Source organism: Harmonia axyridis, chromosome 3 (assembly GCF_914767665.1).
Source record: "Harmonia axyridis chromosome 3, icHarAxyr1.1, whole genome shotgun sequence".
NCBI lineage: Eukaryota > Metazoa > Arthropoda > Insecta > Coleoptera > Coccinellidae > Harmonia > Harmonia axyridis.
In genome coordinates, this window is record NC_059503.1 from 30,510,345 (window position 1) to 30,632,783 (window position 122,439).

Sequence of the window (122,439 nt, forward strand, 5' to 3'; positions counted from 1 at the left end):
CCGTAGGTATGTACATGGTGTCCCAAATTCCATGATGATTGAGAGCATATCGAGAACTATAAAACTTTGAATAAAAATTTTCAAGGAACCCCTATCTCTCTTTTAGAAATAATAAGATATCAGAAAGCAAAACAGACATCAAAAACTTGTAACGCAAAATAAGAACACTGACAAAAGCGCCATCCGAAGAGCAGCATTGTAAGGACAACAGTGCTGAGGAATGAAGGCGGCAGGGGTCTGATCGACATCAAGAAACTTGCCTAGGGGCAGATAGAAAGCTTATAGTCTACAGCAAGTACAGGATGTCCCAAATCTGATGCTCACTAAAACTAGACTTAGAGAAAAAATCTTGGAGGACCCTCGATCCCTTTTTTTGAAATAATAAGATATCAGAAAGCAGATCATAGATATCTCGATTCGTTCCCGAGTTACAGAGTGTTTCTGAAGAATAAATACAACGTTTTTTCATTAATTTTATGGTTTATATCACAGTATAGAAAATAGCTTCTTCAGAGGTTTACTATTTTAAAAAAACACACTTTATATTGATTAATGGAGTGTGTTTTGCAAAATAGCAAAAAGCTGAAGAAGCTGGTTTCTATACCGAATATAATCTTATTCAGAAATCAACTATATTACTTATTTTTAACACTACAGACCAAACATAGGTAAAACTGATGATTTCTTAATAAGATTATGTTCTTTTACAAATACCAAGCGAGTACATATGTTAATTTTGGCTAATGAAGTGTCTTTCAAAAAAAAGAAACCTCTGAAGAATCCCCAATATTGAACGAAACGTCAGTTTGAAAAAAATAAAAACAGCAAAGACTTCTACATTAGTCCTAGTTGGTACCCCCTACTACAATAATTATATTGTGAGAATATTCTTCAAAGGGCCAGGCACCTGAATGTATGAAAAATTGTGACCAGTCAATTTCAAATATTAGTATTGTTTTTTGTGAACCTTCATGCCCTTAATGAAAAAAGTTGATCAGAAGACTGGTCAGCGCTCGGGTCAGCGCTGGTTCCTAGCGGCGATGACGAGGTGTCATCTCATAGTGAGGCGAACAAGAAATCAAGGCGATAGTCGAGTTTGATTATTATAGAGGAGGTGCGTTTCCGAAAAAAGGATTTATACTGTTAGAAAATTCGCTATTGAAACGCTGGTATGTAATGAAAAATGATGAAAATAGAAGAACTTGTAGTGTTCACGAAATTAATACATCTAGGAAAGTACATGGTGAATTTCATCACTTGTATAAAGAATTAGGAGATCATCCAGAGAAATATCTTTCATATTTCCGTATGAATATTGCAACGAGTACATTCTGGAAAAAATTGAATCTAAATTAATGAAAAACTGGACTAATTTCATTCGCGACCCTATCACTCCCACGGATTAATTACTTGTTTGTTCAATTTCATCCGATACAGCATCCCATAAATTGTCCAAAATATATCAGATATGATGTTGAGCATCTCTCTGATTCCATAAATTACTTTTCACAAATATCGAACTTATGAATGCGTCAATATCCAATTTTATTTATTAATTGCCCAGCCGCGCGGCGATGAAAGAAAACAAACTTCCCCGATCTCGCCTCTATCCTCGCTTAACCGCCTCGCGCAACCGCATTCGGGATCGCTGCACTATGTACAACCCTATTAGAATATATTTGTTTGAATTCGCCTCTATCCAGTCTATCCTCTCTACTATCCTCTTCGCACCTCTTGGTCGCTTCACTATGTTCCTAGCCTAAGTTATGAGGTGTTCAAAGTAGATAGAGCTATAAATGCTATACATATGAAATAATATCATAACTTTTTAACTAGGAAACATAATTGAATAGCTTTTTCGCTACTTCGTAGCTAATAGGGTTATTCTTCATTGATCGCTACGGTGTTCGATTTTTTAGGGAAATTTATCGTCTTTACTTATGAGGTACATCACTAGGCGGAAAACTACTTAGCTGTTTCGCACTTAAAATGTTTTATTTTGATTAGCCGTTTATTATTTCGCTATTTGATTAGAATATTAAAGGCAAAAGAATATAATAACAGCATTCTTGAATGGCACACTATCGACCAAGACTCTCTGTTTTGAAGTAGGATTCAGCTTAGTATCGGTGAAAACAGATTTGATATGGGTAACTTTATTCTTTTTGATCATTGCACAGTGTGGCATCTTGAACAATTTCCACCAAAGCTGTGCATGTTCAGTTGATGTCGCGCGTATCACAGCAAACATAAAACTCTTGCGATATGAGCGCAGGTTTTCGACGTTCTAGCTTCTGTTTTACATGTGCAGTAAAAACCTTCAACAGGATCATTGATTTCGTTTCATCTCCATAGTTGATCGTTTGTTTGTCTTGTGAAGCGTGAATACGCTCGTATCCCCATCATTTGTTGAATGAACGTAGAAAAAATGTTGTATGCAAAACATTTTTTCTACGTTCATTCAAAAAGTAAAAAATGATTTATTGAGGTGCGGCACTAGGTGTAGGAAAATGAAAAGCGCAACTTGAATACTTTATTATTAATATCGATTTGCATTGAAACAGGAACTAATACGTAACGAACAATTTAACTCAAATTTTATTTTTACCCTCAATGTTGAAAGTGAATGAACAATTGGTGCAATTTTCAATATGAATATTTCGTAGTGAAGTTCTTTTTAAATCCACTTCTTGATTTGTTACTGCTGTAAACGTACTAGTACTTGGTAACTGTACATCGTTATTTCCTTCAGGCTGAAATATTTGTTTGTCATGATGACAGCACGTTGAAGTAGAATGACAGTTGAGTGCAATAAAAACTTTATTGCACTAGTGCAATAAAGAACTTCTTTTTCCACTAAATATAGTTCAATAAAGTTTTGCTTTTTGCATGAATGTAGAAAAATATCTATTACATGAAAAAACGATTTTTTTCTCCAAATTCAATTATTTACTCCTTGCTATACTATATAGATATGTTTTACCAATAAAAAGCTCCTTCTGGGTGTTGTAGATTGTCAGGTGGTATATAACTGAGCAAATTAAACGGAAACTGCTGAGTGTCTGTTATTTTCTTATTTTTTCAACTTCATTTTAGCTTTCGGTCATATTATCAAATGGAGCAAGTTGAATACTCTACAAAGTTTCAAATACTGTAATTCATCTTTCATTAAAATATCCATTTTTCAGGAAATAACTGGGGTAACTGTCTCAACGGCACTGGAGCTGTTGGATGTGGACCTCAAGAAGAATTCAGAGCATGTGCAGACTTAACCATCTCCGGCAAAGCCGAACCAATGGTTCCCGACCTTCCAACAACTACAGCATCCTCCAAACCAATCCCAACAACTCATTCCACCAACACAAGAAGAAACATACAGTCCTATTTCTGCTCTTATTGTCACTCTTGTTTCTTTTTTAATAGTCTGTTTGATATTTTTCCTACTCTACTTTCACTTTTACCAGGTTGGTAAACAGTTTAAAATTTGGCTGAAAGGAACTCCGAAAAAGGGAGAAAATGTTAGTCAGAATATGACGTTGCCACCTCTGCCACCTTTGGCTCCACCGAGAGTCAGAAGACCGAGCGAAAGAGGAGAAGAGAAAAGAGTTTGGCACGTGGAAAACGTATGATGTACCTGCGTATTTAGTGGTTCTATTTGAGACTGATGTTGGCTTCGGATTTCGGAAGTGATTTATCGATTCATTCGAGACTAAATGAATTATAGGTATTATATAAACACTGCCTCAAGAATTGGTGATGTAATTGTAATTAATAAAAATCCTATATTTATGAAATATTATGTCATGTTTACATTGTATTATATTCAAGATAATTTGAATAGGTAGTAAATTATTGAAATTGTCATCGTAGTTTTATTATATGTCACTGCATACTTTACGGAGAAGATTCAAATATATTAAATTACATATTAGAATTAGAAGAAATGTTTTTCTCAATTTGATGTTTCTCAAAGAAATCACTTCAATTGAAATATATCAATAAGAAAATGTAAACGATTCACTTTTGAAAAGTTTCTGCGAAGATGATATTAATAATTTTTCGCGAAGAAACTTGTTCATGAAATCTGATTAGTAAGGCCTATACATATACAGGGTTAGAACTATTTAGAGGGGCACAACACTACACTATCGAAAACCGTTAGAAATACAGGGTGGCTTAAATAACAAAAAAGTTGCGTTATTTAGGGATTAGTGTGTTGGTGGGAACAGATCCAAAATATCTCCGATGATTCCCGAGATATCTCGAAAAAACTAAAAATTGAGATTTTTTTTCTGTATAACTTATTGGTTTTTGGAGATAACTTCACGAAATTCGGTTTGCAGCCCTTATCTAATATAGAGATTCTAATGATGTCGTCAGATTTTTCTGTTTTTCATTGTTGCAAAGACGCGATAGTAAATTTGTTTTTCTTATGGACGCTATATTGGTTTTTCAATGTATCACACTCTACACAAAAATATCGAGTCTAGCTACGTACATTTGAACTTCCTTTTTATTTTTTTGTTCGAGTAGTACCTCTACTGGTGCCAGAATTGTCAAATAACTTGTTACTTTGTTCAGTTGTTATGTGAAATCATCACTCGAGTTGTGTTAAAACCTGAATCCTGTTTGATCAGTAACGTACTATTAATTACATAGGTAATCATGCTGATACCAACACTCCCCATAGCGTACAACTGGCAAGGAATGTGGAAATTGTTCTACATAATTTAATAAACTCAAGTGATGCTTTCACATAACAAATGTCAACAAAGTTTTTGACAATTCTGGCTCCAGTTCAAATATGCGTAGCTCGATATTTTTGTAGAATGTGATACATTGTTGAATTCGTTTTTTTTTATCACCCCATAAGGAGAACCAATAAGAAAAAAAAATTGACTATCGCGTCTCTGAAACAATGGAAACGAGAAAAAATCTGAAGACACCATTAGAATCTCTATATTGGATAATGGCTACAAACCGAAGTTATCTCCACTTATTCTCCAGAAACCAATGATTTATTCATAAAAAAAGAAATCTCAATTTTTAGTTTTTCGGGATATATTGGGAACAATTGGAGATATTTTGGATCTGTGATACACCAACTCACTCATCTCTAAATAACGCAACTATTTTGTAATTTGAGCCACCCTCAATTTCTAATGGTTTTCAATATCCCTGAAGTGTCCCTCTAAATAGTTCTAACCCTGTATACAGTGTGCGTCAAAATTATGGAACAAATTCATTTTCTCAGATGACAACAAAATCCTGAAATAGGTCAATTTCGTTTCACTTTTACCATATTTTTATGCATTTTTGAAGAATTTTGTTGCACCTTGTGCCATCCCCATCAACCCTCTAAATTTTTTGAATAGGGAAAGTGGGTCATGTGGTACTTTTTTGGCAAGGTCTTTGAATCTTTTTTACAGGCGTGCAGAAATTTTCAAGAAACATTTTTTTTTTTTTGTAGTATATAACTCGGAATCCAGTTGAGATAGGTACCTATAGGGACGTGAATAGAAAAATTGTAGAGTATGTTGTACTGATTCCAAAAATTGAAAAATATACTAGGTGTCTAATTTGAAAAAAAAGACTTTTTTACAATTTTGTAACTTGGCAAATGATGATTTTTTTTGGTTCGTCCTGTATTATTGACAACCATAATTCAAAAGCAGTGACACAGATCAGATCAATATCTAACGACTTGCAAAATTCCTGACTTAAATCTCAAATATTGAGCGAACTAGAGTCATTTTCGTAATACGCCAATTTGATCTAAAATTTCGAAAAATAATTAATAACTCAAAAACCGTTAAAGATAGGGATGGAAAAAATAGAGTGAATAGATTTAATATTTTATGGAGTATCATAAAAAAAATAGAAATACCGGATGTCCCATTTAAAATAACAAAGTTGTTGCCAAATTGTCGTATATCCGGCAACACTGGAAATGTAAAATTATTTTAGAAATGTACCTTACATGGCCAAATATCTATCCACAAAATTTGAAATCTTTACCATCTATAGTTTCCATAATAATCTAATAGGCCACTCACCTTGGGACACCCGATATATCAGTATGGGGAATGTAAGCTCTTGAATGAACGATCGATCATAAACTATAAGTGACTTTTAATGAGTTGAATTCTAAAATATGTAGAATAAAACTCTATCCCTTAATTTATTGGAAATTAAAACATTTGTTAAATAAATATTAGACCGCACAAATCTCAAATTATCTTTGGGAATTCAATCAGTGCTCAAAGGATAAAAATAAAGTAAAAATACATCTGATTACCTACAAATGGAATCTGTGAAGTAATCTCAACTCTTCTTCTCATATCAGAGCCATATTAGCGGATGATGAAAATAAAATATTCCACTTAGTGCAAAAGTATTATACGCCACTACTTTATCAATACCCGAAGGATTTCCCAAACACCCGGAATGATGAACCAACGATTCGTTTCAATAAAATAAAGCAAGCACAATTCACTCTTTACGTTTGTTTGATACGATACATAAATAGAAACAAACATTCGTACAAGACAATCAAATCAAAAAAAGTCAACACTCAGTCACAACAGAAGTAGGTAGACGACGGTTGAAGAAATTCGAGAAAATCCGGAAAAATCTGAAGTCGCGAAGTCAAGGTTCAAATAGACCAGAATGAACGTCATGTTTTTTTCGAGCTCTAAACTGCGTTCAAGATGAACCTGTAGAGAGTATTAGAGTGTCAACAGATTGTTAATTGACAATTCATTGCAACTATCGAGTGGTGTAAAGATAAATAATCTTGAGATGGTTACATTGTTTGGTGATTCATTTTAGTGCGGTTGGTTTAATTGTGTGAGAATATTGGAAATTGTGATTTCAAAAGAAGGAAACTTTTGCATCAATTAAAGAAAGCTAAGGTAAAGTATATATCAATTTTCTAGATAAATTTCTGGAACATTAGGTAACCTATTAGGAAACGTTCAGTTTATCAGCTCTGAAGCATTTCAAGCATTTTAGACAAATTTACAAGACGAATATTACAGAAAATTAAAATCTTATTCCCGCCTATCGCAGAATATCCTTTATTTCATTCTAAAAAAATATATTTTTTTTTTCTTGATTTCTGTATATTTTAAGAATATTAAAATTCTAAATTTTGCTGAAATCAATGGAGATTTTTGATTTTAGTAATTTTCCAGAATTTGTGAAAAAAGAATTCCAAAAAGTTTCATGCTAAAACTTCGATTTAAGAATTACCTAATTGCTATTCTATATGGAATTTGAAGATAAGGAAAGCATAAAAAATCAAAGATTAAATTTTTGTATATAAATTACTGATAAGAGTGTAATACAATATTCTAACTTTTTGGGGATTGAATTGATAATAACTACTCCAATAATAAATTAATTGTTAAAACAATAAAACATTTAAAATGTAAATGCTTGCTAGTTATGATTGCATCTTTTAAATATAATATCCTAATGCAATTTGATAGAAACATTTTTTTTTCAATATTGTATGCCATCATTAATTGAACCACCCAGAATCATTCGAAATGAATGAATTTAAGGATAACCATCCTCTGGAACGTCAAAAACCTCATTGAAAAAATCTATGCTTTCAATCCTTATACAGTTAAAATGTAATAAAATTGATAATAATTCAATTTTGCCACATATTTTATTGGATAAGTTGAAAATAAAATAATAAAATATTTAAAATATTTGAAATTTCAAAAAAAAAGTTGAACACGGTCCTTTCCGATTTTGAACATCGTTTGGTCGGCCTATACCTATGAATTTCCAGGTACTCGATTATGAAAAAGAAAATAAGATTCGAACAAAGCACCTCTAACAACCATTGTGGAAAATATTAATGGAATTTCTTTTAAACATCAATTGCTCTTTGTTTAGTTTTATTTATGTAAATTGAGGAAGGAGAATATATTTAACAATCGCTTTTTGTGCTTCTTAATCCCTTGAATTCTTATTAATAACATTCTTCAGTTTTTCAGAAGATTTTCGTAATTTTACTCTTCTTACAGGTTTTTGGAAGTTCTGGAGCATCTTCAGTTCATGTATTACGTTACATGATTTGCAAAATGTGCTTATGTGGAGTTCGAGAAAATTATATAATTTTCTGTACGTTTTTGTTTTCAACTCATTTACTGGACAGCGTCTGCAGTCTGAAATTGGGACAATTTGGTCATCGCCAATACTACAGACCTAGCTTCAATCCAGTGTTAAACTCCAACCAAAGCCCTTGTCCAAGTATTTTCGAATATAGAAACGATGAGAATGGTATATTATTTGGATTTTTGCAAATACCTATACCGGATGTTAACGTCTTGGAGCTTCAAGTGGCATTCGTAGTTGGAAACCGTATAGGCAAGGTAAATTTTAATAATCGAATTGAACATTAAGTAGGTACATTATTCTAAACGGGGTCAATCTTTCATAAATTCAACCAAAATTATATGGAGAACTATAGGTAGGTACATACCGACATAATTAGGGGAATAAAATTTCAACGAAGTTTGTAGTTCATTTTCTCTTGATCCCTCTGGCCGATTTTAGCAATTATTTTTTAATTATAGATTTAATCTTCGAGAATGCCGTTCAGTTCCTTTGTTTTTTGTTATACAGGGTTAGGATAAAGTGGGAACCAAGTAAATATGTTTTGAACGAAAAGAACAATATTTATAAAATTTTGCAGTTAAGTACAATGGCGCAAAATGCATCTGATGTACAATTTTTTTTTGGTAATATACTTCCGGTTGAACTGGAAATACCATCAACTTTTTTAATTCATATGGGACTTCCTGTATATATTTGCAGATGTAGAAAGAGCTTAGGATTTCGAATGCGCACATACTGGGTTAAGTGTAAAAAATCTAATAAAAACGAGGAATAACTTACTGTTGCTTCTGGAATAGCTGAGTTTATTTACTGCAGAGGAGTATGTACAAAATGCCCGCCATTCACCTCCTAATAATGTGCCTTCCTATTAATAAATTCTTGAGACTTTCCAATATAAATTGAAAAAGTTGAGGGTATTTTCGGTTCAACCGGAAGTATATTATCAACAAAAAATTTTACATTAGATGCATTTTGCGCCATTGCACTCACCTGCACAATTTCATAAATATTGTCATTTTCGTTCAAAAGATATTTACTTGGTTCCGTACTCTATCCCAACCCTGTATACAGTGTTCGTAAACCTACTTGTCGGTCAACAATCCACTCCACAGGGTGTTTTTAAAAAATCTTGCTTTTCATTATTTTGTTCACCCCTGTATATAACAAGAAAAAATGTAACTGAGGATGGTATTTGAACTGTTATGTTTCAGAAAAATCAAGCTACAATTCAAAAAAATAATTGTTTAAATCGGCCAAAGGGTTCAAGAGAAAATGAACTACAAACTTTGTTGAGATTTTGTACTTTTCCCTTATTGTGTCAGTGTATACAGGATGTACACTTTCAAAACGGCCTAACTTCAAGGGGAGATTATACAAGTGATTTGCAATAAAAAATGTCATATAACACATAGTCGAAATGTTGGTTGTTATTCTTTAATTTAATATTTTTTTATTTCACGGAATTTATCACTTTTTTTCATAAAACCAATTATATCTTATTCATTTCTGCGTTCTCATCGAATTTCATAATATATTCTGAAAGCGCATTAAATTTGCCTTGATATGAACAGTGCATCCCATTTTGGGTGAGACTGCCAGGTTTCTCGCTTGTTATTTAAGATAGAGCCTTGCGGTTTTCACGTTCCTGTCTACTTTTTCGTGAAACTCAAGTTGGTCTAATCAGATTTTGCATAACTGTTTCCGTTCAAGAGATACAGGGCGATTTTGGAAATTGATACTTTTCGGACCCCTCCTTTATCTCCGAAGTTATTAGAAATAATGCTGAGGTAAAAACTACGTCTGAATCAGAATTCTGCGTAGAATCCAGTGGCGTACTCAATTTTTTTTTTCGGGGTATGGTTTTGAAGATTCGACACAAACCTATATTTTTTTTAATGGAACACCCTATATATCATTACCTCGTTGAATTCGTTATTTTTTTCCCTTCAAAATGATGTATGATACTATATAGGTAGAATGGTCAGAAATGTTAAAAAAACACTAAAACATCAAATAATGATGATTTTTTGTTAAGGAGCAATGGATTTCCCATATAAAAATAAGGTTCAATTGGATAATTTTAATTTGTGATTTTTATAAATAGTAGAATATGCAAACAAAGATAATACACTCATCACTAACATGAAAAACAAAACGTAGGTAGGTACCTACCTAATAGCAACAAAAAAATAATACAAAAATTCATAAACATTGCATGATATCTTATAGCTTAAGCTGTTCAAATTACTGTCCATTTTCCTCTAATACATAATTGACAAAACTTTTCAATACGTCTGAGTGCATTTAATATTATAAAAGGGCGGTTTTGTAAATCCTGGAAAACTGCCTCTCTTGATGCACGAAGTTGTTCGAGACTGTTATGTCTTTTACTGTAGTAAATTATATGTATTACGGAAAATGGACAGCAATTTGAACAGTTTAATCTGTAAGATATTATGCTATGTTTATGAATTTTTTTATTATTCATTTGTTGCTATTAGGTAGGTACCTACGTTTTGTTTTTCATATTAGTGATGAGTGTATTATATTTGTTTACTTACTCTACTATAAATAAAAATCACAAATGAAAATTATCCAATTAATCCTTTTTATCATATGGAAAATCCATTGCTCATTAACAAAAAATCATCATTATTTGATGTTTTAGTGTTTTTTTAACATTTCTGACCATCCTACCTATATAGTATCTTATATCATTTTGAAGGGAAAAAAATAACGAATTCAACGAGGTTATGATATATAGGGTGTTCCATTGAAAAAAATTTAGGTTTGTGTTGAATCTTCAAAACCATACCCCGAAAAAAAAAATTGAGTAAGCCACTGGATTCTACACAAAATTCTGATTCAGACGTAGTTTTTACCTCAGCATTATTTCTAATAACTTCGGAGATAGAGGAGGGGTCCGAAAAGTATCAATTTCCAAAATCACCCTGTATCTCTTGAACGGAAACAGTTATGCAAAATCTGATTAGACCAACTTGAGTTTCACGAAAAAGTAGGACAGGAACGTGAAAACCGCAAGGCTCTATCTTAAATAACAAGCGAGAAACCTGGCAGTCTCACCCAAAATGGGATGCACTGAACAGTCATGAATGGCAAAATATTTTTACTGACGAGTATGGTGAAGTGGTGAATACAAATATTCTGAAGAGAGCGAAGTAAGTCGTATCTTTCCAATCGTTTTATGAATGAAAAACTATAGATGAGGAAATGTTTTCTTTGTAGTAAAAACTTCTCCATTTTGCAAGCTTTCGAATGACATATCAAGTTTTGTGCTAGCTACTTTCCTTTTGCTGTAATATCATGGCTAACGTGATGACAATGAAAAAGACGAAAAAAAGTTAAATTGAAGAATAAGAACCAATATTTCGACCATGTGTTATATGACATTTTTGTTGCAAATTACTTGTATAATCTCCCCTTGAAGTTAGGACGTTTTAAAAGTGTACATCCTGTATACTAAAGATATTTTAACGAAATTGGTTTTCGATTTGTTATCTGGGATGTAGAGAAAATGTAAAATATAGCTATCACACTTTTTCAAATGCCATGCATATACAATATTTGTTATCATTACCCAAGTAATTGGAGGGCATTAGATCGGGTGAACGATCAATATGGTATTTGCCATATTGAACATATAAACTGATTTATGTTTAGAAGCACCATCTTAACCATAAATTATCAACATTATTCTGCTTAATTCTTTATTCATAACTTTGAACATCTATATGATGGAAGTTTCATATTAGATAGCAATAAGTTAGGAATCATTGTAATGGAGATAGAGCCCCCCTGGAGATAAAAAAAACCCTCATATGTGGAAGGTATCCAATGGTAATTTGCTCGATCAAATCATTTCTGTATTCAACTTCAGTTCATTTTTGACATTACAATAGATATCGAACTACAATCAACAAGATCAATCAAAGATTTATGAAACCTGTCGTAAGATTACTAGATTCTGATTTAGGTACAGGGTGTTTTTCAAATTTGAGTTAAAATTGAATCCACTGTATCTCCTGAACGAAATCATCGATTTATCTCTAATTTGATTAATTTGAAATGGGGATAGCTACCATGAAGTCCAAGAAAACTGCAGTTGAATGTCATTCGAACTGCAGGACTATATCCGTTTGAACAGTTTCAAATTCGGGAAATCTCCCTGTGTAACGATTTTCACGATTCTCTTAATATCTGAGTGAACTGCAGGATTCATTTATTCAATAAGTCAAATATTGACGCATAGCATCTCAATTTTTTGAAGAGACATTCACGTTATAACCAAGAGAATTTTGAATCTTAATGAATTTCATCAATTGAATTACAATTTCATTTTTTATTTGATAGAATACATCAGCTTTCTGAGGAGTCAACCAAAGATAAGGTTTGATAATTAATTAATTTATGGGAATTTGAGGAGCAAGAATAAATATAAAGTGATGAATAAGAAATAGGTAGAATGAAATAAAACTCTTCCGTAACTCTAATTTAGGAACACCCAGTGGTAAGAACAATCGAATGGGTAATAAAAAATGATTTCGAGTAATTTGGTTCATACTTCGTTATCAAACTTCTTTTTCTCACATACAGTTAGGAGTAAAAGTTGTAATAAAAAATTGTTTTTTCGATTACCCCCCTAAGAAAAAGAAAGATCTACGCCGAATCTAGTTTTCTTTGGAAAAAGGCGGCGGCCAGGATCAGCTTTTTCTTTTTGTCATCAATTTACGTGTTCAACTAGCATAATATTCACTAATTTCTACCATAGATACATAAAAACCATCTCATTCGGTAGCTCATTAAAACATTCCAGAACATCTTTTGTAGTAAGAACTTTCGGACTTTTTTGGCTGATATCCTTCTCATCCTTGCTTCAAATATTGGACCAACTCATGGTCATTACCGTCATAAATATTCTTATTCAGAATCAGTCTTCTTTACCATTCAATATTTCAACCATGAAGAACTCAGAGAAACTATTTCTGAAGATCCGTATCCGAGCATCAAGCACAGTTTCATTTAATAGATTCCATATAAGGAAGATTTTCACAACAATAGCTATTTATCTCCACGGGTATTAGGAGATGTTGATACCCTCAGGCGATTTACAATACATGTCATCATCAAAAGACCCAGGAAATACAGAGTTGTATCAAGCCTATAATAGATATTTTCACAATTAATAAAAATTTAGTTATTCAAAATTAAAATTCTACTATGTGCAGGTTAAATATTGGTCATTCATCTATCAAAATTGCAAAGAAAGTCCATCTCTTTCAATTTACATAGTGAACTGTTTGGAGGAATGACACTTCAATAATATCTTCTAATGACATCTAAAAGCCATCTTAACCCATCTCAATAGCACGAAAGAGATAGCTTTCAATTATTATGGAAAGCGTGCTATTGATATGCTATTTCTGGGCATTTCAATAACAAGAAACTGAAGAAAATGAAAGGGAAAGGATAGTTGATGAATCTTTATATGAAATCTGTTATAATAGAATACTATGAAAATTTGGATTTTTGTTTTGTTTGTTTTGTTAAAAGTTGAATTATTAGACCTTTCAATGATGATCAATTAGATAGATAATATACCATGGTATATAATTTCCAGAACTGGCGACAAACAATTTTTTCTTATAGCTTTCAAAACGTCAATTCTGTGTTTCATTCCTTGAACTATTTCAAAGGTTTGATTGCAAATAATTAATCAATATTGATGGGTAAACATAAGTTCTAGAATTTTCTTGCAGGGAGAGGAAGGTTCTATAACACTCCCTTACCCCAAAGATCAAATATTAGAGCATGTCCAAAAGAAAATTCCCTTGAACTACAGGGTGAACTTCCCAGCGTGGCAGGGGATTCCTCCCAAGATCACCAAAATTGTATTCAACGGTGATATTATATGCTTTGGAGAACCATATTCACGTGAGTAAATGACTAGCTCCTTCTCTAGTTTGACTGAAACAATGATTCACTTCAGTAACTTAGTTACCTATATGTTCATTGAGGAAATTTATTTTCACCTATAATTCACCAAATGATACTGACAACTCGAAAATAGCTGCCAGTTATCCATCAGCGGGATCACCGTAGTATTTGACGTAAAATACAGCTGGCAGCTAAGCTCACATTCTCAATTGAATCTTAAAACCAGTAGTGAAAATAATGGACCTTAAAATACTATTATTTTTTCAGTAAGCACTGTACCAGTATTGACAACAATACATCTTCTGCACATGCTTAATATAAATGTGACACCTCTAGTCTCTAGTCCAGCATTCGATCAAGCCAATCCTTTCAACACCGACAGCTCCAGTAAAGGGTTGAACGAGAGGAATGAAATGGTTAAATTTAATATAAACACCGACAACTTTGACAACCCGAGATATTTCAAACCAAAAGATGTGAGGAAGGTTCCCAAGATTATTTATAAACCCCTTACCGATGAAAACCCTTACTCTGACAACCCTTTCTTGAAGAGACTTTCTTCGACCACAAGCAGACCTATTAAAGGTAAGAACGAACCAGAAGATTTCGATTTTCAGTAATAAACATTTGAAATTTTAAAGTCCTCCAAAACTTTCACAGTACATTTTGGAATGTTAATAATTCAAAACGCTTCAAATTTTATATTATGGTTCATTATTTCCACTCTACACGTGACGACCAAAAGAAATAAAATTATTATTGCGAAAATTTATGAATGTCTAGTGGCGGAAAATTTGAAATCGGTAGCTATACCGCATTGGTACTTCTGGTTGGGAAGCACGATCCATTTTGAAAGTAAAAAATCAAGGAAACAAAATTGAGAAGCTTTTCTCGGGAACTATTGGAATATGGCTCGAATAAAATCCACTATTTTTACATCAAACAATCAAGGATTCTAACTGAAATAATGAACTTGGCGATATATTATCAGGAACTTGAGAACATCATTTTTCAGATGTTTTTTGGGATACCATTATCAATTGTGATTGATGATGTTAACATCTAGATATATCAATGAGCAGGACAGGTGCAGTTTGATGAGAAATACATAAATAATAGATATTTCAGCTTAATTCAGAAGATGTTATCATCATCAAGCCATTGATATTGATATCCCACAAGATATCTGAAAATGAATGAATGAAATTCCACCGTTTTATTTTTTGGAAATCACCCAAGAACTTGATATCCTTGAACTCACCATGTATATCTTCTGTGCATGCAGCAATCATTTTTCTCTATAGTGGACTTCAATCAGCTGAACAAGCGATGCATACTCGATTTGGTTTATATTTCCCTTTGATTCAGCCTGTGGTCCTTTTTAATTTAATTATCAAATTTATGACATCATTGTGCCAAAACATTAATTATCTGATATATTATTTTGATATTTACATTTTTGTCTAAAAATATAATTCCAACTGACAAAATATTAAAACCAATGTGGGTTGTGGTCCTTATACTATGACTAAAGTAGTTCACGACCAAGGACAAATTAGGGAAATAAAAGAACGGGATAAAAAAACACTTATTCAATTTATTTCCAACCCACTAAAAATGTGTGAAGAAGATGATATTTAGATCTTATCGATTTCAAGGGTCGCTGACCACTTGGGTCGTTGCGGCTCGGTCGCAGGTACTTTTTCGCCAGTCTCGGGAACATATGTGAAAATCTTTACTCTTCTCGTTATCGGTGCAAGTGTTGCACATATGTTGTAGTTGTAGACTGGACTGAACTCAATTCTATTATTCACCCTGAAATGCCGAGTTTTATGGGCATTTAGGTCGTTTTCGTTCGAAATTTAACTCAACTCGAATATCTATCGATTCCCTACACCAATCAAAAAAAAAATAAATTATCCAAAACTGTACAAATTGAGTAAACGTTTGATAAATTGGTTAACTAAATTGATATGAAGACCAACGTAAGTTTCGGAATTTTCGTGTTTTTAATAAAAGTTTGTTTCAAAAACTCACCTTATTTACAGACATACAACAAGTATATACATTTCACTAACTTGCATTTGAGGATAACTGAAACAACCTGTTTCTCTGGTAATACAACCTGTTTCTCTTGATTTACAGATAGCAATCTCAACAAGTAGTCATAGATATTCTATCTTTTCCTCTTCTGTGGAATGGAGCCAAAGAAGGTGCGTGTTATCCTGAGATCACTGGTGTCATCTTCAGTTTGGCAACCCAGTGATCTCTAATTATTGTCTTGATATTGATGATGGACTATATGTTAGATAGTTATTTGGGCTGTTTCCATCATCTGTGCGGTTAGATGTTTCCGACGTTTCGGCAAGCATTCGCCTGCCGTCCTCAGGGTGGTGGTTCTGAGAAGGACCGATTGGGTGGTTCTGAGAAGAACCGTTTGCCAAACTTGGTCTGTCTGGACTTGTAGGCACTATACTTTTTTCGATTTTGTATGAGGGTATCGGGGTTTGAACCTTAGTCGTATCGGTTGCAATCCTTCAACTCTCACCACTAGTCTACAGAAGCAGGTAGTAATCTAAACGCATTAAGCTTAATATAAGTTACACCTGTATGCGCAGTTGGGATGCGCAGTAGTCGAATATTCGGGTTGCGCAGATCTCTGTCAAATATACTTTCCAGTTTCCACTTCATGGTGGAGGGGTGACTCCGCTGTAATTTGGCAGGCATATATAAACCCGTAGGGGCCGTTATAGAGTGTAGCGCAGAGCTATAACGCAACCTCTTGGACAGACGAAGTTGCTACAGAAATAAAAATTTCAGATAATTTAATTTTTATCTTTTGGATAATGCTGCTTGTAATAAATAAATGATTGCTTTAAATTAAAAAGGTAAATGAGTTTATTCGATTAAGGCAATGTAATATCAATTCTATTCTATCTATCTATTTATTAAATGTTTTGGCACAATGATGTCATAATTTCAATATATTAGATTTCTTTCACCAAGTAGACTCATTTGACCTCTATAACTTTACGACTCTATTACTTGATGACTATTCTACAGAAAATCCATTCTTCACCTTGGCTCCATCTACAGAACCAGTATTTGAGATAACTCCAAAAGCCATTAACACAGTGTCACCGAAAAGTCAGCCTGGCGCGGACCTGTCGAGTAGGGATAGTAGCTGGCAGCTAGTTTCCAAAGTATGTGGATTGCCTGTCATCATTAATTCATTGATACTTCACGGAAAGGCGGTTTCCAGAGGAGCATATCCTTGGCTTGTTGCAATATTCCATACATCCGATGTTGGTTTGTCTTACAAATGTACCGGTGTTTTGATATCCAAGAAGCATGTCGTGACAGGTGAGTTATATCTAGTTATTCGAGATGTTTTCAAATATTTAAAAGAGAAAATTTTCCATTCCATCAGAGTTAACTGAAGATCATCAGTTACTGAAGGGTTTTCTAATAGAAGGTTGCATTTTGATATTGAGAAAACGAGTATATTTGAAGAGAAATCAACGGATCCTTATTTATGGAATCTGTGCCATTGACGATGGAAAACAATATCAGCCAATTATACCTACCACGGCTACGGTTGCAGCACCATATCCTTTTCATGAAATTTTTTATGACCAATTCGAACATTTGCGGCAGTATGTTCTAGATAACTTCACGAATTCCACCTTTGAGATCTTAAATCGATTGTGGAGCATTGGCTTAGACGTAACCCCAATGAAAAAAGTCTGAAGGAGTTCAATAACAAGATCTCGTTGTCGTTGATCTCCTCTTCGATGAATAACACAGCCAGGAAACTATTCTTGCAAAATTGCGATTGTTTCGTTGCTTTTATGTTACGTAGTACCGTCTTATTGAGAATTATTAATCTTAGCCCAAATCCCAATTACAATTAAATTGTAAAGCGATCGTTGCGCATTTTGTCACGATTATAGCTAGTTTCTGTGGTGCTATCCGTCTGGCAGTTATAATAATAAATTTCGAACGAACCCGTCTGGAAATTTTCTGCATAACTTAACAACAATATACACAATAAAATCAAAATTAATAACATAACATAACATAACATAACACAACACAACACAATTCAACACAACATAACATAACACAACATAATATAATATAGCATAGCATAACATAAAATGCCCTTCTACGATAAGCCAGTGTTTACAATTTCTGAACTTTTCCTCTTCCTATCCAACAGATTGGAATATGATTAAGGCCATCAATGAATTTCACCCTTTTCCATTTCAAAGATTCATCATCATCATCATTCAGCCCTAAAACGTCCACTGCTGGACATAGGCCTCCCCAAGGCATTTCCATCTTTCTCTATTCTGTGCGGCTTCCATCCAGTTGGTGTGGATTCTTTTCAAGTCATCGGTCCATCTCGTTGGAGGTCGGCCTCGGCTTCGCTTGTCTGCTCTTGGTCGCCATTCCAGAATTTTCTTCGTCCATCTTCCGTCGTTAGATCTTGCAACATGTCCTGCCCACCTCCATTTAGCTCTCGTCACTCTCTCCAAAACATCATCCACACCCGTCCTTCTGCGAATCTCCTCGTTTCGAATTCTGTCTCTTAGACTTATTCCCAGCATCGAACGTTCCATCCTGCGCTGCGTTTTCTGCAGTTTTCTTGCCGATGCTTTGGTCAGGGTTAAGGTCTCTGCACCGTAGGTTAGAACGGGTAGAACACACATGTTGAAAGCCTCTCTCTTCAGCTTGGTTGGAATATCGCTCATGAAGACATCACGAAGTTTGCCATATGCTGCCCATCCTAAAGTTGTTCTTCTGAGCAGTTCTGCTGTTTGGTTGCCTCTATCAATCCTCACTTCATGACCCAGATATATGTAACTATGGACCATTTCTATCTGATTGTTGTCTACACTTAATAGCTTATTAGGGACTAGATTGGTCATCATCTTTGTTTTTTCGAGATTTATCCTCAGTCCGACCACCTGTATTGCGTTTTTTAGTTCTTGGATCATAATAGCGGCTTCTCCTAGATTGTCAGAGATGAGCACGATATCGTCGGCGAATCTAAGATGATTGAGTCTTTCCCCATCGATACTGATGCCCTTGTTTTCCCATTCCAACCTTTTGAGCGCATACTCTAGGACAGTGATGAATAGTTTAGGTGATAAAGTATCACCTTGTCTAACGCCTCTTCCTATTTTAATTTTCTTTGTCTGGGAGTGAAGGTTGATAGTTGTTGTGGCGTTGTTGTATATATTTTTGATGACATTTGTGTATCGATGGTCGATTCGGCATTCGTTTAATGCTTTTATAATGGCCGTTAATTCTTCTGTATCAAACGCTTTATGGAAATCAACAAATGTCAGGACTAAAGGTCTATTATATTCAATAGTTTTTTCTATCAAGGTTTTCAAGCACTGTAGGTGGTCGTTGGTGCCATAACGAGCTCGAAATCCAGCCTGCTCTCTTGGTTGGTAGAGCTCAAATTTCGATTCTAATCTATTTGTAAGAATTCTGGTGTACAACTTGTAGAGGTGATCAAGCAAGCTGATTGGCCTGTAGTTTTCTAGACTTGTTTTGTCTCCTTTTTTATAGAGCAATATCGTAAGAGAGGTGTTCCATGAGATTGGGATTTTCTGATTTTGTAGGCATAAATTGAAAAGTTCTAGGATCTTCTTTATCAAAATTGGTCCTCCCAGCCTAATAGCCTCCGTTTCCACCTCATCCTGTCCAGGAGCCCTGTTATTCTTCATTTTATGAAGTGCGTAGTAAAATTCATCACGGGATATTTCAAAGATTACATACAATTTTTCATTTCTTCAGCTGCCCATTGCGTGAGGAAAAATAATACTTCCGACAAGATTGTCATGGTTTTGGGTAGGACCAATCTCTGGGAGGTCTCTGACGGTGAAATGATCGCAGAAGCTGAATACGAACACGTTCATCCTAACTACAACTACAACTCAGCTGACTCAGACATCGCCGTTTTGGAACTTAGGAAGGACGTTGTGTTCTCTGTGATAATCCGTCCCATCTGCCTCTGGAACGGGGATAATGACTTGAACGAGGTAGTCGGGAAAACGGGTCTGGTGGTTGGATGGGGCAAAGATGAGACTGACCTTAAATTTTCTCCAGAACCGAAGCAGATAGAACTTCCAATCGTAAGTCAAGAACGGTGTCTCCGGTCTCATGATTCCTACATCCATATAACTTCGGAGAGAACCTTTTGTGCAGGTAAGACCAACTCATAAGTAATTGAAACATCTACTTCAATGCAAACATGTTTTTATTCAACTAAACGAGATAATGAGTCCATAGTTTATCCAAAAATTCCCTAAGCTCTTTCAGCTTGAGTTCGACGTCGATAAAAATTAAACTGGCTGATAAAAGAAGGTTAATACTCATATAAGCTTATCCAATTTCATTTAGTGAATGCATTTGAGCTGGTACAATGATGTATTAACAACCTACAATATTTTATGCTCTCATTGATATGTCTAGCATCATGGAGGTCTATTGCCAAATATACCTTCAAGAGGCGTGATATTAAGATTAAGAGATAATTAGAGAGGTTCCGTTTCACTGCGACCTAATGTTTTATTTTGCCCCCATCAGAGCTATTCTCGCCATAATGTGATCTACAGCCAAGGGCGGCCCTACTCTTAAGTTTTGGGGGGGAGAGTTTGCCGTTATGGGCTTCAAGTTTTTTGATGGGACCATTTCGTATCTTGTCTGCTTGAAACGCATATTAAGTGTTAGGTAGTTCCATATTGGGGAAGGGGTCATGACCCCCTTGAACCCCCCCCCCCCCCTGGGACTACGCTTGTCTACAGCTCGCCTTCCAGTTGCAGAGTTCTAATGAACTCCAGTATCTGGGATGACTTCTAGGAGGCTAATTCCTCACTTCTACAAGTTTCATGTCCAAAGCAGATTTTGCGTTGGCTAGTGATAGGTCACCAGGTGACCCCTTTGGATCAGTTGCGCCTCTTCGAGAGCTATCTTTCTAGCCGGCAGGTCACTTTTTCCCGTCAGTCTGTTTTCCGGCGACTTGCTTTATCCCGAGGCTGTCCCCAGGGTTCCATTCTTGACCTTTACTTTGGAATCTGGTTTTTAAAGAGCTTCTATTTCTCCTGGCGGGAGACTGTGGCCTTGTCATAGCGTATGCAGATGACCTAGCCCTGGTTGTCAGCGCTGACAGCCGGCGCTTGTTCGAAGTAGCCCATCAGCGCCTTATTGATTTGGTGGTTGAGTGACTTAGATTAACAGGCTTTCCATCTTCCAGGGCAAGTGTGGCAGTCATGTTCAGGAGCTCTCTCGACCGTAGACGCCCTCCAACAATACGATCCCCTATGGGCTCTTTTCACTGGTCATGGAAGTATAGATACCTTGGCGTGGGGCTTGACTCTGGCCTCAAGTGGTGGCTCACGGGCATTAGGAGGTAATCAGGTTCTGTCTTTGATCATCTTCTATAAAGGTATTTTTCTGCCGATAATTTCTTATTGCACCTCCGCATGGTATCACTGCCTGGGACATTCCCATGTCCGACGGGTCATTCTGTCGGCTAGCGGCATTTCCTCCTTCTTATTCCTCCCTAACTGCAGCCACATCTTCTCTTCAAGTTATGACTGGTAGTTTACCCGCACACTATTACGTCGTTCATCAGGCTGCAGCCTATTTTCTGAGGAGAGGATTTGAAATTCGTTTCGAAAAGCTCTATATTCCATCCGTGTCCTTGAACGACCCTGGTAGGGCGTCTGCCATCCGTTGGTCCATGGATGTTTCACTGCGCCATTTCTTTTCTTGTTGGCAGTGGGACTAAGAGACGTCTGACTCAGGTCGTTCTACCTTCGACTGGATCCGCTCTGTTCATTTATTCCCGTCAACCCTTGTTTTCGCCCAAGCTTCCCTCTGGAAGCTTGGGCTTCATTTCAGGTCATGGTCCTTTCAAAGGTTATCTGTTCAGGCTGAGTCTGGTCGAGGGGGAATACTGTCCATGTGGTCGCCCACAGTTCAGCGACCACATCCTTAGAAACTGTCCCTTGTTTAGTGACCTCAGGCTCATTTACGGTCTATCTATTCTTGAGTCTCCGGGTCTTAGATAAGCCGATTTTTGTTCATCTTGCAGTCATTTTGGCCCTTTATCTGCATTCGCGGCTGACGCTATATGTCGCCTCGACTCCTGGCATTCGGCCTAATCTGAGATTTTTCCCCGGGCAACAATGATGTGAATGTGCCTAAGCGCAGTGACGAGCACTGTTCATGAACTACTTTTTGCACTGCTGAGCTGAGTTACAGGATGCCCTTGTTCTCCTAACCACTCATCAGCCAAGGATCGAGTTGTCGCAAATCAGTCTCTAATGGTCATAAGTCTTAGACGTCGACCTTGAACTTCATTTGTGCCCCTTCGACGTCCGGTGCCTACTATTTTTCGATTTTGGGCATTATCAAACCACGCTTGACAACATCTCATAAGAGTAGTTGGATTTCTAGTCGTACGGTAGCAATTTCTCATAATGACAACCTCGCCTCCTGTAGACCAATAATTCGACCTCTTTCAAATTCACTTAGCTGGCAATAAATTCGGCGTACACGTGCTCTAGTCATTCTTACAACAACTAAACATCGATTTTGGATCTCCTCGAACAGCTGCTTTGTTGTAAAATTTGAAAAACTTACAATGAACGACTACAATATTTGAGTAAAAAAATTGTTTACATGAAAAAATCTTTATTTTTTCTCCAAGTTCAACCATTTACTCCTTGCTATACTATATTTGTCTTACAAAAAAAAAAAAAAAATTCAAACAACTCCTTCTGGGTGTTGAAGTTTCTTTGTCAGTTAGTATAATAATTTGTTAGGTTTTTTTGCATCTGAGTGTTGTTGGCTTTGTATTGTATACCCTATCCTTGATTCAAATTCTTCTTTAGGGAAACAGGATGGCAAAGGACCCTGCAATGGAGACAGTGGAGGAGGTTTCGTGATGAAGAAGAACGGTCGGTGGTTTCTCAGAGGTGTGGTTTCGATGTCACTGTCCAACGTCAATGGATCTTGTGACCTATGGAACTATGTCGTCTTCACTGATGCCAGTAAATACAAAGACTGGTTGCTCGGATTTGTTAGTTAATTTTAACATTATTTATAGTACTTATTTTGTAATAAATTATATAAATGAACGTGTTACATTTTCTTGTGAATCAGTCATTCATATCATTTTAATGGTTTTTCAATGATTACCTAGGAAACGGTTGCCATACGTCCCGGTACGCCGGGACATTTCCCGGTTTGGACCATTGAGTCCTCGTGTCCCGGTCAGTTATTAAATTGTCCCGGTCAATAATTTGACCGTTATGAAATTCAGATTTTCTTACATTGAGTAGGAGAGAATTTTTTTATGGAATCTGAACGGATTCCAGTATCATAAAGCAGAGAAGCTGTTACTGTTGCTCAAACATAATTTTTCAGAAACTGAAGGATTGAAAATAAAATGAGACACATAGCCAAATAAATTGTGTTATACAATCGCTTTATTTGTATTAAATCCTAAGAGGATCTTAATATTTCCATATAAAATATTTTCGCTGTCAGTGTGGATATCACAAATACCTACTTTGAAGTAATAAGGCGAGTTTTTTTGATTAAAAGGGATTTTGTCCAAAGAAATCGAACCTATTGGTTGTCCAGTGCACATACTTCGAAATACTGCTTCCACTTCCGCCGATATGGTGTCAATATCTGTGCAGTCTATTGGTCTCAAAATTTTCAAATATTTTTCGATATTTTCTGTAAGCGTCGAACGATGAAAAGTTTTCATGAGTATGCAGAAACAACTTACAATGCACTTTCTTTTTCTAGAATTAGTTGGCTTTCACTACTTCTATTGAACGCTTGCTGAAGCTATGGGTGCCATTGAAAAAAATTTCGTAGCTGAAAAAAGGGCCTCAAAAGCTATAACCGATTTTTTTATGACCCTTCAATAGAACTTTGTACTCTATTTCTACACAGTCAAGCATTTCTCATTGACAAACCATTTGAAGGGATTGAAAAATCATTAATTACTCAAACTAAAAATTAATTGCGAATATACTAAGAAAGAGTTGAATGGAAGATTACAAAATAAATATTTTGGGAACCAAACAAGTCAAGTATATAACAAACTAAAGAATGAGGGTACGATGAATACAATGCAATAAGTTAAATTTGACATTGAAGTCAGCGATTTTTCGCAATATCCGATATCTCGAATATAGTGGACAATAACAAAATTCGATATATTTTCATGAACGGTTTCGAATGATGTTCCTTAATGAAATGAAGTACAAGGAACTGTTGGATATTTGAATGAGAAATGTTTTATGCTTGAAGATTCCGTTTATGAAGAATTTATATACCTATTTCAATTCTTTTATTAACGCAGAAATGTCAGATGTGGGGCAAAATGTGCCAGTATATTTTCGCAATGATCATGTGGAACAGATCTTCCATTTTCTATAAGATATTAGGAGTGGTAAGAACGAAAAGCATCGAGTGCAGTAAGCACAGTGGAGAGTATATGTAAGACAAAAAATACTTGAAAAAGCCACAAGTCCTGAAACACTATAAATGACCAGAGAAAAATGGCACCGAGGGTCAAGCCTCAAAAAAAAAGGTTACCTATCTACTTGTTCATTGTTGCGACTTTATGTTGTTTTTATTGCTATTTGAAATTGTTTTTGTTCTTTATAAATTATTTCAGTGAATATGTCTGATTGGGGAATGTGTTATAATTCAACAACCAAGTGAAAAAAGTTAATATTCCTAGAAATCCAGGATTTTTATTAAATGAATACCTCTCAGATGCGGTTTGAATTTTTAAGTGGTATTTTCCCTATTTCTATGCCACTTGTGACTTGTCCCGGTCGATGTTCCAACATTTATGGCAGCCCTAGTCTAGCACCTTTTGATTTTCGAAAAAAAAAATCGATAATCCAAATGTGCTGGGTCAACTTTACTCACATCAAAAATTGTGCTACACCCATGTAAAGGTAGGTATTCCGTAGAAATTTCCACATAAAAATTAATCAAAAACAAAAAAATTAGAAAAAGTTGAACCAGTTTTGGTCTTTTTGACCGAGATTTGTTTTATACACTTTGATGTCATGGATTTGTACACATATTTCAATCGAAAATTCTTGACGTCAAAGGAAATACTTTTTTCCTTAACCATTTTTCCGAATCGGCTCGGTTGAAAAAATATGAGCTTTTGAAAATCCATAAAAAAAATGTTATTTTCAGTTATATCTCGAAAATGGAATGGAATTGGTGGAAATGAATATGGTTTTTTTCTGACATGATGAATCTTTTCCGAACATGAAATTCTATCAAAGGCCGGTATACCTACTAAGTGAGAAAAAAAAACGAATCGGAAGAAAAAGTAAAGAAAAAAAGTGTTTCTTTTGACCTCGGGAATCTTCGGTTCAAATATATGTACCAGCAAAGACTCACTCTGTATAGTTGGGCTACTATATACATATTTCTGCTGACTGATGTCTGTCAGATTTTCAAACAATTTACTGATAACTGATTTCCATCCTTTGAAGAAAAAGTAGAGTTATTTCTGAAAATCTGATCAGAACAAGAGAACTGCACAAATGTAGCAAAAGTATCTGAATCAATTTTCGCCGAAGAAAAACGAAAGTGCAGGACTGACTTTCTTCAATTTTTTTTTACGGAAATGTCAGGGGCACAACTTCCCATTAGTGCAGCACAATTTTTACACATATTTTCATAAGAAAAACCGAAATACAGATGTGCTGGGATGAGATTTTTCTAATTTTTGAGTGTTCCTGTGAAACCAAAAATTTTATGAAATGAGTGCTGGCCTAGCTTTTAATTGAATTTTGTAATATTCAGTACATGTAGTAAAATTTTATTTCATCCATTGAATCCCAATAACATGTTTTGGGAAATATTTTCAAAGTCGTATTTAACAAAAAAAAAAACAATTTAACAAAGTATCACAAACCTAGTACAGCTCAATTCATTACAAAAAAAAAATCGAAAATAACCCTTGTCTACTGTTTGATATCCCATTTTACGTTCGTGCCGGCTGCGAAACCGTCCGTTTTGAGAATAGTTTCACAACTCCTCCGCTGACACGAGTCGATCTCCACACATAACTAACCTCGCTTGTGCTTCACTACCCGTGTCAACTAGAATAAATCGTTCATTTCGTGAATATCTGCACGACTGTTCCGTTGACACGGGTCGTTTTCCATGTATTCTTGAACCACAGCTGTGATACACTACCCATGTCAACCTAGCTTAACTTCCAAGAATTAAATCGTATAAAGTGCAATACTTGTGTCAAAATTTCCAAGATTACCCTAGAAGTTTTACCTACCTTCAACAGTCATTTAGTTTATAGGTGTTTACTGCTGAAATAGACAGTAACCTAATATTGTGCAGACTGCAGAGAAGTATACTGTCAACAGTGCCAAGACAATCACAAATGACTGAAGTGTCCAGACAGTATTATTCCATGATTTTATATATGCGAATGCTACCGCAAAAATTTGTTCCAGGCAATGCAGATATTTCATTGATTTGATGATTTATTTCACATGATAATGAGTAGGTATAAACTAAAAGTTTCTGAATTGTTCCTTATTGTTTCATCATACTAGGGTTTGATCATGCTTTAATTTAATTCAGAAGTTGAACTTAAATGTGAATGGAAATCTTTAGTACTTTTTCAATTGGAGTTATTGATTATTCCGATATATATTTTTGATTGTTTCTGATATTGGAAAATTGCTGATTAACAATAAATCGAAGGCTCATTTGATTTTTTCACAATTGTGCTGTAATTAAAGTCTTTTATCACACCTTATTTTTGATAGCTATTCTATGTTCCCATAAAAACTGGACTTTTGAAGATAGCCACAGTCATTTGTTGAACCTTTAGTGAAATTACTTAACGTGTATAGTGTAATTTTCGAATTGACTTTTTTCCACATATACGTGGTGAGTTTTTGTGTATTCATTGAATGAATTGAATTAAACTACAATAAAAGGAAATAAAAAGGTCAAGGATTTATTGAAAATAGTAACTACTATAAATGATAGCTTATTTCTTCAATATTGACGAAGCGACAAAAATACATTCATCTCTATTTGAAAAAACTGTAAAATGTTATTATTGTTTATTTCATTCTGATAGTGTTCGTCTGAAAAATCATATAATAAATATCATTTCGTGAGGGATGAATGAAAAATTATCTAGAGTCTTTCCAGAATCTGAAAAAAAATTGTAGGTACCTATATGTATACTGTATAACTATATGGATGATATTTGCTAGGGCTTATAATGGTAAAACAATGTATTCAATCGTATGCACACATATTTTGAATTTATATAATTATATATATAATTGTATATTTGAAATACCTACGAGAAATAATTTCAGAATTCATTACCTTGATCATAAATAAGATTTTGAATTTCATCTTTCCGGATTTCGAGTAGAGAGTTTTCTTTATCTTATGTTCATTTTTGCTTTTCAAGTTTTTGACGTGGCTAAATGTTCCACCCGAAACCCCCCTAGGTATTTCATGTTTGCGCATAAGCAAGGCTTACCGTAGGGATGTACATGGTGTCCCAAATTCCATGATGATTGAGAGCATATCGAGAACTATAAAACTTTGAATAAAAATTTTCAAGGAACCCCTATCTCTCTTTTAGAAATAATAAGATATCAGAAAGCAAAACAGACATCAAAAACTTGTAACGCAAAATAAGAACACTGACAAAAGCGCCATCCGAAGAGCAGCGTTGTAAGGACAACAGTGCTGAGGAATGAAGGCGGCAGGAGTCTGATCGACATCAAGAAACTTGCCTAGGGGCAGATAGAAAGCTTATAGTCTACAACAAGTACAGGGTGTCCCAAATCTGATGCTCACTAAAACTAGACTTAGAGAAAAAAATCTTGGAGGATTCGATCCCTTTTTTTGAAATAATAAGATATCAGAAAGCAGATCATAGATATCTCGATTCGTTCCCGAGTTACAGGGAGTTCCTGAAGAATAAATACAACGTTTTTTCATTAATTTTTATGGTTTATAACACAGTATAGAAAACAGCTTCTACAGAGGTTTATTATTTTAAAAAACACAATTCATCTTGATTAATGGAGTTTGTTTTTCAAAATAACAAGAAGCTGAAGAAGCTGGTTTCTATACCGAATATAATCTTATTCAGAAATCAACTATATTACTTATGTTTAACACCACAGACCAAACATAGGTAATACGGATGATTTCTTAATAAGATTATGTTCTCTTACAAAAAGCAAGCGAGTACATATGTTAATTTTGGTTAATGAAGTATCTTTAAAAAAAAAGAAACTTCTGAAGAATCCCCAATATTGAGCGAAACGTCAGTTTAACTAATATGAAAAACAGCAAAGACTTCTACATTAGTCCTAGTTGGTACCCACTAGGCAATACAATAATTATATTGTGAGAATATTCTTCAAAGGGCCAGGCACCTGAATGTATGAAAAATTGTGACCAGTCAATTTCAAATATTAGTATTGTTTTTTGTGGACCTTCATGCCCTCAATGAAAAAAGTTGATCAGAAAACTCTGGTCAGCGCTGGTTCCTAAGTTATGAGGTGTTCAAAGTAGATAGACCTATAAATGCTATACATAAGTAATATTATCATAACTTTTGAACCAGGAAACATAACTGAATAGCTTTTTCGCTACTACGCAGCTAATAGGGCTATTCTTCATTGATCGCTAAGGTTTTTTGATTTATCGTCTTTACTTATGAGGTACATGACTAGGATTTGATTATTCGTTTATTATTTCGCTATTTTATTGGAATATAAAAGGCAAAAGATTATCATAACACAAGTCTTGAATAGCACACTATCCAGCAAGTCTCACCGTTCTGAAGCGAGATACAGCTAGTATCAGTTGAAGATTTTTACTGCACATTTAAAATAGGAGCCAGAACTTAAGGAACCTGTGCTCATATCGACTGAACACGAAGTACCCTTTGCTGAAAAATGTTCAAGATGCCACCTAAGTTGATGGCAATAATAAATTATGAAAAATTAACAAAATTACCAATATCAACTTTATAGCCGACGATATAATGGCTAAGTTCCGCTTCAGAGTAGAGATACTTGCTGGATAGTGTGCCATTCAAGAATGATGTTATTATATTCTTTTGTCTTCAATATTCCAATCAAAATGGCGAAATAATAAACGATAATAAAAATGAAATATTGAATGAGCAAAACAGCTGGGCAGATACGTTTTCCGCCTAGTCATGTTACTCATAAGTAAAGACGATAAAAAAACCTTAGCGATCAATGATGAATAGTCTTTTTAGCGGCAAAGTAGTGGAAAAATTTCAGTTCCCTGGTTCAAAAATCATGATAATATTACATTAATTTGTAGCTTTGAACTCCAAATAACTTGGAAACCAGCGTTGATCAGAGTCTTCTGATCAATTTTTTTTTCATTAAGGGCACACAGTTCTATTATACAAAAACAATACTAAGATTTGAAATTGACCATTTTTCATACATTCAGCTGCTTGATTTTTTCTCATTAAAAAGATAAGCTGCTTTATTTAGTGTAAACGGCCTCACATGGATAGAATTAGCATGTATTTAAGTCATGGAGTTTCTCAAAAGGCTTTGGATGGAGGACGGATGGTCGTGGAAGGTATTAGTTTTTGTTCCTCTAAAGATTCCAGTGGTTTCGTATTGGAAACTATACATTTGTATCCACTGACGCATAGTCTGGTTATATTCTTTTGTATTTGGTTTTTCAGGACAATGAATATTCCAGTTTTAAATTTGGTAACTTTATCTTTCGGCTTTATATTGATTGTCAAAGGTACTAAAGCTGAAATTAAACAAGAAAGATCTATTGGAAATTATCTGTATTGTGGTATTTCCGAACCACTTGAGCAGGGTGCAGAACCTTTGATGAATTCACCATGGGCAGTATTACTGACTGCTGTAACAGAAAAAGGCAGAGATTACATTGTTGATTGTGGAGTAACATTGATCGGCTCATCACGTGCCCTAACAAGTGAGTATCTTTCCCAACTTTCTTCACTAAATGAAGTTTATTATTTTATCTACTCCTATTAAATTATATATCCATTATTCAACTACTTTTGAGCAATTAATAGTATCTATTAACAAACATCCTGAGTTATAATAACTCACTACTATAACTCACTATAATAAATCGGAAAATATGGATCTGTGCTTCTATACTTCTCTGTTTCTATTCGATTGGCCGAAAGGGAACATTCCATTATTGTTATTGAGGGGAGGAATGTCCGAGGGAATGTCATTTTAATAATTTTGACGTTTTCAAATTAATTTGATATCTAATTATTCTGAATGTTTTGCTGAAAACGATTAATTCAGATAGTGAAGATGAAATATTATATAAGTATACATTTTCAAAAGACAAACAGCTAATGTTATCATACAGAATTATTTGCCCGAAAAAAATATAAAGGAGTTTGTAGCAGTAAGGTCATTAAGTTGTCGTTTACAGGGAATGTTTTTTGGTATATTTTAATGCATTTTTATAGGCAACTATTGAGGTTTTTCAATATAGTTCTATGTCTGTTCTCTATACTGGATTCGAGCTAGCCGAAGCTAGTTCGATTGTGATTGGTGACACTAAGTTTCCATCTCTCTTGTAGTCGGGATCGAGCACATATGTTTATTTCCCGTTCCTTCTGTCTATATTCTAAGTCTGTATTTTTTTCTTAGTATTTATTGATATAGTCGTAGATAAAGTATAGTATTCAACTTGCGGTAATGGTCATAACTCACTTGATGAATTACAGCACTCGCCTGCGGCTCGTGCTGCAAACTTCATCTGCGTGAGTTATGACCTACATTACCGCTCGTTGAATAATACGTATACTAATTATTACTATTATACACTGTGTCCTTAAAGTATGGAACAAATTCGTTTTTAGCTATAAACAGACCATTTTAAGGAATAATCCTGAAACACGTCGATTTCTTATTTTAGCTTACCGTATTTAAAAATAATAATCTGATATACAGGGTGAATTACTTTCGAGTAATGACGTCACCTTCATTTTCTTTTTAATGAAACACCTCCATTTTATCTCAATTTTCCGATCACTCTAGCTGAGCTGATTCCAAAAATGTAACACATGTTGATTCCAATTGGTACAGGGTGGGCAAAAATACAATAGTTTTGTGTGTGCTCATAAAGTATCGCGTAAAATTCTTTATTAGTTAAATTAACAATATTATCAAAAATAGTTATTGTCTAGCGGCAATTGGTTTGAATGTAACACCCTGTAGTTTGTTACATTGTGATAGAATTGTGAAATCAGCTCAGTTAGAGTAATCGGAAAGTTGAGACAAAATGGAGGTACTCCATTCAGAAAAAATGACGATGACGTAATTACTCGAAAGTAATTCACCCTGTATATTAGATTATTATTTTAAAATACGGTAAAATAAAATGAAAAACCGACGTGTTTCAGGATTATTTCTTAAAATGGTCTGTTTAGCGAAAGATGAATTTGTTCCATACTTTACGGACACAGTGTATAGAGGGAATAATGAGGAGAATTGTTTCAAAGCAGAAAAACTATACATCTCTCTAGAAGAAGCACTAACCGAAGAATCGTGTTTCGGGCTTTCGTCCTTCATCATTCATTCCGAAAGCCTCTTAAAGTTTCAATAATAATAGCATAAAATTCAACATTTGTGCATATTTGTGATATTTTGTTACGAAAGCTGAAAGAAAATCATTTCACAGCGAACGCTTGTTTGAAGAAAGAAGACACGACATCCTTCTCTGTGATCATTGGGCTTCCAAGTCTTAACGAAATGGATAAAGGAGTGAAACGGCTTGTTACCAACATAAGTTTGGTTCTTAGTGACAGAAGAATAGCTGTTTTGAAGTTCAGCGTAGTGCTATTTGGTTCCTCAATAAAACCAGCCTGCTTAGATAGGAGTGACATACAAGGATTATACGCCACAGTTGGTAGGACTCATAGAGAATAAACATAGTTAGAGGGAGTATACGCAATTTTTACATGTCCCCAACATGGTTAGATCACGTTGTTGGATTGTGATATATTTTCAAATCCACAATTTTATTATATCGTTTGGAATGTACCTATATTATAATGAATGAAATATATTTACTTGAGTGATCCCTGATGAAATATGCAAATTTGAATATTTGGAATCCGATTATTTCCTAATTATCTAATTTATAATAAGCAGAATATTTTTTTTTCTATATCTACCTGCCGAAATCCAAGGTTTGGCAACTTTTGCTCTCCTAGTGTCATCGGTTGTTTCACGTCGTTTGGCGCGCTTGAAGTTTGTTTTCTGAAGTTCTGATATATTTAGGTATTTATTTCAATATATTTTGAGTTAATATGAAACGTTCATTTACTATGGGAAATAAGAAGTGCTTTCTTTGTGACGAAACTCGCGAATTGAGAGAAATATCGTATCGCTGATATGTTTTCATTTCCGCGTGCTTCATGTCGAATTTGATAGTTCATGTTAGGGGTAAAATTTGCTTATTCGAAATAACATATGCCCTCTCCTTCTATGTTTATTACTCTGAATACTTCTCACTTATGAATACTTAAAAAAAATTGAATATAAATAGCAACACTAAGTAGTACTAGAATTTTTTTCACATCTCTTTTTATATTCGGAATTCGGATTTCTGATCTAAACCATTCACCAAACGATGTTCGTTATTTTACCAATAATCAGAGAAGTAATGGTGTCTGGTTAGATTCTGACATAAAAATGTCTATCTATCTAATTCAAGTTCAATGAATATCAAATTTGAGGAATTTCCCCCAGGATGGTCAAACCAACAATCCAATGAAACTGATGAAGTAGATATGCCTTCTGGTAAAAAGGTCGCTTATTTGAGAATGCAGAATTATTGTCTAACTGATGGATATTGCGCTAGAGTTCTACCGGTTGAAGGTGAGTAGAATTTGACATATGCTCTACATATCTCTACAAATTCGGAAAAATTTCATTTTATCCGGCTGAGTCTCCTCACTATTTATTATGGAAAAATGGTTACCGATTAATTTCAAATGTTAGTATTGTTTTTTGTAGAACTTTAAGCCCTCAATACGAAAATATGATAAGAAAGCTCTGGTTCTCAAGTTATGAGGTGTCCAAAGTAGAGATATCGATGAAGGCTATAAATGTATCGTGAATTTGAACGAGGTAAAATATCAGTAAAAACGAAGAATACCCCTTAAAAGTTGAAATACTTTTTTTTTCAGCTGCAAAGTAATGAAAAAACTATTCAAGTAATATGCCTCTGGTCCAAAAGTTTTGATAATATTACCTACATTCGTGGCTCTTATCGGTAGCCTAAGCTATATTCTATATATTATTATTTTAGCTAATAATAATAGTAATAATACATTTGAAGTTTTTATCGCTATCTCTACTTTAAACACCCTATAACTTGGGAACCAACGTTGGCCGGAGTCTTCTGATCAGCTCTCCTTATCTTAATAAGCTTAAGTAGCCCTTAGGCTACAAAACAATAGTAACTTTTGAATTAACCAGTCATCATTTTTCATACATTCAGGATGCCTGGTCCTTTGCAAAGATAATTTTCCTATTTATTTGATTCGCTTAATTGTTGGTGAGAGCTAAATTTTCGGGTTCATTCAGAAATCATTATAAACTTGAAACCTCGTACTTGTACTCGTAATTTTGGATCTTGTATTGATGGTGCTCAAAAATATTTCTTCCATCTCATCCTCTTCCTTTCCTAATCCTCATCCTCTCCTTTTCGAAATTGATTGGCTATGTTTATTAAATATTTGCACTGCTTATGTTCATCAACAAATTTGTCATATTTAAGACTGTCAGAGATTCTTTAGTGGAAAATCTGATTTAGGCTCCAAGCAATAGTAGGTAATGTAAGAACTCAGTAATATATGGATTGAGATAATTAATATTAAAAAGCCTTTAGGATTCTGTTTGAATTTCACATTTTTTAATGATGAGGACATCTCTTATTTTCGCAGAGCCATGGGAAATGAATGCAGATGAAATACAAGAAGGTGCACCTTTACTTATTCGGAAAGACGGCTATTGGTATCTCAAAGGTATCAAAATAGACAAAAATGAGGCAAAACCAGATGACAGGCAACTAGAGGATAATATAAAATTTATAAATAATTATGATATTTTTTTCATCAAATTATCTGGGCAAATTACTGACGAACTGACAAATGATATGATTGGAGTTCTGTGATGATTTTTTCATTATATTTCTGAAACACTGAACGGATATTTTTAGTCCAGTTTTCACATCGAAGGAAAACATTTGAAAATGTTTAACAAGTTGTCCTTGAATTGAGAGTGAATCCATTTTCGTATAAAACTTTTTGTTTTCCATGAAGTGAAAATATGAAAATTTCAATTTAACGTTTTATTTCGTCTTGGGTATAACAGCATGATCAATTCTGAGAAAAATAATTGTTTTCATTTAATATTTGCAACATCTTTCTGTTGTTTATGGTACCAGTGTGTTTGGTTCTTACATCTAGTATATGATAGATGATGGGGTGGAAAACTGAAAAAAATAATCCAGTGTGTCAAGGATTATACCTACCATAGGTACTGTATAATCTGTCTCATCCGGGAAATATAAGAAAAAAGACTTTGTATGGGATATAATAGCAAAAGTTCTTGAAATTGACCATATTCACCATCGCCATATTGTTGTGCGACAATACCAACTACCCAGTGTTCCCAAAGAAGAAATATTGAGTTTACTAGAAAAATACCGCTAATATCAAAAATACTATCAGCCATAGAGATTATTCTTCCACTGACTATTTCCAAAAATGGAGCGAAGCCTTCATTTATACACTCGGCCACAGTTAATTCGTTCATAAAACCACCTTTCACTAATGTTTTTATTGCCAAAAGGTGAAGTTATTGCGAAATATTGTCCCATGATAAGCCTATCTGGTGTAGCAGCCAGAAAAGGTACTCCGGGATTTATACACAAACCACACTTATAAACTTTATATTGTGGAATTTTTCTAGTAAAGTCAATATTTCTCCGTTGGGAACACTGGGTAGTTGGTACTGTCGCACAACAATATGGCGACGGTGAATATGGTCAATTGACGGTGAATATATATCATAGTTTTATGTCTTACTTTCCTTTTATAGGAATTGATTATTTGTAGAAATTTGGCGAATTTGCAATTTTAAAATTGCAAATTCTCTAGAGAAATTTCAATGTCTCATTCCGGGGTGGAATCATCTGCATGTCAACTCAGTGGCCCCTGACATATCTCCATACTGTAGCTTGGAGACCATAGGTAAATACGAGGATAAGTACAAAAGTGAGAGGAGAAGTAGAACCCCTTATCTATGGTGGTGACGTTGCCTGTGCCATATAACGGATGGGATTCTGTCCCAAGCGGTGGCGTTCTTCTGAGAATTGCGCAGATATGGACGCCATCTATCGAGCTAGCAAAAATCAAGACAGAAAAATCTTCCGTATATTTAATTCATTGATCATTTGAATGTAAACCTACAGGCTTCCTCCATGAATTTAAATAATTCATCATAAACAATCATCAACAAATTTTTCTCGTACAACAATTGCATAGTTCCCAACTGGAAAATCAACAAGTGTCTTCAAGAAGTGCTGCCAAAGGCAAGGATTCGTTCTGTTTTTTTTTCAACAACATCAAATAACAAATATACAGAATATACTTCACTAATTCAGTGGCAGAGGACCTAATTCCATAACATTTCGAATCTTTCCCAGATTTCCGAGATGTCAAACATTTTTGTGGCCAGGCCACGTTAAAGTCTCTGGAATTATATAGCCAGGGGTCTCTGCTGACATGGGAGTGCCATAATACCATAAATCCAGAAGCAATAAAGTAACTCTACTATGGGTCCGGTACCCATAGTAGAGTTACTTTGTAGTGGTATTGAAAGAAACGAGAAAGCCGATGCACTTGAAAAAAGGGCATCAAGATTAAAATCTGTTGGTTCTGAGCCTTTCTGTGGACTTGGAAAAGACCATAAAGACATATCAAATTGGGAGAATAAGTCTATGGAAAAGGCCAATATAAGGCAGCGGTCCAACAATGGAATTGGGCTAATAGAAAAACCATCTGAAGTAACACTCCTGGTTTTGCTCAGGCAAAGAAATTTATCGTGCTTTCACTGACCTATACCAAAAAGATGATTAAAAAGTAAAATAACTTATTTCCGCTTTATACAGGGTGTTTCCTAAACATGCGGCAAAAATTCAGGGGGTTGTTCCTTGGACTATTCTAAGAATATTTTGTGCTTTGATGATTTTTTGAAAAACCTATTTGTTTCGAAGATATAGGGGAAACAAAATTTCAGATCATAACATTTTATTATGAAAAATTACATGAAAATTCAACTCAACCTACAAAAACTGTTGAAAATGACCACCTCTAGCCAGCATACAAGCATCCAATCTTCTCCTCATTGACTGCCGAACCCTTTCAAAAACACCAGGATCATTTCTTATTAAGTTACACCCAGCAATGATCCGATTTCGCAAGTCTTCCACATTTTCTACTGGAGTGGTATAAAATAAACTAATGATTTTAGATGGCCCCATAGGAAATAATCTAAGGGGTTTAAGTCCGGGGAACGAGCAGGCCATAAATGAGGTCCACCTCTTCCAATTAGTGAACACAGTGCGGTACGCATTTTTATTTAAACTATTATTAATTTTAAAAATATGAAAAATGTTGTTCGCCCTGTATCTTCGAAACAAAGAGGTTTTTCAAAAATCATCCAAGGACAAAACATGCTTAAAATAGTCCAAGGAACAACCCCCTGAATTTTTGCCGCATGTTTAGGAAACACCCTGTATATTTATTTTCACAACAATTGTTTCGTCATGATAACATGACTTCGTCAGGTGAGCATGGTAACTGTTACCATGCTCAAGATGAATTTCCGACAAGTAAAGACTGAGACAATCAAACACTTTATACCAAAAAGCTCTTGAAGCTACCAAGAGCTAAGCTTCGGGTAATGGTGGGACTGCTGACATGACACTGTCAGTACAAATACATTTTGTACCGCATAGGAAAGTCAGCAGATGAGATATGCAGAAATGCAGGCTCTGTGCAAAGAAGGTAGAAACAGATAGTGCGCAAATGTCCAGGGCTCATTGGCCTAAGCACCACTCATATGTGAAAGTCAGTTCTGGATACACACGGAGTAACAGCCAAGGCTCCTAAGGATGTCGTCGGTTTCGTTAACAGTATCGACGGCATCCCTGGGTTTGTATGAATAGGTAGGGTTAAAAACAAAAGATCAGTTTGGTCGCAGTTCCCGGAAGGCTAACAGAGCCACAACAACCTCGACTCGGTAAAATAATAATGAATAATGTCTGGAAAATTCAATCATCCTTATTAACCTACAGGGTATTTCATAAATATAATTTCACATGTTTCCAATGGGAATGCTTGACAATTTGGATAGTCTGAATCAGTGTTGGAAATAGTCTACGATATTCGTATATAACATATGATGTTTAATTGAAAACTTTCAACCAGTATAAGGTATAACTTATTTTCAAGTATTTCCAAGAATTATTTGAGGAAAATAACTTATATTCAGTTATAATTGATAATCAATAAAACAAAACAAAAAAATTGTACCCTTATTAACTAAACTTGTGGGTTGTGGTCCTTATATTGTGACTAACTAGTTCACGGCCAAGGACAAATTAGGAAAATAAAAGAACGGGATAAAAACACTTATTCAATTTATTTCCAACCCACTAAAAATGTGTGAAGAAGATGATATTTAGATCTAATCGTTTTTAAGGGTCGCTAGACACTTAGGTCGTTGCTCAGTTGCAGGTACTTTTTCGCCGGTCTCGGGAACAGATGTGAAAATCTTTACTCTTCTCGTTGTCGGTGCAAGTGTTGCACATATGTTGTAGTTGTAGACTGGGCTGAACTCAATTTAATTATTCGCCCTGAAATGCCGAGTTTATTGGCATTCAGAACGTTTTCCATTCTACCATTAGCAAAGCCTTTCTACGGACCACTTAGGGGTGTGGTTTTGATCATTCCAAGTTTTTACACCGAGTTCTTCTGTTATTAGCATTTTGGTTCGAAATTCAAATCAACTCGAATATTTTCGAGGGAATCGATAGATTCCCTACACACTGAATACTTTACCAACCATATCTATTAGTAATACTGCTACACTTCGTATTTACCTAAGTACCAAATGTATAGCATTAAATATCGAATGTTTCAAAACTTCGAAAGTATTTGTTAATCTCTAAATAACGCTTCGCTCCAGCTTGCAGAACAACTGAATAATTAAATTTCACAGACCTTCAAGAATCTGCTGCATATCTTTTTTCACCTGAATATTCTAATTTTGGGATTGCGGCTGTTGTTTTTTAGGCGAATATGATTTTTTCAGCAGTTTTGTATCCGATTATTTTTGATCAAATCATGGTCATATCAAATGTGAACTTCATATAAATGGAACAATCCGACATCCCGAACCACATATTTGAATTTCATTTTTGGAGGGGAAACTTGAAAAATATAGTTAACTATGAATAAATCACTGAAAATGATCAAACTTCTTGACCGCATTCAAGCAGTATGTGACACGAAAATGACCAATAAGAACAGTTGTATCGCATTAACTACCAAGAACCAAAAAATGTATGGAAGAAACGGGAAATTTTTGAAAATATGAGTCATAGATCAACAGGTCCGTATTTTAAATGATTTGAACTTTGAAGTATAATCGATAATCATTGCTACATAGGCGTACAACTTTGCCTTCACCTTTTTTTCCGAAATTCGAGGCTTTATTAAAAAAAACTGGTTATACATTTATGATTCAATGTATTGTTCATCGCTGGCCGCGTCATCTTTTGAAGCAATCCACGAGTCGATTAAATTTTTCACTTCTTCATAAGACCGGAAAAGCTGGTCAGCCATTGATCGAAACAAGCCTGAGGAAGCAATATCTAGAGAATACGCCGAGTGGGGTAGGACTTTCCATTTCATCGTTTCCAAGTATGTCTTGACTACTTTCGCAGCATGGGGTCGAGCATTGTCTTGCTGTAAAATCACTTTATTTGTTATTAATATTTGTCTCTCAATATTCGGTTCAAACGCATCAATTGCGTTCCATAACGATCGCCTGTGATTGTTTCAGTCGGTTTTACCAACTCATAATACATTACGCCGAGCTAGTCTCACCAAATACTGAGCATGATCTTGGAACTGTGAATATTTGGTTTGGCCGTCGACAAGGAAGCATGGCCGGAATATCCCCATGATTTTCTGGGCTTGGAATTATCGTAATGAACCCATTTTTCGTCTCCAGTCACAATGTGAAGATTGTGAAGATTTGGGCCTAAAACGAAAAATAATTTATGTTCATTTTGCCATTTTAGTGAGGAGGAGAGCTTGTGCTAATTTTCAAAAATGTTAAAAAAATCATTCATATAAAAATACTCGAGCGCCTCAGACATTCACGGTGTTTACCCGCTTTGTTTTTCTAACAACCGAGAGATATTTTTCTGACGAGTAATTAGGGGAGGATGGCTGTAAAAAAGGGTAGAAAAAAAAACAAAAAGTTATTCGAGAGTGTCAGATATTCGAAGGGAATATTTATAAAACTCAAAAAAGTGTCCTATTAAAATATCTGACGATTTGGATGTGATCAAAAGTCATGGTAGATTTTTGAAAATGTAAAAAAAAAGTGACCTTGAAATACTCAGCGCATCAGATTTTTACACAAACGGTTTAACTTGATGTTCTAGTCGTCCCAAATGATAATCTGTCAAATATATGAAGGAATATTCTTAATCTGGAAATTTGAAAGAAAAAATTTTTTTTCTATATGTAGGTGTAATTTTATTATTATTTATTAATACAAAAAATATATTAAAAAATATAAAAAAAATGTTTTAATCTTCATCCTCACTGGATTCATCTTCAAAATTGATTCCTCCTTGGTCAATTTCTTCTTCATTTTGTGTTTCTGTAAAAAGGAAGAGTTATAAACTTTATAATTTTCTATTTATTTTGTATTATAGTATTAAAAAAAACGTACCTGAATCTGAAGTATCTCCTGATATGTCAGGTGTTATGACAATATCTTCGTATGCTTCATGCTTATTTATGGTTTGAGCTACATCGCCCCATGAAAATCGTCAGATTATTTTTATTCTGTTATTCTTACAGGATTTCCTTCAAAATGAAGAAAAAATTAATCACACTCGACTATTTCACAGTCTCGTTTTTTTTTACATTTTTTCCACTCACCTATATCCTTATACCACGCTAAAATCATCAGATTATTGAAATATATTTTGTTCTGTATGTATTTAACTTACCTAGCCTTAATCTGACGCGCTCGAGTTTTTCTGAGAATTGATTTTTTTTTTTTATTAATCTGACAGGCTATCCTCGGAGCACGCCCTTATATGAAGAGTTTATATATGGTAGGATTACAGTACAAGGAATAAGGTTTCTCCTCTTATAGTTTTCTGACACGCTCGAGTAACTCTTCAAACCCCCTCTTGGGCTCCCCTACTGGCCTACTATAACGATGCAGACACAAATCGACTAATATTTTGATGGTGGTATTTTTACAAATATCTAAGCTTATTGCATGACATCTAGGATCTATTTATTTTGACTACCACTTACTGCTATAGCCATCTATTGCAAAATGGCGGAAGCAATTTTGTACACCTGATAGAGATATAATGTAAATTAATAAGAAGTGTGGCAGTATTGTCAATAAGCTCATATGATTTGATGTTCTATGTAGTGTTATTTGTTCTGAAAATTCGGTTTGAAAAATTGAAATACATGGTTTTTACTAGATGGAACAACATAAAAAAAGTTTATCTGTACGCGGGCCTGCTGTGATTATTAACCAGACCTAAATATTGGCCATTGTCCAAAACTCAAGTCTTGAAATTTTTGAGAAAATCTATTGAAGTGGTTGAAAGTTTTGATAAAATACATAAAACATGCATAAACGAATAGGACAATTATCAAAACCGGGTTTCAGACTATCCAAATAGTCCCGCATTCGTATCGAAAGCATATATACAGTTATTCATGAAACACTGTTCAAAGAAATAGCTCTGATAGTCTGATCCTCTGAGAAATGCACAAATCTTTCAACGAATAAACGAATTACCTAAATCATGCTGCTGAATAAACCATCAATAAGAAACGTTAAATTCCCATGATCATGATACTCTTATGAACAATTAATGGACGAATACCTTCAAAGCAATATTATTGAAACATTTAGAAAGCGTGAATTTTTAATTAAACATTAATAGCGATCTGCTATTGTTGTTTATTTTCAATCAAAATCAAACGATAATTAAATTTATTTCAGGCTTTCAAAATGAAATAATGAGTCTATATCTTAATTTCAACGTTTAATAATCGAAACATTACTGCGCAATCAATATAAAAATCTGTACTATAACTAGTTTCATTCCCTAAATGTATTTTTTTCGTTTTCTTTTTTTCGCTTTGATTTTCAAAATAGCAGAAGTTGAAGATCCTGGTAGAAGGTTCAAACCAGATAGTGAATCTAATCTCAGTGAGAAAAAATTTATACTTGAACGAAAGAATAAGGGACGTTCTAAAGAGGGTGAGAAATTAGAATATTATGGTGATTATTCAGACAGCACATCATCAGAGAGCGATGATTCAGAATATGATGTTGATTTCCGTTCTGCCATACCAAAACCACTGAAAATAGGTAATATTTCCAAAAATGAAGAATTTTCAAATTTTTTCTCAAGGAATAATAAAACATTCAAGGATAGGATAATTGAATTCAACAAGAAGCAAGCACTCAAGAAGGAAACAACTCCTTATAATAAAGATAATTGGAAGAAAAAAAATGAGCAGTTTGATAAAGAGGAGATAATAGAACAAAATTTAAAAGATTTAGATAAATCTGAAGGGACTCTTAAAAATGATAACATCAATTCAAAAGTGAATGTTTCATCTCGAAAAACAAAACCGAAATGGAAACCAGAATCATTTCGAAAACAAACTTACGGAGAACGAAAAAAAAATCTTACTGATGAAAAAACAGTAGAAAAGGTCTACTTGAACCCTAAAGAACCTCAAATTTCAAATGAACCTATGAAAGAAGCCATCTTAAACAAAAAGAAACAAGATAAAGGCGTTCCAAGCTCCATTGAATATTTATCAACTCCAATATTGAATAGCAAAATACAATTTGATAAAGGAGATAATATAGAACAAGATTATAAAGATGTGGAAAAATCTGAAGGAACCCATGAAAATGATAAGAACAATTCAATATCAAATATTTCATCTCAGAAAACAAAACCGAAAGGTCCACTCAAATGGAAACCAGAATCAATACAAAAACAGAGTTACGAAGAATGGAAAAAAAAACTTACTGATGAAAAAACAGTAAAACAGGTTAACTTGAACGCTAAAGAACCTCGAATTCTAAATGAACCTATGAAAGAAGCCATCTTAAACAAAAAGAAACAAGATAAAGATGTTTTGAGCTCCATAAAAAATTCATCATCCCCAATATTAAAAAGCAAAATACAATTTGATGAAGCAGAGAAAAAAGAACAAAATTCTAAAGATGTGGAAAAATCTGAAGGAACTCATGAAAATGATAAGAACAATTCAATATCGAATATTTCATCTCAGAAAACAAAACCGAAAGGTCAATCCAAATGGAAACCAGAATTAATACGAAAACCGACTTATGAAGAATGGAAAAAAAAACTTACTGATGGAAAAACAGTAGAAAAGATCACCTTGAACAATCAAGAACCTCAAATTCTAAATGAACCTATGAAAGAAGCGACCTCAAACAGAAATAAACAAGAAAAAGTCGTTTCAAGCTCCACAAAAAATCCATCATCTCCAATATCAAATACCAAAAAAAAGCATGAAACCTTTTACAAAAAAGCGAAAAATTCACATGAAGATAAAGAAGAAAACTCCAATAAAAATAAAAGAGTTGGACAAGAGAGGAAAACTATAAATGGGAACGCGAGGAAAGTATCTTCGAAAGAAGAAACCAGTTATATTGACGAAGAATCGAAAGACATCTCCGAGAATTCAAATTCACAACAGTCTACCGAATATGACTTGAATTCTTATAATAGTGAAGGTTATGATACAGAAAATAAATCCGAAGAAGTCGATCGGTATGGAGACGATGAGGTGGATTTCAAAAACAATCTTACTAAAGAGAATCTTCAAGAATCTGATGACGAATCCAAATTATTTGAACCAAAGAGTTTTATCAATAGAGAAAGTAAAGACAATGGCCAACATTCTAAAATATCCTCAACATGTGACAATTCTTGGAGCTACATCGATGAGCCCATACGTTTTTCGGAAGATAACTATCCAAACTGGACAGGTGAATACGACTGAAAAAGCTCGCACATAATGTAATATTACAGGGTATTTTCGTTATTTCAGAAACTCTTCAATTCAAAACGTCGAAAATAAAAGGTGCAAAAATCCTAGGCTCCATTAAACCCTGTGGTACTTTATCACAATGTGTACACAGCAGGAAAATCATAATGTCACCTTGGTTTCCTCTTCTATTGAAAAAAGGTCCTCTTGTAGGCAATTATACCTCTATACGTTGTGGGGTAACCCTAATCTCAAGAAGCCATGCTATAACTGGTAAGTAACAAATTTCGTTTCATGATATACTTAAACTTGAAGGGGATTACCACCACGTGGTTTTTGCTACCCATTCATTTCACCTCTGGCGCTCCTGCGCTGCGATAACCAAACTTTGTAAGGTGTGTTCTACATTCTCTTCATCTTCTTTCTTTTTTCGGAGGAAATAAGTAGAGGGCGACGACTTTCACGAAATTATGATTTTACCTCTTTTGTTATGATTTTTGGTATGTTTTTCTCAGGAATATTTTAAAAATATATCAGTGCTTTGTACGAAGTACATATCATTAATTTTTTGCGAAAAATAAAAAGTTATCTTTTTCATTTTCGATTATGCAAATACATATAGTATCATAAGACAGTTTGCAGTTTGGATCAAAAATGTACAGGGTGTTTATAAGAAGATCATGAACTTGAACAACACAAATTCATCAAAACTCAAAATTTTCACATTACAACCTATTTTTGAGATTCAAATTAGAACCCATATTTTTTTATTATTTCAGTCGATTCTACATACAAAAATACTAAGGGTTACTTGAGCAAACCCTATACCCAAAATAAATCTCTTCTGAATAACACTCTGTACCTTTCTCGTCCAAACCGCGAACAGGTTTATAATACTATGTATTTGCAGAATCGAAAATGAAAAAGGTAACTTTTTGTTTTTCGAAAAAAACTGATGATATGTACTCACTACAAAGCACTGATATATTTTTAAAATATTCCTGAAAAAAACATACCAAAAATCATTATAAAACAGGTACAATTATAATTTCCTTTTTTCGAAAAAACTTGTTCTGCAGGAAAACTGAAAAAAGTGAGTCCTCGTCGTAGCCATTTTTCTCATAAGAATGCCATTAACACATAAACCGTTGAGTTTATACCCAAAGTACAACATATTGCTGAAATTGTCATAAAAAAAGCTATCTAATGATGCAATAATATACTGGGTGTTAAATTTGAAATAGGGAAGTAGTGGTCTGTTTCAGATATAACCGGAAGTTGTAGAGATCTGAAAATATTTTAGGGAAAAAGATCATTGTCTCAAGCCCCAACATGCAAATTTTCAGCACAAAATTATGATCAGTTTTCCATAAACTCCAAATAATCCATAGCGGTGAATCACCCTGTATATTTCAAACGAACTAAAGGCAGATTCACTGAAAGCCAATTTTCCTTTGTTGCGGTGGTTGACGTTTAGATTTCATGTGGCTCGAAATAAAAATATACCTACCTACATCTCAAATTAATAGATATGTGATCTCAAATTAAGAGATGAAAATGAAGGAAGAACACATTTAATTACCATAAACTACCTTTACCTTTCGGAGATTGAAATGTAACTTTGAATAATTTTGTTTTCTAGCTTCTAAATGCGTTCTGAAAGCCAATACTGGACCATTGTACCTCATTTTCGGAAACTTCAATTTTGCTGATAAAGATCACGATGGCTTACTTCGTAAAGTTGAAACAATTGCATTGATTGGCGAAGATATGGAGTTAGCTGTTTTAATTTTTGAAGAACTCATATTTTTCAACCATGTAAAACCTATATGCCTCAAAGCATTTGACGCATCTGAGGAGAGGCACAAAAATATGAAAACAGTGGGTGAGTCTGAAAAGTTCGTTTCACAAAGATTCTTTTCGTCTCTGTATCAATGAAGAAATAATTATATATTATTAATGTAGGATCCAGTTTATTGTTCCCTGTAAATTATTGAGATGGTCAACCGGATGTTTGGAGACCTATTAGTCTCTTCAAGTGCCAAGGGCATGACAAATTCAATGAATTTACAGGGAACGAATGGTTATTGTACATAATGCACAAAGGATGTTTTATTCTTCGGAGTGTCGAAGAAATGTGTCAGGTCGGTGCTAAAACTTAAGAGATTTATTGGGGGGTTAATAAGGTTCGAAGACAATACGGTTATGCCAGATGGGTTACATATGTTTTCTCAGGCTCTATCCTTCTAGAATATTCGATTCCCAGGAATCCGCGAAGATCTTTGGGGGCGGTACGGCAAAAGATTTCATTGGACTAGGAGATGGTAGGTACTTTCCCCTAAGGGTGTGGCCAAAACGAAAGGAAGTGATATTCGAGACAGGGTAGTTCAAATTAAGCCGAAGACGAAAACAGTTAAGATTAAACCAAAGACGTGTACAGACGGTACAGTTTAACTCAAATCAAAGACGGTCAACTTAAGACGTAAGACAAAAAGACGGTTCGCGGACTAGATTAAGACGAGTCGCGAACAAATTAAAGACGAGACGACCGAAAACTTGAAGTACGACGAAGCATTTCGAGTAATCAATTAAACGAGAGTTAAAGACAGTACCGTATACCGTATAGTAGTGAGAAACTTGTTATTAGGACGTTATTGGGATCTTCTCAATACTGAGTTTTCACTGTATAATTGTGGCTTTGTAAATAGATGTAAATAATTGAAAAGAGTTTCATTATTACAAATCCAACAAAGTCACGGAGAAAAAGACGAAAGGCCAGGTAATCGAATCATACCTCTAGACGATCGATTAACCAAGCCTACATTAATATCAATAATATGCACCCAAAATATAAACCCAGTCGGATCTATTTTCACTGAAATATTAGATTTTTATGTTTCGATATTCCTCTTGGTTCTTGTTATGCTATCGAACACGAAGTTTGAATTGTAAAATATCTATCCAGTTGAATCTTTAATCACTGTAATATACTAACTGAAAAAGGAACTGCAACACCCAAAAGGAGCTGTTAAAATTTTAATTTTTTTTTTGGTAAAACATAGATAGTATAGCAAGTAGTAAATGATTGAATTTGGAAAAAAAATCGTGAAGGTTTTTTTATGTAAACAATTTTTGTTACTTAAATATTGTAGTCGTTTTTTGCGAGTTTTTTAAATTTTACAACAAACCAGTTCGAGAAGATCCAAAGTCGATGTTTAGTTGTTGTTAAAATGCCTAGAGCACGTGTACGTGGAATTTATCGCCAGCTAAGTGAATTAAGAATAAGTGAAAGAGGTCGAATTATTGGTCTACGGGAGGCGGGGTTGTCATTTCGAGAAATCGCTAACCGTACCAACAGAAATCCAATTATTGTTATGAGATGTTCTCAAGCGTGGTTTGATAATGCCCAAAATCGAAGAAGTGTAGGCACCGGACGTCGAAGGGGCACAAATAAAATTAAGATCGACGTCGAAGACTTATGGCTATTAGAGACCGATTTGCGACTACTCGATCTTTGGCTGATGAGTGGTTAGGAGAACAAGGACATCCTGTAACTGTCTGAATGGTTTACCGCCGGATAAGGTCTTTTGGACTGCAGCATTATGGACTCTATCTTGTGTTACCTCTGACGGTTGAACATCGTCGGCAACGATGATAGTTGTGCAAGGAACGTCAACATTGGAACGTGGAATGGCATCAGGTCCTCTTTTCTGATTAATCTCGATTCTTCTTGGGTGCACATGATGGCCGAATTATCAAAAAAAAATAATTGAAAATAAAATCACTCTCGAAATCGAAAAAAGAGTTTTTACTGATTATGATCATAATCATAATCATCTTTATTTGTACTTATGCTGTTTACACAGATGTACCAGCAATTCACAAAATCAATGCCGAGGTCTTATTGAATGAAGTGTTATTCCGCCATGAAAGAGGAAAAAGTAATAAACCATAGTGTCAAATGTGCCTTGTCTCTATGGAATAAAATATAAGAAATTAATAATTGATTGTTGTGTAGGTAAAATTGCAGTGTTTTCTGTTTCAGCTTGGAATTGGGCCTCAGAAAGTGTTGATGCTTCTGATGAAATCGTGACTGATGACTACTGTGGTACAATTAAGAGAATAGATAAAAGAAATGCCACTTTAACGGCTGCACTAATATGTCCTCGAGCAGAAAATTCTTCAACTTCGTTTTGCATGAGAACTAAAACAACATCTGTGTGTAAGTTTTAGATATTCACACGTTGATTTCAGCAATATTTTTTTTAACCATAGGGAATAAGGAAGATGCGGTCCCTGGTCTCCCATTGATGATTTCAAGACATAAAATTTGGTTTCTCAGAGGCATACTTTTAAAAAAAATTGAAGATATTTCAACCAGGAGAAAGTCTAAAAAAAAAGTGACTAAAATCATCTTCGAAGACATTGATCAATATCTTCCTGATTTGAATGTCATCGTTAGGAATACAGTATAATTTAGTAAAATCTCTATAATGAAAATTTCAATAATATATTGGGTTTCATTTTATTGGTATCCTTATCGAATCGCTGAAAAGAATAATAATAAGTTATTTATGCAACAAGTGCAAAAAGTTAATGTTTATTGCACTCGACGTGAAATTGTCCGACGAGGCCGTTAGGCCGAGTTGGACAACACGTCGAGTGCAATAAACAATTTTTGCACGAGTTGCATACAACATTTTTTCTACGTTCATGCAAAAAGCAAAAAATGATTTATTGAGGTGCGGCACTAGGTGTAGGAAAATGAAAAGCGCAACTTGAATACTTTATTATCAATATCGATTTGCATTGAAACAGGAACTAATACGTTACGAACAATTTAACTCAAACTTTATTTTTACCCTCAATGTTGAAAGTGAATGAACAATTGGTGCAATTTTCAATATGAATATTTCGTAGTGAAGTACTTTTTAAATCTACTTCTTGATTTCTTACTGCTGTAAACGTACTAGTACTTGGTAACTGTACATCGTTATTTCCTTCAGGCTGAAATATTTGTTTGTCATGATGACAGCACGTTGAAGTAGAATGACAGATGAGTGCAATAAAAACTTTATTGCACTAGTGCAATAAAGAACTTCTTTTTCCACTAAATATAGTTCAATACTGGCTGGGCATGTAGCACGGATGGTAGATGGACGATGGACAAAGAGGCTGCTCGAGTGGAGACCAAGAGCCGACAAAAGAAGCAGGGGAAGACCTCCCACGCGATGGACTGACGACATCAAGAGGATTACCACAGACTGGATGTGGAGTGCTCAGAATAGAGGACAGTGGGCAGAAATGAGGGAGGCCTATATCCAGAAGTGGATGCAAAGGGCTGGTTGATGATAGTTCAATAAAGTTTTGCTTTTTGCATGAATGTAGAAAAAATAAATAAAACAATACTACAACTGAAAGATTATCTCTACTCAGAGCCGTAGCGACCGAGAGGGAGAGGGGAGCTTCACCCCTGATTTTTTGAATTATCAATATCATCTCTGGTAAATTATACTTTACGCTGTATAAAATTATTTGATTTCGCAATATCCACCTAAAAACTAGTCGAGCGATTTCATCGCCTAACTCTAGGGGAGGGTGGGGCAACTGGGACACCTTAAGGTTTAACGAGGTATAACTTCCTCAAAAATGCGAATAAAACAATGTTTGTTGATTGAGACACAACTTTAAATACTTATTCAATACACCAACACACAAAATTAACAAAATAATAATTTTTAGGTGAGAATTTATGACTTGAAAAAAAAAACTTCAAGTGCCTCACTTGCCCCATATCGTGGGGCAAGTGAGCCCTTCTACTATTCGTTCATCGAGGCGCTATATCAATACACATTATTCATTCTTCATGAAAATTGTATCAATTTGTTTCAAAAAAACACAATAGTGTTTTTTCTTCATCTGATATTGTTGGTGGTTTTCCGGTAATTTTTTTTTGTCCCCAGAGTTTATTCTCTTTTTCTATTCTCTTATAATTGCATTGGTTCTCACTGTTTTTGCTTTTTCTTTGAGTTCGTCTTTATAGGATGAATTTATGATTATTTTAGTACTCGAAACTCACTTGCCCCAATGTGTCATAAGAAGTGAAATTAAATTTTTGCAAAGTACGCTTATGTTTCGCAACGTTCTAAATATCAAGCCTGTACAAAAAACTACTTTTAAGGTCAAGTAGTTCTTTTGTGAAGTATATAACTCTTTTTCCTTTGATTACAAGGGAAATAAAACTCCAAGGTCACATTGAATGTCTGCATTCGATGTCCTCCTGAGGACTAAGAAACTTTCATTTGAAATAAACATTTTTTTTTGATCCTGGCTCTTCCCAATGATTTTTTTCAGATCTTTTAAAATGGGTCATCCTGTATATATTGATCCTCCTATCTAATGAATACGATCGTGGAATTCTAAGGCTAAAATCATATAATCAAGTATCATGGAACAAATAATTATGAAATTGGGAATAATTACTATGCTGAAATAAAACTGAATACAATATGTTTTACCATTAAGTCCTAGTATTTATAGTAAATGAGTTCTCTCAAAAAATATCATTCTGAAAATGATATGTGAATATGTGAATCATTTTTGCTTTATGACATTTAACGCATGTCTTAAATGTCATTTTTAAGTAATATTTTGTTTAGTATGGTGGTAATTCATAGGTTATACATTTTGAATAACTTTTTTTTGCTCGCAAGTCATTTTTTGATGCTAAATTCAAATATGGTGTAGAATTGAAAAAAATTCCAAATGGTAAAAAACCAATTTTGTGATTTTCTTTGTAGGTTATTTCATTATAATAATAATAATAATAATAATATTAACATTTATTGAATCATTTCTCATACAGTCAACAAACAGAATTATCTGACTGCACTCGTTTTTCAAGGATTTCCCTGAAAAAAAAAATCAAAAACCAAACAACTTCTTTCATATTTCTACTGCTGAAAAAGCAAACTAAACTCGAAATTGATAAAATGTTTCTATATTCTGAACTATCTTTCATACCAAGCACAAATTAAAAAAAATTGTTCATTTTTTTTTGCGATGGCCAAAATTGTGATTTAGGGCTATCAAAACGATCGAGATGGTAATATAAAATTTTTGTAGGTAATTTGAATAACAATTTGACGGCAATCCAGCTCTCTTCATTTGGTCCTCAAGGAGAGTTCGATTTTTCAACAGATTTTTATTTGACAGCCATAAATCAAAATTTTGATAATCGAAGGTCAACCAGTTATTGCTCAAAATGACACCCTGCGTTTTGTTTATGCTTCGAAAACAGGGTATACCTACACTGTGTCCGTATGGAATAAATTCCATTTTAAGAAATAATCCTGAAACACGTCGATTTTTTATTTTGATTTACCGTATTTTAAAATAATAATCTGATATACAGGGTGAATTACTTTCGAGTAATGACGTCACCGTCATCTTTTTTTAAATGGAACACCCCCATTTTGTCTCAATTTTCCGATTACTCTAGCTGAGCTGATTTCAAAAATGTATAACATGTTGATTCCAATTGGTATCGGGTGCACAAAAATTCAATAGTATTGTGTGTGCTCATAAAGTAACGCGTAACATTCTTTATTAGTTAAATTAACAATATTATCAAAAGGACTTATTGTCTAGCGGCAATTGGTTTGAATGTAACACCCTGTAGTTTGTTTCATTTTTAGATTGATAAAAATGAGCTGTTTCCAAACATGTTCGGTACTTGTGATCTTGCAGACAGAATTTAAAAGGAATTATTTCTTATCAATTCAAAAAAAAATATTCGTCTAGTTTTTTGTGAAATGTCATTATTTGTTTATTAATTAATTGGTGTTCAATAACAGTTTAGTACTATAATATTTTTGGTGTTCGTGAATGTTTTAATTATTGCTTAGATTTAATTTATTATTTTTGTCCACCCTGTACCAATTGGAATCAACATTTTTGGAATCAGCGCAGCTAGAGTAATCGGAAAATTGAGACAAAATGGGGGTGTTCCATTTAAAAAAAATGACGGTGACGTCATAACTCGAAAGTAATTCACCCTGTATATTAGATTATTATTGTAAAATACGGAAAATTAAAATAAAAAACCGACGTGTTTCAGGATTATTTCTTGAAATGGTCTGTTTAGCTAAAAATTAATTTGTTCCATATATTACGGATATAGTGTATATACGCCAAAAAGCAAAAATGATTCTCCTGATCTCATCTACTTACCTGTATTATTAGGTATCCAGTTTATGACGACCATAACATGATATTTTTAAATTTTTTATGCCTGTGTTTGAGCACTGTTGAATTCATCACTTGTGAAAAAGAATTCAGCACATATAATGGCGAGCAGTGTATATGAAATTGTTACTATTCAAATTTATATTCCGGTTATAGATCCTGATTCCATACCGTACACGATTGAACAAGAAAAATCTACATAGCGCTTCAAGTCCATCATCATTTAATTATACCTACGATTCAACCGTTCTTCCAACAGTTGATTGTACTGACTTGTATGGTTAATTTTCATTACGTTTGTTCCTATTTTGCATTTAATTATTTTCGTTATTTGAAGAGAACTCTACCAAGGTATGTTTTATTCACATTATAGCTGAGTTGAGTTAATTGATTATGCAAACAATTATTTCGTTATGAGGTTAAATTCTATTAAAATTTGAAGGACAAACAGATATGTTTTGATCATGAACAAAGTTCTTGTGAGAGTGTAAACGAATGTTTCCGTTTGTCGATGAAATTCTTAATCGACCCTTTCCTCTCATCAATAAATAGATTGCTGGAAGTGTTAATGTTTTATTTAGGGAACGTCCACAATAAAACAAGGATTCTGATTACACAGACAATTGAGATAACACCATAACGAAATATAAAATGGATAATAAATTCAATTTTCCTAAGAATTCAACATATGGTTATTCCAAATAGATCCTCTGATCCTTGACCTTATTATATTTTATTATAGTCATAATGTTTACGATGATTTTCTTCAAAATTCTGATAATAAATAGGCCAAGAACTATCTATCATCTGATAATAAATTTGCGCTAAAGTTGCGATCGTGTTATTATTCAACTCGCAGTTTGATATTATACAGTGCTGTTAATAATTGTTTATCTGGTAAGAATTGAAATTCTCCAATAAAATTTAGTTTTTGTTTTATTTTTCAAATTTCACTATAAAAGTTAATGTTCATATCCGAGTTTGATAGTGTTTATCTGGCAGAAATTCAAATCTGCCTTCAAAAATTTAGATTTTGTTTGAGTTTCCCATTCTACAGGGTGTTCCAAATTCGAAGCTCACTGAAAGAATCTCGACAATTATAAGCCTTTGAGAAATAAATCTTCAAGGACCCCCGGTCTTTTTTTCGAAATGATAAGATATCAGAGAGCAGATCATAGATCATAGATTCGTTATTGAATTACAGGGCATTTCTGAAAAATTACTGTTATTATTATTATCTTGGTTTTGTTCAAGATAATCGAAAATTTCTAGAACGTTTTTTTCAGCAATTTTTATGGTCTAAATTATACTCATAACAGATCATAGAAAGTAATTACTGTTTTAGATACATAGAGGAGAGTAGGCTCATTTTGGATGGGACACCCAATATTTTTCAACAGTTTTTTAGCTGCAAATTTGTCGAAAAGCATCTCGTTACCGGTTTACAAAATGTCAAAGATATTGAGTTTTCGACATCATTCTTGAAATGGAATACCTTATACATATATTCTTGAAAAGAGAAAAATTAAGCACTTTCATTCGTTATAGAAATTGTTATGGTTTACATTTAAAACACAAACACAAGTTTGTAGTATAACTGCTGAACTAATGGCAATAAAAATAAATTATAACACCAATGGATTTTATTAAAAAAAAGTGCCTGTAGGATGGTTTAGTTCTATTTTAATAGCACCAATAATAAAGAAGTTATGAGAACTTTTCATTTCACGTCGTTTTCCAGTTTTCTCTTAAAGCTTGAAAACAGTTGAATTTATGAGGTTGCGGTGTCACCAAAATAATTCTCTCAAAAATCTATCCCGAAAATGCGCCATTCATTTTTTTTCTCAAAGGCGTTCTGAGATCCTCTCACTAGACAATGAATTTGAGACACCCGATACATTTTGTTGAATTTAGCATAGATAATAAGTAGTAATAATCCATTAGTGTTAATCTTCAATGTTTCTCCAAACTTTTTTCAAATGAAACAATCGACTTGTCTTCTCTAACTCATCGAAAAAAACTTGTCCACAGTATAGTTATAAGATTTTCCGTTCAGCATCATGTACATGTACATCAGTTTCTTGGTTCTGGCATTCCTTGGATCCGTTTTCTCTCAAAATAATCAAAGGGTACCACCAAATCCTTGTCCTACTGTTTTCGGGTATTATTACGACAATGATGGTTCCATATTTGCTGAAATTCTGGTACCCAACGATGGTTCCAAAGTATTCAAGATGGAAGTGAACACATCTTATATTGGACTTTTCGACGAAAGATCTAGACCGGTAAGGAGTTACTATATCTTCAGAATTTTTCCGCTGGTGACATTCAAAGTCGAGGTTGTATTTGAAACACAACCTCGAGATGTAAAAAAATTGAAACTGAGAAGACAAAATGATAAATGCTAAAAAAAAATGAAGTTAAAGTTTTCCAAAACGTAAAGACCTCAATATTTCTTCCTACAAATTAATGAACAACATTTTGAAAATCTTTTATAGTTGAAAATTTTCATTATTTTCATGTTTCATCGCAACTTCTGCTATCGCATCTATTCAACTATTTTTTCATTTTTCGAAAGTACTAACAAAAAAGGTGAAGTATATGGCATTTTTGAAATTACCTCCAAAACAAGGGTCAATCAACCCCTCTACCCATTTAAGATTTTAGGGGTTGTTTTCATCACGCTCAAAGGTTGATTGATACCAACTGTATAAAATGTCTCTCTAAGTCCCAAAGTGTACTTCCTTATGCATTTTTTCTGATTTTGCATAGGACCAAGATATTAGGGGTGGCACTTTTTCAAATTGACACACTCTCTACCTAATCGTTTGGTCAATTTTTTTTAAAGTTGAATCACCATATTTTCCCCATTAATGACCATCTCTAGAATAAACCAATAAAAATAAATAAATTTATACCTACATTTTGAGCCCGATAACGTATTTGGAATAAGCGTTCTTCAAAAATTAAATTATAACTTCATATTTTAGAGACTCACACTGGACCTGATCACACCCAAAGATTATCTTCTCGAAGCCAGACAGCTCACCTACAAATTAACCTTCACAAAACAAGAAGCTATTCCGAGGATAACACAGATCAAGTTCAATAATAGGATATATTGTAGGGGGCCATCTGAAATGTGTAAGTGACAAAATGAATAAAAATATACAATTCTCTCTCAAAATCTGGATTTTGCAGTGACTAGTGCCGGAGTTACTGATTTATGGGTTTTCAAAGAAACCAGGCTGCAAACATTCACATATTATCCAGGTAGGTGCATCGATTGAAAAGAAGAGGAATTATAAATGAATTTTTTTCAAAAATGATGTTCATTAGGAAAGATATTTTTATGTATTATATATGTATTTATTATTAAAGACCAGCCCTCAAGGCCAGAAGCAACCACAAAACCAACAATACCGCCTTTTATACCACCAAGGACCACAACACAATACCCGTGGCTGAATCCAGCAGGTGAGATCCATTGTAAATTTTCAGCTTGAACTGTAAGATTGACACTCAACATATTTTTTCTTTAAAATTCGACTTGTTATTCAATAAAAAAAATTTTTTATTGATTTCACGAAAAAAATTTATATTGAATTTATTAGTGTGCTGTGTATATTTCAAAGACTTTATGTGAATTTTGTGGTTTTGACATTTTTGCCCCTTGATGATGTTTAGATAACCGAAACGCGACAGGCTTGAATGCATTAAATTTTGTGAAGTTTAAAAACTTTTACTTTCAATTATAATTTAGAAAAATCTTCAGCCTGGAGAAATCTATGATGGTCTCATATTTATTATTTGACGCTCGGTTGAACTTAACCGACGGTCAACTATTCTTTATAATACGGGCTCTGAGTCCTAACTACTGAACAACCGTCTTATACAAGATGTTTCGTTGGGAAACAGAAATACTTAAAAGGTGAATAGACAGCGCTGAGGTGGTTCCAGATATACTATTTAGTTTATCTCTGACTGTCTTTGTTACCGAGATATAGGCGGTTTTATGAATAAAATATATATTTTTGGTCTTCGCTATGTGCCTCTTTTGGTAGAGAATATATTAGGCGTACAACTTTGTTTCTGCCATTTTGCAATAGATGGCTGTAGCGGTAAGTGGTAGTCGAAATGAATAGATCGTAGATGTCTTACAATAAGCTTAGGTATTTGTAAACATAACGCCATCGAAATATTAGTCGATTTGTGTCTGGATCATAAAGTTATACTCGATAAAACATGTCAGCTTACGAGCCAAAGTCTCGTCATTCGCGGGAGGTTTTAATTTTCTTTAATATGAAGAAATCTGCAGCTGAGGCTCATCAAATGCTCTCAAATACCTATGGTGAGTCCGCTATTAGATTTTGATGTCGAATGAAAGAGAGAAGGTTGTCGAAGATGAAGAATTGGAGGCATTACTTGATCAAGACTCATGTCAAACGCAACAAAAATTGGCAGGATCATTGAAATTGACGCAATAAGCCGTACTAGTTGAAGCTGAGAGATGTTGAACGGCAGTTGTTTGTTTGTGAAAAGCTCCATGCAAGGCAAAGATGGAAGTGATTTCTGCATCGCATTGTAACTGGAGACGAAAAATAGGTTCATTACAATAATCATAAGCGCAGAAAATCATGGGGAAATCCCAGCCATGCTTTCAAGTCGACGGCTAAACCGAATATTCATGGTTCCAAGGAAATGCTAAGTATTTGGTGGGACTAGCTCGGCGTAGTGTATTATTAGTTGTTAGAACAGACTGTAACAATCACAGTCAATCGTTATCTTCTTTTTGATAGTGCCAATCCGTTATCGGATATTAGAGACCATTCTGGCTTCTGGAGACCATTCTGGTTATCGAACGCAATAAATGCGTTTGAGCTGATTATTGCAAGACAAACGACCGCAATACAACGAGAGACATGATAAAGTGATTTTACAGGATGACAATTCTAGAACCCATGTTACGAAAGTGGTCAAGACATACTTGGAAACGTTGAAATGGGAAGGCCTATCCCAATCCCTGTATTCTCCAGACGTTGCTCCCACGGACTTTCACTTGTTTCGATCAATGACACACGGCCTTGCTGACCAACACTTCCGGTCTTATGAAGAAGTAAAAAATTGTATCGATTCGTGGATCGCTTCAAAAGATGATCAGTTTTTTTCAACACAGGATTCCTACACTTTCCGAAAGAAAAATGCATCATATAACATCAAACACATGTTATTAGGCTTGATATTTAGAACGTTGCCAAACATAAGCGTACTTTGCGAAACATTAATTTCACTACTTATGACACATTGGGTCAAGTGAGTCTCTAGTACTAGAATAATAACAAATTCATGCTATAAAAACCACCTCAAAAAAAAACCAAAACAGCGAGAACCAAAGCAGTCATAAGAACTTTGAGAATGCTGGACCAAGTTCTTTGAATAAAAAAGAAGACAAAGAGAATAATCTCTAAGGACAAAAAAAAATTACCGGAAAACCGCCAACAATATCAGATGAAGAAAAAAAACACAATATAACAAAACAAATTGAGACAATTTTCATGGAGAATGAATAATGTGTATTGATATAGCGCCTCGATGAACGAAAATTAAAGGGTTTTTTTTCAAGTCAGGAATTCTCACCTAATAATTATTATTTTGTTAATTTTGTATGTTTTGTGTATTGAATAAGTATCTAAAGTTGTGTCTCAATCAACAAACATTGTTTTATTCGCATTTTTGAGGAAGTTATACCTCATTAAACCATAAGGTGTCTCAGTTGCCCCTCCCTCCCCTATTATTGCTAACCATTCTGATTTTTTTCAGAAGAAAACGTGAGACCTGCCCCTCTAATAGATGCTCCACAGAATGACCCAAACTGTGGTATATCAGATAGGACATTGAATTTGATAACGGACGGTATGACTTCTGTTCAAAACGAATTCCCATGGTTGGTTGCCCTATACCAATGGAAAGGATTGAACTACGAATTCAGATGCACAGCGAATTTAGTGGACACAACACATGTAGTCACAGGTAAATATACAGGGTGATTCACCGCGATGGCCTATTAGACGTTTATTGAAAACTTATCCATAATTTTGTGCGGAAACTTTGCATGTTGGGGTTTGAGACAGTAATCTTTCTCCCTAAAATATTTTCAGATCTCTACAATTTCCGGTTATACCGGAAACATACTACTACTTCCTTATTTCAAATGGCACACCTAGTATATTATTGAATCATTAGATAGCCTTTTTGATGACAAATTCAGCTATACATGCCATACCTTAGAGAAAAACTCAACTGTTCATGAGTTAATGGGATTCTTATGAGAAAAATATTTTTGCAGAAAAAAACCTTTTCTATTTACGATTCTGCAAATACGTAGTATTATAAGAATGTTTGCAGTTCAGATCAAAAATGTAAAGGGTGGTTATAAGAAGATCATAAACTTGGACAATTCAGATTCATCAAAACTCAAGATTTTCAAATTAGAACCTATATCCTTTATTATTTCAGTCGATTCTACGTACAAAAATTGTGGGGGTTACTTGACAAATCCTATTCCTGAAATGAATTCTTTAAGAGTAATCGAGGAAGAACTTCAAATGGGGAAAAATCTCAATTTCTAACTGTGTGGAGTATAGTCTATGACTTAGATAACTAAATTTTACATTTCATGAATTAAAACTAATTTTTTGTTGGGACTGTTGAGAAATCCATAAACCCATAATATTTTCAATTACAAAAAATTGATTACAATTCTTGAAATGGCCAATTTAGTTATCGAAACATCGAATTTTAGTTTCTTCCTATGTTTTCCGAAAGTCGCAGATTACTCCACACAGTTAGAAGTAGCGATTTTTCCTCATTTAAAGTTCTTGCTCGATTACTTATTCATTATTTCATTAGTATCATTCGCAAGTATTCATTTTAGGTATAGGGTTTGCATAAGTAACCCCCATACTTTTTATACATAGAATCGACTGAAATAATAAAAAATATTGGTTCTAATTTGAAAATCTTGAGTTTTGATGAATTTGAGTTGTCTAAGTTCATAATCTTCTGATAAACACCCTGTACATTTTTGGTCCAAACCGCGAACAGGTTTACAACTTTTTCTGCAGAAATATTCGAAAAAATGTGAGTTCTCCTCGACAGCATTTTTTTTTATAAGAATCCTATTAACTCATGAATCGTTGAGTTCTACCTAAGGTATGGCATATTGCTGAAATTTTCATCAAAAAAGCTATCTAATGATTATGCTATAATATACTGGGTGTGCCATTTTGAATAAGAAAAAAGTAGTCTGTTTCCGGTATAACCGGAAGTTGTAGAGATCTGAAAATATTTCAGGGAGAAAGATCATTGTCTAAAACTCCAAGATGCAAATTTTCAGCTCCTAATAGGCCATCGCGGTGAATTTATGAATTGAAAAATTTCTGTTAAATATCTATATTTATTCCTTTTGCCCAGAAAATATCCTCATCTCATCTTTAGTTTGAGCAGTTACAATCAGAATCCACATTGATTTAATATTCCGTTCATTCAACTAAAATATTTAATTGAAAGTATTTTTTCAGTTGGAAGCTGCCTCAAACACTTCAAAGCCAATTTGGTCAAAACAGAAGACATACTTCTGGTCTTCGGAAAGTCAAGACTCAGACAGTGGGCTGATGATTCGAACTCTGTAGTTCGTACGGTATCTAAGGTGGAAGTTAATCCAGACTATACACAGTACACCGCACATGGCGATGTAGCAGTTCTCACCCTCAAAAAACCAGTACAGTATTCTAGATTTATCAAACCAATTTGTCTCTGGGGAGACAGTAACACTGACGTGCAACAGTGGACTGGAAGGTATGGCACAGTTGCTGGTTGGGGTAAAGATGATTACCAAGGAGAATTTCTAGTAGATGCTAAGAAGGTGGAGATGCCGATAGTCTCTGAGAACACTTGTTTAATGTCCAATCGGGAATTTTCGAAGCTCATTTCACACAACACTTTCTGTGCTGGTAAGTTTGAATTGAAAATATTTTTATAATATCGTCAGGGTTATGGAACTTTTCCACAGAGAAGAAATAATTCCTTCAATTTGTTTTCCTGGCAACAGTATGACTGTATTGAAGAATTAATTAGTTCATTAATTAGTTGTAGTGCCTTTTCCGTGCAACAAAAATCTTTGAGCTAGAAGATGTAACATAGTCATAATTATGTTAGCTTATTCGACAGAGTAAATCAAAATATTATAATCGTTATCCACTGACTATAATGTCCTAACGAAGGTTAAGTAACACGAAGACGACCAACTGAAGAACTGAGGAGTAGCATAAAGCATTACGAAAGGTATATTATTATACAGGGTTAGAACCTCTGAGGTTAATAGAACTATTTAAATGGGCACTACAGGGATATCGAAAACCGTTAGAAATATAGGGTGGCTTAAATTACAAAAAAGTTGCGTTATTTAGGGATGAGACTGTTGGTGTGAACAGATCTGAAATATATCCAATGGTTCCCAAAATATCTTGAAAAAAACTAAAAATTGAGATTTTTTTTCTGTATAGTTATACAGACTCCTGGATATCTACATCCACCGAGGACTAAAGTGGAATATACAAGCCCAAGGCTTAAATTAAGAAGAAGAAGAAGACTCGATATTTGTGTAGAGTGTGATACATTGTTGGATTCGTAGTTTGTTTCTTAATCACCCCATAAGGAGGACCAATATAGCGTCCATAAGAAAAAAATAACTATCGCGTCTCTGAAACAATAGAAACCAGAAAAAAATCTGACGACACCATTAGAATCGCTATATTAGATAATGGCTTCAAACGTAGGTGCCTCAGACAAGTAGCTCTACGTTAGCATCGCCCTACTATAGTTTCGTCAAATTGTTGAAAAATAGTTTTAGAATAAGCTTCAAAAATGTCTTCAACCTATGGATTTTTTTCATACCATCTAATCTTCAGAAGAATGTTCTATTATTCCTTTGACGCTTTGGTTGCTGACCAATGTCCTAAACTTCTAAACTGTTGCAGAAAACAGCAATATTTGGAAATCGTCGTTTTCAACGATGAATCACGCGATTGCCATATGTTTTATGACTGTAAGAGGAACAGTTTGGTATTTATTAGTGATGGTGGTCCACGATCTCTTTCTTTGATTAGAGACTGTACGATGTGCTTTATGTTGCTAATGTCCTGCAAACCACTTCATTGCCTTATAAAATAATTGATTATGTTAATTAAATGAGCTTACAAAATTCGAAGAAATTCTGTAGCCTCAGGTTACGTTAGGAATCCTTTTTGATGGTTTTTAATGATAGCGAACTAGTTTTATGCAGATTCCCATGATTATTCTAGAAATTAAAAAAATTATCAAATTTTGCGAATTGTTTTCCATAATGACGTCATCAATCTTTATATTTTAGACATTTCAAATGGTAAACGGGCTTTGTATTTACCATTCTCATAACGTTTCTTCAAAGCTTCTCACCCACCCATCACCCATGTTCACTACCTATCCAGTTCTACATATCTGCATAAATACTAGTTTGAAGACCATCGAAAATCATTGCTAATTTTTATAAAAAATGAAAAATACGACTGAGAGTTCTAAACTTACACTAAAATAAATTTTTGTCTGATAAAAGATAAGCATATACATTCAATGTATTTCTTTTTTTTTTCAAGGTGAAAGAAATGGTCGAGGACCTTGTACAGGGGATATAGGATCTCCATTTATGTTGGAAATGAATGGTAAATGGTATCTTAGGGGATTGGTGAGCAAAGCAATTGTTGACAAACATGAATCCCGATGTACTTTGGACGAGTATACAGTTTTTGCGGATGTGGCCAAGTATTCCAAATGGATATCGAGAACTCTGAATAATATACCAATACCAATTTTAAAATAAAAATTCCAAAATAATTTTTTGTTTTATATTCCTTATATACGTTATGTTGTTCAATATAAAAAATCTAGGAAACAACAGGTTTTTGAGCTATCGCGTTTTCGTGGGTATTATCAACACTCTGATGGACGACAGATGAGAACTTTATTGTGCTACAGCACTTGGAAACATCATTGAACACTCTACTAATTCAACTGGTCATCACCTCGTAACTTACTCCACAGAAATCTCTTTTTCCAAGTTTTATACCTGAGTTCCAAACATTAAATAGTGAATTTCTTCTTCCTTTTCTTATTCTCTAAGTTGTATGCATGCGCAATGGTATCATGGAACCTTCACACTAATTAGGGTTGGGGAAAGATACTCTCTATTGTATCATTCTGAGAACCTTAAGAATGAGAAAGTTGCATAAGTACCACGAAAAACCATTGTTACACTAATGCAGGTATAGTATATCCAAAGTCGCTTGGAGGAGGCCAGAATATTTAGATTATACAAGTGTTGTCCAAGTTTACGGAAATTCCTTTGGAACCTGCGAATTTATTGCCTAACAATACTCTGAAATAAACCCCTGCATTTAGTAGATCGAGGTATCCACTTCAAAGGGAAATCTGGCCAAGCGTTTTTATTGACTAGTTCAAATGACTTAGGATATACTATGCATTTATATTAAGTATTGTGACGACAATTTCGGCTAGATACAGACATTATGTCTAATTGCTTTTTGTCGCCACACTTTAGCGTAAATGAATTCAGCAGAATTAATTCGGCAATTCTCCGTCTACAATTCAGATATTCGTTCAGATTTTTCGTAGTTTTCGTAGTGTTTTTCATTGGTTTATTTTCAGGTATGTTATTAGTTTTCATTCAATTTTCTTTAGTTTATTTTGATATCGTATTGGTGACAGCCAATATCCAAAAACTAAACCTCTATAGAGGTGGGAAGTTCTTCTTCCATTTCATTATTCTTCCTCTTCCCTCTTTATCTTCAATAAGCTTGCTCTGTTCCGAATAGGAGATAAAGGATCACTAAATCATTTCTCTCGTACATTCCAGGCATACAAACTCTGGAGTGCTGAACGTACAAACTGTTTCCATTTGCTGACCTAATCCAGAACAATTTCCAGATAAACCACATTCCTGTATAATTTTCATTCAGTCCTGGTTGGCGAATATACCACGATTGGTATGCATCGCACACCTGTAACCATCCCCACTTAGCCATTAAAATAGAACACTCGTATCACTCAGATGTTTTGATTTTCGCACTGATCTACTGGACCATGTGTGTTTTCTGGAATAACGTTGAATATCCTATCTTTCCGAATGCATTTTCCAAACCATATGCATATATGATGATTCATGAAGAGATGAAATCCCATTAGATGAACATATGGTGCATTGACCCTTGTCTCAGGATTGTATTCTGCAAAACTCTGTAGATGGGATTTGCGGCGTATTCTAAAGCCCAGCTTGCGTAAGTTATCACCAAGCGAATGGCGAATTTGTGAAAAAGAAGCTTATTAAATGAATTCACACATCGTTATTAACAATTCCAGTAATTTAAAAATTCTACGAATTCCTCTATTGGAAGTTTAAGTCTTGAGATGGCTTTTCGCAGATACTTCGTTGCTGTTTTGGCACACCACGAATTATTTTTAAATTATTCATTTCTGACCTCTGAACAGTTGTACTGGCAAGAATAGCAGTATCGTCAGCATAAAGTGCCGTTTTCGGAGTGTCGGATACATATGTAAAGAAAAAACGATGACAATGGACTTGTCCTTAATCATGACTAAAAACCAGAAAATTTGGTAATAATCATCTTTTTAATCTCAAATATACCTTAATTCATAAACCTTTTTCATTTTCGATTCTGCAAATAGGTAGTATTATAACACTGTTTGCGGTTTGGACCAAAAATCTACAGGGTGTTATCAGAATTAAAATTAAATTATTAATTATGAATAATCAAAAATTAATTATTTTTAATTATTATTATTAATTATATTAAATAAAACTAAAATTCGATGTTTCAATTAATTGTTAGTTGGGATTGTTGAGAAATCCATAAACCAATACAATTCTCAGTACAAATATAAAATTATTTATATTTTATTTATTTTATACTCAAATGTACAAAAATTCCGCACTAATAGGTCTAAGATACAAATCGAAGGTAGTTCCAAGTGACAACGCAAACGCATCTATCATTATATCTACTGTCATAAAATTTGACAAGTTGGGGTTAATGTTACATAAGGAATTGGCAACTGGATTCTTGGTGAAAATAAGAAAATGAATAATTGCTTGAAATTATTGTCTCTCACGAATAGGGGTAATCAAAACCTGATCAATATATATACCAAATTTATGGAAATTTAATTCCACTATCTAAATAATTCAGCTAATCCTACTTTGTGATCAACAAATATAATTATTCTGTTCTAGGTCTTCAAGTAAATCGCCCTTGTTTGATCGCCAGCAAACGCTTCAAAAGCACAAATGAAAATGCATACATAAACGTCAGTAAAGATGATCCCAGTATGGATCTCAAAGATATGAATGGTATATCTATTTTTCAATTAGTTCCTAATTATTCAATGGAATATTGTAGATAGAGCTGCTCAGACTATATTCATCACTGAACTATTAAGGGGATTGGCAGTAACATTGGCCCATATATTCAAAGAGCCTGCCACTATTAATTATCCATTTGAGAAAGGACCTTTGAGTCCAAGGTTTAGAGGAGAGCATGCTTTGAGAAGATATCCATCTGGAGAGGAAAGATGTATTGCCTGCAAGCTATGTGAGGCTATTTGCCCAGCACAGGTAAATACTAAATAAATTATTTTTGATAGTGCATTTCTGCAATTAAATTCTTTAGGCAATTACTATTGAAGCAGAAGAAAGAGCTGATGGTTCCAGAAGAACAACACGTTATGATATCGATATGACAAAATGTATTTACTGTGGATTCTGTCAAGAAGCATGTCCAGTAGATGCTATAGTTGAAGGTCCTAACTTTGAATATTCAACAGAATCACATGAAGAATTGCTGTATAATAAAGAAAAATTACTCAATAATGGTGATAAATGGGAGTCAGAGATAGCAGCAAACATATATTCTGATCATCTATATAGATAAAATAAAAACCAACTATTAGTATCCCTTATATGATTCTTCTGTAAGCAAATGTTCACTTGTTGCACTCAAATGTTCTAGACAATTTGAAATACAAAAGGATTATTATAATGCATGTGACCTAAATATATGTACTTCACGAAAGTTGTTGATTCTGTTCTTATAAATTTTAGATGTTCTCGTTAAGTTAGATTACCAATTACATACGATGCCTAGATTTCATAATAGCTTTTGCATAAAAGATCACAAATTTCAATATCTATATCCAAAAAAAAAGGAAAAAAATAATTAGGATATATCCTCAAGGAAAAGTGCTAACAGTAGAACGATCCCCTCGTTACCCATTGTGCATTATGAATATATATGAGGTTTATATATAAATATATATTTTCTTTTTGAGATAGAGCAGTACAAAAAAATAACTTCAAACAAGAAAGCATGTATAAATAAAATCTCATTATTATTAGCAGAGGAAATGTAAATGAGGCATCATACATTTCAACCTCTCCGAAAACTTTGTCTCCCTATATAGGTGTAGTGATTGCTTTGTGTATGTGTACATAATAAGCTGACATTTATATAAAATGAAAATCAGTGAGTGTCAGATGGTTAATATCCATATCTTCTTATACCTTCACCTAAAAAGTGTTGTCAAATTAGGGAGTTGAGCTCTCTAAAGAAACGGTTCATTCAAAACCAAAGTTACATTGGCCAATTGCTATTTTACCGATTCTTTCAGTTGAATTCATTATATTCTGAATACTTTATTTGATGCAAAATATCATAACATTTTATATAAGTGAATAATTGGATTGACAACAAAAAAAGCGAAAAGATATTAATTGAATCTGTACCTTATTCACGTATACTAAGGGTGAATCGAAAATATCTATGGAGTTCCAATACGCCTTTTGAAAAAGCATAAGATAATCTACAGTTATCCGTTTTTTTTAATTGGACTGAGACTCTTTATATGAGTAGAAATGTATTCAATACATTTATATTTTCCTGGTTGTTAATAGAGGTGACCCTTTTTTCTATATTGATGTAACAGTTTTAAAAGAATTTAAGTTTTTTTCATTTTTATAAAACTGGTTTCCAGTTGTAAATATAGAGAAAAGATCATTTCTAACACTGAGTTGACGACTGGAATTCAAATATAAGTATTCAAAAAATTCATAATTTCCTGATTCTGAAACTCTGTATGAGAGAAACGTGTTTTTTTCATTTGATTTTTCCCACTAAATCTCTGAATACAACCTCACCATCACAATTAGTCAAAACAAAAAATAAATGTTCACCTTATGTATATTCGTTCCTTCGAAAATTTATTTATTCTTTAATAAACCAGTAACGTATTTGAGCGCTCGTCCCGAATGTTTCGCATTTTGAACAGGGAAGGTCTAAAACGATAAGGTTCGACTCACTTTAAATGATTCAAAAACACCCTTTCGAAATTTTATTTTGCTGATATCACATATTCGATCAGGATCGAGATAAAATTGTGCATGTAAATGTAAAAAACAATTTCAAGCATCATGCAAATGTTGATCGCTCAATATCCAGAATATCGGAAAAAACTTCTCTTTACTGGGAATCATTTCACATTAAACACCTAAATTTGAAAAACGGAAACAAAAAATAACAAATTTTTAAAGCATCTTTGTTTTTCTAAAATGACACCTTTATATTTTTCAGATTTGTGAAATTATTAGTCCATGTGGGGATAACCAGATTTGTATATTGTGATTGGAGTACAGGGAGGGATGGGATTGCTACTCAATTAAAATAAATTGGGATAATAACAAATGCAATTATTTATTTTTTATATTAAAGTTTATTCTGATAGTGATCAAAGATTAGGGAGAGGAGAGAGGATATACTAAGTCCAGATTTAGCCTGGAATTCATGGAAGCTCACTTTATTTTCACAGCTGAGAAAGTTCTCTTAACTTATAATAGATGGCGATAGTGAATTTGAAACAGATTGCTGAGTTTTCAAAATAATTTCGATAATACTTCCTGCGCACAAATATAGATGATACTAATGTACACAAACTGAAAAATTATGAGTTTTTAATTTGGTATTTCCGTCGCAAATTACAAACTATGTGAAGATCACCCATTTTATTAAAGTATGACAATTTCTTTGTTAGTACTCACTCATCTGAGAAATTGCAATTGATCAGAAATATCAGATCTTTATTTCACATATGGGGGTTAGATTTGGATATGAAAACTATTAAGAATAAGCAAAAAAACTATTAAGGAAGCAATTTGAGGAGGTAAATATATTGGCAATTGAAGATTATATGATATATTAAAGAGTTATTCCCTAACTAATAGCATGATTAAACACAACCAATTACAATATTTAATATGAATAAACTGATAACCAGATTCAAAGAGTTGTTTTTATTTCCTATAATAAACTGTTTGGGAAGGGGTAGAAGGTATTTCAAATTCTTTTTATTGCATTAAACAAAACTACATAGTTGTCATAATTCTTAATGTTCTAATATAAATTTGTATGAATTTTTCTTATTGAAGATATCGACACAATTCGCTTGGAATATTTAATGCCAAAGAAAAAATAAATGAAATTACAACCTTCAACTTCAAAAGTGAAAATCATTTTGCTGTATTAAATACATATATATTAACAAAAACTGCAGGAAGTTTAGTCTACTTTTTCTTGAGAAGTATATCCATGTGTGTTGAATTCCATCGAAACAATATTCAAATATTCTTAGCATAATCTTATAATTTATATTTTTTCTAGCGCCTTTCAATAATTTTTGTATTATAAAATATTTTGTCAATGTAACAATAAACAACAATACTTGAGATGAATGACAAACTTTTTTAGGACAAAAATACACGATAAAAAAATCTTCTTTATATATTTGATGTAGCCAATCGCCAAATCCCGAGAACCAACCTTGTGAAATAATATAAAACATCACAAAGTAGGGTCTCAGGGAATAGGCAAGTTGAGCCTTTTGAACCTGTAGAAGAACAGTCAAGAAAATAGCAGATCAAAACAATGGACGATTTACAATAAAATTAAAATAAGGACAATAAAAACAGATACATACAATTATACAGACATATACAATTAAATATTCGTTATACAAATAAAATTGGGTTGTAATTATTTCCTGAGTAAAAGATAAAAATCGCTATGAAGTTGACTAGTGACCAGGAAAGTTAGCAGGATGTACAGTACTCCTCAACAGTTGTAATACTTACTATACAACCTACTACCTCAAATGGACACGGTCAATTTATCACCTAAAATCAATAATAATTAGGGGATATCACTACTATAGCAATAGTAGGAAAACTTTTCTATAGATAATTTACAACTATGATCATAGCAGTCTTACAAATATTTTTGATTAACACTAGTAATTGTTTCAAGAAAAATTTTTCCAAATTTTGTCTCCTATTGAAATATACAAACAAATTTTGGTAAATTTCAAACTAAAATATGCTGATTTGTACCATATTAAGGTATTGCAGCTACACAAATCATTACATGGTTTCATCATTATGTGAAATGGTGGATGCGCCCACAAAATCCTTCAAGGAAAGTTTTCTGATGAGCGATATTTGTAACTTTTTAATATGAGCTATGGCTATAGTAGCGCTACCTTCCAACGATAAAAACGTTTGTAGATCAAATTAGCAAGAAGTTCCAAAGAGTATCACCACATGAAGAAAAACTTCCGCCAAGCAGTACCCGGAGACTCCGACTTGTGCTTCAAACCACAAGTTCGGATCTACGGGTTCCCCTTAGAGAAAATATTACTGTTGTTTTCACTTCAATTCTGATTTCAGCTCCCGATCCATGAAGAAGTCTGAAAAAAAAGGTAGGCTTATGAAATTCATAGAAAATATTATGAAATTGGTGCATTTGAAAATTAATGTATGCAATAGGTATATGTATTTATTTTAGTATTGGCGAATCTAAGAAGTCAACTGTTTCCACCTTGGAAACGTAAAGAAAACTAGGGAATTTCTTAAGTTTTCGTTGTCAACTCTTCTTCTGATTGTGTGTTTTTATTTTATCCCTATTAAGAATTGGTTTTGGTCGTTTTTGATTTAATTTTCATTTGCTTTACTAATGTCTATTAGCATTCATATAAAATACCGTTTTCATAGTAATCTAAGTGAATTATAATTTACCTTCCAGTCTACAATCAATGTTTGAAATAAAATCTCGAAGTTTGTTTTGTAAGCAGTATTGAAAAAAGAATTTTGATGACAGATTTAACAGTGAATAAAACTGAAAATTTTAATTTTCAAAAAAAATGTTGAACGAAATAAATTCACAATTATTTGACTCAAAATTGGCTGATCCCTTTTTTTTATCCTTCCAATATAATTATGTAAAACTAGATAAAAACAAATCAACAAAAAAATACAAAGCAACTAACCCTTTTCTATTTCCCAATCAGTCAGAAATATCTTAATCTAATTTCAATTAAACGAAACTGGGATATTTTAGAACTCTGCATCACAGTGCAGTTTGGGACATTTCTGTATGTAGGAACACAAATGTTTTCATTTTGCAAATAATATTGTCCGAACAGAACCACAATTCAAACAATAAAAAAAAAATTGAATACAATCTATTTTCTATCTAGTTTCAATTCCGCCGTGAATCCATTACCGAACGAAAAATGAAATATTATGAGAAAAATTAATGAAACTTAGCCGCTAAATGTTTTCTGTTAGTTACTGATTTCCTAACTTCATTTTCGAATACTGGTCAATTATCAACCATCTAACCACCGACAATCGAGACGATACAGAACTTTACCTCTCAGATCAGAGATAAATCTCTTATATACAGAAATATGGCGCCTAGCTCAATCTTTCGCCCAACCTCTTTGGAACTCCTTGAATCTTTTCCTGACTCGATGCCACTCAGTTGGCGTCGATTAATTAATCACTTTTAATTTAAATTTTATCGTATTTTTGAGTTCCACATAAATATGGAACATCTACACTCATGGAGCCTGAGTGCCTTCTCATGTTCTGTGCACTGATCGAAAACGTCTTGTTGAAATAATGCAGTATGTACTAGCGCATGATTCTACATTCCTGATTATTACAGGGCATTTTACACAAATAAAAAGTCCGTGTACAAGGGTGTGATCACTTCAACCTCAAGTATAATAATGCGGAGCATAGTGCGAATAAGAGATATTTAATATTGATCAAAATAAGTAAAATTCGAAAGAGTTGGGGGTAGATTTGCAAGAAAAAAATCTAATTTGAGAGATTTTAATGATTGTAGGCAATATTAAGCACTGATGTTAATTCTGGAGTTTTTGAGCGCTCGTCGTCAATTGCGCGACTACAGATCTCTACATAGTTAAGTGTGGTTTCCAAGGAGGCAATTGATAAATGTATGAACGTGCGCTCAAAAGCTCATGACTTCACGTATTAGTCATCAGATAATCGTACCTCACCGTTTAGGCTTAAAATTTGAGAATTATAGACATTTTGTCTATAGATAGAACGATCTGTCCGTTGAATGAGTATTCAAAAATGGAAAAAGCATAGAACTTTTCTATGATCAAATTATACGCATGCAATATGGTGACAATATTTAATGACTCATTTTTGAGATTTTTTAATTTGTCGCAAAGTTACATGTTTAGCAGTAATGAAATTTTGAATGTTTGATTCGGTATTCGAAACCCATATCTAAACTAAAAAAAAAACGTGGCGAAGTATTCATTAACGGATAATAAACCATTGGGTAGAAATTGAATTTTGTAATTTAGTACCGTCGAATCCATTAGCTATGTCCACTGGACGACGGGGAGTTTCACCCCCTTCTCGTCCTGGTGTGAAACCAGCTTAATGGTGAAAGGAAGGAGGGAAGATCTCCGACAACACCAGACGGCTTGGTAGACTAAAGGAGGCCAGAGACACCGGCGTATCATTAATTCAGCTTGGATGAAATACAGTGGCGAGACTTTGAAAGAGGGCAAGCTTCATGAAATCTTATTTAGTTAGAGGATACTCTAAAAGTAAAGCGCAACCAGGGACCCATTACCAAACTAGTTTGCAACTTTTTCTTGACTTTTCACTTCGCTTTTTTTGTTCAGCATTATTTATTCAATAAATTCACAGCTTTTTGTTGAAAGTTCTATTGAGTGTCATTTCTATTTGTTTCATTGAATGATTTATAATCGAATAAATTTAAAAAAAAGAAAGTTTCATTGCTGAATCTATTGAACCCATTTATTCGTAATATGATAATCTCAACTCTGTAGAATGATTACCACTAATAATCAAAGAAAGAAACCAATGAGTCTCATTCCTTGTCCTTTATTAACAAATGAGGAGACGTTACGGTTTACAGACCTCGTCAAACATTTGTGTACAGAGCATGAAGTGAAAATTAATGAATCTCGTCATGAAGTACGTTCTTGAACCTCGAAAATTTCACTGCTCGGAAAGTAGAGAAGTGGACTATAGTTGCCAATACATAAAAAACGAAATAACGGATGAAAGATTAATTAAAACAACACAAAAACTTTCAATACCAGGGTAAAGTACGAAATACAAAATCATCAAGAGGCCAGTATCAGGATAAATAATAATTTGTTCAATTTCAAAAGCTGGAGTTTCATGTGAAAGAATTATTTAAGATGCCAGGGTAATTGAAAACGATCAATAATAATAGAAAAAGAACTCATTGGGAACAGTGTAGAGTGTAGACCTGAGAATTGTGAAACAAAAACACAATATTCGTAAAATAATACATGCAGTGATGTTAAATATTTTGTTAACGAAGCAGATCCATCAAATTGTTTCTTCCAGCGAAAGTCAGGATTCTAGAGAAGCATTGGAAGAAAAATTGTTTTCTCTGATGTCCTTGTATAGCCAAAAAAGGAAAAGAGAATGGGAAGGGAAAGAACTGAAAAAAAAAAGCAATGGAGGATAAAGATCATGTATCAAGTAACCAATTACGAAAAGTAAAACGTTTCAAAAAAGAGTTAGTCTTACTTTATATGCCTAAATTAGAAAAAGTGCCACTTCAAACTAGAAATTTATTTATTTGATAGGAACGGTAGGGCCAATTTAAAATTTCCCGTAATTCAAAATACAAATGACACCATTTGATGAAATTAAAAAATCTAGTTTTTTTTTTATAAAATTTATTGTGCTTCGAATTCTCAGATCATTTGCACTACGGAACAGTTACATTTCATTCACATAATAACATAATGAAGTATTTCACCAAAAGAAACTATTCTATATCGAAATCCAGTGAAAAATTATGAGAGAAAAAAACAGAAAAATAGTTGACAATAAATCAGTTCCAGTTGCTTCAAAATATCTTTTGATGCTAAAAATAGATATCTGGATAGACCAATTTCTATTGAATTTGCCTCTTTTATTGCTCGTTCAATGGGTGATTGTTCATGAAATGCAATACTAGTGGTGTTGAAATTGGATAATTCTTTCGTAAGATTGCCAGTTGCAGTTTGCTGAAGACTCATGGCAAAATTAGAATTATCAGACACGTTTAATATCGGATTGCGTACCTTCTTTCCCACTGTTTTCTATATAAATACAAATATTTTCCTATTCTTGTGCTCTTAGACGCTAATTCTAATTCCATATAATTTAATTTAGGTGTCATAACCTTTGTGATAATCACCTTAGTTCTGCTCTATGTTTCGATGTTGTATAGTTGTCTATGAATCGACTTGATCTCAGAGTAATAAACATAGATAGATGGAGTATATCTATGTCATTTTTAGTAAGCGAATTTTGTCCCCAACATGAACTATCAAATTTGGCATGAAGCCCGCGGAAAGGAAAACATATCAGTGATACGATATTTCACTCAATTCGCGAGTTTCTCCACAAAGAACGCACTTTTTATGTCCCATAGTGAATCAACGTTTCAATCAACTCAAAACATATTGAGATGAATACCTAAATAATATATCAGAAATTCAGAAAACAAATTTCAAGCGCGCCAAACAAAGTGAAACAACGGATGACACTAGGAGAGCAATAGTTGGCAAACCTTGGATTTCAGCAGGTAGATACAGAATATAATGAATATTCTGCATACCATAAATTCGACAATTAGGAAAAATATCAGATTCCAAATAGGTATTCCAATTTGCATATTTAACTGAAAATCAATCAAATAAATTCATAGCATTCAAGATAATATACATTCATAACGATATAGTAAAATTGTGGATTTGATAATAATTTCACAATCCGACAACGTAATCTAACCATGTTGGGAACATGTAAAAACTGCGTACACTCCCTCTAAGATGTCTAAAAACATGGTGAATGCACTCGTCAAATTTTGAATGCAATGACATTCGACCAAATTGACAATATTAGTTTTAGTTCGTGGCGGCGCCGTAATGTCGTACTTGTCATTTCGATCTTTTTTCCGTTGTTTTTGATTGGATTCATTAATTAAAACCCGATACTGACCAATCAAAAGCGACGTGTAACCGAGTATGATCGTGCAAAGTCGTGAAACAAAACACGAAACGTTTACTGGAATTTATTCAAATATTTGTTTATTGGTATTTCAATTACAAGAATTACTTCCATAGATCATAACTATAAAGAAACATATACATATAGGTACATAATAGCACAAAACTCGTAAATAATAAATAACAAGAAACTTAATTTGTTGATAGCGCTACCTACAGTTGACATAACGAAGCTTAACTAATATTCTCAAAATTGGCAAAACAAAAGCTAATCAGTTCATACACCTGGTTTTTAGACATCTTAACTCCCTCTATCTATGTTTATTACTCTATGAACTTGATTGAATTTGACATAGACGATTTCATAGAATAATATTTCCCCGATACGTCTGATTCTGAACAAAGTGCACACGCTACATTTTGATAAGAATCAAGCAGGTCGAGGCAAAATCGCCCCCTGAAAAACGGACACAAATCGGATTAAGACGGAGGCAGCATCCGACTACGGAGAAAGAGGGTCATCGCACTCAACTAGCAGTTTTTTTCTCATTCTTTATTCCGCCTTCTTTTTACCGTCTGGACAGAGGCACGTCGGTTCTCCTTGCCCCAGACTCTTCTTTTCGACGTGCCTGGTGATAGCGGCAGAAATACGCCTCGCGTGGGGTTCCGCGACACTCAGAGGAGCTAAGGGTGGACCGGCGGCGAGGATAAATAGGATGACAAGCGGGAGGCCAACATATTTTAATGGAAAATCGATACGCGGATTTGAAAGAGAATGTGACACTTTCTTAGTTGATATTGAATGTGGGAGGTAAGCTAGATAAGGTAAAAATGTTCGAAAAAATTAGATTGGCGGTTTGATGCTGCTGCTATTATCATTAACAACTTCTTTATACAGGGTGTTCCACCATTGACGCGACCCTCTATCACAGTAAGGCGCTGGAATTTTCGAATTTTTCTTGACACAATATCAAGCTCTATGGGAGCTACATTATCATATTGTTTGGAAATACAAGGTGTACCAAAAAAGTGTTAATGGTCAAATTTATGCTTTTTCTATTGGAACAACATGTATTTTATTGAATTTTCAGATTGCATGGACTAAATCCAACTGTGTTCGAAGGTTCATTTGCTTACCGGTTTTGAGATACCTACATAATTCGATTTTTCTTTGAAAAAACTTATGACTCTGAAATGAACGAATTCATTTGAATTAGTTTCTGACAGTGAATACTAGAAGAAAGGAGATGAATACTAATTTGTTGATAATGATTGAGAACTCTACTGGGTTTTCAAAATGAGACGATTCATTGATGACTTATTCAAACGTTAATATTGGGCTTATTCCAAATGGCACACCCTAAATATTATTTTCTCATACGGTAGAGAATTTTTTCAACAATAAAATACAGGCAGGCTATGCCATTTCGGAAAAGCCCTACGTTCTTTCAGGAGTCACTTTCAAAATCACATTGAAATAAATCCATTCATTTCAATATAGGTTTTTCCAAAGACCCTTCAATTTGTGAAAAATCGAAATACATATGTACCTCAAAAACAGTAAGATTTAAAAATATGAAACTTCGAACAAACTTGGGTTCCTTCATTCCATGCAATCTGAAAATACAATGAAAAAACAGAGTGTTTAATAAGAGAAAGCATATTTGGTCAATTATACTTTTTTAGTATACCCTGTGTATTTCCAACCTAATAATACAGTTTTAAAAAATCGAAAATTTAAGCGCTTAACCATAATAGAGCGTCGCGTCAATGGTGGAACACCCTGTATAATAATACGAACAAAGGATATGAAAATATACTTGAAAATGAGGCCATATAGGGAGGTGAACAATCAACCTATTTGGTATGGAGATGAGTTCGAGCAAATAATTGCAAAGTCGTTATATTTGTAGAGGGAGGACCAACGAAAATTTTACCACCCGATTTTCCAGCTTTGAAATGAAAATCTTGAAAAACGCCAGTACCCGTCAATTTTGAATTTGTGGAGCAATATCATTTTTCCTTTGTTCATTCCTATTACTCCAATAATAATTTTGAATGGGGTTAAGAGAGAAATGCTACGATACCCTATTAAGAAGATCTCATCGAGTATTATCTAGTCTAGGTAATACTGAATTTTCCGTCAAAATATTCATCACCAACGAAATGACAGCTATAATAGTGTAATAGGTAATGTGGAATTCACCTCAAGAATAATCATTCTCATCAAAATTGAATTCATTTTAATTTTTTATAGCAAAAAAAAAATGTATTGCATGGTAGTAAAACGTGGTCATTCTCAATATTCAACAAACTAACTACAAAAGAAATAAGTGATTGTTTTGTCTACTTTATAAAGAAAAAAATTTTCAGTCATCATTTCGTTACCGATGAAAATTTTTATGCGTAATCAAATAGTACGCGATGAGATCTTGAAAAAAAATGAGTAAAGCGCTGCCGTGAAGACAGGAGCTTTTGACAACTTGCTCACACATGCGCCAATTATGCCCTTGCAGACACTATTTAGATAATTATAGTCTCGAAGGGCGCAATTGGCACATACATGAACAAGCTAAAAGCTCCTGAATTTAGGAAGGCTTTGTACAGTGTCGCCGCCTTGTATGAGCATCCGTTTTCGGTAGAAGAAAGTCTATGCTTTGGATACACCAACATTGTGGCGAGTAGGATACAGATCTGGGCGTATGAACCTCTGAAAGTATTGTGGATTCTTGTGAAAAAATTGCATTAACTTGTATATGTACAGGGTGGGCAAATAAGCGAGGTAAGCGGCTATATCTCAGGATCCACTCATCGTAGAGATTTGCGGTAAAAAATTTTACCACTAAAGTGTACAAGAGAACACACTGGAAATTGTTTTGAAGTTCATACCTCTACCGCTAGGGGGCGTAATAGCTGCCGTCGAGTAGAAAAATGAATTTTACTTGAAAATGTTTCATATGGAGTTGTAGAAAAAATATCATCACTGTAATCCTTGGAAAATTCTCTATCTTTTTGAATTGTCACTTTCGATTTTACGACATCAAATAAGGGTAGGTGAAAGGGAGAAATCTGACTGATTTAAGGTTGTAGACTACTTTACGCTGAAACTGCAATTCCGCTAGATGGAGCTACCCGAAAATTTTTGGTAGATTTGTACCTGACACACCCATTCTACTTGAAGAACCGCCTGTTTGGTATTTATTGCCTCTAATAAAATCTCAACTCCAGATGAAGCCCAGCAAAGAGTGAATTTGTGTTTCTGTAAACTTTAGAAATTCAGTTCAGTTAAGATACAGTGGCGTATCCTAGGGGGGAAGGATAAGGGGGATATATACCCCCCAGGAGGAATATCCATTATATGTAACAACCTTATATATCACAATCTTATTATGAGTAAGCAAAATTCTTTGGAAAACTTCTTCAAAAGAAGGAAAATTTGTTATATTTGTTTAGTTATATATTACTAAATAAGATAATTACTGTAAATATTGTGAATACAGAAATGACAATGAACCACTGTCATTGACGTATATCGAATATGGATAATAGAAAAAAATATATGATCATCTCTGAGTGTATGATTTCACAGAGAAAATCAGAAATAGTGCATATTGAGATTTCTAGAATGAAAAATTCGAGAAGCTTTTGAGTTCTCATTTTATGTGCCTTTGGAGACCACAACGATAGCTCCAGGTGTTCTGGAGTTATGGCCGAAAGAAGAACGCCTGAAATTATCGCTTTGCGACCTTCAGGTTTTTTCATGCAAATTTGATGGAATTTCTGTTTCTGTTAAGGAAATACTATCATTACATTTGAAATTTCGGAGTAAAATGAACAAAATTTTGAACTTCTGATTTAGCGTCCCCTACCGAAAGCAGCAAAAATAAATTCATCATGACTATTTTTTGTCATCAATCAACAAGATATTATCTTTCAGACGAGATCTAATTTGCTCAAAAATGTTGAGCCAAACTGAAGTTACAGGCATTTCAATCAGTCAGATTTCTCCCTTTCACCTACCCTTATTTGATGTCGTAAAATCGAAAGTGACAATTCAAAAAGATAGAGAATTTTCCAAGGATTACAGTGATGATATTTTTTCTACAACTCCATATGAAACATTTTCGAGTAAAATTCATTTTTCTACTCGACGGTAGCTATTACGCCCCCTAGCGGTAGATGTATGAACTTCAAAACAATTTCCAGTGTGTTCTTTTTATCACTTTAGTGGTAAAATTTTTTACCGCAAGTCTCTACGATGAGTGGATCCTGAGATATAGCCGCTTACCTCGCTTATTTGCCCACCCTGTACAAACCAGACAGTGTAAGAAATCTATTCTTGAAGAAGCCTCTACAGGATTGTTCATAAGCTAATCCAAATATTATCCGAACCGCCATTTTCTGCAATTTGAAAAACTGAGTCCGTCTGAAAATTAGCGTAATAAACAGTTATCAGAAAGGATTTCGAAGAGTCAGTTCTCAATATCCTTAGAGCATACCGATCTAAATCTGACAATTACATTCTCCGTGTGAGGCTGCCAACTTAGCTGTGAGTCGAGAGTTAGGCCCAAAAACTTTGTCTGTCTCGAAAGTTCCCCAGGGGAGAAAGCAGATATGTCGACAGGTCGAGAACGGCAATGAGAAAACAAAATGCTGTTGGTCTTCATAATGTTGATCCGCAAAAAAATCCCAATTTGAAAGTTTTCAGCACAAAATTCACCCTCTATATCAGGATATTTGTAAGATTTTTTGCTCGACCAATTCCGAAGATTGGACATAGTAACCAGAACATCACTAATATTTATCGAATAAAGAGGATATAATAGGGAATGATAATATATGAACAGTAAAGTTCATAGAAACGATGAAATCACGGCAGACTATGAAGTTAGGAACAGATCGACAGCGAATATCTACCCAATATGAATCCTATCGAGGGTAACTCAATGATTCGGCGTCGAACACCCTAACTATTAGGGTTTTTCCGAGTGAAGGGGCACCAGAGGCAACGTCGTCGCTATGCCCGATCGTATTACGGTCAGTAACCAGGTCTCGAGTTCGCGAATGACGATGGAAGAAGAAGAAGAAGAGGCAGTTAGACCGTCTGTACGTCTAGCTAGATTTGTTGTGGGTCGGAAGGGGGAACGACCTCTCTGTCCCCCCCGCTGCGCGCCCCGCTAGACCGCAATAACCTCTTGCCAAATCGCTGCTGGTCGGGCCAGACAAAACACGAGGGTCCGATCGAAACGTCTCATCAGGTATCAAGCCGAAGGAGCATCGCCGCCTTCGACTGAATATTCACGTTGACACCAAGTTTCCTTAATTATGCTTCCGTCCGAGTCTAGCCAAGGTTGACGAATCTTTGTGATCACTTCCTAGAAGAAAAAACTCTGCCATTGGGTGTGGGACTATAAGGCCCAGTTTCACCAAACAGCACCTGATCCCAGATTGATTAAACTCCGCTTGTTACTAAAGCAGGCTTAACAGTGTTTTTTGTTTCACCATGCATCAACCCGTCCGAAGATGATCGCGATTAACCAAATCGCGATTAAATAGTCAAACCATTTGGCAACGTTGTGAACAAAAAGTTATATAGTGTTCTGTATCGTATTAGCAGTGATGACCACCATTGGCGCTAGGTGTCAGGTGTCATTCATTCATAACTCATAACATTTCAAAACATTTGTCATCTTGTAAACAAAAAACAAAGTTAATTTTTGCTTCGAAATGTCGGAAACTTGCAGAAGTTAAAAAGAAATTATCCCATTTCACAAAACCACACATTCTGGAAAAAAACTATACAGGGTGAGTCTTTGACTTGTACATATATTTTAACCCAAGATTCCTGAGGTCAAAAGAAACACTTTTTTCATTTACCATTTTTTCCGATTCGGCCCTGTTAAAAAGATATAGCCATTTTAAATTTTCAAAATGAGCTAATTCACCCCTGAAAACCGGAACACTGAAGTTTTCTCAAGCATAAGATATACCTCTTGAACCTTGGAAATAAGCTACTAAATTAGAAAAACCATCATAAACTCACGTTTAACATTCCATTTGTTGAACAAAGTAGTGTTTATAATCAAATAAATGAGTTATTCCAATTTCGTTGACGCTAAAGATTAAATATTCTTCTCTTGATTTCTATTTCATTTTCGATAATTATAACGAAGTGAGCTCGCTACCACCCATATTAGCTCTGATACTCATATCCATTCATTCATTATATTTCATTTATATGATATCGTTGTTTATTTTTCGTGCAAGAATTAACCTTAAAATCTCAAATAAATAATATTCATCTATGAAAGATCTAACACAGACTATAGTAATCTGTGGTTTTAAGTTTGAATTTCAAATTTCGAGTGATGCCAAATATAAACACAGCAGTTCGGTTCGAATAATCTATGTTCTAAGTTCTAACCTAAAATTTTCATTTACAGTTTACACTGTTATTGTTATAAGATATTTGTTATGAAATGAAGCATTTGATTTGTTCCAACTATCTCATAAAAATAGTGAAATGCATCAATATTTTTGAAACCATCAGTATGAAAATATGGAAATATGTAAAATATTCTGGCTCTGTAATCAATGGAAAATGTTAGACTCCACTTGTAATCAAATTTGTTGTTAATGTGTACCTACATTATAGCCAACTTTACTACTTAATTCATCTTGATTTTGGCATTGAAAATAAATGAGAAGTATTCAATGTAAATATCCACAATAGAATATTTGGTTTCTTTCAACTCACCTAATTTGTTTTCACATTAAAACAATTATGGCCCTCTTGGAAGTATGTCAATCATAAGCTCTTAGGATGAATTTATGGAATAGCAAAAGAATAAAAGTATTCAATCTCAATCACATAAAAATTTGTCTAGTATGTACCTAGTCCTAGTGATATGTTTCGATGTGAGTTTGAATGAGCCGAAGAAGAATACAGTATTGTTCGATAGCAGCAGTCTTTAGTGGGATATTGATTGTTGTCATTATAATGGGACTATTTTGTGAAAACTTTTTTAAACATGGGTTTTATGAATAATCTGGACTTTTCAAAAAGAATGTTGATTTTAGTGAAGTATCTTCTTATTATCAGAGCTGTGCCAAAGCTCAGAGATTTTTAATCAAATCGAGGAGTTGAGGTGAGCTTATTCAAATAACTTCATTTTCAAACTAAGTTGGCTAGTACTTCAATTCTTAAATCTGAGACATGACTTCATAGTAAATATTCATTTCTGTGGTTTTTTTTTCCACAATAGAACAGAGTTGCATTCAGCCAAAGTACCCAATTTTTTGAATTTCACAGATAATTTTTTTTTTTAAGATCAAGTTATTCGAAAACGGCGCTTTGTACGAGAAAATATGAAGAATACTTTTATTTTTCAAATTAGCCAAATATTCTTCAATGAACGTTCAAATTACTATTAAGAGTTGGTTTCTTCGAATTTCTGGTATTTTTATGGTATGTTATGTTCATAACAAAGAAACAGAAGAATGTGTATGGAATCTGGTGTTCGGATAAGATGTATCACATCAAAAAAAAGCTATATTTCAAAAATCATTTCCTTCGATACAACCATTTACGAGATATAGCCGAAAATCAAATTTTTTTAACGATTTTCAACAGCCTGTATCTTTTTAACCGGGCCGAATCGGAAAAAATGGTAAAGGAAAAAAGTGTTTCTTTTGACCTCAGGAATCTTGGGTTAAAATATATGTACAAGTCAAAGACTCACCCTGTATAAGTAATTTTATTAACTTATTTATTTTTATTAACAAGTTTAACTGCTTCTTAAAAAATATTTCAATCAAACATATCAATAATTTATTATTTGCAATAAATTTCATAAAACACAAAAACAAAGTTTAAGTGTATTTTAAATGGGAAATAATGATCTTATACATATAGTCATATTTTGATAAAATTGATCCAAAAATTAAAAATTTTCGGAAAAATAATTACATAGACAAGTGTTCCATACTGATAAATAATTATTAATCTCAGCTTGAAAGGTTATAATCCTCCAAAAATGGCAGATTAGTGCTAAATCGCGATTAGTCGATTAAATGGCGCTTTGGAGTGTGGTGAAACGCTACATTACATTAATCGTGATCTAAGGCCTTACTTAAGAGCCAAGTCTAGATTAAAGCATTTGGTGGAACTGGGCCTAAGGGATTCACGGCTTGACTTGAGCTTCACTTGAAATCAATTCAAATTCAAGTCAAGTAGTAGTTTTTCAATGTTAATAAATAAATACTTGACATTGAAAAACTATTACTCGACTTGAATTTCAGTTGAGGTCATGTCAAGCCCAAGTCGAGTAGCTTATATATCAAGTCAAGCCGTGAATCCCTAGGCACTATGGTTTACCGTTCTTCGCTACTAGAAAATCAGTACAGTATGTCCCAATTTCTATATTCACTGAAAGCATCTCGAGAACTTGAGAAAAAATCTGCAGAAGAAGAAGCTACTTGACTTGAGCTTGACTTGAAATCAACTCAAGTAGTAGATTTTAATGTTAAGTTAAGTACTTATTGAATGAATACTTGACTTGAAATTAAAAATCTACCATTTGACTTGAACTAAAGTTGATTTCAAGTCAAGCTCAAGTAGGGATTCACGGCTTGGCTTGATATTCAAGCTACTTGACTTGAGCTTGACTTGAAATCAACTCAAGTTCAGTAGTTTTTCAATGTTAATAAATAAATACTTGACTTGACATTGAAAAACTACTTGTTGACTTGAACTTGAGTTGAGGTCATGTCAAGCCCAAGTCAAGTAGCTTAAATATCAAGTCAAGCCGTGAATCCCTAGGCACTCTGGTTTACTGTTCTTCGCTACTAGAAAATCAGTACAGGATGTCCCAAATTCTATACTCACTGAAAGCATCTCGAGAACTTGAGAAAAAATCTGCAGAAAAAATGCTACCTGATATTCCAGCTTTTTGACATGAGCTAGAGTTGAATTCAACTTGAGTAGTAGTTTTCAAGGTTAAGTCAAGTACTTAATAAATAAATACTTGATTTGATATTTTAAAACTACTACTTGACTTGAACTTAAGTTGATTTCAAGTCAAGCTCGAGTAGGGATTCACGGCTTAGCTTGATTGATATTCAAGCTACTTGGCTCAAGCTCAAGTAGCTTGAGCTTGACTTGAAATCAACTCATGTTCAAGTCAAGTACTTGTTTTCCAATGTCAAGTCAATTATTCAATTGACTTGAACTTGAGTTGATTTCAAGTCAAGCTCAAGCTACTTGAGCTTGAGTTTAGTAGCTGGAATATCCATCCAAGTCGTGAATACCTAAGCTCAAGTCAAGTAGCTTGAATATCAAGTCAAGCCGTGAATCCCGATTCACTACGAAAATGTTGAATATTATGCAGTGATAATTCGTAAAACTAAAGCACTTTTGGGTCGTCTTCGCAAGTACCTTCTCGACAGGCAATAATGAAATTGGTGGAAAAAGCAACGAAAAATTTTGATGCAAGAAAAATTTCCTGGCCGTGTCATTTCTCGAATAGTTGATCACATAAGGCCACCGAGATCTTGTGATTTAACACCTTTAGATTTTTTTTCTTTTGGATCACTTGTAAGATAAGGTCTCTGCCAATGCTTTTCAAACGATTCAAGACCTTAAAGATGAAATTCGTGAAGTTATCGATCGAGGACATACAGTCTCAAATATGCGAATTGGTCATGAAAAATTTCATAGAGAGAATATTGTGCTGTAATCGTGTCGATGGCGAGAATTTGATTGATATCGTTTTCCATCATTAATTGCATATCTTCCCCTTTTCACCATTAAATAGCCATACATTGATTCCTCTCAAAATATACTTTTCTGTTTTCATCTCAAAATGAAATCTCTTATTTCTTTAAGGCGGCCAACACGAGGCACCAATGGTCGAGCGTTCGGATCATTTTACAGTAGGGCAGCTCGGGACACGGCCGAACCTCTGTAAATCAGAGAATGAACTTGACTGCCCGACTGGAATCTCTTGGGTGCCTGGCTTCCATCAGACGCTCGAGAAAATGCCTCGTGAGTGGCGGGCATTATGGAGGACAAAAATGTCTTCCTGACGCCTCTTTTTTCTACAGTTTCTATTTTCTTTCTTCTACAGTTTCTCTCGCGGTAAGCTTAACTTTCCTCCTCATTTGGGCTTTCCTGAGGATTTTCCACTCGTATCTGCAGTTTCTCTCCATTTTGGTTAGATGTGCCCTTCTGTAAATCTTCCTGGTCAGGATTGGAGGACTTCCTAATATTCTCCTTATTTCACAATTCAGGTATACTTTCATCATTGGCATGTCTTAGGCCCAGTTTCACCAAACAGCACTCGATCCCAGATTGATTAAACTCCGCTTGTTACTAAAGCAGGCTTAACAGTGTTTTCTGTTTCACCATGCATCAACCCGTCCGAAGATGATAGCGATTAACCAAATCGCGATTAAATAGTCAAACCATTTGGCAACGTTGTGAACAAAAAGTTATATAGTGTTCTGTATCGTATTATCAGTGATGACCACCATTGACGCTAGGTGTCAGGTGTCATTCATTCATAACTCATAACATTTCAAATCATTTGTCATCTTGTAAACAAAAAACAAAGTTAATTTTTGCCGCAAATGTCGAGTGCTGTGCTTCGAAATGACGGAAACTTGCAGAAGTTAAAAAGAAATTATCCCATTTCAAAAAACCACACATTCTGGAAAAAAAACTATATAAGTAATTTTATTAACTTATTTATTTTTATTAACAAGTTTAACTGCTTCTTAAATAATATTTCAATCAAACATATCAATAAATTATTCTTTGCAATAAATTTCATAAAACACAAAAACAAAGTTTACGTGTATTTTAAATGGGAAATATTGAGCCTATACATATAGTAATATATTTTGATAAAATTGACCCAAAAATTAGAAATTTCCGGAAAAATAATTACATAGACAAGAGTTCCATACTGATAAATAATTATTAATCTCAACTTGAAAGGTTATAATCCTCCAAAAATGGCCGATCAGTGCTAAATCGCGATTGGTCGATTAAATGGCGCTTTGGAGTGTGGTGAAACGCTACATTACATTAATCGTGATCTAAGGCCTCACTTAAGAGCCAAGTCAAGATTAAAGCATTTGGTGAAACTGGGCCTTATTGATTTGTTAAGTGCACTTTGTTTTAGGGTTTTCCACATTGTGTCATGTGTTTCTTGCTCGAAATTACCATTATCTTTACAATTAAAACATTGTTTTCCCGAGTTAATCTGCTCGTCAAATTCAATAACGGATTGTCATGCTTTTTCAGTAGGAATAATAGATCGCTCTGTCGTTTGCGATCTTGCTTGTTGTATATAGGAGACCTAATACTGAACCTTGCGGTACACCAGATTTAATATTCCTTTTTGTCGATCTTGTTAATTGAGTACACACTCTGAGCACTATTCTCGTCGGCTTGATTGAGAATTCGAGTTCTTCCATTTTATAAATCTGTCCTTAGTGCGTAAATATTATAAAAGCTATCGCGTTCTTTTAATGAGAACCAAAAACATTAAAATTATTCTAATGCTAACGTTATTACTGTTATTAGTTGAGTTGAGACAAAGAATCACAAGGAGAAAATCAAAAAAAATGTTTTATAAGTTCGATGCCGTTACGAAAATTATTATTTATTTTGCAATATTCTACTTATTTTAGCAGAGGGACCAACTCTTTTTTGAAACACTCTATATATATTAACGACACGATTTCGTTATTGACACTGTCTGGAATCGTTAACAATAAATACAGTGGACTCTCGATAAGTCGAACTCCCAGGGACCACATAAAACTGTTCGACTTATCTATAGTTCGGCTCACCAAACGTTCGAGTTATTGAGGTGGGAGTTCGACTCATTGAGGGAAAAACTCGAGGTAATACATATTGATCATCGTTAGTCAATGAGAAGCAAGCGTATATGTATTTTACATTTAATGAAAAATATGTATACATACATTGTACATATTCTAATCACATATCTTCATAAAATTCATACGGGTTTAAAAAAATCGTTAATTTTCATTTGCTTTAAACGTTTTTTTTCCAATTTGGAAACGACCGAAGATATTTCATTTAGTTTCCTGAAAATGTCGTATTCGATATCTTCAGAACTTTCCAGAAAACATCTGATCGTATCGATAGCTTGTCTAGCTTCTTGAACAGTTGGTGGTGTAGGTGGCTCAATTTCAGGGTCCTCCAAATTGTCCAAACCTGCATCGTCTTCTTCTTCTTCCCTTCCTAACACTTCACGTACGATGCTTTCATCTGTAGGTGGAAAGCATACCGGTAGATCACAATCCACCTCCACAAATTCGTTAAAGTTTGCATCCACATCAAATACAGATGAAAGGATTCCCCATCCATCAATTTCCACTTCTTCTGGATTTTCCAGCGCTGTGTCTGATTCATCGGTGGTAATCACGTCGAATCCACATGCAGAAAAACAATTCTGAATTGTTCGAGGGCTCACTTCATCCCATGCCTTCTTGATGAAATGTAGAGCTTCTAATACATTTATTGGGACTACAGCACGATTTTCCTGTATTTGTCGAAGCACATGGTTTACTACTTCAGTACGGTATTTAACCTTAAAATTTTTAATGATTCCCAAATCCAAGGGCTGTAGTTTCGATGTCGTGTTCGGTGGTAGAAACTCTACTTTTAACGATATAAGAACAGGCAAGGGATTATGAGCTGGACAATTGTCTATGAAGAGAAGAGCCCTCTTCTTTTTTTTTGTCAACTCGTTATCCCACTTTTGCAACCATTCTCTAAAAATAATTCCAGTCATCCATGCTCTAGAATTCGCAGTATACTCTGTAGGAAAGGTTTTAACATTTTTGAAACAACGGGGCTTCAGCGATTTGCCTATAACGCATGGTACATGTTTCACTGAACCGCTCATATTAACAGCAAGCAAAACAGTTAAACGTTCTTTACTTTCCTTACCACCATGACAATCTGTGTTTTTGAAATCTAATGTTTTGTTGGGTAAACATCTGTAAAACAGCCCGGTTTCGTCTGCGTTGTAGATCTCATCGGATGTGTACGTTTCCAATAAATCCGATAGATGAGCTAGCCATTCAGCACAAGTGTCTTCATTAACGCTAGCACTTTCGCCTGACAAGGTTCTTCCAGCAATTCCGTACCTTTTTTTAAAATTGGATAGCCAACCACTACTCGCTGCAAATTCGTGGCCTAGGGAAGATGCGAATTCCTTCGCTTTCTGTTGAAGAAGTGGTCCATTTACTGGAATATTGTTTTTGCGCGTTTCCTGGAACCACTTTATCAAACATTTTTCAACATCTGAGTGCTGAGGCAATTTTTGACGGTACCGGTGTACTGATTTTCCTTCTGCAGTGGAAGCGATGATTTTCATTTTGTTTTTGATGATGGTTGACAGGGTAGATTTAGGAATTCAGAACTGGATAGCGATGAGGCTTTTACTTTTTTCGCCTTTCTCTACTTCCCGAATGAGTTCCAGTTTATCTGCTACTGATAAAATTTTGAGTTTTCGCGGAGCCATGACTTATAACGCTCTTGGCACACGATGGCTTCATAAACAAATAAGGAATGAATTGAACTAATGTCCCTCGACTCCTGAGCGGTTGAAGAACACATTATGATGGCTGCCACTTGTGGTGATTGGTTTGCGTAACGAATCCTTTTCGCTTTCATTCGTGAGATCAAAAAGTTCGACTCATTGAGGCGATGGTGGTCAGGAGTACGACTCATAGAGGTGGAGATTTCCGCGGAGCCCTTCCAGCAGTTCGACTCATCTATTAGTCTCTTTAGTCCCAAGAACACTGTTCGACTCATTGAGGTGAAATTACATAGGGTAAGATACGCAGGAATCGGGACTGGAGAAACAGTTCGACTTATCAAAGAGTTCGACTTACCGATGTTCGACTTATCGAGAGTCCACTGTACACAAATCATCGATTTGCGTGCAGTGTAAATACAGCCTAACAATTTGACTATCTTGCTCTCAAGCAGCTCTTTCCAACATAAGGATATAGAGCGCATCACGTACTACTTTTCCAAATATACTGCTCCACACAAGTTAAGGAAGTTCAGAAATTTTATGACCATTTCAAAAGTTGCCGATTCTTATCCTAATGTCCAGCAAATATTCATTTATGAGAATCCAAATGTTTACTGTATTATATCTGAAAGGTGTTTTTGTTTGATAACTCTTCCAGTCGAGTTCGTTTCGTTTGCATTTCTATAGGAATTTTGGATCAGTTATTGTTTTACGTTCTTATAATCAACATCGATTCAAAATCTGACAATTTCTTTTGCAATAAGGACTAGACGTGAACTTAGTGAGGACGAAGCCATTAAGGTTATTACTATTAGTTTGATCGAGGCGTGCGAATTTCTTTAAAGTTGTGAAAGCCTAGTTTGCAACTCATCTATCGATATAGATAAACTATGGAAATGTGAATGAAAGACCGAGAATTGGATGCCCTAAATCTATCTCTCTTGAACAATATCGGTTGTGTCAACCCTTAGACAACCTTTGAATGTTTATCGAATCATGGCAACACCGGTTTTTGAACGCTTTTGTATTTTGGTTTCGACTGAAACATTTCGTCAAAGACTTCGAAGTGTTAATCTACATTCCCGACGACTTTGGAGAAGGATTCCACTAACTCAAAATCATATGGGACTGCGATTGGAATGGACCAATGAGCACGTGAATTGGAATGATCAATGGAGGTCTGTATTGTTCACAAATGAGTTGAGATATGGACCGTTTTCGGATAGTCGGTGTGTTTGGGTATCATCCTTCGGTGACCAAGAATCGCTTATCGGAAATACATTTGTTCAGAGGTGGTACAGTTACTATTTGGGGAGTCATTTCTTTCAATGGACGTACAGAATTGTTGGTCCTACCATGAATGTGCAGATTTACGTAGAGCAAGTTACTGACAATATTATTCTTTTGTTTCATCCTACTTTCTTATTTTGAATATTCATCTTGCGAGAATTATAAATGAAGCTCTGGAAATCTATGGTATTCTGCATTTGGCCCTGTCCCTTCGATAGACAGACCTCAATCCTATATTGAACACGCTTGGAATCAGCTACAAAGAGCTTTGGATTGTCATCAACCACCTCCACATACCTACACTTCAAGAACTCAGACGACTTTTACCGCAACTCTGGAGAGAAATTGATTAAGGCTACTTCAACAATCTGAACGAAAGTATGCAAAGGCGTCAGGATGTGGTTGATGTTCGAGGAGGCCATACTTTCACTCAATTTTTTGAGTGAACTGATTTTGTACTACAAATAGAAAGAAATTCACCCTGATCTGCATATAATTAGATGTATTGAAAGAAAATTAATTTTCTTTTTCAGACTATATGACATGTTCCTATACCTAAATTGTAAGATTTCCTAATTAAAAGCAAGTTTTCATCCCAATGGCAATATTAAGATACATTTGTTTTAGATATCCATGAAAAGCATAAGAACTTTTAAATTATGATAATTTGACCATCAGCATCGATTGTACTAATTTGTGTTGAATTCATTAACGAATATTTAGGAATTGATAGACTATTCAAATAGAAAGCAATAATTACACATTACAAATAAACATTTTGGATGTTCACCAAGAATTGTATATATCATTTATTACCTTTCATTCCAATCGTTTTTCCATGAAATATTCGTTATAGAATTCAACAATATTTTAGAAGCTATTCCGATAATCAAATAATCATAATTCACTCGTTCTTTGACATTTCATGCATATCTGAAATTGCCATTGGGATGAAAGGGAAACCTAAAAAACAAATGCACTTTTATCATTTTAATATGTCTCGTGGAAGCCTATGATTTTGAACAAGCCAGTATGATTAGGGACTTATTTTAATACGTAAATGCTACAAGGGTTATTGGTAATCCATTCATGCAATTTCAGATTTCTAGGATTCCAAGTACCGAAGTGATAACTGTTTGATTGAAGATTTGTTTTGCACAAAAAAAGAGGTGAATCATCAATCAATTACTCGAAAACCTCTAGAGAAAGGGACAAGGAAGTTAATACATAATACGAAAAATCGTATTATCGTAAAATCGTAGTTGTTAGTACTTTTTGACATAAGCGGCAACACCACATCGCTAAAAATAATTCAGATCGATATAGCTGACAGCAGTGGTTCCTAACCAAGAAAAAACCAAATTTTCAATAAAATCGTATCTTCCATCCTTCGTAAAAGTCCAGGGTACCCTCGTCTGTGGCCTACCCTGATTTGTATACGGGGTGAGTCTTTGACTTGTCCATATATTTCAACCGAAGATTCCTAAGGTCAAAAGAAACACTTTATTTCTTTATCATTTTTTCCGATTCGTCCCGGTTAAAAAGATACAGGCTGTTGAAAATCTATAGAAAAATTTTATTCTTGGCTATATCTCGTAAATGGTTCTATCGAAGGAAATGATTTTTGAAATATACCTTCTTCTTGATGTGATGCACCTTCTCCGAACACAAAATTTCATCCACATCTTTCAATTTTTCATTATGAACATTACATTCCCTAATAATACCAGAAATTCGGAAGGAACCAACTCTTAAAAGTAAATTGAACATTCATCGAAGAATATTTGGCTATTTGAAAAATAAAAGTATTCTCCATATTTTCTCGTACAAAGCGTCGTTTTCGAGTAATTTAATCTTGAAAAAAATTATCTGTGAAATTCAAAAAATTGGGTAGTTTGGCCGAATGCAACTCTGTTCTCTTGTGGAAAAACCACAGAAATGAATATTTACTACGATGTCATGTCTCAGATTTTAGAATTGAAGTACTATACAACTTATTTTGAAAATGAAGTAATTTGAATAAGCTCGCCTCAACTCCTCGATTTGATTACAATTTACTGAGCTTTCACACAGCTCTGATAATTTGAAGATACTTCATTAAAATCAACATTTTTTATTGAAAAATCCAGATCACTCTTGAAGCCCATGTTAAAAAAGTTTTCATAAAATAGTCCCATTATAATGACAACAACCAAGATCCGAAAATCCCACTAAAGACTGCTGCTATCAGACATTACTGTATTCTTCAGGTCATTCAAGCTTACATCGAAACATACCACTAGGTTAGGGCTGCCATACGTCCCGGTACGCCGGGACATGTCCCGGTTTGGACCATTGAGTCCCCGTGTCCCGGTTAGTTATTCAATTGTCCCGGTCAGTAATTTGATCGTTATGAGATTCATATTTCCTCATATAGAGTAGGTGAGACAAAATTTGTTTTCATGGAATCTCAACGCATTCCAGTAATCATAAATCTGAAATGCTGTTTCCGTTGCTCAAACATTATTTTTCAGAAACCGAAGTATTGAAAATAAAACAAATAAATCGTCTTATTCAATCACTTTTTTATGTATTGAATCCTCAAAGGACCTTAATATTTCCATATAAAATATTTTCGCCGTCAGTGCGGACAACACAAATAGGTACTTACTTCGAAGTAAAATAAAGGCGATTTGTTTTAATTTGAAGAGATTTTTTCCGAAGACAACAAAACTATCGGTTGTCCATTGTATAGACTTCACAATACTGCTTCCAATTCCGCCGATATGATCTCAATTTCTGTGCAGTCTATTGGACTTAAAATTTTCAAATATTTTTCGATATTTTCTGTAAGGGTCGAACGATGAAAGGTTTTCGTGAGTATGCAGAAACAACTTACAGCAATGTACTTTCTTATTCTAGAATTCGATGGCTTTCACTACTTCTAGCTATTGAACGCTGGGTGTTATTGAAAAAAAATTTCTCAGCTGAAAAAAGGGCCTTAAAAGCTGTAACCGATTTTTTTTGACTCTTTATTAGATCTTTATACTCTATTTCTACACAGTCAAGCTTTTCTGATTGACAAACCGATTGAAAAATCATTAATTACTGTTATTAAAGTAAAAATTAATTGAGAGGATAGGTACTAAGAAAGAGTTGAATGGAAGATTACTAAATACATATTTTGGGAACCAAACAAGACAAGTCTATAACAAACTAAAGCACGATGAATACAATGCTATAAGTTAAATTTGACAGTGATATCTCGAATATAATGGACTCGGCCGATGACAAAATTCGATATACCTATTTATATGACTGTTTTTGGATGCTGTTCCTTAATCAAATCTAGTAGAAGAAACTGTTGTATATTGAATGGGAAAGGCTTCACGCTTGAAGATTCCGTTTATGAAAAATTTAAGAGTCTGTTTACACCACACTGCTTGGGAAGCAGAGGGGTCGCAACGTAAAGGGGCAAGAGCGGGTGGGCGTCGACTATCGTAGTAAAAATATAGAGAACGTATTAGGCCCTCAGCCCAGAGAGAATGAATTTGTAACGCATTGGGATGATCTCGTTTCTTTCTCGTGTTCTACTAGTGCGTGTCGGAATTTGCGGCCGCATTTTTGACATTTTGATGAAATGAAATGATTGTCAAATGGTCACCTATGATTATGGTTGTAAAGACGGTTTCTTTATAATAAGAGCTAAGAGTTGAGAAATACGAACTCTTTTTTAGGTTTAGAAAACGACTCTCTTTTCATAATTACTTGATATCGAATTGAGAATCCAAATACGCTTTGATATACCATTATCCTCATTTCTTGAATTGTAAAAATCCTTATGAATTAAATTTTGAAATATCTAATCCAAAATTTCATTGAGAATGTTGATGAACTCATTTCATAAATATCTACAGTTTTGAGGAATAGTACTTTGTTATAATAATAAAAAAAATCAGCTTGGTTCATAATGATATATTTCAAATTGCCTTTTTTTTTTCTTCAATTTCGCTTATCCTGAAGATCTAGTTTGTATTGGGGATTCCTAATAAAATTTTTCTTCGAAAAACTCTTCATCGATGTTGACTTCGATAAATAAAAAGTCCTTCAAAGTCCATACGACAAAGGCATTTTTCTCTTTCAGCTATATTTAATTGTCCCTGAACTTGAAAATAATAATTATGACTTTGTTTTAATCGATATTTCTAATCATCATTTTTTCCAAATATGTGATTTGTTTCCTTTCAATAGCGTCCTTCATCATATTATTTCTTGCTGAAAACAGGCATTTGATTTTAATTGAATGATTATTTTTTTCAACAACGCCATCTGAAGAGGCACCTAGAAAAGGCCTTCTCAAGCAGTAGCACAATACCGAATTTTAGATAGGTTCTGAACTACCCAAATTTTGTATTATATGAAATATGTTAAAAACAAGGTAATTTGCCAGCCATCATTACATCCGAATCGATTTTTTCAATAACAGATATCTACTTTTTCTCAAACTTACGAACCTTCGGTCCGAAGTAATTAATTGACTATTGCATCCAATCCGAAACCTTCCATGAGGAATACATTTTTTCATTCGAGAGAGTAACATGAAAATCAGACATATGGCTTTAAAGATAATCAATGCTGGAATAGGAATTTGCAGGTTTAAGCGACAAAATATTTCAAAAAGTTTTCAAGAATATATTTCCTAAAAGACGGTCCTGATAGCTACAAGCCACGCCCCTCAGGGAGGAGCAACGATTTTTAGTTCACAATTCTGGCACTTGAAACAGATTTACAACGTCACATAGAATTTTGAGTAACTATGATGTAATATATTTCTCATTGGTATCATTGGAAAGAAGAAAAAATAGGCTATGACCATATTGTATTAGATTTTCGAATTTAGGTCAACTGAAGCGACAATAAATTAATCAAAATTGGTATTGAAAATCGTTCTTTATACGTCAATAATACAATTAATTTGCAACTTTAAGTGAAATTATTACCTAACGATCATACAAGGGATAAATACCTTCCAATATTGTTTTGAATCATCTCGATAGCGTTTACCGTTTCTGAGAAAATAAAGACCGAATTAGTTAAGAAAACGCCTGAATTTGCGCCGCGTGAACGGACTCTTAAGTACCTATTTGAATCCTTCAATTTCGCAGAAATTTCAGATGAGTGGAAAACTCAAAACATACACAATAACTAGATGTCATTTCTCAATAGGACAAGAGAACATGAAATAAAGACGAATCTCATCAAAATGTGCCAATATATTCTCGCAATTCTGGAACACAATGTTCATGTGGAACGGGTGTTTTCTTTTTTATGAGATCTTCACAGTGGTTTGAGAACGAAATGCATCAAGCACAGTAAGCACAGTGCTGAGCATAATTCAAGTTATTTATAATTATAAAATGACATACGTAGAATTTTATAATTATGTCAGAAAAAAAATTACTTGAAAAGGCCAAAACTTTGAAATATATAAATGGGCTAAAAAAAAGGCACCGAGGATCAAGCCTAAAAAAAGTGTACCATACCTACTTGTTTATTGTTGCGACTTTATGTTGTTTTTATTGCGAGTTGATATTATTTTTGTTCTTTAAATTACTTCAGTGGATATGTCCGAATAAATCTCATTTTATTGGGGAATGTGTCATAATTCAACGTGCAAAAAAGTCAATAATTCTAGAAACCCTGGAAAAAATAAATGAATACCTCTCAGATGAGGTTTTAATTTTTGTCCCGGTCGATGTTCCAACATTTATGGCATCCCTACACTAGGTACATACTAGACAAATGTCCATGTGATTGAGATTGAATACTTTTATTCTTTTGCTATTCCATAAATTCATCCTAGAGCATGTGATTGACATACTTCCAAGAGGGCCATAATTGTTTTAATGTGAAAACAAATTGAGTGAGTTGAAAGAAACAGGATATTCAATTGTGGATATTTATATTGAATATTTTTAATTTCTTTTCAATGTCAAAATCAAGATGAATCAAGTAGTAGAAAAGGCCATAATGTAGGTACACATTCTAGAACAAATTTGATGCAGATCAATATTTTTATGAGATATAGTTGGAACAAATCAAATGCTTCATTCAAAAGAATCACTTTCTATCAGAATACACAGTGATGTATTTTGTAACAACACAATTATTTTGGAAATTATATTTAAATTGCTTGAAAATATGTACGGAACTTCAATATTCTGTTGGGTTCCTTCAAATCTTCGATGATTTTCATTTCATGCTAACATAATATCACTTGGTTCAAACTTAGAACCACAGACTAGTCTGTGTTAGAACCTCCACAGAGGAATATCATTTATTTCAGAATGTAAGGTTAGATGGTAATTCTTGTACGAGATGAAATAAACAAGGATAAAATAAATGAATGGATATGAATATCAGAGCTAATATGGGTGGTAGCGAGCTCAATTCGTTATATTTAATCTTTAGCGTCAAAGGAATTGGAATAACTCATTTACTTATTGTACTATAAATACTACGTCGCTCAACAAATGGAATGTTAAAAGTGTGTTGTTTATGATGGTTTTTCTTATACCGGGTGTCCCAAGTTATCGTATACAGGCATATACAGGCAATATCTAGCTTATTTGACAAGATAATAAAAAAATTAAACAAATTCTTCGAATAACATCAAAGTACCTTTCCAATGATGTATAAAAAAGGTAATTGTATTTGACAGCGCTGTGGTAGCTACCCCTCACTTTTTATTTTCATATGCATCCCCTGTATATTGTCAGTGAAAATTGCGTGTCATTCTATTTGAAATACAACGATAGCCCATACTTGGTATTTTTTCAGTAATAACAACAAAAACATTAATATTTTGTGACTTCTTTTACGTTATTTAATTATCCTTATAAAAATGAAATGCCATGTTTGTACAAACTTCACATATGAGAAGTAGAGGATTTTTTTGTTTTGAAATACCTATATTTTTTAAACAAAAAACTTGCTTCAAATGTTTCTTCGTTTTTTGAATTGCATAGTAGGTATTCTGGTTGCAATTCAACTTCACAAAATGTTTTTGTTCTTATTAATGAAAAAATTCCAAGTGTGTGCTATCGTTGTATTTCAAATAGAATGGCACGCAGTTTCCACCAACAATATTCAGGGGGTGCCATTTGAAAATGAAAAGTGAGGGGAAGCTACCACAGGGCTGTGAAATGAACGACCTTTTTTCATACATCATTGGAAAAGTACTTTGATGTTATACAAAGCAATTTTTTCATTTTTTTTTATTATTTTGTTGAATGAGATACATTGCCTGTATACGACTTGGGATACTCGGTATAGTAGCTTATTTCCGAGCATCACATATATCTTATGCTTGAAAAAACTTCAGTGTTCCGGTTTCCAGGAGTGAGAGAACTCATTATGAAACTTTAAAATGGTTATATATTTACATCTAGGCCGAATCGGAAAACATAGTAAAGGAAAAAAGTGTTCCTTATAACCTCAAGAATCTACAGTTGAAATATATGTACAAGTCAAAGACCCACCCCGTATATATCTGGTCCAGCCATTATCGGACGCCCGTCGTACATCGCGACCGCGAAATCCACGTAGCCGGAAACGTTCCAGACCGGCGACAAACAACGCGAGTAGGTATAGAGAAAAGGCCTCTCTCTGCCTGCGACCACTCCACTAACACACAAAACGATCTTTGTCGTCGAACGAAGCCTGGCTGTAAAAGCTCACACACACGCCACGCAAACATACGATCGCGCGTGAATTCGTACAGACGGTATGTGACATGTGTGCGTCCTTGTCCGTCGCGAGGGTACAGGTTGATATCGTTCGCCGCGCTATTATCTGCGAAACGTCGACGGGTTCACTAGCCCAAAGAATGGATCTTAATGACATGCCATTAGTCTAATTGGAGAGGAAAAAAAAGGTGTAATATAGGTGTCTAGACGATATATAATAGATTTATTACGAAATACTCGGTTCAGTTCCGAATCAATCCATCACCTATCCGGTCTATCCTTGATTAGGACGTGTAATGATAGTGTTGGATACTGTTTCATGGACATTTGATATGATGTCTAGATTTTATATGTGATTTAGTTATTACGAATCGAATGGAGATGTTCGTTTATATTTTTATATTTTTGTAGGCGAGAAAAATACTAACTGGCCCTCTTTCACTTGAGGAGTTTATGTTCAAATACATTAGCAGAACCATGATTGCACCAAAATTCTGGATCATTTAAGACTCACGTTTGACCATTAAGCTAGCAGAAGTCAACCAGAAAGAATAAATTCTGAGCAGTTAGCAGAACCAAGGATTCTTTCAAAAAAACGTAAATCAAGAATTTTGGCAGTTGGACGTGAGCCTAAAATAATCCAAAAATTATGGTACAATCATGATTCTTCTTGGTAAAACTTTCTAAAAAAATCCTGGGTTCTGCTAGCTTCACCCTCTGAGGCTTCAGGGTGTACAGGGTGGGCAAATTTAGATGTTTTAGCACTACAACTTTTAAACCAGAGGTGATAGACAAAATCTGATACCCACTTCTCGATCTCTTTTTCTGAGAAACTATCAAGGGTATTATTCATTTTTGGCCACCTTCTTTTGTTTTCGAGTTATAAGCGAAAATTGGAAAAATGGCGAAATCGAAAAACAGTTATATCTCCGCTAATACTGATGATAGAGCTCTGAAATTAAAACATTATACAGGCACTTTTTTACGTAGAATCCAGTGGCGTGCTCGTATTTTCAAAAGGGTTTTTAATTACGAAGCTATGACCCAAAGTTATATTTTTTTGAATGGGAATACTAAATTTTTGTGCCATTTTCTGAAAGCTTAATATTTCCTGATTTCAAAAATATATAACATCGTATGATTCGAATCAATATAAATAATAGGAAATGGCCAAAAACCTCTTTTCACCTAAGAGTCTCAATATTTCTATGGTTTCAACTGTTGATGAACACAGGAAAATTGAGCTTTCTATAACAAGAGCAGTGTCCTTCCGTCAATCTGATTATTTCTATGCTTTTCACTTATTTCTACAAAATTCGAATCTAGATATGTTTTATAAATTTTTTATCTAAAAAATGATTTGGAAATAACGGAGAAACCACAAGATCGAATTTTTCAATCGAAAGAGTTGTATTGAGATGCATGTATCAGGAGATTATTTACATAGGTCTTCAGAATCAATACGCACAAGTACCAATCCATTTTAAACAGCATATGAAAAAATGCATATATGATTGAACTCAACAATTGCACAATGCACACTCGACACCTCTTCTAGATATTTCAATAGATGAATATTTGAAACTGTGTTCAAGCTACCTAAGAAACTCTTTCCAAGATCATTTATCTTTTCGAAACTATTTGTATAAAATAAATATAGATACGAATTTTGTAGAAATAAGTGAAAAGCATAGAAATAATCAGATTGACGGAAGGACACTGCTCTTGTTATAGAAAGGCTCATCAACAGTTGAAACCATAGAAATATTGCGACTCTTAAGTAAAAAAAGGTTTTTGACCATCTTCTGTTATTAATTTTGATACGAATCATACGATGTTATATATTTTTGAAATCATAGCTTCGTAATTAAAAACCCTTTTGAAAATACGAGCACGCTACTGGATTCTACGTAAAAAAGTGCCTGTATAATCTTTTAATTTCAGAGCTCTATCATCACTATTAGCGGAGATATAAATGTTTTTCGATATCGCCATTTTTCCAATTTTCGCTTATAACTCGAAAACAAAAGAAGGTGGCCAAAAATGAATACTACCCTTGTTAGTTTCTCAGAAAAAGAGATCGAGAAGTGGGTATCAGATTTTGCCTATCTCATCTGGTTTAAAAGTTGTAGTGCTAAAACATCGAAATTTGCCCACCCTGTACAAGCAGAACCCAACTATCAAGAAACTGCCCAGAATAAATTCTGCTCGCTTAACTCTAAAGCTAGAAGAACCCAGGATTTTTTTTAAAAACGTTAATAAAAAATGTTGCTCATGTCCAACTGCAGTTGGACATGAGCCCAAAATGAGCTAAAAATTATGGTGCAATCAGTTAGTAGAACCCATGATTTCTTCCACAATTGAAGAGCACAACATTTTTCAATAGAGTAATAAATTAGCCTAATATTATGGAAAAAATAATCGAAAATTATGAAATGCTTCTGCTAGCTTGACTGGGGTACCTAAATGTCGGGGTAATGGGCATAATCCGACCATGGGTTCCGTAAATACTTTTGTTTGCAATTTTGTTCTACTGTTAATTTGAAAACTGCACATTAGTTTATAAAATTTTGTCCAATATTTGTGTTTATCGCGTTACCAGAAAAATATAGAAAAAAAAATTACCCAATATTTCCGTGACAACGAAATCGACTAAATAGAGAATTTGGGTGTTGATATGTTGTTTCAGTACAGAGTTCTGAATAATAAATTCAGAATATGAATTATTGTACCATAGTTATTGCTTTTGCAATTAGATTTTCACTGAAATTGGCAACTATTCTATGTGATCAAATTTCGGAATTTATAATAATTATAAACTTTGCAGCTTGAATCTAATAACATTTTTACTACTAGGTACATTAATTATGTAGAATCAATATAATTTTGTGTTTTCTCTGTTTCTTAACGCACGATAAGTAAATTAAAGATATATGAAAAGTCACTACGATGCTATAATCATTTTTAAAGACCCTATATTCCAGTAACAACAGTTTCGATCGACTTGAAATTTTTAGTGTAATTGGTATATAAAATAATGAATATTTCGAGCAAACATTTCGTGTCAGAACCATGGAAAATTCAAGCAGAATATCGAAAACAAAATAGGAAAGCATTCAGTTAAGATCTTTTGAACAGTTATGTGATCACCAAGGGCGCAATTGGTACGAAAAATGAGCGCTTGAAACCTAATATTAAGATTTTTTAGAAATTGCCCCCTTGGATCTATAGCTAAATAATGTGGTGTTTTCAAGGGCGAAATTGAATTCCATTGCGAGATATAATTTGTATTCAACTGAGATATAAAATAACAATTCCATATTTCTTGCAAAATTTCAAACCGATCCATTAGAACCATAGAAAAATCCAAGAGATATAATTGCGAGAAAAGATAGAATTATTCAAGAAGCTAATCGGAAAAAATATGAAACATTTTGCAGGTTTCGTGGTCAAGGGAACATTGGTTCATTTTTTTTATTTTCTTGGTCCTGGTGATGTGGTCAACTTGAAATTTGGCATTGGACTTGGAATTGTTATTTCACATCCAAATGCTAAATTTGATTTAGATATAATCAGTTGTTTTGAAATTATTTGGAAAAACAATTTCGGAAGCCTGAGTCGTATTTTGCCGTTAGCAAACCTCAGCATTGAAAAACCGAACCTAATCTGAAAATTATTGAAAAAAAATTTCAAGTTCATAGTCATTTTTCATCGAGAGTCATCGTGTTTACGGTCGGACCCAATCGAAATTCTGAAGACACCATTAGAATCTCTATAATGGATAATGACTACAAACCGAATTTCGTGACGTTATCTCCAGAAACAAATGAGTTATGCACTCATCCCTAAATAACGAAATTTTATTGTAATTCAACCCACTCTGTATTTCTAACTGTTTTCGATATTTATTTATTTCTTAACGGGATAAATCCAATTTTACAAAAGAAAAATATCCCTTTAGTGTCCCTCTAAATAGTTCTAACCCTGTATAATTACAGGTGAAGAAATGAGACGAGCGCTAAAAAATCGGAACCATATCAAAACATCGTTCCGTAGAATTCTTATTGAAACGAACGAATGGAGGGCAATAGAAAACACACAACGTCATTATATAATAATTTTCCCCGTTCGTTCTCCTTCACAACCACAAAGGTAATCGACATTCCGGGTCATGCACGAAAACTGCCCTTGAAAACGATAAAATCGGTAGTTACATACTGATTCAGTTCTTTGACCCCTGGCAGCCGACCAGACGATGTTTTCCAGTCAAGCCAATATGAAAATTGCAGGTACAGACCAGCTTTTCGGTTTACTACACGTTCGTGAAACGCTCAACTTTAAGGATTTAACGATTGAGCGTTGAGACACACAAGGGGAAAGCTAAAAATCCGCTTTGGGATCGAAATAACGTGTCTGGAATGTATCTGAGGATTCAATACGAGGGGTAAAGATACTCGTATCATTGCGTTCAGACGGATATCGACTTGATCGAAATTGAGTATTCTATGGTCCATCAGCTGATGATAAAACTCCTTTTTTTTGCTTTGGAATCGGTCAAGAAAAATATTTCTCTAATTCTGTGGTTATTCCGTTCATTCTTCCTCATCTTGTAGAACAAAATCGTGCGAGAATATATCAGAAACGCACAGTTTTCATGGTTATATTTTATTATTATATGTTGGTACTCCGAACTTTTCGCCACGGCTTTATCTGTCAATTCATCGTTCAAATTTGAAATTTGCTTTAAAGAAATCAGTTCTGCCAACCAACATTTTTCAATGCAAAAATCACTAAATGATATTTATGGAAATATTTCATTAATTTCAATGAAAATGCAATGAATTAGAGAAAATAATGTATAATTACTTGTACAGGAGGCTCATTCTACCACTCGTTCATTCAAAAACTCGCCACTTCGTGGCTCGTTTTTGAATTTTGAACTCGTGGAAGAATATCAATGCCTTCTGCACTTGTATTATAAATAACTATTCTCCAATTTTGTGGTAATTCGTTCATTTTGCCATATTGCGAGAAAATCCCAGTCTCAGACAGATTTCATGGTTATATTTCATTATTATTTGTTGATACTGGGAACTCTTCTCTCATAGATTTATCTTTTATTTGTCGAATTTGTGAAACAGAAAACTGTTCTGCCAACCAACATTTTTCAATGCAAAAATTACCAAAAAATATTATGGAAGTATTCTATTAATTACAATAAAAACTCAGTCATTAGAGAAAATAATGTATAATACTCGTACAGAAGGCTCATTCTAACACGCGTTCATTCAAAAACTTCCCACTCCGTGGCTCGGTTTTTAATTTTGGACTCGTAAAAAAATATCAATGCCTTCTGCACTAGCATATCAAGAAACTATTTAAACCCCTTTCGAAATTTAATTTTAATGCTTAAGACTTTCAAGGCGGGATTGTTCTATATCATTAGAAAATTCAGGGTTTTCCGAGGGGTTTTCTAATAGTGGTCGAATCGGTCTATGTAACTCTATTAAAAGGGAATACCACCACGTTCTTTGAAGGAATAAGAAATAATTTTGGTAACTTTTCATTTTTAATTGTTGATATGGTATTCCTACAGAGCACTGAGACAATATATGAGAGATATTTTAAAAATATTCGTAAATAAATTCAAATATTCAAAAAAAATCGTTGCAAGAGTAAAAACTCTAATTTTGTGAAAATTTTCAGGACTAGTAAAGCACTTCCTTGCGACGAAAGTTGAAACTATTGTAATATTCTTTACTTTAACTGATCATTCAATCGATTTCTCATAAATCAAAGGGTTTTTGGAAACACCTAATAACTCCGAAATTGATAAATTTGAATGAAATTTGTCGACAGATATTTTCTCAAGAACTATAATAATCATTTGCAAGAAATTTGGTTAAAAATACCGCTGTTGTCATACCACTAATATGGAAGACAGAAAAAAATTAAGAAAGCTAATCAAAAATTTATTTCCAAAAATTTGGTGAAATACTCTCATAAAATTGCTTTCCTCATATTTTCTTGATATGCTTCTTGAATTCTCTACGATTTTACATAGGTAAAGCTCAAAATTGTTATGTTTCTATATGAGTATTCAAAAAATCTCAACTGAGTTGGATTTTTCATGAAGCAACTGATTTATAATTTTTTTTTTGATATTCGATATTGAAAATGCAAAATCTCAACACGATCTGATCTGTAATCACGGAAAATTTAGCTGCTTCTGTCCCAATATTCTTCTACTTATTTTCTTTAGTTCTGATTACATTTGTAAAGGGTTTGAAATTTTGCAGGATGCTTGAAAACTTTTTTTCATATCAACACCTCAAATCTCAACTCAATGAGTTTTGTGGTCACCAGGATTCAATAGCACAAAATATATTGATATGAATTAAGTGAACAGGTTTTGTCAATAGGCTTGTTAGATGTGTGTTCAATGGAGATTTTTTGAAACAACAAGATGCAACATAAAAATATTTATTTTTCTGTTCGGACCTGTGCTTTCGACAAGTCTCTAGAAGTGAATATTGGTCGATGCCTTGGACTCCTTTTCATAAACTCTCATGGAAATACATAAGGCGTTCAATGGATTATTCGGGGATTCACAGGTCCGTGTTTATTGTAAATTGATATACTTATAACTTATACCCGATATTCAATGGTAGTTACATTAAATATTGATACGTGGAAATGTGGGAGAATTTGGTTACTGAGGTTTTTAATGTAGGTTTTGGGGGGAACTACATTTTTCGAAAATATGTTTTACAGGATGTTTTACAACACGTTACATGAAAAATATTATTTTCTCAGTACGGGCCTATATTATTGAACGTTATTCTATATCTACTCATTTCCTGAAAGTTTCATGAAAATCCATAAAGGTATTCAATACTTAAGCCGATTGAAAGTTTTCGATAAAACACATATCTCTGACAAGAATATTCTTATGACATAATTCGAACACTGTTTCACACTCCCTAGAAGAATGTCCTTCATCTGCATTGAAAGCCTGTCCAGTTATTCGTGAAACTCCCTGTATATCCTTCAAAAACAGACGTACTCCTCAAACCACTATGACGTTTCAGAGTATAATAATACTGGCTTCGGTTCCTGCCAGAAGAGTTGCAGATGTGAGATGTTCGACGCAGACATTGACCTGTATATTTTTCAGGAACGCACAAGCAAAGATATTTCGCAACGATACATTGGATTGGAATTTTGCCAAATGTGTTTTTAAGAACTGGTTGTGTACTACAAAGATTTCGTCTATAGATCAGAAAGAATATTTTTTTGGACAATCTTGTGGTCGCAAAGACTCTCAAGTTCTTGCCGTCGACATCTAACAGGCCAATCGAAAAGTCTCTGGTCTACCATAGCCCAATTCATGCAATTTTGCCATTGTTTTCATTGATTTATTACACGGCGCATTGTCTTGATGAAACAGCAAATTTTTCTTCAAATGAGGCCGTTTTTTAACGATTTCAAACGATCCAATAATGCTATATAATAATCGGTGTTAATGGTCTGGTCTTTTTGGAGGTAACCAATGAATATTGGACCTTGGCATCCCAGAATACTGATACCATAACCTTGCCAGTTGACTGTTGTTTTTCCTCGCTTTGAAATTCGGTTCATCGTGTGCAGTCCACTTAGCTGACTGTTGATTGGACTCCGGACTGAAATGATGGAGCCATGTTTCAGCCATTGTCACATAACGACGCAAAAATTCAGGTTTATTGCACTTAAACAGCTTCAAACACTACTCAGAATCATTAACACGTTGTTGCTTTCGATCGATTGTGAGCTCGCGCGGCACCCATTTTGCACACAACTTTCTCATGTAGGTACAAATACAGATGATACCTTCACAATGTCTGCTATCTCGATCAACTTCACTTTACGGTCATTCAAAATTATTTTGTGAACTTTTTTAATTTTTTCGTCGGTGACAGCCTCTTTTGGGCGTCCACTACGTTCGCCGTCTTCGGTGCACATTTCACTCAGCATACCAATAAATGATGGTTGATTTTCCAGGTGCATACCCCAGAAACTCTTCATCAAACCGAGATTTTGCTTCAACTGTATTTTTTCCCTTCAAAAAGCAATATTTCATCAGCACACGAAATTCTTTTTTTTCCACTTTTTTTCAAATAACAAAAGTAGCTACCCTCACAACGCAATATCTCACAAACTAATGGTCGGACTGCTGTCAAATTTTGACAAGTATCATTTGAAGGTTGGTTCTTACTAAAAATTATATGGATTTAATACTAGCACCGCCCTCTGTGCATCAGACCGGGGACTTTTCAATTGGCTTAATACAAATTACAGCAAATATTAATGTAACTCGGCTTGATGAAGGTTGTCTTAATTTATATCAGAAGGGCACCGGTTCACCTGATATCAGTCTTATGAATGGAGGGTTTGTAGACCATGAAATTGCTGAATTTGGTTTCCTTTCAATTAATAATAACGGAGATATCGAACTTCCTAACCGCTAATGCAGATGTTAAGAATTAATGCATAACTTGGCAACAGTTGGTGCCAAAGAAATTGTCTGAGTAATTAGTAATGCGAATTTAGTATAGATCCGATATATAAATGAAAGCACAAAATGAAATACGTAGTAAGTAACAGTAAATACAATGTCAATTCGAAAATATTCAAAAAAAAAATGTGAATATTGTTTAGGAAGCACTTTGCGGTGAAAAATAGTTCATTTGAAATTTTCCTAGCAATACATGTTTTCAATTTCAAGATTTTCGTGCTTTAACTCTCCGAGGAATATTATTTTCAATATTGTACAAAATTCATGAATCATGTTCTCAAGTTAAGAGGATCAATAGAATGTGATTCACCAAGACTGTTGGTTGGAATATGTCAAGGAAAGTCTCGAGATTAACACTTGATATAGTTCATCTTTATTGAGATAGATGAATTCTTGGAAAAATCGTTTGAACTTTCGTATTTCAAATGAAACACCCATTTTTCTATTCTTTATTAGATTAATCCTTGAATTCTATATTATTTTGCATATTTTCCTGGAAAGTCTGAATTCTGAAAAAAATATTGAAATTTTCTCAAATAGGTCTTCATACCAATGTTCTTTCTCCGTTAATAAAAAATTTAATTGAACACACAGTGTGTCGATTTCAATGTCTAAGTCCGCAATTTTTTTTTTTTTTCAAATGGGAATCCATTTTATTGGACAGGTGGTAATAACTATAATACTTCAAAAAAAAAATGTTCAACTGTATAATAATACTACTGCTTCAAAAATGCTTTTTTTTCCGAGTTAATAGGTGAAGTCTCAATTTCTTTCTAGGAATTCTCCGATTATTTTCTCAAAGAATAAGGGTGGAAACATAACAATACAAAAATGATGAATTTCAAATTACAAGTGTTCGATATGTCCGCCTTTTTTTTTTTTGAGGCATTTCAAAAGATGTTCTCTAACGGATTACGTTACTCTCTATGAATTTCGGCAAGGTTCAAACTATAGAAACCGGCAACAATTTTAATTTCGTTTAATTTTCGAATTTTTCAGAATTCAGACAAATTTTCTGGGGAAAATTTGCAAAACAATGTAGAATTGAATGAGTAATCTGATTATGAACAAAAAACCTGGGCGTTACTTTAAAAAACGGAAGTTGATATCATTTCCGGTGAAACCGGAAATCGAACGAATCTGTTTTTTCCAAGAATTCATCTCTCTCAACAAAGCGCAACAATAAAATTTCAAGTGTTTCTCTCGAGTCTTTCTTTGAATCCTTTATAGCAACCTCTTTTTGTAGTAAAATTCATGTCAATATCCACTTCAGTTTCCGATAAAAGCTTTGTTCAAACGGATATTTTATTTTATTTTGGAATTCTACACATTTCAAAACGTATTAAATGAATTTCAGACGAGATTAATAGTATATTACTCCATAAGGAGGAGAAGTGTCACTTTCATGGCGAGACTGTGTTTTCAGATATTTATTGCTTGACTGATATCAAGCTATTTGATACTACTTGAGCTTGATACACACGTCATATATTTCTGCAAGCTCGTGCGCGCTTAGACAGAATAAGGGGGTTCCCCGAGCTCCAAGATGACTGAAGCGATCGCCACGGCAGGAGCGTACTTGACTCATGGGGGGGCATTCACCCCCCACTTGGAGGAAACCAGAATATTTCGATCATAAAAGGGTTGTCCATGTTTCCAGAAATTACTTTGGGGCCGGTGAATTTATTGCCTAACAATAATTTCAAATAAACCCCGGTATTTGGCGGATTGTGGTATCCACTTCAAAGGGCTTATGGACAAGCGTTTTTATGGACTAGTTCAAGTGGATCATTTGGATATACTATACTTGATAAATAAATACTTGACTTGAGATTGAAAAACTACTACTTGTCTTGAGCTCGACTTGGAATCAAGTTAAGCTCAAGCCAAGGTGCTTGAAAATCAAGCCAAGCCATGAATCCCTACCTCCGGCGGAGGAAAAGTTGAACTTTTCGAATATCTTGTCAAAATATGATGTTGTTATTGTATGTTTGAAAAAAAAATTTCTCGAACGATTCCAACGGTTTTATTGCAAATAATTACCCAAAATGAACCTGTCTCGACGTTTTCCATAAAAACTCATACTTACGGCCTAAGTGCGTTTTACATGGGCCTTCCTGTATACATCAGAAAGATCTATTCATATAACTTGCACCTTGCACAAGTTGCGAAACCCAATAAAACAAAACGTCTTGACAACGAATCTCAAGAAACCATTCATTTGTAACACAACTTCACTTTTCAATTCACTCAGGAAAATAATAAGAAAGGCATGAAAATTTTCACAAAATTTCTACACCTTCTAAAGAGCTCTACTACCTATATCCTTCATTGTAATCAAAAAAATTTCAAGGAAACATTGAAATGACATCGCATAGAACAGTTCTGAACGCGATACAAGGTCAAGGAAAGTCACACCACGCGAACACAACGAAAGGGAGATAAAATCGAGGTTATAGATAGAAACGGCCCTTTTTCACGACCTTCACGTACCAGAATAGAAATTTAGTCAAGGACAAGTATATTTGAACATACCTCGAAAATACACAAGATCATTTTCCGTCTATTCCGTCTAACGAGCGCACGACTACCACAACATGATCTTCGTGAACCCAAAACGAGAAGCGGCCCCCAAATATTGTAAATCACGTGACGCGACAACGCGCGCTATTAGATCGAGAGGGGAAAGACGGGGGGAGACCGTAAAATTCGGGTTATCCGAGGTCAGTACGCGACTTATTGCGATCTTTACGGGGAGGGGGGGCTCCCACGCGAAAACCCAGACGTCGGCGACGAGGAAATCCTCTACGGGGATGGTCGAAAAGTATGCGACCGATTTCTGAAGAGCCAGTCGTGAGTTAGTTGGATTCATGTCCGAATAGGGGAAAAAAAGGGGAGAGCACTGATGGCAGGAGCTTTTGAGTGTTCGTTCATTCTTGCGCCAAATGTGCATTCGGAGACCTCATAACTGTATACATATAATCGCATACAGTGTGTGGATTTGAAAACAACCTTTAATATATCGGCCTCAAATCGGGAAAAAAAGAAATAAACTTCGGTTCGTAGGGGGATATTTTATACGGTTGGTTTCAGTCAATTTATATCTACCCTGTCAACATGATGACAGCAACCCCTAAAGTCTTAAATGGGAAGATGTTAAAGGTAAAACGATTGCCTAAATTGCCTTTTCAAAAATGCCATACACTTGATTTTTTTGTTGGTATACTCCCGAAAAATCAGAAAAAGAGTAAAACTACTCGTCCGGTGGAATTCAAATTTAGAAATCATTTGCAAATAGGTGAAACAAACTTTCACGCAAAATCAAAATTGCAGAATTATTCTTCCTCGAGTTCATAATTCAAAAACGAGCCACGAAGTGTGAACACAAAGTTCGTCATAGGGCTTGTCGAACACCCTGTATAGAACAGGATCAAATTAGAAAATTTTGATAAATTCATTACTTTCTGTTCAAACTAATAGTTACTCATATTACAAGGTCAAGAGACATTGATATTCTCCAACGAGTTCAAAATGCAGAAACGAACCACGAAGGGGCGAGTTTTTAAATGAACGAGTGTTAAAATCAGCCTTCTGTACGAGTATTATACATTATTTTATTTAATTCACTTAATTTTTTTTCAACTTAATGGGGAATATTTGCATAAATTTCGTTTAGTGATTTTTGCATTGACAAATGTTGGTTTGCAGAACTGTTTTCTGTATCACAAATTTTCCAGATAATAGATAAATCCTTGACAGGAGAGTTCCGAGTACCAACACATAATAATAAAATACATATTAGCAAGAAATCTGTGTGGAACTGAGATATTCCCGCACGATTTTGTTACAAGTCTTGGCAGGATTTTCCACAGAATGAATGGAAACATTTTTTGGAGGATTTGTTGAGAATTTTTCCGGATAAATAACCCCCTACAAATGGGAAGGGTGAAGAAATGGCAAGATGTTAGAAAATATACGAGAAGAACGAAATTTTGATCGTTGTCAAGTTTATGGTAAGAAGACGCAGCATTTATTTTGAAAAAATGTATAACTTTCGATAACCTCCGAACAGCACACAAACTTGAACCTATAGGGTTGCGGTTTTTACCAAATTAATTCTCTCAAAAATCGAACCAGAAAATGTATTTCTTGCTCAAAACGATTCTGGCTCTCATCACTAATTTGGGAACACCTTCAGAGTAATAAACATACATAGAGGGAGTAAATGTCATTTTCAGTAAGCAAATTTTATCCCCAACATAAACCATCAAATTTGACATGAAAAGCGCGAAAATGAAAACATCAGTGATACGATATTTCACTCAATTCGCGAGTTTCTTCACAAAGAACGCATTTTTATGTCCCATACTGAATCAACGTTTCATACTAACTCAAAATATATGGAGATGAATACCTAAATATAAATATATTCATAAAACAAACTTCAAGCGCGCAAAACGACGTGAAACAACGGATGACACTAGGAGAGCAATAGTTGCCAAACCTTGGATTTCAGCAGGTAGATACAGAAAATAATAAATATTCTGCTTATTATAAATTCGACAATTAGGAAAAATATCGGATTCCAAATATTCAAATTTTGCATAATTAATCGGGAATCACTCAAATAAATATATTTCAATCAATATATAACATACATTCATAACGATATAGTAAAATTGTGGATTTGAAAATATATCACAGGCTACAACGTAATCTAACCATGTTAGGGGCATGTAAAAATTGCATATTGAATATCTATGTTTATTACTCTATGGGAACACCTGATACATAAAAATGAAAAATAACCACTCCATTGTTCAAGCCGAATTTCAGGAGGGCGCAATGGACTAGTTTAGTGATGTTGATAATACTATATTTGACACGATAGAATTAAAATATGGAGCAAAACTGATAAATCAGTGAAGAAATTTTGAAAATCCATCAATAAATGACTGAGAAATAGATTATTTAAATTTACGTATTTTAGCGCGGAACGTCTTTGGTCTCCGTCTGTAACGTCACGCCACTTGCCTGTGATCGCTACACCATAAATTAGGTTTAAATACTTAGCCGCGCCAAGGCTCTCGCGCCGTTTGTAGTTGTACAGTGTAGTTTTAATTCGAGTTTTGTTTTTATGTCACCATAATGGAAGAAGGCTTCGTGAAAGGACAAAGTTATTTTTACTCAATAACTTATTTCAAACCAACTTACACCTTAGTATTTTTATTATCAGAAAAAGACAGCTAGTACTGATAGGTACTTACATCAAAATGATCTTCACACACATATGAAGTAGTTTTAGGTCCGATTAAGTCACGCCTCATTAATTTGCACCAATTATTCCTTTGATTCATGTCATTTGGTAGATGAAAAAACAATTTATTGGGGTTTTTAATTGTCGTGCTTACACACATAGGCACAATACAATATTTATAGGTTTTTTTTTTATTTCAGCCATCGTGTAACGAACAAAACACGACACGAACGGCACAAGTGATTGTACACCAATGAATTCATGAGCACTCTGGCGAATACCACTCGCCTCGTGTGAGTGGCGTGACGTCACACACTAGACTATGAAATTATTCTTCCAAGCGCAACTTCAAAGTCCCATAACTTTTTCATTTCTAGAGATATTTCAATGATTCTTCCACATTTTTGTTTCATTTTACTTAAATTTTTAGAATTAATCCTTAACAAAAAAATGAAAACTAGTCCATTGGAGCATAAATGAAATAGCGCTCAAAAGCTCCTGACGAGAAGTCGGGGCTTTTCTCGAATTTTTAATAAGTTTATACCTACGTTTAAATCGGCTCAAGACGAGGATAAAGACGTATGATCTGCGGATTCCGGTTGGTCCACCCGCTTTTCCGTCGTAGCCAAAGGAAACACCGCGACCTCGACATCGACGAGTTCAAGACCACGACCGTACTCCAGACCGCAAAACAGCTCGTCATCCGCTCTTTGTTCCCGTTATCTGAAAAAATATCTTCCTCTTTTTGCCGATAAAACAATAGGTCATCCGATAATAAAGTGGAAAAAATAAAGTAGGATGCATTGACCTCTATCCGCGCAGAAAGAGAGCGAAGACGAGATAATTCTGAAAATTTTATTTGGAGCAAGTTACGAAAAATACCGTTAAAAAAAACCATCATCTATAAATTTGTCTATTTTCTGCAGTGCATCATAGCGTTTGAAGAATTCAGGTGTAGAAAGTTATTCAGTTTGAACATATGGAGAAAATACTGAGTTTATTTAAATTTCCGAGGAAATTTCCCAATTCAATCCTGTTTTATAAAGCTATATGACAACTTTGACAAATGATAGTTGTGTTCATTCTCAACTCTTTTTTTGCTCTTTTCTGTTTCGTTTAGAAGTTGCAAGAATTTGAACTACTGGAACAAGACGATTTCAGCATCGTTTTAGTGTCAACGTTTGGGGTGGGTTTTTCAACAATGATTCAATGGCACAAGGTGTTATAAATGATTTATGGGAACATAAGAAGCAGTTTGTCTAGGAAATTTGAAGTTCAAGCATAAGTGATATCCTAGTAATTCCTGGGCACAGAACATCAAAATAAGAACAATCTCCGAACATCAGGGGATTGTTCTGTTCAATCATTCACCAGTCTCTATAAGAAGTAGAAATATGTACTACTTCAAAAAATTAGTTAAGAATCTGTTACTGAATAAATGTTACTACTCTGTAAGAGAATATTTAGAGGACAATGACTTAAAACTATACGAGTAACAGTCAATTGCAAATATTGTTTAGTTTAATCTTTTTGAATTTTTTTTGCTTTATTATGACCTGTCCTATACTTGTTTGTCTTAAAGGATCAATAAATGTTATTATTATTATTATTATTACTGATATTAAAAAGAAATTTTTTCTTTCAAAATTCTTGTAACTTCTAAACGAAAAAAATTTTTCAGAATTCTGAAGTTATTTATGTATAGGTAGTTATAGTTGTATGTAGTTATAATCTGTTAGAACACAATATCGATCAAATGTACATATAAAAAATTATAATAATTAAATTGAATTCAGAATCATAGAATACCTAGTGGATATTAATTAAAGTTATTGAAAACATGGATATGGATTATATTTGACTATTCCCCTAGAAAAAACAATCATATTAATGCATAATCACTTATAGCAACGAACCAATATTTTTGAATATCTATGCAGCGTGAAAATATCCGGGTATTTGGACGTGTCCACATGTCAAAATCTGAGATTTTGGTAGTTTCAACTAATAGCAATGAATTATTCTAGCCAATCATTCGGGATTATACTGATATCCTCAACGATAATACCATGTTTTCATTGAAACGTCAAAATTTTACTTCGAATTTGTCATTATTGACAGCATAAAGTTATTCAAGGTTTATTGAAAAGTACACAAATCTATTCAAAGCCATCATCCAAGAGAATATTGATTTTTTTAGTTCTTGAAAAAATAATCTTCCCAAATACAACTCGTTCTCAATTAAATTTTATCAGATTATTTTTATTTTCATCACCCAAACTTGTTCATTTGAGGCAAAAAATTTCAAACAAACCGAATTTAGATAATATTAAAAAATTATCGATAATATTTGAAGCACTCGTGTTATTATCTACCTTTGAATATTTTTGTGACGTTTAAAATTAAACCATCGAAAGCAATCGCGATGATTGTCAAAAAGATTTTATTTATTTATATTACAGTTAGCATTTGAACAATAATTTTCATCGCGTTATATTTCAAGGCAGACCTTTTCGATAGACGCAAACGAGTTCTATCAAGGGAGCATTTTTCAAAAAGTTACCTTGATCCTTCTCAATATTCCAAAACCATCGACATTTATCGGTATGACAGACAAAATTAATGATTTTTCGTTGTGTATTATTTCTGCCCTACAATTAAAATTGATTGAAATTTTTTTCGGAAAATAGTCCTTTATACACCCCTCATGCTTGTCAAATTATGGAACATTTTCCTGACTGCACAAAGTGGCAAGCACACGGTATATAACTGCTGATAATTCCACACACATCAGTTTGCAAGAATTCAACCAAATAATTTTTTTGCATTTTCGTAATAAATAGAATAGAATTGCTCTATGTATCATTCTCAACCTAATAGACCTAATAAACATAGATAGAGGGAGCATATGTCATTTTCAGTAAGCAAATTTTGTCCCCAACGTGAACTATCAAATTTGACATGAAGCGCGCGGAAATGAAAACATACAGGGATACGACATTTCACTCAATCCGCGAGTTTCTCCACAACGCACTTTTTATATCTCATAGTGAATCAACGTTTCATATTAACTCAAAATATAACGAGATAAATACCTAAATATATAAGATATTCCGAAAACATGCTTCGAGCGCGCAAAACGACGTGAAACAACCGATGACACTAGTAGAGCAAAAGTTGCCAAACCTTGGATGGCAGCAGGTAGATACAGAAAATTACAAATATTCTGCTTATTATATATAAATTCGACAATTAGGAAAAATATCGGATTCCAAATATTCAAATTTGCATTTTCGATTGAGAATCACCCAAATAAATATATTTCATTCAATAAAATATAGATTAGTAAAATTGTGGATTTAAAAATATATCACAATCCGACAACGTATTCTAACCATGTTGGGGGCATGTAAAAATTGCGTATACTCCCTCTTTCTATGTTTATTACTCCATATATTTATCATTAGGTACTCTCGTCAAAACAATCATAGAAGTGGATATCCGCTCTAGTTTGCAACGATTCTATGAATTCAATCATCCAATCAAATCAAGTATAACTATAGTACACATTATCATTTCGAACCCCACAGATTCCAAACAAATCACTTCTCTTTTCACTGAGTAATCTCGACCAGAAACTGATTAACTTCTTAGTAAACCTCGAACAGTACGGGCAAAAATAATTCGAGCACAAAGAACAATCACAGAAATCCGAGCGACATAAACGTCGCTACGTCCCTCCAACGAGCTCCCGACCAGCGCGCTATTAAACTCCGAGACAGCGCTGCCACATCGCGACGTACTAGCCTCATAAAAATCTTGTTGTCCGGGGTCAGTGCCTACCGTATTATTCCCTCTATTTCTATTCTAATTAGAATACCTACTCGGAATGTGCAGTCTGGCGTGTTGTTACGTTTCGTATAAGTCTATCTCTTTCTCGTCGACACAATACACTGAAACAATCGAACGTACTCGCGATCGATTCGGACCGCTTGCACACCCCTATTCCAAAACGGAACCACAGAATCCGAGAAACGTCATATTGGTCGCCTAGCGATCGTCGACCCACGCGTATTGTCGGTAAAGGTGCGAACACCCGTAGCGAATTACCGTATGGTACGGGGGACGGTCTGGGAGGAAATTTTTCGGTCGATTTTCCCGCAGAACGACCTTACGTGATAAGATGGCAACGTTGCGATCGCACGAACGGGCCCGGGCCACTTGACAATACCGTGCGATATTGTCTCGGTTCCAAGGCCGTCTTGAACAAACAGAAACTGCGACCAGATAATATTTTTATCTGATGACGTTGAACGCGTTCTTGTCGATGCGAAATTTATTCGGATAGGTTAGGATTGCTTTTGACTGGAGTCGCGTGGATTAAAATAGATGATTGATGGAGAACGGTCGAGAGAGAATCAAGCTTAACTGTAGCAACGAAGGATAAGATCATTTTCGCTTCGTTTTTTGTTTGTTTTCGATCTAATTTTGTCCAGAACGAGAAATCCATTTATACCTACCAGATTGAGCTGAAGCAATTTTGAGTCGATACTTTTTTTATATTTCATTGATTCGCCAAACATTTGACTCAGGTAAAATAGAATAATCAATTAGTTTAATTAATGAGACTTGTCACATTGGGAAAAATTGATATGAATACTTATAAAATTATAATAACGTTCATTAATTCATTTTCAATTATTAATCAATTATAAAATGCCCTAATGTCATTTGAAACATTTTGTAGGAAAATTAAAAATCTATGACAATACATTGAAAATATTCATTGGAATGTATTCTTTTGGGAAAACTAAGAATTTTTACATCAAATTTTCAAGTTTTGAACCATTTCCTATGAAATCAACAAAAGTAAAATTAAGAGTAAAATTTTGAAATATGTTCGAAATTACGGAAAAATAAAAATCAATGACTTCGTATGAAAAAAATTTGAAAAAAAAAACCTGAAATTTTCTTCTTTTTTAAGGGGGGTATATTATTATTCCCAAATTTCATTCCAGATCCGCCAAAAACTGTGGTTTTTCTAGAATTGGGATCGACAGTAATTTTTCCCAAAGAATAAAAAAAGCTGGTCGAAACTTTAAAATACATAGGTTCCTTGATTACAATAGAGGGAAACTCCAAGTGAAATTCTACATGTATCACCCTACTGTATTGATTTTCATACTCGCAGAACGAACGTATTGAAAATCATCGATAAAACTGTCAAGTTTCTATTAACGGTAGTTTGTAAAAGAAAAAATTATTCATGCATCAACAATAGAAATTGCCCCATTTGAAATGATAAATAAAACAGAAGGAAGTCCTACTTAGCGAATATTAAAAACCTAACGTCTTTTCTGCGACGTCCATATATCCATTCCAGAATGAACAACCCAAATTCAGTTTATCCAAAACGAAAAGGGAACAAAAAGTTTTCTCTGGGAAATTTCAAATCCATCTCGTGGCACAAGTCAATATCCCAAAAGGCCATTCACTTCTTACACAATCACAGAAACACTCAGCTTGTCTCGAAACCGATCAAAAATAACTTTTTAGTCGACGAGAAAAAAGGGGGAAACACAGAGAATTCGTGCACCACAGAACATCCACCATACCTATCGGTAACACACATAAGACTGTTCGAATCCAAAAGTACGAAATATTAAAACAAAATAGCTGAGAGAGGCAGTTTGGACCACGAGATCGTTGTCGACTTGCGCGGTAGAAAGATCGAATGATCTGCCGGCGGAGGACCATACGATCCTCGCATCGGCTAACACGGAATCGTTTACAGCAAAGTTCAAGGCGTTGATCGACGAAACCGGCGGAGAATAAAGCGAAAAGGTTCAGGGAACGCGCGTAACCCTTGGTCCCTAACCAGGATCACTTCCAAACGTAAGCACAAACCACTAGAGCGCCACCTTCCCCAAACACGCCGTTCCAAACATTCGAAGAAGCAACGACTTACGTCGTTGAGTGAGATGCACTGATCTCCTGTACTCGTCTGGCCCGCGTAAGTGAGAAAAAGCCCTGTGGGAGGAGCTTGGCAAGATCGAGACTCCGCCCAGGGATCGCACACAACTGGCTGTTGCTATGCAACGTGTTAGACCTTGTGGAACGTGCGTTGAACGAGACGAGACGTTAGGCACTTTTTATCGTCCTTTTCTAAAGCGTTTTACGTTATCCTCGGGGTCTAGTTACATGGGACAGTCTCGCCTGGATTTTGATTTTTTTACCGCAATGGTTTTTCTTCAGAAGGAAAATTGAAGACCTAGGTGATTGATATAGAACGATAAAATTTTGACCTAATCCCAATTCTTCTCTTCTCATATTCATCACAAGCTTCAAATTATATTTCACATTCTTCGAGCTTACCTCCATATAGAAATATTTCTTGATAGATAAAGTAGTTTTTGTGATGAGCCGCATACACTGAGGATGGCAGATCCATCAAGGTCAATGAACAGTTCGAAATTGTTGAGATCCCAGAGGTCCGAAAGTATCCATGTTGCCATCAAAGTCTGAAAATGAAAACTAGAGTTGTAATTTGTCACAAAAAAGCAATAATTTTATCAAAGATTCAAATAAAAAAAACAATGACATTGTTAATGCCCTGAACCTGATCTAATTTCCCACCAACTGGAAGGCCAGACAGAAAATAATTAAAACTAATTTGGTTTGATCAGATAGGGAAAGAACTAATGTAGGAGACGAGTTTGATTTGAAAAAAAAATTCATCGTCTCCAGATTCAATTCTGAATCACTCGGTATGTATCAACCTAATGTTACGTATATCCCTACAACGTGAAATCATTATATTAACAGTCATAGAAATGAAGCTCATGGAATTAATATTCAAAGGTTTAAACATAGAATAAAGGATCTTCAAAAATATCTTCTTCATATCGGAATTTATTAATCGCATTCAAAAGTCTGGTGCCTGATGGTGTGCGTAGAAAATAATTTAGTAACGTACATACCCGATAGTAAATTGTCGAGTAACGAATACGTCCGACGATATTCTATCGTAAACGCCGATATAGCGAGCTTAGCTTGCGTCAACCTCCCAAGCAATGAGAATTGTTCTCAAATCGTGACTATCTTCAGCATGAATTCGAAAAAATGTGCATTCACCTAAAAATATTCCACGGACTGAAATTCCTTTTGAAAAAGACCAACAAAAATCCGGTATTGACTTCTGCTAAATGAGTAATCATCAACGCCGGTCCTGATTTCGCATGCATTTTTAAAAGTGCAAAGCCCCCTTCCAACATCCCATCCTATACTAATCGAACGCCCAAATTCACCGTTATGCAGTCGTATCGGTGACCACGGTGCATGGATTAAAAATAGCACACAATTTTTGTCTCACTCGACCGTTGAAACATTGATGGTGAAAAAGTGAACGTGTATTCTCTCCTTTATGAATAGGTAAAAACATTTAGGAAAGAGAGTGCCATGAAAATGACAGAGGTAGGGTAGGGATAGGGAATGGTATGCCTGTGAATTGTTGATATTCTGCTTGAATTTTCTATGATTCTATGATTATGAGAATCATTCAATAGGATAGGTCTTCACCCAGAATATCGAAAAAGAAATGAAGAATGAAGGATTTTTGTAACTTTTGTTGATTCATTGGGGATCACATAACTGTACCTATATATGCAGGGCTCATACAAATGCCTTGGCTTAAATATAGAATGTATTGTGGCAATCTGGCACAATCTGACCTTATTAATTTTCGCTAATGGAAATACTAGAATAGGAAGTTACAGAAAAATTCTTATCCTGCTATAGATGTAAGCAAAATTTGAAAGAAAAAATGTATTTCAATTCCAGATGATCTTCTTTTAATTGTCTATATTTTTCACAACGAATCTATAGACCTCCGAGTTAAGAACATTTTTTTTCTTTTATGTACACCAAGCCTCCACATCTGCTATCATCTTTTTTCTGTTAGAATAAAAATTATTGGACGGCAGGTGTTACTAGTAAATCTATCTAGTTTAGGAAAGCTCTTGTCAAATATATAAAAAAAGCTTATGCTTGCTTTTACCTCAGGCTAGTTTAATAGTAGTTGCTGAGGGCCGATAATCTTGTCATGTGTATGCAAGAAAGTGCTCATCCAAGATAGCTATGCTGACATTGCTTACCTACATTTGGCTAGTTTACTGGTGAAAAGTGTTGGGCACAACTGGCCGAAAAAGTTTGAAAGACCTAAGAATTTAGGCAAAATATGGTGAGATATCGTTAGTGAAATGCCTCATTTCAAAGATCTAGAGAGGGAATCGATAAACCTGGGTTTCCGTCAACACTACGTGCTGCAGCAGCGATATTCTCAGTTGTTCCTGAGCGACGTACACGGTTTCGATTCTTCACATCATTAACTTGTCTCATCGGCAAAAGATTTTCTACCAGTTTCACTATTGCCAGCCGAATTGGTGCTTCACGACGACCAGAAGTGCTTTAATTTTGCGAATTGTGACTGAAAAATTTTCATATTTTTGTCGTGAATTTTAACAATTTCAATGCGTTCCATTTCAAGTAATGGCATCGTTTTTACTTGGAACATATGAAAAGATTAAATATTCAAAAGTGTCAGCTGTTCAGATAGCGGGCTATTCAAAATGAGACCTCTTATAGGTATACAAACTTTGGTTCATGTTATTTTCATTTACGTTTCGATAATGATGTTGTCATTTTCAGTTTGGACGTCACCGAATAAGTTAGTATCTTCGTAGATTGATTACGTCAAAGGGGACATCAGTTTTCGGCTACATCTGTTCAAGAAGATTTAATTAAATCCAAGGAACAAGATATCCAAAGCAGAACATTAACGTCTGTTCTTGAGGAAAGTTATAGTTAGCTCAACCAGCAATATGAAAAAGTTTGTTGTCTTGCAGAAAATAAGGGCCATCATCTAAAGGAGGTAGTGAAGAGACTTGTAACGCATTGACTTGACAATGGTATTCGTAATCAAAGAATAGGTACACCAATTGTGGACTGTATGAAAATATGTTTAAGTCTCGATAGCAGCAATATCATAGACAGAATAATATGGACTGGGTATAAGAAAGAGACCATTAATATCGGTGTATTATGACAAGGATAGAATATTGAATGGCAAAACATTGGTTTTGCGAATTGATTGTGTGTGTTTTCTTGTGAAGATTATGGATTCTTAAACGATTTACTAAGTGTTTGTTGTACTTATTGTGTGCTTATTTTTAGTATTTATAAACAATTTAAAATATGACTGTTTCATATGCAGCTTATAATTTTTTTGTTAGATCCGAAAAAGGATTAGATGTAGATAATATTTCACGGTAAGAAAACAAGAAGTGATGTATCGTTTATTTAATTCAATATTTGCACACGTTTTCGAAAAATTAAATGAAATGGGCGATGGCAATGAGGAGTAAAGAATATAAACTTTCTGCCACAGAGAACTATTATGGCTATTCTTATTGAACCAAAGTTTTGAAGGAAGGAGTCATAATGTTACTACAATGATACAATGTGTTACTACAATGATAATGAATACTATACAGCAAATTCCTACCCCTTATAAATCCGGAGTTATGAATTTTTGACCAAGTTATTCCCGTTACAAAGCAAATAAACCCTGCTTCGAATCTCTAGCCATCAGATGTTTATCATTATTTTCTTATAATGATATTTATTATATGTTTTTTTATGTGCTTGTATATTTCAACATGACGGGTAATATAATAAACCCTTGTATGAGATTTGCAGTACATTTTTATACACCGCCAGAATAAAGGAAGATGTATACTTTTGGAACGTTAGGCTGAAATATTTTTTGAAAAAGTATGGCACTTTCATCCCGAATAACAATCACTATTTCCTCAATCAATTTCTAAAAAATATTTGGGCTATATTTTCTGGAGATAACAGATATAAAAAAAGTGTTTTTATCTGTTACAAATTTTAAACTCCTTAAAGTTCAGTTACACTTTTATAGCTACACTATATCGAATATAAATTCAATTATCTATAATATTATTCATGTATTCATAACTAGAACATGAACAGGTAAATTTATACCCAAATAATGTCCACAAGTAGAGTATAAAGTTTACAGAAGAGTGCAATGTACTAATGTAGCTACACAGTTTTCTTATAATCTTAAGTATTTATATATGATTATATTTATATTTTATTTTAAGTATTTATATACTGAAGAAGTATTGATTTACTGAACTTTCTGAAAACTCTGGACCAGAATAGAAAATAAAAAAATATGTTCTTTCAAAGAGGACTCGATGAAATTCGCCTTTTGCTGGAAGGAATTTCAGATATCATGAAAATCTGTGCCATACAGTTGCTAAATGTGATTCATTCAGCTATTTCAATATTATTCTCATCCGAATAACTCAATATTTCTATTAAAAAAAATGTCTATGAGCGATATTGGTTTGCATTTATAGTAGCAGATCTATATGTTTCACTCTCGTACCAGGAGAGCAGCGTTCACATTATCTAAATATGTGTTTTTTTCGAATTTTGAACCGATAATGATCTTTGATTATTGGATGCAACTTACTGGCGAAAAATTGTGTGTCAAAATATCCAGCCGGTCGGCTGCCGGGCACACGATAACTCTCAAACGAAATTTGCTAGAAACTTCAAATTCGTTCAAGTTCGTAGATGGTATACCTAATGGTTCCGATATTTAATTTTCTCAAGAGGTACATGAATGAAAACATACCCATCCGATCGAACAAAAAAAAAATTACCACATGTAGAGGAAAAAATAAATACAGTAAAATCCGTTTATAATGACATTGAAGGGAAATTAAAAAGACGTCATATTAACCGGACGTCATATAAAGAAGAATTCCGGAAAAATAGATGGTATTTTTTCTAGGGGGTTTGAAAAAAAGGCCCTTAATTGTACGATTCTTTTAATAAAAAAAAATAATAAAAAAACATCGTCTATTACAAAAATACTAAATATGTACAATATGTAATTTTTTTTTATTTTTTACTAAAGAAATCTGTAATTTTAGTTTGCATCTGTTTTTTCTTGCAATTATAATAGAAGCTCCTAATACCATTATGCAAGGTAGACATGGCCCAGTTCAAATTATCACTTTCCATCTGACTGTGAACAAATTTCGATAGTAAGTCTGCAGCTTTCAGAGCTTCTTCTGCTGTAGGCGTTCGATCTTCTTCGATTTCTTCTTCTCCATCACTTTCATACTGCTCATTTTCTGTTATATTTTTGACAATATTTTCATCTGTGGGTTCTTCGTATGTCATAAGGCTGCTGTCAATGTCAACATAATCCTTCCATACTTCCGGTGCTGGTAACAAATCTGAATTTAGATTTCGTACCCACAAAGATAAGGGTAAATCATCTTCATCATCAAATTCGTTTTCTTCTATTTCTCGGACTGGTAAATCGTCATAGGTTTCAATGAGTCCTGCATGTTTGAAACAGTTGTAAATCGTACTTTGTGAGATCTTATTCCAGGCATCATCAATCATAACAATTGCATCAAGAATTGTTATTTTCATAGGACTGTTTTGATTACAATCAAGGCCATTAATCATTTTAAGCACAAAATTTTTTCTGAAATTGCATTTAAGAGACCTTATTATTCCTCGATCCATTGGCTGCAAGACTGATGTTGTGTTGGGTGGTAGGAAAGCAAGTGTTATAGATTTCAAATCTGTAACATTAGGATGCGCCGGGCAATTATCAACCAGCAATAGAATCTTTTTCTTCTTCTTCACTAGGTTGCGATCCCAATCTCGAAGCCATCTCTCGAAAAGTTCAGACGTCATCCACGCTTTACGGTTGTTTGCATAATCAACTGGAAGCGACTTAACACTACTGAAACATCTTGGTTTTTGAGATCGGCCAATAACAAATAATTTTTTTTTCACTGTGCCGCTAAGATTTGCTGCTACCATGACGGTTAATCTCTCTTTGGATAACTTTCCTCCACAACAATTTTCTCCTTTAAATTTTAAAGTTCTGTCTGGCAATAATTTATAGAAAAAGCCTGTTTCATCTGCATTAAAAATCTCTTCATTAGAGAACTGTCTTCGCAGATTTGGCCATACAGTCGTCAGCCAATTATATGTGGAACTCTGATCAACGGACGAGGATTCACCGACAATTTTGCCCGACACAATGTTATGTCTTACTTTGAATCGACTTATCCAGCTAGCAGAGCAATTAAAGTTTGGGTTGCCAAAACCAGAGGTATGTATACAATTATAGCTATCAAAAAAATTCTAAAATTCTTGATATTCTCATAACAATTAAAAAGAAAAAGTGCTCAATAATTGTATACCTTTTCAATCTGAACACATGTAGAAAAAGTAAACAAAATGAGAATATTTTATTAAATGAAAACAGAGCACAAGTTAGTATCTTGTGAATGATCCCTATAATTGTTAATGAAAAGTGCACAGGAATTATTTGCAATTTCATGCCGTTATAACTAATAATTTGCTATTAGAATTATGCAAATTTTGTACATTTATATAGAAATAATACACAAGATTTATATATTTATATTTTCGCTACATTATTGTATTAATCGTTAATTCAATTTGTGTACAATTGT

At 34.2% G+C, this 122,439-nt stretch overlaps 6 protein-coding genes across 12 annotated transcripts; 4 read left to right on the forward strand and 2 right to left on the reverse strand.

Annotated features, from left to right (window-relative positions):
• Positions 1-6,504: 6,504 nt before the first annotated feature.
• On the forward strand, positions 6,505-23,298 carry LOC123675141 (serine protease gd-like). 2 transcript variants are annotated; one of them, XM_045610414.1, is made up of 8 exons: positions 6,505-6,914; positions 8,043-8,390; positions 13,914-14,088; positions 14,359-14,484; positions 14,566-14,676; positions 17,155-17,454; positions 19,906-20,316; positions 23,010-23,298. In XM_045610414.1, exons 2-8 carry the CDS (start codon positions 8,088-8,090, stop codon positions 23,204-23,206), a joined length of 1,623 nt encoding a protein of 540 aa, XP_045466370.1. In that variant the 5' UTR covers positions 6,505-6,914; positions 8,043-8,087; the 3' UTR covers positions 23,207-23,298. The 2 variants fall into 2 exon arrangements, with proteins under 2 accessions (XP_045466370.1, XP_045466369.1); XM_045610413.1 differs by having other exon boundaries at positions 6,507-6,914; positions 14,359-14,676.
• A 3,647-nt stretch (positions 23,299-26,945) lies between these two features.
• LOC123675143 (venom protease-like) lies at positions 26,946-61,792 on the forward strand. Of its 5 annotated transcripts, none has more exons than XM_045610420.1 (8): positions 26,946-27,084; positions 53,894-54,147; positions 54,853-55,006; positions 55,064-55,135; positions 55,244-55,339; positions 57,683-57,892; positions 59,443-59,874; positions 61,555-61,792. In XM_045610420.1, exons 2-8 carry the CDS (start codon positions 53,923-53,925, stop codon positions 61,776-61,778), a joined length of 1,413 nt encoding a protein of 470 aa, XP_045466376.1. In that variant the 5' UTR covers positions 26,946-27,084; positions 53,894-53,922; the 3' UTR covers positions 61,779-61,792. The 5 variants fall into 5 exon arrangements, with proteins under 5 accessions (XP_045466376.1, XP_045466377.1, XP_045466374.1 ...); XM_045610421.1 differs by lacking the exon at positions 26,946-27,084 and adding an exon at positions 52,083-52,213; XM_045610418.1 differs by lacking the exon at positions 26,946-27,084 and adding an exon at positions 52,125-52,213 and having other exon boundaries at positions 53,919-54,147.
• On the forward strand, positions 41,544-48,143 carry LOC123675142 (homeobox protein 13-like). Of its 2 annotated transcripts, none has more exons than XM_045610416.1 (5): positions 41,544-43,616; positions 43,679-43,888; positions 45,258-45,500; positions 47,661-47,837; positions 47,891-48,143. In XM_045610416.1, the coding sequence occupies exons 1-5, from the start codon at positions 41,690-41,692 to the stop codon at positions 48,088-48,090; spliced, it is 2,757 nt and encodes a 918-aa protein (XP_045466372.1). In that variant the 5' UTR covers positions 41,544-41,689; the 3' UTR covers positions 48,091-48,143. The 2 variants fall into 2 exon arrangements, with proteins under 2 accessions (XP_045466372.1, XP_045466373.1); XM_045610417.1 differs by having other exon boundaries at positions 47,661-47,833.
• Positions 61,793-63,973: 2,181 nt separating the features above from the next.
• LOC123675144 (NADH-ubiquinone oxidoreductase subunit 8) lies at positions 63,974-65,064 on the forward strand. The gene is made up of 4 exons (XM_045610423.1): positions 63,974-64,113; positions 64,227-64,343; positions 64,393-64,607; positions 64,663-65,064. The coding sequence occupies exons 1-4, from the start codon at positions 64,074-64,076 to the stop codon at positions 64,921-64,923; spliced, it is 633 nt and encodes a 210-aa protein (XP_045466379.1). The 5' UTR covers positions 63,974-64,073; the 3' UTR covers positions 64,924-65,064.
• A 20,388-nt stretch (positions 65,065-85,452) lies between these two features.
• Positions 85,453-86,841, reverse strand: LOC123675251 (tigger transposable element-derived protein 6-like). The gene has a single exon (XM_045610598.1). The coding sequence runs from the start codon at positions 86,839-86,841 to the stop codon at positions 85,453-85,455; it is 1,389 nt and encodes a 462-aa protein (XP_045466554.1).
• A 33,888-nt stretch (positions 86,842-120,729) lies between these two features.
• Positions 120,730-122,051, reverse strand: LOC123675146 (tigger transposable element-derived protein 4-like). Its single transcript, XM_045610426.1, has one exon. It carries the CDS (start codon positions 121,775-121,777, stop codon positions 120,836-120,838), a length of 942 nt encoding a protein of 313 aa, XP_045466382.1. The 5' UTR covers positions 121,778-122,051; the 3' UTR covers positions 120,730-120,835.
• Between the last annotated feature and the right edge of the window lie 388 nt (positions 122,052-122,439).

Bases quoted from the DNA above. Each gene is read 5' to 3' on its own strand.
- LOC123675141 (XM_045610413.1), top strand. From the start codon at position 8,088: ATGATTTGCAAAATGTGCTTATGTGGAGTTCGAGAAAATTATATAATT. The intron at 8,391-13,913 runs GTAAATTTTAAT...ATTTTCTTGCAG, and splicing joins TTGGAAACCGTATAGGCAAG to GGAGAGGAAGGTTCTATAAC. The intron at 17,455-19,905 runs GTGAGTTATATC...TCATTTCTTCAG, and splicing joins CAAGAAGCATGTCGTGACAG to CTGCCCATTGCGTGAGGAAA.
- LOC123675142 (XM_045610416.1), top strand. From the start codon at position 41,690: ATGTATTTTTTTCGTTTTCTTTTTTTCGCTTTGATTTTCAAAATAGCA. The intron at 45,501-47,660 runs GTGAGTCTGAAA...TTTCTGTTTCAG, and splicing joins CAAAAATATGAAAACAGTGG to CTTGGAATTGGGCCTCAGAA. The intron at 47,838-47,890 runs GTAAGTTTTAGA...TTTTAACCATAG, and splicing joins AACTAAAACAACATCTGTGT to GGAATAAGGAAGATGCGGTC.
- LOC123675143 (XM_045610418.1), top strand. From the start codon at position 52,140: ATGGTTAATTTTCATTACGTTTGTTCCTATTTTGCATTTAATTATTTT. The intron at 55,007-55,063 runs GTAAGTGACAAA...TGGATTTTGCAG, and splicing joins TAGGGGGCCATCTGAAATGT to TGACTAGTGCCGGAGTTACT. The intron at 59,875-61,554 runs GTAAGTTTGAAT...TTTTTTTTCAAG, and splicing joins ACACAACACTTTCTGTGCTG to GTGAAAGAAATGGTCGAGGA.
- LOC123675144 (XM_045610423.1), top strand. From the start codon at position 64,074: ATGAATAATTGCTTGAAATTATTGTCTCTCACGAATAGGG. The intron at 64,114-64,226 runs GTAATCAAAACC...ATTCTGTTCTAG, and splicing joins ATTGTCTCTCACGAATAGGG to GTCTTCAAGTAAATCGCCCT. The intron at 64,344-64,392 runs GTATATCTATTT...GGAATATTGTAG, and splicing joins GGATCTCAAAGATATGAATG to ATAGAGCTGCTCAGACTATA.
- LOC123675251 (XM_045610598.1), bottom strand. From the start codon at position 86,841: ATGAAAATCATCGCTTCCACTGCAGAAGGAAAATCAGTACACCGGTAC.
- LOC123675146 (XM_045610426.1), bottom strand. From the start codon at position 121,777: ATGGTAGCAGCAAATCTTAGCGGCACAGTGAAAAAAAAATTATTTGTT.